Raw genomic sequence first — 144,179 nt, 5'->3', positions numbered from 1 at the left:
GCATACAGCCATTCATATAAGAACAATCACACAAAGTGCATACATATGTTCATATCAGAACAAACACACATCGTGCATATAGCTGTACATATAAGAACATTCACACACAGTACGCACAGCTGTTCATATAAGAGCAATCACACACAGTGCATACAGCTTTTCATATAAGAACAATCCCACACAGTGCATACAGCTGTTCATATAAGAACAATCACACACTGTGCATACAACTGTTCATATAAGAACAATCACACAGTACAGTTTATATGCAGCTCTTCAGAGAAGAACAATCCCACACAGTGCACACAGCTGTTCATATAAGAACAATCACACACAGTGCATACAGCTGTCCATATAAGAACAATCACACATAGTGCAGTTTATATGCAGCTCTTCATATAATAACAATCACACACAGTGCATACAGCTGTTCATATAAGAACAATCACACACAGTGCATACAGCTGTTCATATAAGAATGATCACACACAGTGCAGTTTATATGCAGCTCTTCATATAAGAACAATCACACACAGTGCATACAGCCATTAATATAAGAACAATCACACACAGTGCATACAGCTGTTCATATAAGAACAATCACACACAGTGCATATAGCTCTTCATATAAGAACAATCACACACAGTGCATACAGCTGTTCATATCTGAAGAATCATACACAGTACAAGCAGCTGTTCATATAAGATCAATCACACACAGTGCATACAGCTGTTCATATAAAAACAATCACACACAGTGCATACAACTGTTCATATCAGAGCACTCATACAAAGTATATGCAGCTGTTAATATAAGATCAATCACACACAGTGCATACAGCTGTTCATACGAGAACAATCCCAAACAGTGCATATAACTGTTCATATCAGAACAATCATACAAAGTATATGCAGCTGTTCATATAAGATCAATCACACACAGTGCATACAGCTGTTCATATAAGAACAATCACACACAGTGCATACAGCTGTTCATAGAAGAACAATCACACAGTGCATATAGCTGTTCATATAAGAACAATCACACACAGTGCATATAGCTGTTCATATAAGAAAAATCACACACAGTGCATACAGCTGTTCATATTAGAACAATCACACACACTGCATACAGCAGCTCATATAAGAACAATCACACATAGTACAGTTTATATGCAGCTGTAATTAAAAGAACAATCACACACAGTGCATGCAGCTGTTCATATTAGAACTATCACACACAGAGCACACACCTGTTCATATATGCAAATAGTCTCAAAACTTAAATATTTTTCTAAAAAGACCAGCAACAATGAGAAGTTTAAATATATTTAATAATAAATAATAAAAGAACATGAAAATACTAAATTTCTATTTACCGTAAACACCAGAATTTCAAGTCACAGGAAATATGAAAAATAACAAAGCTAGAAAGATTCACAACATTACAGAAAAACAATATTTAACTAGTCTCGCCATATTTGCCTAACTGATATAGAGAATTGCTATCCCTGATTACTTACTAGCGCAAGGCAAGATGAAGTGGGTGAGTGCTCCTTGTTTTCAGATCCAAGACAGAATACAGAATACTGATACAAATCTACTAATATCTAAATATTATTTCTAGCTTACAGAGTGACATCATTCACATCTGGTCATCTGACTCTCTTTGCTGCACTATCCCCCATCACTAGAAGCTGCCAGTGTTTAGCACATATGTGCTACAATACATGCTAGACCTTTAGTTAACTTTTATTAAAGCATCTGGAAGTCATAAAACAATAAAGCCATTCTACTTTTCCTACAGGAGCTGTAAACTACCTAGCACAGACATTGCGTATCTGGCTCCATTCAAAACTGTGGATAACATCTTTATGTCTTAACCCATAAAGTAATTTAATTTCAGAAATATTTTAAAGTTGGCTGGACTGAAGTTAACCTCTTCTCTTCCAGTATCCTCTGTTAAAACATACTCATTTAATTCAGTTACAGTAATGCATGTACATTTCTTTTCTTTCCAGCAGGGCACACTGTTGACACATTTTAACACAAGCAGCTTTACAAATGCATTTTTCAACACAAGCACCTGTACAAATCAGTTTGATATACAAATGACATATACTCCTTTACAAAATTCCAGCTAGCTGTGCCGGCATATGTTACACATCCACTGCTCTACTTCTGGCATGGCTGGCAGTACCTCCTATCGTCACTTCCATAATAATGAAACCTTGATGCTTATAACTGTATGAGCCAGGACAGAGCTACTGCTTAACATCCTTACTTACAAATTTCTATTTTAAAGTAATGCCCCCCTTTGGAAAATATATTTTTTTCAGTAGGGTTTAACTACAGCCTCTGCAGCTATGAATAATCCTTTATAGCTAGGCCCCCATTAAACTATGTGTGCCTGAAAAAACCTTTTCCAAACTGAATACTGAAAGCTGGAACAAATTACCTGATGACATAAGAAAACAAGATAATTTGACCATCTTCAATCTAAAAAATGAAAGATTTTCTAAAAAAGGTTTTATTGCCACTTTGGTCTGGGATACAGATGAAAATTGTCTTTGTAGCAGTTTTGTAAAACTAATACATTTTATCTCTTCTACTGTAATACGCAAGTGAACTATGGAGGAAATATTTTCAGCTTTTTGTCAGTAATGATAGCTTGTTAACTGTAAAGTCAGTTACACCTGTTTATCATCAGATTACTATGTGTGTATATTCACTGATGTCTGTTTGCTTTAGTAGAACATCTAGGGTTCCAAAAGACATGCATCTGGAGCATTTCTCCCTAGGCAGCCGCTGAAACTGAGGTCTGTCCCAGTTGGACTTTTCTGGTAAACAAAAGTTAACTAAATAAATAAATAAATAAATAAATAAATAAATAAAATGATATACATAGGACATGGACAAATATATAACAGGATATTCCCACACTGTGACATTAGTGCGGTTTGTCCTAATGACATGGATACAGAGAACAATCATACACAGTGAATACAGCTGTTCATATAAGAACAATCACACACAGTGCATACAGCTGTTCATATAAGAACAATCATACACAGTGCATACAGCTGTTCGTATAAGAACAATCTGACACAATGCATACAGCTGTTCGTATAAGAACAATCCCACACAGTGCACATAGCTGTTCATATCAGAACAAACACATACAGTGCACACAACTGTTCATACAAGAACAATCACACACAGTTCATACAGCTGTTAATATAAGAACAATCACACAGTACAGTTTATATGCAGCTCTTCATAGAAGAACAATCATACAAAGTGCATACTGCCATTCATATAAGAACAATCACACACAGTGCATACAGCTGTTCATATAAGAACAATCACACACAGTGCATACAGCTGTTCATATAAGAATGATCGCACACAGTGCAGTTTATATGCAGCTCTTCATATAAGAACAATCATACAAAGTGCATACTGCCATTCATATAAGAACAATCAAACACAGTGCATACAGCTGTTCATATAAGAACAATCACACACAGTTCATACATCTGTTCATATAAGAACAATCACACACAGTGCATACAGTTATTCATATAAGAACAATCACACATAGTGCAGTTTATATGCAGCTCTCCATATAATAACAATCACACACAGTGCATACAGCTGTTCATATAAGAACAATCACACACAGTACATACAGCTGTTCATATAAGAATGATCACACACAGTGCAGTTTATTTGCAGCTCTTCATATAAGAACAATCACACACAGTGCATATAGCTGTTCATGCGAGAACAATCACACACAGTGCATACAGCTGTTCATATCAGAACAATCATACAAAGTATATGCAGCTGTTAATATAAGATCAATCACACACAGTGTATACAGCTGTTCATACGAGAACAATCACACACAGTGCATACAGCTGTTCATATCAGAACAATCATACAAAGTATATGCAGCTGTTCATATAAGATCAATCACACACAGTGCATACAGCTGTTCATATGAGAACAATCACACACAGTGCATACAGCTGTTCATACAAGAGCAATCACACACAGTTCATACAGCTGTTCATAGAAGAACAATCGCACACAGTGCATACAGCTGTTCATATAAGAACAATCACACACAGTGCATATAGCTGTTCATATAAGAACAATCACACACAGTGCATACAGCTGTTCATATAAGAACAATCACACACACTGCATACAGCAGCTCATATAAGAACAATCACACATAGTACAGTTTATATGCAGCTGTTCATAAAAGAACAATCACACACAGTGCATGCAACTGTTCATATAAGAACTATCACTCACAATGCACACACCTGTTCATATATGCAAATAGTCTCAAAACTTAAATATTTTTCTAAAAAGACCAGCAACAATGAGAAGTTTAAATATATTTAATAATAAATAATAAAAGAACATAAAAATACTAAATTTCTATTTACCGTAAACACCAGAATTTCAAGTCACAGGAAATATGAAAAATAACAAAGCTAGAAAGATTCACAACATTACAGAAAAACAATAGTTAACTAGTCTCACCATATTTTCCTAACTGATTTAGAGAATTGCTATCCCTGATCACTTACTAGCACAAGGCAAAATGAAGTGGGTGAGTGCTCCTTGTTCTCAGATCTAAGACAGAATACAGAATACTGAGACAAATCTACTAATATCTAAATATTATTTCTAGCTTACAGAGTGACATCATTCACATCTGGTCATCTGACTCTCTTTTCTGCACTATCCCCCATCACTAGAAGCTGCCAGTGTTTAGCACATATGAGCTACAATACATGCTAGACCTTTAGTTAACTTTTATTAAAGCATCTGGAAGTCATAAAACAATAAAGCCATTCCACTTTTCCAACAGGAGCTGTAAACTACCTAGCACAGACATTGCGTATCTGGCTTCATTCAAACCTGTGGGATAACATCTTTATGTCTTAACAAATAAAGTAATTTAATTTCAGAAATATTTTAAAGTTGGCTGGACTGAAGTTAAGCTCTTCTCTTCCAGTATCCTCTGTTAAAACATACACATTTAATTCAATTACAGTAATGCATGTACATTTCTTTTCTTTCCAGCAGGGCACACTGTTGACACATTTTAACACACGCAGCTTTACAAATGCATTTTTCAACACAAGTACCTGTACAAATCAGTTTGATATACAAATGATATATACTCCTTTACAAAATTCCAGCTAGCTGTGCCTTCATATGTTACACATCCACTGCCCTACTTCTAGCATGGCTGGCAGTACCTCCTATCGTCACTTCCATAATAATGAAACCTTGATGCTTATAACTGTATGAGCCAGGACAGAGCTACTGCTTAACATCCTTACTTACAAATTTCTATTTCAAAGTAATGTCCCCCTTTGGAAAATATATTTTTTTCAGTAAGGGTTTAACTACAGCCTCTGTAGCTATGATTAATCCTTTATAGCTAGGCCCCCATTAAACTATGTGTGCCTGAAAAAGCCTTTTCCAAATTGGATACTGAAAGCTGGAACAAATTACCTGATGACATAAGAAAACAAGATAATTTGACCACCTTCAATCTAAAAAAATGAAAGATTTTCTAAAAAAGGTTTTATTCCCACTTTGGTCTGGGATACGGATGAAAATTGTCTTTGTAGCAGTTTATTCACTTAGTCAATAAACAAATGTAAAACAAATACATTTTATCTCTTCTACTGTATTACGCAAGTGAACTATGGAGGAAATGTTTTCAGCTTTTTGTCAGTAATGATAGCTTGTTAACTGTAAAGTCAGTTACACCTGTTTATTATCAGATTACTATGTGTGTATATTCACTGATGTCTGTTTGCTTTAGTAGAACATCTGGGGTTCCAAAAGACATGCATCTGGAGCATTTCTCCCTAGGCAGCTGCTGAAACTGAGGTCTGTCCCAGTTGGACTTTTCTGGTAAACAAAAGTTAACCAAATAAATAAATAAATAAATAAATAAATAAATAAAATGATATACATAGGACATGGACAAATATATAACAGGATATTCCCACACTGTAACATTAGTGCGGTTTGTCCAACGGGCATGGATACAGAGAACAATCATACACAGTGAATACAGCTGTTCATATAAGAACAATCACACACTGCATACAGTTGTTCATACAAGAACAATCATATACAGTGCATACAGCTGTTCGTATAAGAACAATCCCACACAGTGCATACAGCTGTTCATATAAGAACAATCTCACACAGTGCACACAGCTGTTCATATCAGAACAAACACACACAGTGCATACAGCTGTTCATATAAGAACAATCACACGCAGTGCATACAGCTGTTCATATAAGAACAATCACACACAGTACAGTTTATATGCAGCTCTTCATAGAAGAACAATCACACACAGTGCACACAGCTGTTCATATAAGAACAATCACACAGTACATACACCTTTTCATATAAGAAGAATCACACACAGTGCATACAACTGTTCATATAAGAACAATCACACAGTGCAGTTTATATGCAGCTCTTCATATAAGAACAATCACACACAGTGCATACAGTTGTTCTTATAAGAACAATCACACACACTGCATGCATGCATCTGCTCATATAAGAACAATCACACAGTGCATACAGCTGTACATATAAGAACAATCACACACTGTGCAGTTAATATGCAGCTCTTCATATAAGAACAGTCACACACAGGGCATACAGCCATTCATATAAGAACAATCAAACACAGTGCATACATATGTTCATATCAGAACAAACACACACAGTGCATACATCTGTTCATAGAAGAACAAACACACACAGAGCATACAGCTGTTCAGATACGAACAATCCCACACAGTGCATACAGCTGTTCATATAAGAACAATCACACACAGTGCATACAGCTGTTCATATAAGAACAATCACACAGTACAGTTTATATGCAGCTGTTCATAGAAGAAAAATCACACACACAGTGCACAGCTGTTCATATAAGAACAATCACACACAGTACATACATCTGTTCATATAAGAACAATCAGACAGAGTGCATACAGCTGTTCATAAAAGAACAATCACACATAGTGCAGTTTATATGCAGCTCTTCATATAATAACAATCACACACAGTGCATACAGCTGTTCATATAAGAACAATCACACACAGTGCCTACAGCTGTTCATATAAGAATGATCACACACAGTGCAGTTTATATGCAGCTCTTCATATAAGAACAATCACACACAGTGCATACAGCCATTCATATAAGAACAATCACACACAGTGCAAACAGCTGTTCATATAAGAACAATCACACACAGTGCATATAGCTGTTCATATAAGAACAATCACACACAGTGCATACAGCTGTTCATATCTGAAGAATCATACACAGTAAAAGCAGCTGTTCATATAAGATCAATCAAATACAGTGCATACAGATGTTCATATAAAAACAATCACACACAGTGCATACAGCTGTTCATATAAGAACAATCACACACAGTGCATACAGCTGTTCATATAAGAACAATCACACAGTACAGTTTATATGCATCTCTTCATAGAAGAACAATAACACACAGTGCGCACAGCTGTTCATATAAGAACAATCACACACAGTGCATACAGCTGTTCATATAAGAACAATCACACATAGTGCAGTTTATATGCAGCTCTTCATTTAATAACAATCACACACAGTGCATATAGCTGTTCATACAAGAACAATCACACACAGTGCATACAGCTGTTCATATCAGAGCAATCATACAAAGTATATGCAGCTGTTAATATAAGATCAATCACACACAGTGCATACAGCTGTTCATACGAGAACAATCACACAGTGCATACAGCTGTTCATATCACAACAATCATACAAAGTATATGCAGATGTTCATATAAGATCAATCACACACAGTGCATACTGCTGTTCATATAAGAACAATCACACACAGTGCATACATCTGTTCATACAAGAACAATCACACAAACAGTTCATACAGCTGTTCATATAAGAACAATCACACACAGTGCATACAGCTGTTCATAGAAGAACAATCACACACAGTGCATACAGCTGTTCATATAAGAACAATCGCACACAGTGCATATAGCTGTTCATATAAGAACAATCACACACAGTGCATACAGCTGTTCATATTAGAACAATCACACACACTGCCTACAGCAGCTCAGATAAAAACAATCACACATAGTACAGTTTATATGCAGCTGTAATTAAAAGAACAATCACACACAGTGCATGCAGCTGTTCATATCAGAACAATCACACACAGTGCATACATATGTTCATATCAGAACAAACACACACAGTGCATACAGCTGTTCATATAAGAACAAACACACACAGTGCATACAGCTGTTCATATAAGAACAATCCCACACAGTGCATACAGCTGTTCATATAAGAACAATCACACACAGTGCATACAGCTGTTCATATAAGAACAATCACACAGTACAGTTTATATGCAGCTCTTCATAGAAGAAAAATCACACATAGTGTGCACAGCTGTTCATATAAGAACAATCACACACAGTACATACATCTGTTCATATAAGAACAATCACACAGAGTGCATACAGCTGTTCATATAAGAACAATCACACAAAGTGCAGTTTATATGCAGCTCTTCATATAAGAACAATCACACACAGAGCATACAGCTGTTCATATAAGAATGATCGCACACAGTGCAGTTTATATGCAACTCTTCATAGAAGAAAAATCACACACAGTGTGCACAGCTGTTCATATAAGAACAATCACACACAGTACATACATCTGTTCATATAAGAAAAATCACACAGAGTGCATACAGCTGTTCATATAAGAACAATCACACAAAGTGCAGTTTATATGCAGCTCTTCATATAAGAACAATCATACAAAGTGCATACTGCCACTCATATAAGAACAATCACACACAGTGCATACAGCTGGTCATATAAGAACAATCACACACGGTGTATACAGCTGTTCATATCAGAAAAATCATACAAAGTACATGCAGCTGTTCATATAAGATCAATCACACACAGAGCATACAGCTGTTCCTATAAGAACAATCGCACACACTGCATACAGCTGTCCGCATAAGAACAATCACACACAGTTCCAACAGCTGTTCATATAAGAACAATCACACAGTACAGTTTATATGCAGCTCTTCATAGAAGAGCAATCACACAGTGCTAACAGCTGTTCATATAAAACAATCACACGCAGTGCATACAGTTGTTCATATAAGAACAATCACACATAGTGCAGTTTATATGCAGCTCTTCATATAATAACAATCACGCACAGTGCATACAGCTGTTCATATAAGAACAATCACACACAGTACATACAGCTATTCATATAAGAATGATCACACACAGTGCAGTTTATATGCAGCTCTTCATATAAGAACAATTACACGCAGTGCATACAGCCATTCATATAAGAGCAATCACACAGTGCATACAGCTGTTCTTATAAGAACAATCACACAGTACAGTTTATATGCAGCTCTTCATAGAAGAACAATAACACACAGTGCACAGCTGTTCATATAAGAACAATCACACACAGTGCATACAGCTGTTCATATAAGAACAATCACACATAGTGCAGTTTATATGCAGCTCTTCATATAATAACAATCACACACAGTGCATATAGCTATTCATACGAGAACAATCACACACAGTGCATACAGCTGTTCATATCAGAGCAATCATACAAAGTATATGCAGCTGTTAATATAAGATCAATCACACAGTGCATACAGCTGTTTATACGAGAACAATCACACACAGTGCATACAGCTGTTCATATCACAACAATCATACAAAGTATATGCAGCTGTTCATATAAGAACAATCACACACAGCTGTTCATATAAGAACAATCACACACAGTGCATACATCTGTTCATACAAGAACAATCACACACACAGTTCATACAGCTGTTCATATAAGAACAATCACACACAGTGCATACAGCTGTTCATAGAAGAACAATCACACACAGTGCATACAGCTGTTCATATAAGAACAAACACACACAGTGCATACAGCTGTTCATATAAAACAATCCCACACAGTGCATACAGCTGTTCATATAAGAACAATCACACACAGAGCATACAGCTGTTCATATAAGAATGATCGCACACAGTGCAGTTTATATGCAACTCTTCATAGAAGAAAAATCACACACAGTGTGCACAGCTGTTCATATAAGAACAATCACACACAGTACATACATCTGTTCATATAAGAACAATCACACAGAGTGCATTCAGCTGTTCATATAAGAACAATCACACAAAGTGCAGTTTATATGCAGCTCTTCATATAAGAACAATCATACAAAGTGCATACTGCCACTCATATAAGAACAATCACACACAGTGCATACAGCTGGTCATATAAGAACAATCACACACAGTGCATACAGCTGTTCATATCAGAAAAATCATACCAAGTACATGGAGCTGTTCATATAAGATCAATCACACACAGAGCATACAGCTGTTCCTATAAGAACAATCACACACAGTGCATACAGCTGTCCGTACAAGAACAATCACACACAGCTCCAACAGCTGTTCATATAAAAACAATCACACAGTACAGTTTATATGCAGCTCTTCATAGAAGAGCAATCACACACAGTGCTCACAGCTGTTCATATAAGAACAATCACATGCAGTGCACACAGTTGTTCATATAAGAACAATCACACATAGTGCAGTTTATATGCAGCTCTTCATATAATAACAATCACACACAGTGCATACAGCTGTTCATATAAGAACAATCACACACAGTACATACAGCTATTCATATAAGAATGATCACACACAGTGCAGTTTATATGCAGCTCTTCATATAAGAACAATTACACACAGTGCATACAGCCATTCATATAAGAGCAATCACACACAGTGCATACAGCTGTTCATATAAGAACAATCACACACAGGGCATACAGCTGTTCATATAAGAACAACCACACACTGTGCATATAGCTGTTCATACAACAACAATCACACACAGTGCATACAGCTGTTCATATAAGAACAATCACACACAGTGCATACAGCTGTTCATATAAGAACAATCCCACACAGTGCATACAGCTGTTCATATAAGAACAATCACACATAGTGCAGTTTATATGCAGCTCTTCATATAATAGCAATCACACACAGTGCATACAGCTGCTCATATAAGAACAATCACACACAGTGCATACAGCTGTTCATATAAGAATGATCACACACAGTGCAGTTTATATGCAGCTCTTCATATAAGAACAATCTCACACAGTGCATACAGCCATTCATATAAAAACAATCACACACAGTGCATACAGCTGTTCATATAAGAACAATCACACACAGTGCATATAGCTGTTCATATAAGAACAATCACACACAGTGCATACAGCTGTTCATATCTGAAGAATCATACATAGTACAAGCAGCTGTTCATATAAGATCAATCACACACAGTGCAAACAGCTGTTCATATAAAACAGTCACACACAGTGCATACAGCTGTTCATATAAGACCAATCACACACAGTGCATACAGCAGTTCATGTAAGAACAATCACACACAGTGCATACAGCTGTTCATATAAGAACATTCACACACAGTGCATACAGCTGTTCATATAAGAACAACCACACACTGTGCATATAGCTGTTCATGCGAGAACAATCACACACAGTGCATACAGCTGTTTATATCAGAACAATCATACAAAGTATATGCAGCTGTTCATATAAGATCAATCACACACAGTGCATAAAGCTGTTCATATAAGAACAATCACACAGTGCATACAGCTGTTCATACAAGAACAATCACACACAGTTCATACAGCTGTTCATATAAGAACAATCACACAGTACAGTTTATATGCAGCTCTTCATAGAAGAGCAATCACACACAGTGCTAACAGCTGTTCATATAAAAACAATCACACGCAGTGCATACAGTTGTTCATATAAGAACAATCACACATAGTGCAGTTTATATGCAGCTCTTCATATAATAACAATCACGCACAGTGCATACAGCTGTTCATATAAGAACAATCACACACAGTACATACAGCTATTCATATAAGAATGATCACACACAGTGCAGTTTATATGCAGCTCTTCATATAAGAACAATTACACGCAGTGCATACAGCCATTCATATAAGAGCAATCACACACAGTGCATACAGCTGTTCTTATAAGAACAATCACACAGTACAGTTTATATGCAGCTCTTCATAGAAGAACAATAACACACAGTGCGCACAGCTGTTCATATAAGAACAATCACACACAGTGCATACAGCTGTTCATATAAGAACAATCACACATAGTGCAGTTTATATGCAGCTCTTCATATAATAACAATCACACACAGTGCATATAGCTATTCATACGAGAACAATCACACACAGTGCATACAGCTGTTCATATCAGAGCAATCATACAAAGTATATGCAGCTGTTAATATAAGATCAATCACACACAGTGCATACAGCTGTTTATACGAGAACAATCACACACAGTGCATACAGCTGTTCATATCACAACAATCATACAAAGTATATGCAGCTGTTCATATAAGAACAATCACACACAGCTGTTCATATAAGAACAATCACACACAGTGCATACATCTGTTCATACAAGAACAATCACACACACAGTTCATACAGCTGTTCATATAAGAACAATCACACACAGTGCATACAGCTGTTCATAGAAGAACAATCACACACAGTGCATACAGCTGTTCATATAAGAACAAACACACACAGTGCATACAGCTGTTCATATAAAAACAATCCCACACAGTGCATACAGCTGTTCATATAAGAACAATCACACACAGAGCATACAGCTGTTCATATAAGAATGATCGCACACAGTGCAGTTTATATGCAACTCTTCATAGAAGAAAAATCACACACAGTGTGCACAGCTGTTCATATAAGAACAATCACACACAGTACATACATCTGTTCATATAAGAACAATCACACAGAGTGCATTCAGCTGTTCATATAAGAACAATCACACAAAGTGCAGTTTATATGCAGCTCTTCATATAAGAACAATCATACAAAGTGCATACTGCCACTCATATAAGAACAATCACACACAGTGCATACAGCTGGTCATATAAGAACAATCACACACAGTGCATACAGCTGTTCATATCAGAAAAATCATACCAAGTACATGGAGCTGTTCATATAAGATCAATCACACACAGAGCATACAGCTGTTCCTATAAGAACAATCACACACAGTGCAGACAGCTGTCCGTACAAGAACAATCACACACAGCTCCAACAGCTGTTCATATAAAAACAATCACACAGTACAGTTTATATGCAGCTCTTCATAGAAGAGCAATCACACACAGTGCTCACAGCTGTTCATATAAGAACAATCACATGCAGTGCACACAGTTGTTCATATAAGAACAATCACACATAGTGCAGTTTATATGCAGCTCTTCATATAATAACAATCACACACAGTGCATACAGCTGTTCATATAAGAACAATCACACACAGTACATACAGCTATTCATATAAGAATGATCACACACAGTGCAGTTTATATGCAGCTCTTCATATAAGAACAATTACACACAGTGCATACAGCCATTCATATAAGAGCAATCACACACAGTGCATACAGCTGTTCATATAAGAACAATCACACACAGGGCATACAGCTGTTCATATAAGAACAACCACACACTGTGCATATAGCTGTTCATACGAGAACAATCACACACAGTGCATACAGCTGTTCATATAAGAACAATCACACACAGTGCATACAGCTGTTCATATAAGAACAATCCCACACAGTGCATACAGCTGTTCATATAAGAACAATCACACATAGTGCAGTTTATATGCAGCTCTTCATATAATAGCAATCACACACAGTGCATACAGCTGCTCATATAAGAACAATCACACACAGTGCATACAGCTGTTCATATAAGAATGATCACACACAGTGCAGTTTATATGCAGCTCTTCATATAAGAACAATCTCACACAGTGCATACAGCCATTCATATAAAAACAATCACACACAGTGCATACAGCTGTTCATATAAGAACAATCACACACAGTGCATATAGCTGTTCATATAAGAACAATCACACACAGTGCATACAGCTGTTCATATCTGAAGAATCATACATAGTACAAGCAGCTGTTCATATAAGATCAATCACACACAGTGCAAACAGCTGTTCATATAAAAACAGTCACACACAGTGCATACAGCTGTTCATATAAGACCAATCACACACAGTGCATACAGCAGTTCATGTAAGAACAATCACACACAGTGCATACAGCTGTTCATATAAGAACATTCACACACAGTGCATACAGCTGTTCATATAAGAACAACCACACACTGTGCATATAGCTGTTCATGCGAGAACAATCACACACAGTGCATACAGCTGTTTATATCAGAACAATCATACAAAGTATATGCAGCTGTTCATATAAGATCAATCACACACAGTGCATAAAGCTGTTCATATAAGAACAATCACACAGTGCATACAGCTGTTCATACAAGAACAATCACACACAGTTCATACAGCTGTTCATATAAGAACAATCACACACAGTGCATACAGCTGTTCATAGAAGAACAATCCCACACAGTGCATACAGCTGTTCATATAAGAACAATCACACACAGTGCATATAGCTGTTCATACGAGAACAATCACACACAGTGCATACAGCTGTTCATATCAGAGCAATCATACAAAGTATATGCAGCTGTTAATATAAGATCAATCACACACAGTGCTCACAGCTGTTCATATAAGAACAATCACACGCAGTGCACACAGTTGTTCATATAAGAACAATCACACATAGTGCAGTTTATATGCAGCTCTTCATATAATAACAATCACACACAGTGCATACAGCTGTTCATATAAGAACAATCACACACAGTACATACAGCTATTCATATAAGAATAATCACACACAGTGCAGTTTATATGCAGCTCTTCATATAAGAACAATTACACACAGTGCATACAGCCATTCATATAAGAGCAATCACACACAGTGCATACAGCTGTTCATATAAGAACAATCACACACAGGGCATACAGCTGTTCATATAAGAACAACCACACACTGTGCATATAGCTGTTCATACGAGAACAATCACACACAGTGAATACAGCTGTTCATATCAGAACAATCATACACAGTATATGCAGCTGCTCATATAAGATCAATCACACACAGTGCATACAGCTGTTCATATAAGAACAATCACACACAGTGCATACAGCTGTTCATATAAGAACAATCCCACACAGTGCATACAGCTGTTCATATAAGAACAATCACACATAGTGCAGTTTATATGCAGCTCTTCATATAATAACAATCACACACAGTGCATACAGCTTTTCATATAAGAACAATCACACACAGTGCATACAGCTGTTCATATAAGAATGATCACACACAGTGCAGTTTATATGCAGCTCTTCATATAAGAACAATCTCACACAGTGCATACAGCCATTCATATAAAAACAATCACACACAGTGCATACAGCTGTTCATATAAGAACAATCACACACAGTGCATATAGCTGTTCATATAAGAACAATCACACACAGTGCATACAGCTGTTCATATCTGAAGAATCATACATAGTACAAGCAGCTGTTCATATAAGATCAATCACACACAGTGCAAACAGCTGTTCATATAAAAACAGTCACACACAGTGCATACAACTGTTCATATAAGACCAATCACACACAGTGCATACAGCAGTTCATGTAAGAACAATCACACACAGTGCATACAGCTGTTCATATAAGAACAATCACATACAGTGCATACAGCTGTTCATATAAGAACAACCACACACTGTGCATATAGCTGTTCATGCGAGAACAATCACACACAGTGCATACAGCTGTTCATATCAGAACAATCATACAAAGTATATGCAGCTGTTCATATAAGATCAATCACACACAGTGCATACAGCTGTTCATATAAGAACAATCACACACAGTGCATACAGCTGTTCATACAAGAACAATCACACACAGTTCATACAGCTGTTCATATAAGAACAATCACACACAGTGCATACAGCTGTTCATAGAAGAACAATCACACACAGTGCATACAGCTGTTCATATAAGAACAATCACACACAGTGCATATAGCTCTTCATATAAGAACAATCACACACAGTGCATACAGCTGCTCATATCAGAACAACCATACAAAGTACATGCAGCTGTTCATATAAGAACAATCACACAGAGTGCAGTTTATATGCAGCTCTTCATATAAGAACTATCACACACAGGGCATACAGCCATTCATATAAGAACAATCACACAAAGTGCATACATATGTTCATATCAGAACAAACACACATCGTGCATATAGCTGTACATATAAGAACATTCACACACAGTACGTACAGCTGTTCATATAAGAGCAATCACACACAGTGCATACAGCTTTTCATATAAGAACAATCCCACACAGTGCATACAGCTGTTCATATAAGAACAATCACACACTGTGCATACAACTGTTCATATAAGAACAATCACACAGTACAGTTTATATGCAGCTCTTCAGAGAAGAACAATCCCACACAGTGCACACAGCTGTTCATATAAGAACAATCACACACAGTGCATACAGCTGTCCATATAAGAACAATCACACATAGTGCAGTTTATATGCAGCTCTTCATATAATAACAATCACACACAGTGCATACAGCTGTTCATATAAGAACAATCACACACAGTGCATACAGCTGTTCATATAAGAATGATCACACACAGTGCAGTTTATATGCAGCTCTTCATATAAGAACAATCACACACAGTGCATACAGCCATTAATATAAGAACAATCACACACAGTGCATACAGCTGTTCATATAAGAACAATCACACACAGTGCATATAGCTCTTCATATAAGAACAATCACACACAGTGCATACAGCTGTTCATATCTGAAGAATCATACACAGTACAAGCAGCTGTTCATATAAGATCAATCACACACAGTGCATACAGCTGTTCATATAAAAACAATCACACACAGTGCATACAACTGTTCATATCAGAGCACTCATACAAAGTATATGCAGCTGTTAATATAAGATCAATCACACACAGTGCATACAGCTGTTCATACGAGAACAATCCCAAACAGTGCATATAACTGTTCATATCAGAACAATCATACAAAGTATATGCAGCTGTTCATATAAGATCAATCACACACAGTGCATACAGCTGTTCATATAAGAACAATCACACACAGTGCATACAGCTGTTCATAGAAGAACAATCGCACACAGTGCATATAGCTGTTCATATAAGAACAATCACACACAGTGCATATAGCTGTTCATATAAGAAAAATCACACACAGTGCATACAGCTGTTCATATTAGAACAATCACACACACTGCATACAGCAGCTCATATAAGAACAATCACACATAGTACAGTTTATATGCAGCTGTAATTAAAAGAACAATCACACACAGTGCATGCAGCTGTTCATATTAGAACTATCACACACAGAGCACACACCTGTTCATATATGCAAATAGTCTCAAAACTTAAATATTTTTCTAAAAAGACCAGCAACAATGAGAAGTTTAAATATATTTAATAATAAATAATAAAAGAACATGAAAATACTAAATTTCTATTTACCGTAAACACCAGAATTTCAAGTCACAGGAAATATGAAAAATAACAAAGCTAGAAAGATTCACAACATTACAGAAAAACAATATTTAACTAGTCTCGCCATATTTGCCTAACTGATATAGAGAATTGCTATCCCTGATTACTTACTAGCGCAAGGCAAGATGAAGTGGGTGAGTGCTCCTTGTTTTCAGATCCAAGACAGAATACAGAATACTGATACAAATCTACTAATATCTAAATATTATTTCTAGCTTACAGAGTGACATCATTCACATCTGGTCATCTGACTCTCTTTTCTGCACTATCCCCCATCACTAGAAGCTGCCAGTGTTTAGCACATATGCGCTACAATACATGCTAGACCTTTAGTTAACTTTTATTAAAGCATCTGGAAGTCATAAAACAATAAAACCATTCTACTTTTCCTACAGGAGCTGTAAACTACCTAGCACAGACATTGCGTATCTGGCTCCATTCAAAACTGTGGGATAACATCTTTATGGCTTAACCCATAAAGCAATTTAATTTCAGAAATATTTTAAAGTTGGCTGGACTGAAGTTAACCTCTTCTCTTCCAGTATCCTCTGTTAAAACATACACATTTAATTCAGTTACAGTAATGCATGTACATTTCTTTTCTTTCCAGCAGGGCACACTGTTGACACATTTTAACACAAGCAGCTTTACAAATGCATTTTTCAACACAAGCACCTGTACAAATCAGTTTGATATACAAATGACATATACTCCTTTACAAAATTCCAGCTAGCTGTGCCGGCATATGTTACACATCCACTGCTCTACTTCTGGCATGGCTGGCAGTACCTCCTATCGTCACTTCCATAATAATGAAACCTTGATGCTTATAACTGTATGAGCCAGGACAGAGCTACTGCTTAACATCCTTACTTACAAATTTCTATTTCAAAGTAATGTCCCCCTTTGGAAAATATATTTTTTTCAGTAGGGGTTTAACTACAGCCTCTGTAGCTATGAATAATCCTTTATAGCTAGGCCCCCATTAAACTATGTGTGCCTGAAAAAGCCTTTTCCAAATTGGATACTGAAAGCTGGAACAAATTACCTGATGACATAAGAAAACAAGATAATTTGACCACCTTCAATCTAAAAAAATGAAAGATTTTCTAAAAAAAGGTTTTATTGCCACTTTGGTCTGGGATACAGATGAAAATTCTCTTTGTAGCAGTTTTGTAAAACAAATACATTTAATCTCTTCTACTGTATTACGCAAGTGAACTATGGAGGAAATTTTTTCAGCTTTTTGTCAGTAATGATAGCTTGTTAACTGTAAAGTCAGTTACACCTGTTTATTATCAGATTACTATGTGTGTATATTCACTGATGTCTGTTTGCTTTAGTAGAACATCTAGGGTTCCAAAAGACATGCATCTGGAGCATTTCTCCCTAGGCAGCCGCTGAAACTGAGGTCTGTCCCAGTTGGACTTTTCTGGTAAACAAAAGTTAACTAAATAAATAAATAAATAAATAAATAAATAAAATGATATACATAGGACATGGACAAATATATAACAGGATATTCCCACACTGTGACATTAGTGCGGTTTGTCCTAATGACATGGATACAGAGAACAATCATACACAGTGAATACAGCTGTTCATATAAGAACAATCACACACAGTGCATACAGCTGTTCATATAAGAACAATCATACACAGTGCATACAGCTGTTCGTATAAGAACAATCTGACACAATGCATACAGCTGTTCGTATAAGAACAATCCCACACAGTGCACATAGCTGTTCATATCAGAACAAACACATACAGTGCATACAGCTGTTCATATAAGAACAATCACACGCAGTGCATACAGCTGTTCATATAAGAACAATCACTCAAGTACAGTTTATATGCAGCTCTTCATAGAAGAACAATCACACACAGTGCACACAACTGTTCATATAAGAACAATCACGCACAGTACATACACCTTTTCATATAAGAAGAATCACACACAGTGCATACAGCTGTTCATATAAGAACAATCACACAGTGCAGTTTATATGCAGCTCTTCATATAAGAACAATCACACACAGTGCATACACTTGTTCTTATAAGAACAATCACACACACTGCATGCACCTGCTCATGTAAGAACAATCACACAGTGCATACAGCTGTTATCTAAATACCTATTCACTCTTCGTCTTCATGTATTCCACTACTGTCTGTGCCTCCTACCTGTAACCAGGTATTAGCTAACACCTGTATCTGTATTTATGGTCTTACAGTGAGGGGTAGATTATTTACAGCCTGTATATGTGATTACCCAGGGAGGGCTTCTGATCTTTCTACAGCTCTAGGAGAGGCAGGTAGGAGCCTAACAGTTCAAAAATAATGGAGCTTAATTATCACGGTTCAAAAAAAAAGGATTTTGGGCACAGATCATTTTATCAAGGTATATAACAAAAATTAAGAAGATACAGATATTTTGGATGGCAATGTATGTTTTTTAAGAACATTTTTACTGATTTAACAGGTTTACAATATATGCACAGAAAGGAAGAAAGTGAATATCACATACTGTTATCCAATGGTAGGAATACATCGAATCATCAAGGTAAAAGACATTGAGTCTTGGTATTTCAATAACATTTCAAGGTTAGCCCAACCACTAAAAGTCTTATTAAGATTTATAAGTTTTATTCTGATTGCTTCTCTTTCAGTTTTACATAGCATTGTTGTTAAATTTAAGAATTCTTTGAACGTAGGAACTGAGTTCAATTTCAAATTTTTTGTAATAACTTTTCTAGCTAAAAGACTCAAAAATATGTTTTGTTGTTCAGCTTTTACAGATACATGATGTGAAGCAATCATTAATACTATTCATCTTGTTAAAGAACAATTATCAGATCTTAAACCTTTAAAACACACATCTCTTCCTGATACATATTACATTTTTCACAATCCATAAACATATGTATTCGATCAGCTTTTACATCTTCGCTATATCTCCATCAAGCTGAAGAAGTCATTTGACTAAACCTAAAAGATTTTATAGGGAAACAAACATTCTAAGTATTTATTTCTACATAAAAACGTTTCAGTATAAACTTGAATATTTTTGACTAACTGTTTTAACTAACCAAGATTTTATTCCTATCATCTATTGAGTCACTCAATCCACTACTGTCTAAAACGTTCCAGAATTTTGCATCAAAATTATTAGACAATGTATGTTTTACTGATATTTTTACATTCCAGTTCATCTTGCTAGACTTTTCCGTAATGTTGTACCTCAGTGTGGGATGTGTGGCAGTCTATAAATAGTTGACTGGCTTCATACTTTTTGGGCTACTCTAGGCTGTCAGATCAATTGCAAACCAAAGCAGGGAAACCATGGAGGGGCCTATTACCACCCAATCCAGAGATGTTCCTGATAGATATATGTGACGTCAGTAAATTAGTTAACACCAAACTTGCAGCTCTTAATTTAACACATTTATTGCTGAAACAAAATGTCAAAAGGAAATGGAAACAGCAGCCCACCCCCACATTACAAGACTTTTTGGAGCTGATATCTGAACTGAAACCCTTGGAGTCGATGCAGCTGAAATCATCAACAAACTTGATGGTATGTGAAAAATGGCATCTTTAATTAGATATCTAATCCAGTAGAGTCAGTTATTGGGTTACTGTATTCCAAAACTTCATAGTAAATTAGTGGAAAATAAGTTATGTATACTTTATTTAAAAAAACTACAGTACTTTGTACCTCGATTGTTTCTTCTCCCATTAGGGGTTGCCACAGCAGAAACAGTCCACAAAATGATTGGCAGTGGAGTTTTACAGTGTTGACTTGCCATCCCAGCACCTAACCTTCCACAGAAGACACATCTACACACACACACACCTAGGCCCAATTTAGAGTGTCCAATGCACCTGCATGTCTTTGGGAGAAAACCAGAGCACCCACACAACTGCAAGGAGGACATGCAGACTCCTCATAGAAGGCATCCCAGCCAAGAACTGAACCAGGGAACCTCTTGCTGTTAGGTGGCAATGCTAACCGCTGCACCACCACTGCCTTGTACTGCAGTTGTTTAAGCATGTTTAAATGTCAATAAATAAATAGATAAATTAATGTTTTGACTTCTGTTTCCTTCTGCTTAGTCTGCCATCACTTATATTTTGTCAGTGAAACTCATTGTTAAAAAAAGTAGCACTTCCTGTCAGTCTCCTTCCATTTATCATGTCCTTACCTATTAAAATCCGTCACATAAAAAGACATTCATAGTTCTTCTGAAAGTGGACAGGGAACTAATGGAAAAGGTTCGGCCTTATTTTACTAAGTTTTATCTAAAGTATAATCTCAGCAGTTGTGTGAGATGAAAACGCATGCAGATTAACTGAGTATAACTTAATTGAAACAGCAGTATATATTTATTTATTGCATTTGTTTACTGGGAAAGTCTGACTGGGCACAAGAATGAATAGAAAGCTGTAATACAAGATTTACATAATCAATGTACATACATACTAGTAATGATATGACAGTTAATCAGAAATAATATATGTACATACACAGAATAGTACGGATGTAAAACAATCAAAAAAATAAATGTATATTCATGGAATAGTGAATGCAGATACATAGAATAGTAAATGAGCATACACAGAACTGTAATCATATGAGTTAATTAAGATATAATATAACTTAATGCCTCAACACACAGTGTACTAATGTGCAAAACTTTACACTTTGAAGCCATCAATGCCAGTACAAATGTGTAATAAAGCAAACAGTACAGATGCATAATAAAATAGTCATACAGCTTGTTATCGCATCAGTCTGAACTGTGGAACACCATCTTACTCAAAGTTTTACAACCTAGAAACCATCTTTGAATGTTTGATGTCACCTATCTTCTCCAGTAAAATGAATAATCTTGCAGAGGTGTCTGAGTCCATCAATTTCTTCTGCTCAGAATATTTGCTGTCTGCTTTCATTTTCATATTCTGAATGACAAGCCTTTCTTCAAAGGTATACAAATCACTGCAGTCTGCACTCCACAAGATGTCCCCCATTTTAGAACACCTCTAAATGACCCTTGCTAATGCCTACTGTTAAACTGTACCTCCATTTCTCTAAATGTGCGTCTGTGTTCCAGCAGTGATTCAGTGTGTCAAGAGTATTCTCTTATCTCCATGGCTGGAGTTACTACATTTCAATTAGAGTGGGGGGGGGGGGTAAAACCTCATGTTTCCACAGTGAATAAAGTACTAAGCAGAAAGACATATCAGTCAGATTCGGAGCACCTCTGAAGGAGCAACAACTAATTTTATAGTATCTCAGTGGTATAACATAAATAAAATTATTCAGTTTCCTGTTATACCTTATACCAGATCATAGCAGCATTACCTAACCCCCTCCCAACACATTACCTTACCAAAAATCCTTTCCTTTACCAGTATCACTAAACAAGACAAGCAAAGGCACACACACACACACACACACACACACACACACACACACACACACACACACACACACATTTTACTACAGATGAGAGGTGCACCCGACACACACACACACACACACACACACACACACACACACACACACACACACACACACACACACACGTATCTCCCACACAACTGGAATCTTCTGATCTGACATTCTATGTCTTGTGAAGTTGACAATAAAAAAGGTCAAATTAAAATGCCTGCATTATACTTTGGTGACAGCATGAGCATTTGACAAAATATGACTTGAGAGTGTGTTTTGTCAACAGGTTGTGATCGACTAAGCAACTGGTCAACTGATGTCTGAGATTGTGCAATTCCTGGGGATGAGAAATATACCCTTCCCTGTATTTGATCTCAGAATTAGTATACATAATTAGCAGGGGGTGCAGGAGGCTTGTTTCTATTTTTTTTTTTTTTTGCTGAGACTTTTCCATGTATTGAGGCTATTTCTTTGCGCATGATGCATAGAGATGTTTTTATGTAGACATTTTGAGTGCAGACATTGAGTGCATTCGCTCTTTACTACAACTCCCACATGTATACACACACACACACACACACATATATATATATATATATATATATATATATATATATATATATATATATATCTTTAGGGTAACTCACCAAACTTCATTTTGTCCTTGTTTTATAGAATGAACTGGTATCCTGTATCCACCCCCTCCAAAAAAGGGATCCTCTTTAATATAACCTGGAGAGCTAAAACTGATATCAAAGATGCCTTGTTTACCCTGACCACTGAGCACCATGGCCATTGTGCTATGAACCTGTATTCAAGTGAATGTAACAGACAGCAACAGAAACAGGTAATGAATATCGGCTGCTTTAAGATGTACATACCCCTTCTGATGGTTACTCAGTGCAAGAATCTACCTATATATCGGGGTAAAAGAAAGTATCATTAGGTGTTTAAACTGAACATAAATATATGTTGAAATGTTAAAAATTCTAAAAGTCCTGTTTGCCTATTCTTGTACATTGATGTATTTATTATTTATTTATTTTTATTTAATATTTGTAGGTATTAAAAGAAAATAAAGATCCCTCTCCATTAGCCCTTTGTACAAGATCCCTCAAAAATGAACACAATCACTTTAATTTTTACCAAGCCTTCCATGCAACAGGCAAACAGTCTGAATTTTTTCAAATACATCATATCCAAGAATTGCATTTTTTTTTTTGCTGTCCTGCATCTTAGAAAAGTATAACCTTGAATATAGATTAGACTCCCATTCTTTCTTAAATCATTCATTCCTCCTGTGACAAAAGGAGGTACTGCAGCACAGCTATCTGGAATTTTCTAAATAATTATATGCCATTTGTGAATATCAACATGATTCATATGCTTGTGTTACAAATGTATTAGAACTGTATGACATACAAGATGGTTTGTACAGACATGTGTGCTGAACAGATATTTTGTAAAGTACTCAGCTTAGTGATGTGTCCACAGTGTACCCTACTGAAAGGGAACAGAAATGTACACAAACTATTGCAAACATGTAATTGTATATGTTTCAATAGCGGAAAATGGAACATAGATGGTTAATTTGCAAAACTTCAGAAAAGTAGTTGAAATTAAATTACTTTATAACTGTGCCATAAAAGATGGCTTCAATGTAGCAAGGAGAAAGGATGTCTAAAACTAGGGAGCCTTCTGCATTGTCTTGTGTTTTATTGTTTTATGTCTTTCAGCAGCTGCAAAGATATTGGGGCTATGTATTTTCATAGGTAGATGTTAAATACTGGCAGTTTCTAGCAATGGGACTTTAGCTTGGGAACTGAAGTCAGATTACAAGAAGTGATGTCATCCTGCAAGCTAACTCAACAATAATATGTGATATATTAGTTTAAGAACTCTCTGAGAGAGACAGAGAATTTCTGTGTTTGTCTTTGACCTGACATCATCTGGAAAACCCATTCACCACATCTGCCTGCTTGCTCTGTAAGTAAGTTAACTAGGGTACAGTATTTTCTTTTAGATATAGTCAGGAAGATAGCTGAACTTAATTTAGATGTTTTTCTTTATTTATTTGAGACTGTCCTGCAATGTTTTAAATATTCCTGTGATTTTGAATTCTGATGTAACTCTGATTGTTTACTGAGTATTTTCTTGTTCTTTTATTATTTACTATTAAATATATTTAAACCTTCCATTGTAGCTGATATTTGTGAGACATATTTAAGTTCTTAGAGTACTTGTATATTTATTTGGTGACACTGTGGGTCACTCCTAATAGCCTTGCTCTTGGAAAAACTACCATTTGTATGGATAGTAACATTACACAGTAAGGTTGGACACCCTTTGTTAAGGGCATTAAAGTAGCTGATAACGAGTGACTGGTGGCAGTAATAACTACCTTATAGTCTGGGCAGAAGGGAGAATAGCTAACAAACCTGTGCCAGCCTTTCCCAGGTGTATGTTTGTGTATAAATCAAACCTCAAAGAGTGTGTGTGTCAGCTACTTGGATAGGGACACAAAGCACTGGCTGGACAGAGAGGGTGTTGAAGGCCTTGGCTTGGTCACTTAGCTGACATCTCAGCTGTATAACTGTGCCAGTGGGGAGTCTTATTGGGAATCTGGAGAAGGAGAGAGAAACCAGCCCCAGACAGACTGTGGTCTCTGTGTGCTCTTAAGGGAAATTGCACTTGATGCAGAGAGCTGCATCTGGAAATAATGTACATGTACCTGTCATCCTCTCAGTGTGTACGTCCCCCACTGTTGCCAGTGGTGAGGATTGAGGCTCCTGGATTGAGGTTCCTTGATTACTGGGCCAGTGGTGGGGCATCACACCTCCATTTAAAAATTACTATGTCTACATGTAGAAAAGCTGGTGCTATATAGAAACTAAATCTACTACTACTATTTCACTATAAATAGGTCAAAGACTACAATTAGGAATTAATTCAGAAGATAATAATATCCTGTTAGTTGTTAGATGGGTTGCTTTTAAATCTATAGTCAGAGTCTTTTTAATTAGCAGAGCAATATGCATCAGAAAATGTTGAGTAAGATAAATTTCTAATCTCAAAAGTGATAATAGACAAATTCACAGCACAATCTGCCATACAATATGGACTCAGATCATGTCATACTTTGAAACGTTCTCTTTTTGTAATCAAAATTTCTTGTAAAATATGCTTACTGAGCAGCTACCCAATCAAAACATATACCTAAACTTTTACAGCTGAACCATCTATATTACATAATCAGACTTTTAAAAGTTTGAATGTCATATGGTTGACACCATATGATCGAACTTTTAAAAGTTCGAAAATGTAATAAAAAAAATAAACCAAAGAAAAAAAATTACCTGAACAGTTTAAGCAGGGGGGGGGGGGGCAAACACCCCTGCATCCCCCAACCCCTCTCTTTAAATATACCAACTCCGAGATCTCACTACAGTGCAGAGAGGGAAATTTTCCCATTTTGCATTGTATGGAGATCTCCACTGAAACATTCAAACTTTTAAAAGTTCGATCATATGGTGTCGACCATATGATGTTTGAACTTTTAAAAGTTTGACAACATGATATAGACCCAACTCAATTAATACGGCACTAATACTAGTAAATGGCAACCTTCATACATAACCTGAGAGATTCTTAATGATTGTCAGAGAATGTAAACCTTCATATATAAAGTACAGTTGTGTACCTACCATAAATGTAGATGTTCGAGTGTATTCACTGTTGCAGTCATTACAATTGGGTTATTCTGCTGGCAGGCTACCCTCAGTCGGCCTGAATTCTAAAGTCTAGGTCCGGCGTCGGTTGCTGTCTCCTCTTCCCTGACGTCAGTGCGCCAGGGGTATAAAAGATGCAGCCGATGCCATTTTCTTCAGTTTTGCTTGCCCCAGACGTCAGGTACCCCCAAAAGGGTAGGCTAAAAAACATTGCTTATAAAAGCATGCACTAAAATAAACAATACCTTCATCTACAAGCAAATACACCACATAGGTTGTATAGGATAGAGAAGTACAGATAAGACCCAGCAAAGAAAAGGGGGATGGTGTGAGGGTAACCTGGACTACAACAGTGAATACACTCGAACATCTACATTCATGGTAAATATACACAACTGTACTATGTTCATCGTGTTTCACTGTTTCAGTCATTACACTTGGGTTGAATCCCAAAGCTGAGGTTGGGCAGCTGGGTCTAAATAGAAGTAGGAGTGGCTATAAGGCCCTGCAGAACTGCAGCGGCAAAGCCTGCTCTGGATGTAGAGTAAAGAGGTAAGTGTTAGTGCTTAGTAAAAGTGTGCACTGAAGTCCAAGCTGCAGCCTCCAAAATATCCTTGGTTGGTACTCCTCTGAGGAAGGCTGCTGAAGTGGCTGCTGCCCTAGTAGAATGTGGTCTAATGCCCTTAGGTACTGACTTGCCATGTTGTGAACAGCAGAAACGAATGCAGTGTCCTATCCATTTTGAAATAGTCTGCTTTGAGATAGTCTTTCCTTGTGATCCTGCAACATATGCCACTAAAAGTTGGTCAGTCTTTCTGAAAGCTTTAGTTTTGTCCAAGTAGAAGCATAGTTGTATGTGTATGTCCAAAGAATGCAGAAGTCTCTCCCCTTTATTCTGTGGGTTTGGGAAAAAAGTAGGCAAATGAATGGTTTGATTAAGAGCTACACTGGACACTACCTTAGGCATAAATGTTGGGTTTGTCCTTAGAGAAACCCTGTCCGGATGGAAGATAATAAAAGGTTCCACAGCCATTAACACCTGTAACTCTGAGACTCTTCTTGCTGAAGTTACTGCTAGGAGCAGAGCTGTTTTCCATAAGAAGTTTATCTCAGCTGTATTGGCTGGCTCGAAAGGAGGCTGTGTGAGTTTTTCCAAAACAAAATTAAGGTCCCATGCAGGTATTGGTGCTCTCCTTGGAGGTCTTATGTTTTTGGCCCCCCTGAGGATCTGCCTAAGCAATGGATGTGAAAAAATTGGTGGGTCTGTATTGTAATGAGCTGAAATGGCAGAGGCATGGATCTTAATTGATGAGAAGGATAGGCCTTTGTCCAGCATCTCAGATAGATATAGTAAAATCTGAGGTATATTTGGAACAAGCATGTCAATTCCTTGTGCCTGGTTCCAAGCACAGAATCTCTTCCATTTTTCTGCATAAGATTTTCTGGTGCTGGGCCTCCTGGCCTCCAAAATAACATCCATAACCGCTTTAGAGAGAGGTGTATTCTGAATGGTTATACTATCTGCCATGCAGCTAGATTTAGGGTACTGAGTTGGCTGTGCAGGATCTGATTGTTTTGTTGGGTCAGTAAATGAGGAATTTTAGGCAATGTCCAGGCTGGGCCTTGGGACAAGCTCCTTAAGATTGGATACCAGTGTTAGCGTGGTCAATCTGGGGCAATTAGAATCATTTGTGGCTTCTCTTGTCTGACCTTTAGGAGTACCTTGAGGAGGAGAGGCAGTGGAGGAAAGGCATATATTGTAAGGTTGTTCCAGCTGAATGACAAGGCATCCACTTTCCATGCTTGTTTGTGATAAGTCCTTGTGCAGAATCTCTGAAGTTGGCAGTTGTGAGGGGAGGCAAAAAGATCTATGTCTGGGCATCCACATTTCCTTGTTATCATGCTGAAGATTTGTGGATCTAGTTTCCACTTGTGAGGATCCATGAGGTTTCTGCTTAGTTCGTCTGCCAGAGCATTTGTTTTTCCTGGCAGGAATTGTGCTTGCAGGTGTACTTGGTAGGTCAATGTTGTGTTCCACAAAATCATGGCTTGTCTGCAGAGGGGATAGGAATGTGTGCCCCCTGCTTGTTTATGTACCACATAACTGTGGTGTTGTCCATCTTTATCAGCAGCTGTCCTGGATGAAGTAGGTCCTTGAAGGCTATCAGGGCATTTTGTACAGCTAGCATCTCTTTTTGATTGATGTGAAGATGCCTTTGGCTTGGGGGACATGTGCCCTGAATACATTTTCCTGCCATGTGGGCCCCCCAGGCATAATCTGATGCATCTGTTGTTAGTGTTTTCCTGGCTGTGGGTAAAGTGAATGGCTGTCCCTTGTTGTGGTGACAGGCTTGTGTCCACCATTGAAACTCCTGTTGCAGGCAGGGAATGAGTGAAATTAATTATTCCAGGCTGTGGCAATGTTGAGTCCAAACACTTTTTAGGTACCATTGTAGTTTCCTCATATGCAGTCTTGCATATGGAATTAGCAGAATGCAGGAGGCCATGTAACCCAGAGCCTGCAGAATTTTTCTTGCAGATAACTGGGTCTTTGTTGCCATGCTTTTGAAGTAAGAAGTCAGTTGCCTTTGTTTGTCTGGTGTGAGATAAGCCATCTGGGCATTTGTATTTAAGCTTGCACCCAGGAATATTATCTCTTGAGAGGGTACTAGTTTTGATTTCTTTTCGTTTACTGTGTACCCTAGGCAAATTAGTAATCTTTTTACAAACGCCAGATGCTTTAGTAGAATGTCTTTGGTCTCTGCTTGAATAAGGCAGTCGTCCAAGTAGGGATATATTTGAATTCCTCTTTGTCTGCAAAATGCAATTACTGGTGCCAGGCATTTTGTGAAGACCCTGGGAACAGTAGATATGCCAAAGGGCAGTGCAGAGAATTGGTAGTGCATTGAGCCAGCTATGAATCTGAGGTATCTTCTGCAAGACTGTCTGATTGGGACATGCAGGTATGCCTCTTTGAGGTCCAAAGTTACAAGCCAAGCCTTCTTGCCCAGCATGGGCAGAAGCTGTTGCAGATTCAACATTTTGAATTTTGGAACGTCCAGAAAAGTATTTAGAATAGACAGGTCCAGAATTGGTCTCCATGCTTTGTCTTTTCTTGGTACTAAGAAAAGTCTTGAGTAAAATCCTTGTCCCTGCTCTTGCTGTGGTACTTGTTGAATGGCCCTCATGTCCATGAGGGATGAGACTTGTTTTTGTGCTTCTGCCCATTGATTGTGAGGCAGGTCTGGCACACCTTTTGCCTTTGGAAGGGTGTGAAAGTGGAACCTGTAGCCCTGAGAGACCATATTTAGGACCCATTTGTCCTGGGTGATTGTGTGCCAATTTTGTGAAAAAAGTGCTAGCTTTCCCCCTAAGGGTGCTGCCGAAAGATAAATGCTTGGCATTGGCAGAGGGAAGTCATTGGGACTGTTTCCTATATGGCTGTGATTTGTCTTCTCCACTTTTGGAGGTAGAAGCACCCCATTGTTTGGGCCTGTATGAGCCCTGGGGCTGTTGTCTGCCTCTAGGGCATCTGTATCTGCCTCTTTGTGGCCTGTCTGACATGGGAGAGGACCAATTCTTAGAAGGCCAGTTCCTGCTAAATCTGGGTGGCTGTACCTGTAAGAAATCCAACACTGTCTGCATAGATTTAGCTTTATCCTCCATTTTCTTCAACACCTCTTCTGCCTTAACACCAAACAAAGTATCATGCTGTAATGAAGCATCCAATAATTTTACTTTAACATGATCAGGCAGAGTCTGCTCCTTTAACCAAGCATGCCTTCTAATGACAGAACCTGTTACAGCGGCCCTGCAAGAGGCCTCCAGTGAAATCATAACCACATTGCAAAGTATGTTTTCCCACTTGTTCAGCTGCATGCAATAAATCCTGCAATTCCTTGTTCTCAGAGCATTCAGAATTTGTCAACATTTTGTGTTTTAACAGAGACATTAAGTATTGCTGATATTTAAGCATATGAAACTGACAATTTAAAGCCCTTACAGCCAAGGTAGTAGAAGTGTAAACTTTTTTCCCCCATCTGTGCAGTGCCCTAGAATCTCTATCTGAGGGGACAGGTTTTTTTTTTTTGCAGTAGCAGCCTTAACCCCTTTGGGACCCTGAGAAATAGTTTTTGGGTCAGCAGCAGGGTTTTTATATAGAAATTTATGAGAATCTGGAACCCTGTAGTATCTGTCTGGCTTAACAGGTGCAGGAGGTAAAGAGTTGGGAGACAGGCCGGACTCTGAAAATACATCATCTACAATGTCTACAAGAGGAGGAATAGCTAGAGGTCAGTGCTGAGGAAGTAAAAGAAAGTCTCTGAGCCTTTTCTTAGATTCTGAGTAATCTTGGCTCTCCCAGTGGAAATGCTCCCTCATGGTATGCAGGGTTTCCCCAAATGAGTAATACTCAGGACGAGAAGCTGAAGGAATAGATTCTTCAGCATCAGAATCCTCATTGGGAGGAATAGAGTATCCCTGTTTTGAAGAGGAGCCAGAGGAAATGGAAACCTGATCAGAGGAATCATATTCAGTATCTTGACTAGGCATCTTATCAGGAGGGGATGGGAACCCCTGATCAAAGTAATTAGGTCTTCGGCCATTTTGAGCATCTGTTTCTTAGGCATGGAAGTCTGTCCTGGAGAATGCTGTACTTGTTTCCTTGTCTTTAAAGCTGTTTTAGTCTTTGTCTTGGATGCTAAAGTTGGCTTGATATAAAACTGTGTCAGTCTGAAGACACCCTCAAAAGCCGATGCCTGCTCAGTGGCTCCAGACCCATCTGAGGGATTAGTTTCCGAAGGCCCAATACCTTGAGTATCCAGAGGCTTAGTTGTCTCCACGTGGGAGTCACAGGCGGCCTGTGGCTCTGAGGTAGCGGGTGTCAGGGGCTGCGAAAGCACCTCACTGAGAACCTGCGAACCGGCGACTGGCCTAGAAGAGGCTTTGTCATAGGTTTTGGACCTCGGATGCCTGTCCTTTTCTTTTTCCTTGTGCTTTTTATGAATTCCGGTCATCAGTTGTTCCGACGGCATTATATAGTTAAACCTTCGGCAAAAGTAAAGAAAAGCAAACTCGTACCGACGCTTAATAGTGCATTGGTTAAATCTAGCACAAAACCGACAACTAGCAACGTTGTGGTCAGGGCCTAAGCAAGTAATACAGTAAGAATGAAAATTCTTATGAGGTATTTGCTTCCCACAAGAAATACAATTGTTAACTTTTTCTGACATCGGTCTGGAGCAAGAAAAAAGTTTCCCCAATGGGGTACTTAGCTTTATAGAAGACTTCGGATCTGAAATTCAATTTCGGAAATCTCAGGAGTCGGCCGACCGGCACTTGTGAACTGCTTTTGCTTTTGGCACTGTGCGGCAAGAAAGACTGGAGAAAATGGCGTTGGCTGCATCTTTTATACCCCTGGTGTACTGACGTCAGGGAAGAGGCAACAGCAACCGACGCCGGACTAGGACTTTGGAATTCAGGATGACTGCAGGTAGCCTGCCAGCAGGATAACCCAAGAGTAATTAGACTGCAACAGTGAAACACGATGAACATCCTGAAGAGATTCTTAATGATTGTTAGAAAAAGTATTTGGAGAGATATACTATGAAAAGCATTTGCATAAATGAAAGTGATATTAATAAATTCTTCTATGGTTCTCTCCTGGTCTGGTTCCAGAGAATCACATCTTACATCTTGAAATTAGATTCAGATATTAAATTGGAGTTCAAGGTAGAGACTGTACTGTACGTTAAGTAAGACTCCAGGACAAGATAGTTTTAACACAACTTTCTTTTAAAAGTTTAAAACACAGACAACTCCAGTCCTAGTCAAATTATGAAATTATTTCTAAAAACATGGGACTAAAAGGTAAATGTATAAATCAATCAAAAGCAATTTTTATTCATAAACTTAATGCAGATTCATGACCCAATGAAAGCTGTCATTTTTGATCAATGGTTAATCTAGACACTGGGATGCAGTCAGTGATACCTGCTAGCTAGGAGGCTTTACCTAGTTGCTAAGCAGATCATCTGAAAATACATTTGGGTTTTATGGAACTGAATCAGACCCAAGACAGCAACCTTATGCTAGAAATAATTTTGTGTTAAAACTTAAGTTGTAGTAGTCAACATGGAGTATTTGCACTGGTTACAAGTAAAGCATTCAACCCTGTCCATTTTACTTTTTTGTTGAAAGTCTGTAAAACAATTGCTTTCCTAGACAGTTATATTCAGGCTGTTACATTTTTTTATAAATCAGCCTCTACTTGTTTGACAATTAATAGTGTACCCTATCCATCTATTAGGATATTCTCAGGCATTAGGCAGGGATGCCCTTTGTTGCTTTATCATTTACACTCTCTCTCTCTCGAGCCCTTGGTTTTAATAAATTCTTCAAGACCCCAAATTGCTAGATGTTAACTTTTTTCAATATGAACTTTAACATTACGTGATTTATGGATAATATTGTTTTTTTTAATAAAATGACAAGGCTCACACAGTTCCACCAACAGTACTAATGTAAATCTATGTCATTCGCCTGGCTTGTGTCTCGATAAAAGAATAAAAATCCAAAGACCAGAGTGTGTTACACACAAATTACTTTATAAGCAGCCAAAAAACACCAAGTGAGTAAAACCAAATAGAAACGGCCAAGTGCGTTGCCCATTGTTACATGGGACTTCATCAGAACCATTATGTAATCCACATAGAGCTCTGTTTATACAAACATTTAAATCCAATCATGTGGTTTGTGATAATTAAACTAAGGGCTCTTCTGATATGCATTTTTGCATCTTTTCTGTTAGAACACTCATTAAGAAAACAGATATCTCAATGAATCCCTCTTGATGATAGATAAATCCTTGTATGTCTTCCCTAAATCTCCTCTTTTTTTTAGCTTTGATGGCTACAGTATCATTACCCAACTAACCCATCTGTTGTGTGACGGGTGAAAGTCATACAAACTACTCCTTCTTGTCTGAGATAATTAATCAGCCCATCCATCCCCCCAGTGGTAGGTAGCGAGACAGCAAGACAACTTCCAGGTCTAATGAACCAGCCCCTCCCCCCCAAACACATTTGCAGTGGCTCTATCAGGCATCATTGCCTGCTGTAGAAAGTGTGCATCTGCATGCCGGCTTTGTCATCTAATGTGCTTGCAAAAGGAAGGTTGTGTGCTCTGTAGGCTTGTAGGCTGGGTTGTAATAAGCAGAGCTCTCCCTAGTGGGGTGATCCAGAATTACCGCTCTCTCTTGAGTGGGTAAACTGATAGCAGCCACTCTGTCCCATTCTCCCCACCCATACTGTTATCATCACCTGACCTGCTAGGTGAACTCATGTCATCTGGGATGTAGGCAGGGCTTCATCCTTCTATGTCGCAGAGTCATGGCAAATCTTCTGTAAATTTCCATATGTCTTTAAAATGCTAATATTTGACTCATACAACTTTCTGAAAAAGTAGATCTATTTAAAAGGTCCTTGTTGTTCCATCATCTCTTAGACACTCCTAATGTTGTAACTAATAACAAACCTCTTAAGAGTTCAGATTTCTTCATGGGAAAAGACAGTTGCATATACAAGCTTTTGAACAGTAATACTTTAAATTTTGTGACAGAAATGTTGAAATTATGGAATCTTAAAGCTCAATTTAGTTTCTAGTTCTTGGGGTTGATAAATGCTAAACCTAGTTTCCTCATGGTTAAATCACCCCCCCCCCCATAAAAAGAAATAGTATTTATTTATAACTTCAACTAATTACTGGATATCACTTATAAAATAATAAATGTTTTCCCTAACTAGAAAATGTCCTGTTATAACATATAAAAGAATTGACATTTCCCTATATGTATGCAACAGCAGTTTTAGTTCTTCATAACGCTCATCTGAGTTCCCACACACTGGCTGTAATGAGTTAACTTGACACACCAAATTGTAATATATAATGAAGTTAACTGCTGCAGAAGTCTTTCACATATTTTTCTCATGTACATTTATCAAACCCTTTCAGTTGTTGTTGACTAATTTAAAAAAGGCTTGATTATTAAAATATAGAGGATTGTTAACCGCGTAATTGTCTGTTTTAGTATGCCAACTGCATATACCCCAGTAGGAAATATTGGCGTATGTTGTATAGTACCTGAATGGATTAAATTCGGGGTGAATCCATAAAACTTTGCCATGTCATGATAAGCGAGTTTGCATGATGACAGGCGCTGAGAACAGTATGTATGTATGATTATGTTGTATAGTACCTGAATGGATTAAATTCGGGGTGAATCCATAAAACTTTGCCATGTCATGATAAGCGAGTTTGCATGATGACAGGCGCTGAGAACAGTATGTATGTATGATTATGTTGTATAGTACCTGAATGGATTAAATTCGGTGAATCCATAAAACTTTGCCATGTCATGATAAGCGAGTTTGCATGATGACAGGCGCTGAGAACAGTATGTATGTATGATTATGTTGTATAGTACCTGAATGGATTAAATTCGGTGAATCCATAAAACTTTGCCATGTCATGATAAGCGAGTTTGCATGATGACAGGCGCTGAGAACAGTATGTATGTATGATTATGTTGTATAGTACCTGAATGGATTAAATTGGGTGAATCCATAAAACTTTGCCATGTCATGATAAGCGAGTTTGCATGATGACAGGCGCTGAGAACAGTATGTATGTATGATTATGTTGTATAGTACCTGAATGGATTAAATTCGGGTGAATCCATAAAACTTTGCCATGTCATGATAAGCGAGTTTGCATGATGACAGGCGCTGAGAACAGTATGTATGTATGATTATGTTGTATAGTACCTGAATGGATTAAATTCGGGGTGAATCCATAAAACTTTGCCATGTCATGATAAGCGAGTTTGCATGATGACAGGCGCTGAGAACAGTATGTATGTATGATTATGTTGTATAGTACCTGAATGGATTAAATTCGGGTGAATCCATAAAACTTTGCCATGTCATGATAAGCGAGTTTGCATGATGACAGGCGCTGAGAACAGTATGTATGTATGATTATGTTGTATAGTACCTGAATGGATTAAATTCGGGGTGAATCCATAAAACTTTGCCATGTCATGATAAGCGAGTTTGCATGATGACAGGCGCTGAGAACAGTATGTATGTATGATTATGTTGTATAGTACCTGAATGGATTAAATTAGGGTGAATCCATAAAACTTTGCCATGTCATGATAAGCGAGTTTGCATGATGACAGGCGCTGAGAACAGTATGTATGTATGATTATGTTGTATAGTACCTGAATGGATTAAATTCGGTGAATCCATAAAACTTTGCCATGTCATGATAAGCGAGTTTGCATGATGACAGGCGCTGAGAACAGTATGTATGTATGATTATGTTGTATAGTACCTGAATGGATTAAATTCGGGGTGAATCCATAAAACTTTGCCATGTCATGATAAGCGAGTTTGCATGATGACAGGCGCTGAGAACAGTATGTATGTATGATTATGTTGTATAGTACCTGAATGGATTAAATTCGGGGTGAATCCATAAAACTTTGCCATGTCATGATAAGCGAGTTTGCATGATGACAGGCGCTGAGAACAGTATGTATGTATGATTATGTTGTATAGTACCTGAATGGATTAAATTCGGTGAATCCATAAAACTTTGCCATGTCATGATAAGCGAGTTTGCATGATGACAGGCGCTGAGAACAGTATGTATGTATGATTATGTTGTATAGTACCTGAATGGATTAAATTCGGGGTGAATCCATAAAACTTTGCCATGTCATGATAAGCGAGTTTGCATGATGACAGGCGCTGAGAACAGTATGTATGTATGATTATGTTGTATAGTACCTGAATGGATTAAATTCGGGGTGAATCCATAAAACTTTGCCATGTCATGATAAGCGAGTTTGCATGATGACAGGCGCTGAGAACAGTATGTATGTATGATTATGTTGTATAGTACCTGAATGGATTAAATTCGGGTGAATCCATAAAACTTTGCCATGTCATGATAAGCGAGTTTGCATGATGACAGGCGCTGAGAACAGTATGTATGTATGATTATGTTGTATAGTACCTGAATGGATTAAATTCGGGTGAATCCATAAAACTTTGCCATGTCATGATAAGCGAGTTTGCATGATGACAGGCGCTGAGAACAGTATGTATGTATGATTATGTTGTATAGTACCTGAATGGATTAAATTCGGGTGAATCCATAAAACTTTGCCATGTCATGATAAGCGAGTTTGCATGATGACAGGCGCTGAGAACAGTATGTATGTATGATTATGTTGTATAGTACCTGAATGGATTAAATTCGGGGTGAATCCATAAAACTTTGCCATGTCATGATAAGCGAGTTTGCATGATGACAGGCGCTGAGAACAGTATGTATGTATGATTATGTTGTATAGTACCTGAATGGATTAAATTCGGGGTGAATCCATAAAACTTTGCCATGTCATGATAAGCGAGTTTGCATGATGACAGGCGCTGAGAACAGTATGTATGTATGATTATGTTGTATAGTACCTGAATGGATTAAATTCGGGGTGAATCCATAAAACTTTGCCATGTCATGATAAGCGAGTTTGCATGATGACAGGCGCTGAGAACAGTATGTATGTATGATTATGTTGTATAGTACCTGAATGGATTAAATTCGGGTGAATCCATAAAACTTTGCCATGTCATGATAAGCGAGTTTGCATGATGACAGGCGCTGAGAACAGTATGTATGTATGATTATGTTGTATAGTACCTGAATGGATTAAATTCGGGGTGAATCCATAAAACTTTGCCATGTCATGATAAGCGAGTTTGCATGATGACAGGCTGAGAACAGTATGTATGTATGATTATGTTGTATAGTACCTGAATGGATTAAATTCGGGGTGAATCCATAAAACTTTGCCATGTCATGATAAGCGAGTTTGCATGATGACAGGCGCTGAGAACAGTATGTATGTATGATTATGTTGTATAGTACCTGAATGGATTAAATTCGGGGTGAATCCATAAAACTTTGCCATGTCATGATAAGCGAGTTTGCATGATGACAGGCGCTGAGAACAGTATGTATGTATGATTATGTTGTATAGTACCTGAATGGATTAAATTCGGGGTGAATCCATAAAACTTTGCCATGTCATGATAAGCGAGTTTGCATGATGACAGGCGCTGAGAACAGTATGTATGTATGATTATGTTGTATAGTACCTGAATGGATTAAATTCGGGTGAATCCATAAAACTTTGCCATGTCATGATAAGCGAGTTTGCATGATGACAGGCGCTGAGAACAGTATGTATGTATGATTATGTTGTATAGTACCTGAATGGATTAAATTGGGTGAATCCATAAAACTTTGCCATGTCATGATAAGCGAGTTTGCATGATGACAGGCGCTGAGAACAGTATGTATGTATGATTATGTTGTATAGTACCTGAATGGATTAAATTCGGGGTGAATCCATAAAACTTTGCCATGTCATGATAAGCGAGTTTGCATGATGACAGGCGCTGAGAACAGTATGTATGTATGATTATGTTGTATAGTACCTGAATGGATTAAATTCGGCCTGAATCCATAAAACTTTGCCATGTCATGATAAGCGAGTTTGCATGATGACAGGCGCTGAGAACAGTATGTATGTATGATTATGTTGTATAGTACCTGAATGGATTAAATTCGGGTGAATCCATAAAACTTTGCCATGTCATGATAAGCGAGTTTGCATGATGACAGGCGCTGAGAACAGTATGTATGTATGATTATGTTGTATAGTACCTGAATGGATTAAATTCGGGGTGAATCCATAAAACTTTGCCATGTCATGATAAGCGAGTTTGCATGATGACAGGCGCTGAGAACAGTATGTATGTATGATTATGTTGTATAGTACCTGAATGGATTAAATTCGGGGTGAATCCATAAAACTTTGCCATGTCATGATAAGCGAGTTTGCATGATGACAGGCGCTGAGAACAGTATGTATGTATGATTATGTTGTATAGTACCTGAATGGATTAAATTCGGGGTGAATCCATAAAACTTTGCCATGTCATGATAAGCGAGTTTGCATGATGACAGGCGCTGAGAACAGTATGTATGTATGATTATGTTGTATAGTACCTGAATGGATTAAATTCGGGTGAATCCATAAAACTTTGCCATGTCATGATAAGCGAGTTTGCATGATGACAGGCGCTGAGAACAGTATGTATGTATGATTATGTTGTATAGTACCTGAATGGATTAAATTCGGGGTGAATCCATAAAACTTTGCCATGTCATGATAAGTGAGTTTGCATGATGACAGGCTGAGAACAGTATGTATGTATGATTATGTTGTATAGTACCTGAATGGATTAAATTCGGGGTGAATCCATAAAACTTTGCCATGTCATGATAAGCGAGTTTGCATGATGACAGGCGCTGAGAACAGTATGTATGTATGATTATGTTGTATAGTACCTGAATGGATTAAATTCGGGGTTGAATCCATAAAACTTTGCCATGTCATGATAAGTGAGTTTGCATGATGACAGGCGCTGAGAACAGTATGTATGTATGATTATGTTGTATAGTACCTGAATGGATTAAATTCGGGGTGAATCCATAAAACTTTGCCATGTCATGATAAGCGAGTTTGCATGATGACAGGCGCTGAGAACAGTATGTATGATTCAGTAAACACAGCTACACAATGTGGTTGGTCATGTTATTGGTTCATAGGTTCATACTAGGCTATCTGCCCTAGGGCATTTATAAGCATAGCCAGAGTGTGTTTGGCTTTCGCCACCCATTTTAAATTTATTTTGCTATGCCCTTTTTCGAGGTTAGTATACTGTGCCTCTGTCTAACAGTGATGCAGAAGTGATACCCGAGGTAAACCTACGATCTCCCATCCACTCATCAAGATTCTTCTTGAAGAGAGTCAATGAGGGACTCTGCCTAACCTGGACTGGGATTTTATTCCAGAGTGAAGGGAGCCTCTAGGATATGAATCTGTCCCTCCAGCATGTCCTATTTATTTCAGTGCTGAGGTTCAAGTCTCTCGAGCACGTAGCTCGATGGGATTTGGATTTTCTGAGGTGCAGCATGTCCATTAATTCCGGGTTGGACATGGCTTTATACATCAGGCACAGAGCGCCTCTGAGCAGACGGTATGCCACTGAGTAGAGCTGGAGTTTCTTTAACCGGGCAGCATATGTCATTTGTATGAGCCCTATGATCCTCTTGGTGAGGTACTTTTGGGGTCTTTCCAGTTGCTGCAGGTGTCTGGTAAGGTACATCCCAAAAGGGGCATTGTACTCAATTATGGGCCTGATGAGGGATGAGCAAAGAGGCACGATGACCTCCCCTGATCTAGATGTGAATCCCTTCATGATTAGGTGGGCTATATAAAATGTTTTTCTAACTAACTGGCCACGTGGTTGTCAAATGAGAGATTGCTATCAACTTGGGTCTCCAGGTCCCTAATTACTTCTTCTGTACTTAATGGATTACCATCTATGTGGTAATTTGTGGGCACTTTGTTTTTGCCAAAGCGGATGACTATACACTTTTTGGCGTTTAGCTTGAGGCCATGGCTCTGGCACCAGTTGTCTGTTTCTATGAGGCCCTTTTGGAGGATGCTTGTGTCGGCTGGAGAGTCGATTATGGTGCCCAGTTTGCAGTCATCTGTGAACTTAGTCAGCCACAGTCCTTTCGTGTTGGCCTGTACCTCCGAGAAATATATACCGAACAAGAGAGGTCCCAGGACTGAGCCTTGTGGGACGCCACTTGTAAATGGTTTGGAGTCTGACATGGCTCCAGCAATTCCAACCATGTGGGTTCTGTCCTTGAGCCAGTTGCTACCCATCTAGTGACATAGGGGTTTATATTTAAGCTGGTGATCTTATCTATAATGCCCGAGTAGGGTATTGTATCGAAGGCTTTTGCGAGGTCCAGGTAGGCTGTGTGGACCACCTTCCCCTCGTCAATGGCCTTGGTGACTGTTTCAAAGAAATCAACCAGGTATAAGAGGCAGGATCTGCCCTTAACAAAGCCGAACTGGGTAGGATCCAGTGTCTGTAGGTCCCCAATATCTTTATTTATGAGGTCCATGATGATTCTTTCCATAGCTTTGCAGACCAAGCTAGTCAGGCTTATGGGGCGATAGTTTCCAGGATCCGTTGAGGCACCACCTTTGTGGAGAGGGACCACTGTTGCTGTACGCCACTCTTTGGGTACATAGGCTGAGATTGAACAGTAGTTTTATGTTTGGGTTTAGCTCTTCTTGGAGTTCATGTGGGACGCAGCCCGGGACACCGTCTGGTCCCATTGATGCTGTGTTTTTTGCTTTGGAGAGGGCAGCTCTTACCTGAGCATCTGAGATGTCGGGGGGGCAGCACTCTGCTGTGATAAATATTTGCCCTTTTGGTGGGGGGGGGGAGAAGTTTGCGCTGAACCTGTCAGCTAGGATGTTGGCAATGTCTGTGGGTTCAGTGTATTTTTTGTCATTTTGGACTAATTATGAGCATATCTGGGAATTCCCACCCAGGTTCCTAACATAACATATAACATTATATTCTAATGTCAACATAATGAAGTGCCACATATGATAATGAAGCAACCAAACATGGTGGAGTGATTTAGAAATCTTTAAGCATCTTGTAGAGTTGCTATACCTTTCTTGGGGTGCTCATGTTCAGGCAGTCCTAAAGTACTGGACAATGTTACGGGTCGCTGCAGCTATTGTAAACCTGCATCTGCAAGACATTGTTATTGCAGCCTCTGCAGCTAATGGTGCACAACATCACTCCTGGAGATGTGGGGTCTCAGTCGTGGAGGTGTGGGGTATCACTCCTGCAGGTGCAGGGTCTCAGTCCTGGAGGTGCAGGGTCTCACTTCTGGAGGTGTGGGGTCTCACTCCTAGAGTTTGGGGTCTCACTCCTAGAGGTGCAGGGTCTCACTCCTGGAGGTGCAGGGTCTCACTCCTACAGGTTGGGGTATCACTCCTGGAGGTGCAGGGTCTCACTCCTGCAGGTGCAGGGTTTCACCCCTGGAGGTGCAGGGTCTCACGCCTGAAGCGTCTTCTTACCACACTTAATATTTCATGCCTTCCATGACACAGACATAATAGATGGGTACCATGGGGACAGGGACACCATGTAGGAAATCATGGACATGTGCTAGCCTCATCAGCAGCCCCATGGGAGTTGTGATGTACCTCATTCCAGTGGATACAAAGATATGTGTGGCTTTTTGTATATAATCTACAGGGACCTTCCAGCGACCCATTGGAGACATAAATGGGGTATGTCATGTATCTGCCTTCATAATATAATGGTCATTACAGAAGCATGGCTCAACCCCCATATTAAAGACAACGCTATAACCTCACCTGGCTATTGCATATTAGGAGTAAATAGAGCACAGAGAAGAGGAGGTGGCATCGCCCTTCTTTATAAATCCAACTTAAAAGTCCAGCTCCTTCAAAAAGAACCCCCAAATTTCGACAACACTGAGACCCCTTTCACCAAACTCCTATTAAACCAGCACAAACAACTAAACTTACTCAGTATCTATATTCCACCAGGAAACAACCTTAATACCCTAGAATCTATACTCCACTGGGCATCCCATTCCCTCTCCCAAGAAACTATAGTCTCAGGCGACACCAACATTGACTGGTACAATATACACTTACAAACAGCTACCAGCCACATAAACCTGTATAACTTCACTCAACTCATACACTCACCCACAAGAATTGACAAGACCACCAAAAGAGAATCCACCTTGGATCGGATCCTCACTAACCAACCCAACACTGCCCACCAATGTAGGACACTACCTGACTCCCTCAGTGACCACAATCCAACTTTTCTCCTTTAGCATAAACTTAGATATAACAACCCACCCTCCCTGCTACAAACCCGGTCCTGAAAAAACTTTCCCTAAGTGCAATTCTCAGAAACCCTAAAATCTTGCAACTGCGCCCCCCCCCCCAAAAAAAAAAAAAAAACCCTCCACCTGGATAATGCAGTACAATACTTTAATTCCACATTCTTGGAGATTCTAAACCAATTAGCCCCACTCAAAACAATTAGGGTATGAGCAACCCTGCCCCTTGGCTAGAGAAAACCACAATGATCTTACTTAAGGATAGGGACAAAGCCTGGAAAATATGGAGACAACACAAAACACCCGAAACTAAGCAAACCTTTTCTGAACTTAGAAATAAAGCAAAAAAGCAGGTCAAGTCAGACAAACAAAATCACTATATTTCCTTACAAAGGAAACACAGCAACAACCCACAAAAATTCTGGGCTGAAGTGAACAACATCCTCCAGCCTGGAAAAGCCATTACACTGTCATCAAACATCGAAAGCACTTACCATAACATATCCACAAACTTCAATAATTATTTTACCTCCTCCATACTGAAACTAGTAAATGATATGTCACCCACAACTCAACCACAATCCCCCAAATGCCAAACTAACTCCTCCTCCCTTCTCACTCAAACCAGTAACAACATCAGCCATTCAAAACTCTTAGCAAAACTCAAACCAACACCCTCACTACGAACTATCTACCAGTCAAATATCTCCAAACTCATATATCACCCCCTCTCCATAAGGGCGGCCCCTCTACTGACCTCTCCAACTACTGCCCCATTGTGATCCTATCTCCCTTATCTAAGATCCTAGAAAAATCTATCCACCGCCAATTCCTCAACCACCTACTAAACAACAACCTATCTAAAACCCAACATGGATTCAGACCATCCCATAGCACCAACACTGCCCTAATTAACTTCTCCAATACCATAAACTCACACAGCAATCAAGGAAACTGGTTTCTGCCACCTTCCTAGACCTATCCAAGGCATTCAATATAGTTTCCCATAACAAACTCCTTACCTGCCTCTCCAAGCTCAACCTTGATAACCCCTCCCTGCAATGGTTCAACAATGATCTAAATAACCGCCCACAATCTGTCAAATGGGGCAACTCCCTATCCCCCTCACTGCCCGTCACATGCGGTGACCCTCAAGGCTCAATCCTAGGCCCCCTTCTCTTTAACATATTTACAAACAATATCCATGGAGCAACCACTAAAGCTGATATTGTTCAGTATGCAGATGACACAGCCCTAATCTGCTCAGCATCCAACATCCATCTACTACAAAGAAAAGCCCAAGAATCTTTCACTGAGATAGAGAACTGGCTAAACAACCACCAACTGATACTAAACTCAAACAAAAACACAGCTGATGCTATTTCACCCAACTAAACACTGTGACCTCACCTTCACCAACCTCTCAGCCAATAGCACCCTCATCACCCCAGTAGCTGAGGTCAAACTACTAGGCGTCACTATTGACCAAGAACTTAAATACGATAAAGACACATCCCAAAGTATCTCTAAAGTCCATAAAAAGCTAGGATGCCTGTATCATAGCAAAAAGTTCCTAACCCCCAAGTCTAGAACTACCATAGCCAGAACTCATCTCTTATCAACATTACTCTATGCCTGCCCAGTTCTAACCAAAATCAATAAAATTGAACTGAACAAACTCTTCACTTGCTACAATAAAATAGCTAGGTTTGCTGCCAGTGCTAAATCCCACTCCCACCACTGTCAATCCCTACTTAAGCTACACTGGTTGGAATTCCCAAAACTGCTACGCTACCACCAACTCATCATAGCTCACCAAATTCTATACCAACCAGAGAGAACACCTGCCCTAGCTGCCATAGTGAACTTCCACAACTCCAGCAGGGAACTACAATCAAGTAACAAATCCCTGATTGAAGTCAATCCATGCAAGAACAGCTCTGGAGAAGTCCTATTCTCCGATGAGGTTGCAAAAGCATGGCACACCCTCCCACCTGACCTCAGGATACAAAATCATGCAACCATATTTAAGGATGTCCTTAAAACCCACCTCTATGCTAACCATCTTTGCAATTGCAAAGACACCTCCCCCGAATCCCCACCAGATTATAGGCCAACTAACCCCTGAAGCCTCCGATGCTTACATTATACTACCACCTATGTGCATTGCACATTTTGTAAATATTGTAAATAAGTACCTACTTCTGGGTACCTCATGTTCATATATTGTACTATCACTGTAAGACTTGAGATCTCCTGACTGCATTATGAGTTTGTTTGCATTTAGCTGTTTTTTGCCTCACATGTTACCATGTTACCACTTGTTATTAACCATGTATCTGTTTTTTGCCTCACATGTTACCATGTTACCACTTGTTATTAACCATGTATCTGTTTTTTGCCTCACATGTTACCATGTTACCACTTGTTATTAACCATGTATCTGTTTTTTGCCTCACATGTTACCATGTTACCACTTGTTATTAACCATGTATTTCACCTTGTAACTTCTTGGAGCTTTTCTCCCCTGGACTCCGCTGAAAACAGACACCTGTTGTCCAGTCAGACTTTATCCTGGTAAAACAAATGTTAAATAAAAATAAATAAATAATACTCAACCAGTTCTTTAATACCATTCTTCAATATGTAGGGGATCAAATGTGGTTACCACATACCACAGAAGAGAGAACAAACACTCTGTGGGACATCTAGTCTATAGCCTGATTCCATGAAGTATTGGGGAGCAATAGAATGCATCCAAACTGAAATAAAGACCCCACCTGCTGAACTGGGAAGGAAGTGTGCAAACTACAAAGGATATCACTCCATGAACTGCTAGGTGATCTTTAATGACCAGGGTATCATCTACAATGTATGTAACTGGGAAGGAAGCGTGCAAACTACAAAGGATATCACTCCATGAACTGCTAGGTGATCTTTAATGACCAGGGTATCATCTACAATGTATGTAACTGGGAAGGAAGCGTGCAAACTAAAAAGGATATCACTCCATGAACTGCTAGGTGATCTTTAATGACCAGGGTATCATCTACAATGTATGTAACTGGGAAGGAAGCGTGCAAACTACAAAGGATATCACTCCATGAACTGCTAGGTGATCTTTAATGACCAGGGTATCATCTACAATGTATGTAACTGGGAAGGAAGCGTGCAAACTACAAAGGATATCACTCCATGAACTGCTAGGTGATCTTTAATGACCAGGGTATCATCTACAATGTATGTAACTGGGAAGGAAGCGTGCAAACTGCAAAGGATATCACTCCATGAACTGCTAGGTGATCTTTAATGACCAAGGTATCATCTACAATGTATGTAACTGGGAAGGAAGTGTGCAACCTACAAAGGATATCACTCCATGAACTGCTAGGTGATCTTTAATGACCAGGGTATCATCTACAATGTATGTAACTGGGAAGGAAGTGTGCAACCTACAAAGGATATCACTCCATGAACTGCTAGGTGATCTTTGATGCACAGGGTATCATCTACAATGTATGTGCAGGCTACTCTGGCAATTTGCATGACTTCCACATATGGCACACGTGACCTCTCCAAAACACCCATCTGGAAGGCAAAGCTATGCACTGCATTTCCATGCCACTGTACAGTTAACATATCTGACATCTACCAATAGTTTGCAAGGGTATGATTTCCCATGTGGGGCATCTTGTGATGCTGGATATGCCATGGAACAATGGCTAATTCCACAAATCCTCATAACCAAACATGGTTACAGTCATGCTGTGTCACAAACTAGAAACATTGTACAACTTGTGTTTTAGCTGCTGAAGTGATAGTTCTGCTGTTTGCATTTTGGCCATGCTACTTGTGCAAAGATATTTACCGTGTGTCATGTTCCACAATATTATATTCAGAACAATGCTAGGAGGAAACACTGAACTGCTACCTTGAAGATCTGAAAAATAAAAGACTGATTCTTGAACTTAACTGGCTTCAGAGTCTAATTTGTTCCAACCTTAACTTTGCAATGAAGTGTCCCACAAACCTGGGCACACACTCCAGATCAGTTCAAAGATTTTAGATTTGTGTGATTTGTTGTGTTTGTGCTTTTATGTATTCTGTCTGTTTAGTGTATGTTTTATGTGTCCTTTTCCTCCACACCGGTGCAGCTTAGTCCACATGAGGACAACAAAGGTTCTTATAAAAACCCTTTGAAATCTGTCCACAGGTCCATACCAAGACAATAAAGGTTCTTATCAGAACCCCCTAGAATCACAAACTACAACCAGGGCGGCTAATGATTTTAGGGAGAGTAAAAAGAAAGGTTCTTCTGACAGCCAGCTGGGATCACACCAGTCCTTGGGCCCTCTGCCTTGACCACAAAGGGAGAGTCCAACCAAAAGATATGGATATGACCAGCTGGATTCACACCCACGGACACATGGCCCTAGACCCTTAGCCTTGACCAAAGGGAAGGATACGAGCCCCTAGTCCACTGCTGGGCCCTAGACAGGCCAGACCCAAAGTCCTGGTAAGAGCTTCTAAAGTCCTTTTCAGGGCCCAAAAGGTCCTTCTCAGGGCCCCAAAGGTCCTTCTCAGGACCACTCTTGCAACTTTTCCACAAGAATATACTTGAGAACTTCCACAGGGACCCCAAGAAAAGGTCCTTTTAAGGACCCAATACTAAACCCAAACAGGGAATCCTCCCCTCCACCTTAGAATCTACCTTCAATTGGCACTTCTCAACAACACCAGAGTCCTTTTCAGGACTCCCTACTGAACCACCAGGCAAATTTGACATGAGTGTTCAAACTTTAATTTATTTTCTACCCACCCCGAAGGGGTAGGCCTCACTCTTTGAGTAGTAGGATTCTCTCATCCATTTTTTTACAATATTACACTTGGGAAATGGCTGCAACATGGTGGCTTTTTGCACAAACTGCAGTTTCCAGCTCCACAGGCAGTGGCAGCTGATACATATGAGGAGTCAGAGGAGGAGCCAGCAGCAGGATATGATCAGGAGGAGGAGGAGCCAATAGCAGGGGGTGATCAGGAGGAGGAACCAACAGCAGGGGATGATCAGGAGGAGGAGCCAACAGCAGGGGATAGCCATGCCAGATGGAGGCAGGGACTGTCCTCGATGGCATTAGTAAAGAGGCAAAGGATTGCACACAGCTTTACAGCTTAAATATACATGAGCTAAGCAGATACAAAGTAAAAATAATCCACTCAAACACCCCTGCCTATAATTACCCATTAGGAAGCTGCCCATACTGTGCACCATACAGAAGCAACCATAGTAGCAATGTACAAAGGGCCGGACACAGTTATCATCATCTGCATGGGTGGACAAGGGAGTACAGGACTGCATGTCTTTCACAGGGTAGTGTGTGAGTGGGAGCACTGAGAAGTATAAAAACAAAGTATGCTTTTAAAGAAAGTGTAAGAATTGCTATAAGAGGATTAATACCAGTAAAGAACAGGGTCTGTGGATGTGTGGGGTATTCTGAGGTCTGTGGTGGTGTGTGTGTTTGTGTGTCTGCAGTGACACAGCCTCATCACATGGTGTAACACTGTGTCATGGCATATGGACAGGTCCAGGACATGCTGAACAGAAGGTTCAGTTTTGTGTGCATGCCCTCACCTATAAGAGCCAACTCTTCTAGGAGCTGCACTGGCTCTCCTATGACCTTTGTGAGATATCAGTATGCTACCCAACCATGAACAACAAATGTCAGAGAATGTGCCAGCATGAAGATGATGACCACAACTATGAGGATGTCCTCACCCAGGTGTAGGCACATCCATAGATGATGTGGCAGTGGACATTCCTCACTCAGGTGTAGGCACATCCACAGATGATGTGACAGTGGACATTCCACACTCAGGTGTAGGCACATCCACAGATGATGTAACAGTGGACATTCCTCACCCAGGTGTAGGCACATCCATAGATGATGTGACAGTGGACATTCCTCACTCAGGTGTAGGCACATCCACAGATGATGTATTTATTTATTTATTTTTATTTATTTATTTATTTACATTTGTTGACCAGGCTAGTCTAGCTGGATACATATCCCTTTTCAGTAGAGGCCCGAGGAGAAAAGCTCCAACATAAGTAAATTAATACATTCAAAATATTCTAAAAAAAGACTAGTTTCACATTACAAAATAAGACATGAAAAAAAAATCGTGAATAATGTAACATTTCATTAGAGTAGAAGTAAAAAATAAACAAGTCTTAATGCTTTTGTAGGGTTCATGTGAAGTCAATCAAAACTAAAACAATTGAACATTAGGAAACTTTTTATAGTGTTGTTCATAAGATATGGGAGGATAATTGTTAAGGAAGCAAGAGAGTAGGAACCAGGGGAGGGGAGAGATGAAAAGTAGATTCAATCAGGCTTTGAGCAGGGACAAAGCCAGTGTATTTTAAGGTGGTCTCTAAGGTGTTTTTTAAAGATTAGAGAGGATGAAAGTGAGGTGAGTGTATTAGGAAGTTTGTTCCAGATTCTACCCACAACATTGGAGAAGAGGGAATCACCTGCTTTGTTATTAGAAGGGTTGCTGGCAATAAGAAGTTTATTAGCTGAGCGTAGTGTTGAAAGATTTTTATAAGGGGAGATCAGATTAGTAAGGATGGGAGTATTAGAAGGATGGTGCAGGATTTTTTGTGCAATCACAAGTTGATTGTATTGTAGTTGATTTTGTAGTTCTAACCATCTGAGTTGTTTAAGGTTAAGGCAGTGATGAGTTCTGTATGGAGAGCCAGTGGCAAATCTGGTTATGTTATTGTAGCTAGTTTCAAGTTTGGTGAGATTATGCTTTGATAGATTGGTGTAAATGGCAGAAGCATAGAATAGGGTGGAAGTAAGGTGAGTCTGGGCTATGGATTTCTTAGCTAGAGGTGTAAGGAAGGGTTTTATTCTATACAGGGAGCCTAATTTTTTATTAACAGTTTTTATAATATTATTAACATGGGCATCAAAGGTGAGGTTATGGTAAATAGTTATGCCAAGTAGTTGAGCAGTAGAATCAGGGGAAATGCAGATTCCATTGTCAGAGGTAATAGTGAAGTGGAACTGAGGAGATTTTATGGTGGGAGTAAAGAGTAGTAGCTTAGTTTTCTTAGGGTTAAGAAGAAGGCAGCGTTGTGTGAACCAGTTTTCAACTGTGTTAAATACATGATATGACAGTGGACTTGTGACAGTGGACATTCCTCACTCAGGTGTAGGCACATCCATAGATGATGTGACAGTGGACATTCCTCACCCAGGTGTAGGCACATTCATAGATGATGTGACAGTGGACATTCCTCACCCAGGTGTAGGCACATCCATAGATGATGTGACAGTGGACATTCCTCACTCAGGTATAGGCACATCCACGGATGATGTGACGGTGGACATTCCTCACTCAGGTGTAGGCACATCCACAGATGATGTGACAGTGGACATTCCTCACTCAGGTGTAGGCACATCCACAGATGATGTGACAGTGGACATTCCTCACCCAGGTGTAGGCACATCCACAGATGATGTGGCAGTGGACATTCCTCACCCAGGTGTAGGCACATCCATAGATGATGTGGTAGTGGACATTCTTCACCCAGGTGTAGGCACATCCACAGATGATGTGACAGTGGACATTCCTCACCCAGGTGTAGGCACATCCACAGATGATGTGACAGTGGACATTCCTCACCCAGGTGGAGGCACATTCACAGATGATGTGACAGTGGACATTCCTCACCCAGGTGGAGGCACATCCACAGATGATGTGGCAGTGGACATTCCTCACTCAGGTGGAGGCACATCCACAGATGATGTGACAGTGGACATTCCTCACCCAGGTGTAGGCACATCCACAGATGATGTGACAGTGGACATTCCTCACTCAGGTGTAGGCACATCCACAGATGATGTGACAGTGGACATTCCTCACTCAGGTGTAGGCACATCCACAGATGATGTGACAGTGGACATTCCTCACCCAGGTGTACGCACATCCACAGATGATGTGACAGTGGACATTCCACACTCAGGTGTAGGCACATCCATAGATGATGTGACAGTCAACATTCCTCACTCAGGTGTAGGCACATCCATAGATGATGTGACAGTGGACATTCCTCACCCTGGTGTGGGTACATCCACAGATGATGTGACAGTGGACATTCCTCACCCAGGTGTAGGCACATCCATAGATGATGTGGTAGTGGACATTCCTCACCCAGGTGTAGGCACATCCACAGATGATGTGACAGTGGACATTCCTCACCCAGGTGTAGGCACATCCATAGATGATGTGAAAGTGGACATTCCTCACTCAGGTGTCGGCACATCCATAGATGATGTGACAGTGGACATTCCTCCCCCACGTGTACGCACATCCACAGATGATGGGACAGTGGACATTCCTCACTCAGGTGTAGGCACATCCATAGATGATGTGGCAGTGGACATTCCTCACCCAGGTGTAGGCACATCCATAGATGATGTGACAGTGGACATTCCTCATTCAGGTGTAGGCACATCCATAGATTATGTGACAGTAGACATTCCTCACCCAGGTGTAGGCACATCCATAGATGATGTGACAGTGGACATTCCTCACCCAGATGTGGGCACATCCACAGATGATGTGACAGTGGACATTCCTCACCCAGGTATAGGCACATCCATAGATGATGTGGCAGTGAACATGCTAGCACTGTGGGAGTGGAATCTCACTCATGCATGGCCAGGTCAAGTAATATCCAGGGATGTTGCAAATGACTGGCCAGGAGGATGGCCCCTTGCCTGACACATGACCTAGAATAAACACTGCACGTTCCAATGTGTAATTCATTCTATACAACAAATTGCACATACAGTTCATGCACTTTCATGTCAGCTGGCACAGCTTGGTTCAGCCTCACAATCTCTGCCGAGGCTGTGTTGGAATTCTCCTGTGCCTCTATGATGGCCCTGCACATATACTGGGTGACATATACTGATGAACCAAACTCAAGTGGGGCGGGTCATATCATATCTTGTTTTATTAGGGCCTGGCACTAATATACGTGTATCCACAAAGCAATTTTGCTCTAAATGTCAGGCATTATTATGTCATAATCACAATCACCCCCTCCCCCAATACCAACACATGAATACAAGTTACTAAGCATGCTATTTGACAAGCACAGTGATCATTTGCCACAATCTAGGTAGACATTTATCAAGTGTAATCACATACGTGTAAGATACACAACAATACAATACATTGCTGCACGATACACTGTAATGTAGACACATTCTACAGTAATGTGACTGCATTCTAATAAAGCAAGCGCAAATTATCCCATCGGATTACTCTGGCTAATACATATAGATATAATGAAAAGCGTGCACCAACTTTAGGCCTTAAAGTAAATAGAACACTAAAGTACACGATTGCACAAGGAAGTAGGTAACATACCCTATGGAAGCAAACAGAGGCATAACTAGCTCAAACAGTACTCCATGCTGGTGCATCGAAATAGAGCTCTGCTCCCTCAGCTCTTCAAGTAAAGAGCAAAACACGCACTTCACTGTAATAAGCAGATCACTACATTGCAGTTACATCCAGAGACCCCAGTAGGGTGGATCACTATGTTGTAGCAATCAGCTTATTACAAGTAGATAAATGACCCCAGATCTTAGCAAGTGGCTATTAGAATTAAATCTATACCCCTCAGCTCTTCCACTGAAAAAAGCAGTCATTCCCTTCTATAACATGTTCCTCCCAGCAGCATGCCCTGCCTTTCTGTGCCCTGCCTCTCCTTCAGCTTATTTTATTAAAAATAAATAATTTCATGTAGCAAATAGTTGCTACAGTTTATACTATGCCTGCACTGTGCACTATGGTGCTCATGTTTTAATTTTTTCTTTAAACCATAGCAAACTGCTGGCTACAAATGTAGCAAATAGTTGCTACAGTTTATACCCTGTCTGCACGGTGCTTTATGGTGCTTATGTTTTAAATTTCTTCTTTTAAACTTTAGTAAACGGCTTGCTATCTCTAGACCAAACACGGAGTGCTACAGATCCAGACTGGCTGATTGTGCCCCACCAACACTTTGCACCTGGAGCAGTTGCCCCTCTTGTCCCACCTTAGCTACGCTACTAGAAGCAGATAATGATATTACATAGCAACAAGTGACTGCAGTAGGAGACATCTGAATTCAACAAAGTTCTTGTCTTCCACATGGCTATGATGATCTGTGGCTCTACTCATGTTTAATCATGTAGATTACCCACTATGGGGGTCATGAGGGTGCTAATTAGGGCTAAGTTCATTATTGTTTCTCAATTGCTGATTTTTTTGTGATGCGTTAACCTGATAAACATTGTGCTGAGTTCTACATAATAATGTGCAAAACTTTGAACACCTGCAGTAAGCTCTGCTCAAGTTGGGAAAGCACAGATATCAGGGGTGGGAAATTCTTACTTCATTTTTGAGTAATGGAACTCAAAGTTTTAAAGAGCAATGTTCCTTGCCTTTACACTTTGAAAGGTTCTGTAAAACATTCAAGTGTTAGCAAATGCATTAAGTATTATCCATGATAAATTAGAATGAATAATATGACTTCATTAAAATAACTTTTTATCAGTCTAAAAATGAATCTCATTAGCTGAACTTGTTGGTAAGCTATTAGTAAGGGTTCCACATGCTGCCATTTAGATCAATATTTTTATGAGAGACGGTGTTCCACAGTCTATTGATGGAGGTTAACACCACTGGCATGTTATCTTTAATCATCTGAATATGGATCTGCTGTTCAGCATTTCTTCTCTGCAGCAAACAGAGGTGTCTAGGACTGCCATGTTTCAGATTCTATATATTGCCATTAGTATCATAATAATACATTAACTTTATTTTTTTATTTTGTCATCCATCACACAAACGAGGTGCCCATAGGTGTCCATCTTAGCATGAAGGCTGATGCCCACAAGAAATAATTTTGGCACTAAGTCCTAGTCATTTTTCCTGAAATGTTTTAAGTTGAGAGAACTGAGTGTGGAGAAGGTGTGGGTGGTGCTCTGTTTAGAACACATAGATGGTGTCAGAAGGACTATAATATTTTCCGGACATCATCCATAAGTAGGACAGACAGAGATACATGCAAGATAACTACACCAGGTCATGGTATAACATTTTCTGGACATTATCCATAAGTAGCACAGGCAGAGAGACCTGCAGGATAACTACATCAGGCCATGGTATAATACTTTCTGGACACGAATAGGACAGGCAGAAACACCTGCACGATAACTACACCAGGTCACGGTATAAGACTGATTCCTGTAATAGTTTGGCAACGGCTGTCACCTGTGCTATTGGCAACCCATGCAGGTGGAACAGTGCTCACCTGTGCTATTGGCATCCCATGCAGGTGGAACAGTGCTCACCTGGCCTATTGGCATCCCATACAGGTGGAACAGTGCTCACCTGTGCTATTGGCATCCCATGCAGGTGGAACAATGCTGTCACCTGTATAGTGAAGTCAGAGCACAGTCACCACATTGTACTGTAAGTTTCCCATGTTTTAGCTAAACAAATAATCTGCCGATGCATGCTGCCATCCGATGTGTCATAAAATCCTTTCTATAACTCCAGCCCCTGAAAAGGTTAAAATGAACCTCGAGATGTGTTAGGACACACTAGAGCACCTAAGAGAGCTCAAGTTAAGTATAGCTGCTATTGGTAAAGATGTCTCTGTTTGCATGTAACATGCAGGAATTAAGAATAATAATGTAAAACATTTATACAGCAGGATAACATCTGTAAGTATAGTTTTAATTGTCAAAATAGTTAAAGTAACAAAATTGTAAATAAAAAGGTTAAATGTGTAGGCCTCATTATTAAAAGCGTATTTCCTTCAATGTATTTTATGAGAATGAAAAATAATTAAGAATGCAATTTCATGATTTATGTATGTCTCTTCCTCCACCCTCATTTCACTTTTATTTATTTATTTTTCTTTATAAATATTTTTCCATTCCCATTATGATTACATGCAGCAGCCAAGGACCTGCATGAAACACACTGGCAGTGTCTGTCATCCTCTCATGGAGGCAGAAACAGCACCACACCATCATCACAGAGGTACCTAGCAGCACAAGGAGCTGTACCAACCATACTAGCAGGACCTGTCATAGCCCCACAGGGGCAGAAACACAATGACCTGCACCAACCACACTGACAGGCCCTGTCATCCCCTGACAGGGGCCAGAAACAGCACCACCACCAGCATCACAGAGGCACCGAGCAGCACAAGGACCTGAATCAACCACACTAGCAGGGCCTGTCATCCCCCCACAGGAGGCAGAAACACAAGGACCTGCACCAACCACACTGGCAGGGCCTGTCATCCCCTGATGGGGGTAGAAATAGCACCATCACCATCATCACAGAGACACCCAGCAGCACAAGGACCTCCACTAACCACACTGGTAGGGCTGTCATCCACCCACAGGAGGCAGAAACACAATGACTTGCACCAACCACACAGACAGGGCCTGTCACCCCTTACAGGTGGCAGAAACAGCACCACCATCAGCATCACAGAAGCACCCAGCAGCACAAGGACCTGCAGCAACCACATTGGCAGGGCCTGCCATCCCCTCTCAGGTGGCAGAAACAGCACCACCACCATCATCACAGAGGCACCGAGCAGCACAAGGACCTGCACCAACCACACTGGTATGGCCTGTCATCCCCCCACAGGGGGCAGAAACAGAACCACCACCATCATCACAGAGGCAACCAGCAGCACAAGGACCTGTAGCAACCACACTGGCAGGGTCTGTCGTCCCTCCACAGGGGGCAGAAACTGCACCACCACCATCATACAGGAGGCACACAGCAGCACAAGGACCTACAGCAAAAACACTGGCAGGGTCTGTCATCCCCCCACAGGGGGCAGAAAAAGCACCACCACCATCATCACAGAGGCATTCAGCAGCAGAAGGACCTGCACCAACCACACTGGTAGGCCCTGTCATTCCCCTACAGGGGGCAAAACAGCACTACTACCATCATCACAGAGGCATCCAGCAGCACAAGGACCTGCGCCAACTACACTGGCAAGGCCTGTCATCCCTCACAGGAGGAGGAAACACAAGGACCTGCACCAACCACATTGGCAGGGCCTGTCATCCCCTGATGGCGGGGGCAGAAATACCACCACCATCATCATCACAGATGTCCCTTGCAGCAAAAAAACCTGCACCAAACACACTGGCAGGGCCTATCATTCCCTCACAGGGGGCAGAAACACAATGACCTGCACCAACCACACTGACAGGGCCTATCATCCTCCTACAGGGGACAGAAACAGCACCACCACTATCATCACAGAGGCACACAGCAGCACAAGGACCTGCAGCAACCACATTGGCACAGCCTGTCATCCCCTCACAGGTGGCAGAAAAAGCACCACCACCATCACAATGGCATCCAGCAGCACAAGGACTTGCGCCAACCACACTGGGGTGGCCTGTCATTCCCCCACAAGAGGCAGAAGCACCACCACCACCATCATCATCACAGAGGCAACCAGCAGCACAAGGACCTGCAGCAACCACACTGGCAGGGTCTGTCATCCCCCCACAGGGGGCAGAAACTGCACCACTACCATCATCACAGAGGCACACAGCAGCACAAGGCCCTACACCAACCACACTGGCAGTGTCTGTCATCCCCCCACAGGGGCCAGAAAAAGCACCAACACCATCATCACAGAGGCATTCAGCAGCAGAAGGACCTGCACCAACCACACTGGTAGGCCCTGTCATTCCCCTACAGGGGGACAGAAACATCACTACTACCATCATCATAGAGGCACCCAGCAGCACAAGGACCTGCACCAAGTACACTGGTAGGGCTTGTCATTCCCCCCACAGGAGGCAGAAACACAAGGACCTGAACCAACCACACTGACAGGGCATATCATCCTCCCACATGGGACAGAAACAGCACCACCACCATCATCACAGAGGCACCCAGCAGCGCAAGGACCTGCACCAACCAAAATGTCAGTGCCTGTCATCACCCACGGGGTAGAAACAGCACCACCACCATCATTACAGAGACATCCAGAAGCACAAGGACCTGCACCAACCACAAAGGAAAGGCCTGTCATCCCCCCATAGGGGCAGAAACACAAGGACCTGCACCAACAACACTGGCAGGGCCTGTCATCCCCTAATGGGCGGCAGAAACAGCACCACCACCATCATCACAGAGGCACCCAGCAGCATAAGAATCTGCACCAACCACACTGGCAGGGCTTGTCATCCCCCCACAGGAGGCAGAAACAGCACCACCATCATCACAGAGGCACCCAGCAGCACAAGGACCTCCACTAACCACATTGGCAGGGGCTGTCATCCAGCCACTGGAGGTAGAAACACAAGGACCTGCACCAACCACACTAGCAGGGCCTGTCATCCTCTCACAGGTGGCAGAAACAGCACCACCACCATCACCACAGAGGCACCCAGCAGCACAAGGACCTGCAGCAACCACATTGGCAGGGTCTGTCATCCCATCACAGATGGCAGAAACAGCACCACCACCATCATCACAATGGCACCCAGCAGCACAGCACCAACCACACTGGCATGGCCTGTCATCCCTCCACAGGGGGCAGAAACAGCACCACCACCATCATCACAGAGGCAACCAGCTGCACAAGGACCTGCAGCAATCACACTGGCAAGGTCTGTCATCCCCCACAGGGGGCAGAAATGGCACCACCACCACCATCACAGAGGCACACAGCAGCAGAAGGACCTACACCAACCACATTTGCAGGATCTGTCATCCCCCACATGGGGCAGAAAAAACACCACCACCATCAACACAGAGGCATTCAGCAGCAGAAGGACCTGTACCAACCACACTGGTAGGGCCTGTCATTCCTCCACAGGAGGCAGAAACAACACTACTACCATCATCACAGAGGCACCCAGCAGCACAAGGTCCTGCACCAACCACACTGGCAGGGCCTGTTATCCTCCACAGGGGGCCAAAACACAATGACCTGCACCAACCACACAGGCAGGGCCTGTCATCCCCTCACAGGAGGTAGAAACAGCACCACCACCATCATCACAGAGGCACCCAGGAGCATAAGGACCTGCACTAACAACACTGGCAGGGCCTGTCATCCTCCCATAGGGGGCAGAAACACAAGGAGCTGCACCATCCACACTGGCAGGGCCTGTCATCCCCCCACAGGGGGCAGAAACAGCAAAACCACCATCATCACAGAGGCACCACAGGGGCCTACACCAGCCACATTGACAGGCCCTGTCATCCCCCCATACGGGGCAGAAACAACACCACCACCATCACCACAGAGGCACCAAGCAGCACAAGTACCTGCACCAACCACATTTGCATGGCTTGTCATCCCCCCACGGTGGGCAGAAAAACATGAACCTGCACCAACCACACTGCCATGGCCTATCATCCTCCCTTATGGGACAGAAACCCAAGGACCTGCACCAAGCACACTCACAGGGCTGTTTATCCCCTCACAGTGGGCAGAAACAGCACCACCACCATCATCACAGAGGCACACAACACACTTGTGTCCCAACCTGCTACAGCTGACTCCACACTTCCTGCTCTACCTGTGCTACCGCGTCAAGTAGCCTTACATTAGCGGGTGGTACAGTGGTATCCACTAATAGCAATTCAGGCTGAGGTGACAATTATGTCACCTGTCAAAAACTGGGAAGCTTGTGGTGGGCAAACTCAACAGGAGGTTTGATGCCTATATTGACTGTACAGAGTCTGTGGTCCATCTACTCAATGTGTTACATCCCTGCCCAGCACTGTGTCCAGGTCCTGTGGCAGGATCCAGTGATGATGGCTCCCAGGGTGAAGACTAATCTCAGACTGTGCTAAACATGGTAGAAATTGTGTGGCAGTATCCAGTGATGATGTCTCCCAGGGTGAAGACTAATCTCAGACTATGTTAAACATGGTAGAAATTGTGTGGCAGGATCCAGTGATGACGGCTCTCAGGGTGAAGACTAATCTCAGACTATGTTAAACATGGTAGAAATTGTGTGGCAGTATCCAGTGATGATGGCTCCCAGGGTGAAGACTAATCTCAGACTATGTTAAACATGGTAGAAATTGTGTGGCAGGATCCAGTGATGATGGCTCCCAGGGTGAAGACTAATCTCAGACTATGTTAAACATGGTAGAAATTGTGTGGCAGGATCCAGTGATGATGGCTCTCAGGGTGAAGACTAATCTCAGACTGTGCTAAACATGGTAGAAATTGCATCTCTGAATACTCCAGTCCTATCCCCAAACATTGTGTTCCCCTCCCTTTTGTGTCTAGAGCCACCCCTGTATGTTTGACTATCCTCCCTCACCATTGTCTTCCCTCTGTCTGATGTCTCCTTCATCATTCTGTTCTGTCTCATTCGTTCTGTTAACTCACACCCTGTCAGTCACGTCTGTCTTCCCTTATGATCTGCCTTCCCCCCTTACCCATCTCTTACTTTCCTGACTTCCTTCGCTGTTTCCCTCTCAAAAAAAAATGAAAACTCCCAGACGTAATTTTACTTCATGTATGCATGGTTAGTTGCTACAGTTCATCACATGAAGTGTAGTTGTCTAACAAATCATGAGGATTTCAGTCACTGAATAATTAGGCATATAATTCTACTAAACCAGGGTATAGAGTTGAGAGGTATGCCCCTACCCCACCTCCATTCTGGTTATTACTTATTTGTTCATCTTGTTTTCTACCCTCTGTTTGCTTCACTTTTTCAGCTCTGTCCTCTAGTTCCATTTCCAACCTTTAAGCTAATCAAAGAATAGATAACCACACCACTCTCATGACCAAAGAGGGCTTATATATTAAAATAAATGTTCTCTGGTCATTCATCATGTGGCACTCAACTCAGAGCAATGTTGTTGGTTATGTATAACCACAGGGACATGGTAGTTCCCATCCTATGGCAAAAATGAAAAAAATCCTTTGATCATGCTATGCTCTTATAACCAGGCACACAAATCAGCTTTAGGTGCACATCAACAAGCAGTAGTGAAAGTGGTACCATTAACAGTCTTCCCATTATGGCCTCTAGGGCTTATTGTATTCATAATGTGGTGAGTCTGATCTCTGTACACTGGGTGCAGGGCTCTAATTCCCTGTGGATGGGAATGTCGTTTTAAAATGTTATAGTTTCATCATACAGCTGCATTCCATTCTTCTGCAATGTTTTATTTTACTTTTTTTTTAACATCTTGCTTCTGGTTATTTCTGTGCCAGACCTAACTAATGCTGCATTTAGTGAATATGAATGTCACAATCATGGTTTCCAATGTGCTCAGGTGTATTTCTCTCTTATTGCTGTTGTATGTTCTATTACCTTGATATGTATCTTCCCAACACTTCCCTGTGTATGATTCTGCAGCAGACCTGTCTAACAGTCTGGTCTGGAGATAATGAGTGATGCTGGGATGATTTGAATCCATGTACGTATAATCATCTTGTCTTGTTAATAATGTATTCCTTTCCACTGAAACAACACAGTCCTATCATCAGCGTATACATTCTCTTATTGAATTTGGCACTGTCTAATGAAATGTAAGTATGGCGTTATTCAGCTTTGTTATGAAGCTGTGAGATATGCTCCAACTCACCTCCCTCAAGCTTATTCCTTCTTAGCTCACCTTATGTGCTACCATCTCTGTCCTTTCCCTTTTAATCTCCATTCTGTATTCCCATTTTCAAACTTGTCTCTGGTTCAAAAATAAACACTACACACACATAACCACAATGCACTTAAGTGAATAGCTGTTTTATGCTGTTTGGCATTGACTCTATAAATGTGCTATATGTCCCAGATATAAGATCATAGGAGCATATGGGGTTACCAGGCTAATGGCCATAGGGCCCTTACACACCGAGCCAAGTTCTGCCCTTGTTTCCACAATCAGCACCTATTGCTCCTGTCCAAGAGAGACAGACAAAGATGGAACCCCAGGGGTGAATTTATGGTTACCCATCCAATTGTCCAGATAGCGCTTGATGAGGGCCAAAGAGGTGCTCTGCTTGACATGAATTGGGAGTCTTTTCCACAGGTGCAGTAATCTCTGGGAGACAAATCTGTCCATCCAGCAGGTTCTAGTAATTTCACATGCTAGGTTAAGGTCTTTAGAGCTCACAGATATGCAGCATTTCCAATAAAGCAGAGTCAGAGACTACCTTATATACAAGGAAGAGATCACCTCTGAGTAGTCTGTATGAAACGGAGTAAAGTGACAGTGATTTCAGCTGATCCACATAGGACAGTTGCTGAAGACCTTGAATTCTCCTTGTGAAGAACTTCTGTGGTCTTTCCAGTTGCTGCAGGTGGCTGGAAAGATATATACTAAAAGGGGTGTTGTACTCAGTTATTGGCCTGAAGAGGAAAGAGTACAAGGAGGTTATAACCTCTTTTATACTAGAGTCAATGCCCTTACTTATGAGATGAGCCATATAGAATGACTTTCTTACCACTGTGGACACATGGTGATCAAAGTTAAGGTTGCTGTCAACCTGTGTCTTCAGGTCTCTCACCGCTGCATGCGTGCTTAGGGCTTTTCTGTTGATGTGGTTGTTAGCTGGAACATCAGTCTTACTAAAATGGATGATAATACATTTTTTGCATTGAGTGTAAAGCCATGACTTTAGCACCAATCATTTGTTTGTGTAAGACCCTCTTGCAGGATGTTGACATTGTTTGTGGATTCTATGAACACTCCCAGTTTCCAGTCATCAGCAAACTTTGTCAGCCACAAACCTTTAGTTTTTGCCTGTACTTGAGAGAAATAGATTCCAAACAGTAGAGGTCCCAGGACTGATCCCTGCAGAACACCACTGGTTATGGGTCTGCTGTTGGAGGTGGATTCCCCTATTTTGATTGTATGGATTCTATCAGTGAGCCAGTTATTAATTCAGCTAACGATATAAAGGTTGATACCTAGCTGGGTGAGTTTGCCAATATTGCCTGAGTGGGAAATAGTGTCAAAAGCCTTGACCAAGTCCAGGTAGGCTGTATGCACAGTTTCCCCTAGTCCAGGACTCTGGTGACTGTCTTGAAGAAGTCCACAAGGTGTAACAGGCATGATCTCCCTTTGACAAATCCAAACTGAGAAGGGTAAAGTGTTTGGAGATTACCTATATCTTTGTTGATAAGGTCCATGATGATTCGCTCCATGGCCTTGCAGATAAAGCTAGTCAGGCTAATAGGTCTATAGTTCCTGGAGTCAGTGGAAGCAATGCCTTTGTGTAAGGGGATAACAGTCACTGTTTTCCATTCACCTGGGAAGAAGCTGGTGCTTAGACTATGATTGAAGGAGTACCCAATGGTGTTGCTAATTCTTGTTAGAACCCATGTAGGACTCAGCCTAGGATGTTATCAGGTTACATAGATGCTGTGTTTTTGACCTTAGAGGGGGCATTTACAACCTTCTCTCTAGAAATACAAGTTGGAGTACAGGTGGAATGAATGTCATCAGATACGTGTGATGGGGAAAGGGGAGTGAAGTTTCCATAGAACCTGTTGGGTAACAGGTTTGTTATGTCCACTGGCTCAGTGTATGTGGTATAATTAACTATCAGTTTGGCACAAATCTGGATCTTGCCTTTTAGGCTACAGATGTAACTAAAGAATGCCTTATGGCTGTCCTTAGTTGAGGAAGCTAATCTGGATTTGTAATTTGCTTTGGAGGACTTAATGAGAAGTCTTATTTGCTTGGTTAAGCTGAGGAGGGAGTGTTTCCGGTTTAAGCATGCTCCCTCTTACTTTTGGACAACAATTTTTTCCTCTTATTGTAAAGCCTGTTAATGGCAGTTGTCCACCAGTCAGGTTTGCTCTTCCTTGAAGAGCTTGTTTTAGTCCTATCAGGTACAGCCACATCAATGCAGTTATACAGGTGTTTGTAAAAAGCATTGGTGTAGGACTCAGCATAATTGCCAGTTCCATCTGAGGAGGGAGATGCAGTGAAGCTATTTATACCATCCCTTAGAAGGATATAATCTGCTTTGGAGAACTTTTTTAGTTTAGTTGCTGCTGGGGGGGGGGGGTCCATTGTGATAATTACTTCGAATGAGACTGATTTGTGGTCAGATCTGACAAGGGAAGACCTCACAGTGGTAGTGCTACAGTGGTCTCCCATATTGGTGAGCATCAGATCCAAGATGTTGGTGCCCCTAGTTGGGGTGTCCTCCAGCTGGTTCAGGGCGTTGAAGTTAATGAACTCGAGGAACCTTTGGGCAAGTGAGTTTGACCATGAGTAATTTACCCAGTCAATGGATGGGTAATTAATATCCCCCAGAACCACGGTGTTTGGATGTATCTTGATGGATTTCAGTAGATCCAAATAGGCAGAGTAGGTGTCTTGATTCATGGAAGGGGTCCTGTAGCTGAGAATGACTTGAATAAGTGCCCTACCAACAGTTAGTTGCACCTGAAGTGTCTCTGGAGAATCATACTGTTTAACCAATTTGGAGGTGTATTTATCTTTAATGAATATTGATACACCACCTCGTTTAGTTTTCACACCTTCAGTTTGTGGTCTGAACGTGTAGAAGGAGGTATAACCCAGCATGGCTGGGGTATTCTCCACAGCTTTGAACCAGGTCTACATGACTGCACAAATGTCTGTGTCTTCCAAGGTGAGGGCTTCTTCCAGTGAATGCAGTTTCATGTTAAGACTCCTAGCATTTAGCAGCATGACCTTGAGGTTGATTTTTGATGAAATTTTTATGTCAGGAATTGTGTTCTTGTGACATTGCCTAAAAAAGACACTATGGGGGTGGCAAGGGCCTTTGCCACTAGCTGAAATCCCAAGGATGAGAGATGAAGACCATCTCTGACAAAGCATCGAGGTGTATCGATCATGTCATCCCAGGCTGACAGAAACTGGATCCCCTGAGAATGACACCAGAAACTAAGCCAATTACTAAAATACAGCAAAAATAAGGAAACTGACAGCAAATCGCGCCTCCCCACAAACGTAGTAACGACAGCAAAAAACAACGTGTACCAAAGCCACGAGCAGTAACAAATCTGTTTATTCCACTAGTAAAAACGTTTGCAGTACAACTGCTTCCTCAGGCATGAAGTAACAAAGTAAGAAGCTCATCCTTATATAATACAACAAAAAGCAAATAGCACAAGTCACATGATCAGTTAAACCATTATACAATGGAAACATTTAAAAGCCCACATATTTTGAAATATGCTTAGAAAACAACCTATATGAATGTATATACAATCATATACTGCATGTATACATAGAAACAACCAGCACCCTATACATACATTAACACGCCTTACAAATATTCATGTATATGAACAAATACAAAATCATACCATCTTACTTTATTTCTAAGATCTACTAACTCTGGTTTAAGTATAAGCATCATTCAGGTCAGGCGGATATTGAGCTCTGAATCTTAATATCCATTCATTCTCCTGTCTTTCTGTAATTGTTTTCTTGTCACCTCCCCTAAGATGTGTGGGAATGGAATGTAAAATCAAAAACGTAACTTATGTGTGTCATCTGTACTTGCTATATGTTTATAGAGAATCAGTGTCTATTTTTTTCTTATATCTGAAAGATGACTACGAATACTATCTTTAAACCTTTGACTGGTCTTTCCTATAAATTATGCTGGACATTTAGAGCACACCATCACATATATTATATCTCTTGTGTTGCAGTTTCCATAAGCTTTCAAATAAAATACAATTATTACATTTAAGGTGAAGTTGATATGCTGCTCAAGGCCTGGGACATACCTGCCTGTGACACATAATCATAGACTTAATCCTGTCTCTCTTCATGTTATCCAGGGAGGTACATCTCAAGCTGTTCACACCAATATGTACTATGACCAAATCATAACGGTGCTTGTTGCTGAGAGACTTGAGTGCCTGTGTGATCTGATGAATCCTGGCACCAGAAAGACAGCTGACCGTGACTTTCTCCTTGTTCAGCCTGGTGAGGGGGACATCTGCGTGTCTCACTATAGAGTCTCCTATGACTAAGATATTTGGAATGAATGTGCGTTGCCTTATGGGCTTTGATGGTGAGACATGTGCTTGTGCCATTATGTGTATTGTGTGTTGTGAGTGTTATGGCTGGTTTAGTATGTATGTGTTTTGGAGGTTTCTAGTGTTTAGGTAGATTTGTTGTGAGCACCACCACATATGTAAATCAAGGTGTATGCTGTGTGTCATGACTAGGAGTTGTGGTAGGTGGCCGACAACCTGCTTTGTATTCCTATCTATTGTGTGAGAGAGCTGTGATTCCAGATTTATAATGTAGGTGCATCTCTCACAAATGGCACAGGAATGATTTAGAAGTACAGGGTTGTCACTGTACATGAGGCAGTTGGCCAGTGTCAACCAGGCTGGTAGAAAAAGAGGGAAACTGACCGTTCATGGTAATCTTGGTCTGGCTATAACAGCTGAAGAGGGAATACAGCAGGGTGAGGTATTAGTAGGTTTAGGCACAAAGAGATGTGGTTTAGGTAATATTTGTGAGGCTAGAGAAGAGGTGTCTGTAACCGACAATCCCTCCGAGCAGTAGTGCGCAACACTGCGCGATGGGAAACAAGCACAAACTGGTTCAAACACAGGCTTTTTAAAGCAGAAAAACAAAACAGGCAGAGTTTAAATTGTCCATTCAAAATACCCTAAACTGAGTCCTGCAACAGTAACTCTAGCTAGATCAGTGCAAACTGTACCTTCCCACCACGAGGGCACAGGAGGGCCTCTCTAGTCAAAAGATTAACTGTTTTACAAGCTCCAAAGGTCACAAACAGTGCTAGATTCAGTAACCTAGTCTATGCTAGTGTTTTTCAAATGCAGCAAATAAGTAAAATGAACAAAACAAGCAGATGAAGAGTAATTACAGTTGTAAGAGGAATTAAGTTAGCAGACAATCTAAAAATGCATTAAAATATAGTTGCACAATTTAAACAAACAGATATGCTGCAAATATTGTTTTTGTTAATCAGAAAGTACAGAAAACTTTTACAAATACGCACTTATCATTCATAGTCTCTCAGCACGTATTTGGAAAATAGTAGAGCAAGGGCAGAAGGCCTAACTTACTGCAGCTTTGAGGAAACAAGCACAAACTGGTTCAAACACAGTCTTAAAGCAGAAAAACAGGAAATATACAAAGTTCAAATTATCCAATGAAAACATCCTAAAAAGAACTCTGTAACAGTAACTCAAGCTATATCAGTGCAAACTGTACCTTCCTGCCATGAGGGTGCATGGTGTGCCTGTCCAGACAAAATATTAACTGTTTTACAAGCTCCAAAGTTCACAGACATTACTTGATTCAGCAAAATCTGAACCTAGTCTATGCTAGCTCTTTTCAAGTTCAGCAAAATAAGCAAATGAACAAAACAAGCAGATGAACAGTAATTACACTTGTAAGAGAATATCAGTTAGCAGACAATCTAAAATGCATTAAAATACAGTTGCACAGATTAAACAAATAGATATACAGAAAATACTGTTTTAGTTAATCAAAAAATGCAGAAAACAGTTAAAATCATTTATCATTTGCAGTCTCTCAGCGAGTGTTTGGTAAACACTAGAAGAAGGGCTGAAGGCCTTACTTACTGCAGCCAGGTTTTTGGTAAACAGTAGATGGAGGGCTGAAGGCCTTACTCAATGCAGCTTTGAGCAAACAAGCTGTCTTCTTACCATGTCTTCTTAATGCCTCCTTACACTTGAGCAGCTTCAGAGGCTGCCCTTGATAATGTACTGTTATGTATCATATCAATTTGGAAATCATGGGTTCATACCCATTGAAGTCTATCTGTTCTTCACCCACTTTCACACTGTTCAGTCCTTATCTCCTCACCTCTCATCATTCTGTCTGCTAACGTCTCTTTTCTTTGTTGTCCTATAGCCGTTACAGTCTTTAATCACATAAAAAAGCACATGATCACACAACACGCATGCCCAAAATGGACTTATAAAAGATGAAAAATCATCTATTTTCTGTGTAGGTTGCACTACTTGTCAGTGATCGTGTCTGTTGTCATTATGTACTAATACAGAAATAAAACTTCTCATTCTTTGACAAAAGCAAAAACAAAACGAAAGCTATTACATGATAGAACAAAATCCATAAAAGGGAAGTCACCCCTGATCATTATCAGACCAATGATCGAGTACAATGCCCCATTCGGGATTTATCTCACCCGACATCTGCAGCAATTGGAGAGACCCCAAAAGTTCCTCACCAAAAGGATAAAGGGACTCCAAAATCTGTCATATGCTGCCAGATTGAAGAAACTCCAGCTCTATTCAGTCGCATACCGTCTGCTCAGAGGTGACATGTGCCTGACATACAAGGCCATGTCCAACCCGAAATTAATGGACATGCTCCACCTCAAAAATCCAAATCCACCAAAACCACTAGAGCAAGCGACTTAAACCTTAACACGGATATAAATAGGACGTGCTGGAGGGATAGATTTATCACTCAGAGACTCCCTATGCTGTGGAATAAAATCCCGGTCCATGTGAGGCAGAGCACCTCGCTGACTCTGTTCAAGAGAAATCTAGACCTGTGGATGGGAGATCGTAGGTTTACCCCGGGAATCATCTCTGTGTCACTGCTGGACAGAGGCACAACAAACTAATGGGCACAGTATTTTTTCATATAAGGGGTGGCGTAAGCCACAAAAATTTGGGCTAGGCTTATAAATGCCTTAGGGCAGATAGCCTAGTATAAACCTATGAACCTATGAACCTATGAACCTATAACACCTTGGCATCCTTTGTGTAAAAGAACTAACAATCAGTGTGCGACAGCAGGAAATGCTGATCTGTGGTGAAGTTAATAGCTTCACTTTGGCAGCTCTCCTTTCAAATGGAGTTATATGAATATATATATATGTTGATATACTACCAGCAGTGCTTTGATCCCCTGAAAGTTACATGCTATTTGCCAATGTTCATTTTTAAGTCATCCACAGTTGTCTAACTCTCCCAAGAAATATGTTTTCTGACACATATAAGTTGTTCTTTGATTGCACTTGATAATGCACTAGTCCAGAGAAAATCAGTTAGGCAGGCAGGGGTTCAAATCCATGGAAGTCTCCCATATAGAAACCTTCAAAGCAATGTGCATCAAGTGCTAATCACTTACAATGTCTGAGTGCAAATAAATTCTAATTTCTCCAGTTTGGTGTTTTTTTGCTTGGCGTCCGTTTTTATAGCTTGTTCAGTTTTGGTTTGGTTATAGTAAGTATATGTAATAGATTTGCTATTGCTGTGTACCATGCCCAGACAGTAGGGGGAGTATTTTTCCCCACTAGTTATATATAATTTACCATTGTTAATTTTTAAGTCTTTCACAGTGTCCCCCCATTCTCTTGAAATGTGTGTTTTGTGACACATTTGATTAAGTTTTCAGTGGCTTCCCTTGATAGTGCACTACTCCAGAGAGTATCAGGCAGGCAGGAGTGAGTTTTCTGTGGCTTCCCTTGATAGTGCTCTGCTCCAGAGAGTATCAGGCAGGCAGGAGTGGTATACATTGCAGCACTATACTAAGCTATCTATACAATGCAGTAATAGTGAACCATGAAAATGTGACATAAGTTAAACATAATACTGGTATGTGACAGCTTTCATGTGTAAAGAGTTTCATAACACTGTCCATTAGTAGTAAATTTACTGATACATATTTTTTTTCATGGCAAGACATTATATTGTTTTAGTTATTCCGCGGTGGTGCAGTGGTAGTGTTGTTGCCTCACAGCAAGAGGTACTCCCGTTCGATTCTAGGCTTGGGTTGGGAGTGTCTTATGTGTGGAGTCTGCATGTCCCCCTCACGGTCGAGTGGGCATTCGAAAGACATGTGTTGAATGGGCATGCCTTCATTGAAGGTTGGGCATTGGGCTGGCAACTCAACACCATAAAAACCAACTGCCAATCATTAGCAGACCGGAGTTCTGCTGTGGTGACCCCTAAGAGGGAAAAGCCGAAAGACAAACAACAACAACTCTATTCTTGAATTGTGTTAATTGTCAATACACTTGCAGGATGATTTTAATCCCCAGATGGTGGGTATGTTGTTTTCCAATGCTCAGATGTTTTCAGTTTTCAACATGGTTCTACATTTTCCCAACACTTTTGTTTTTATGTTCTTATGTGGCTTCATTTGATATTTTACTGCTGTACAAAATATCATTGCCAAGAGCAAGGGTTCAAGCCCAGTTATGTGTATTTTTGTTGTCCTGATATGATATGTTCCATTTACCCCAGTTGTGTTTTTCATTCCCCTTTTTCTACGATTGCTTCTGTGGCATGCCTTTCTAATTCCCTGGTCTGGAAAATGTCGTTGTCAAAGGCAGGGGTTTGAACTAATTAAGTGTATTTTGGTTGTTTTGCTATCGTGTTTTGATCCCATGAAATGCATTTTTTCAGTCACCTTTACCAAGGCAAGTTGCCAATGCCCTCATCAGGAAAATATTAATGATATATATACATATATATATATATATATATATATATATATATATATATATATATATATATATACACAACACCCTAGCCCAAAGGTTCCTAGAATTTATAAACTCAAATGCTATGGAACAACTTGTTACCACTCCCACAAGAGGGGAAAACATACTGGACCTGATCATCACCAACATGGGGACTCTATGCTCCAGACCAGAAGTGTATCCCTCACTGGTAAGATCAGACCATAAACTAATCTCACTGGATATTCACATCCCGACCCCACCTCCTGCCCAGAAAACCACAGTGAAAAACTTCTCTAAAGCAAATTTCACACTCCTCAAAACAGAGGTGGAATCCTTCAAAGCCCCCGGGCCTGTGGAAAATATGGCCCAGACCGCAGAATCCTTTATAAATGCATTCTATGAACACCTTCAGGAATGCATGGATCATGCAATCCCAAATAAAACCAAGACCCAATCCTTCAAAGGCAGATGTCCTGTCTGGTGGACCCCAGCCATAAACCAACTATACAATAGAAGGAGGAAGCTACTAAATGATAGAGCAAAATCCCAAAAAGGGAAGGCATCTCTGATCAGTATTAGCAAAAAACTATGGGCAATCATTAAATCGTCTAAGGCCAGCTTCGAGAGAAAAATTGCACAGGACACTAAGGATAATCACAAGGCTTTCTTTAGTTATGTTAGGAACCTGGGTGGGAATTCCCAGATATGCTCAGACTTAGTCCAAAATGACAAAAAATACACCGAGCCCACAGACATTGCCAACATCCTAGCTGACAGGTGCAGCGCAAACTCCCCCCCCTCCCCACCAAAAGGGCAAATATCTATCCCAGCAGAGTGCTACTCCCCTGACATCTCAGATGCTCAGGTAAGAGCCGCCCTCTCCAAAGCAAAAAACACAGCATCAATGGGACCAGATGGTGTCCCGGGCTGCGTCCTACATGAACTCCAAGAAGAGCTAAACCCAAACATAAAGCTACTGTTCAATCTCAGCCTTACTACAGGATATGTACCCAAAGTGTACAGCAACAGTGGTACCTCTCCACAAAGGTGGTGCCTCAATGGATCCTGTAAACTATCACCCCATAAGCCTGACTAGCTTGGTCTGCAAAGCTATGGAAAGGATCATCATGGACCTCATAAATAAAGATATTGAGGACCTACAGACACTGGATCCTATCCAGTTCGGCTTTGTTAAGGGCAGATCTTGCCTCTTAAACCTGGTTGATTTCTTTGAAACAGTCACCAAGGCCATTGACAAGGGGAAGGTGGTCCACACAGCCTACCTGGACCTCGCAAAAGCCTTCGATACAATACCCCACTCGGGCATTATAGATAAGCTCACCAGCTTAAATGTAAACCCCTATGTCACTAGATGGGTTGCAAACTGGCTCAAGGACAGAACCCACATGGTTAGAATTGCTGGAGCCATGTCAGACTCCAAACCAGTTACAAGTGGCATCCCACAAGGCTCAGTCCTGGAACCTCTCTTGTTCTGTATATATTTCTCGGAGGTACAGGCCAACACGGAAGGACTGTGGCTGACCAAGTTCACAGATGACTGCAAACTGGGCGCCATAATCAACTCTCCTGCTGACACAAGCATCCTCCAAAAGGGCCTCAGAAACAGACAACTGGTGCCAGAGCCATGGCCTCAAGCTAAACGCCAAAAAGTGTATAATCATCCCCTTTGGCAAAAACAAAGTGCCCATAAATTACCACATAGGTGGTAATCCATTAAGTACAGAAGAAGTAATTAGGGACCTGGGGACCCAAGTTGATAGCAGTCTCTCATTTGACAACCACGTGGCCAAAGTGGTTAGAAAAACATTTTATATAGTTCACCTAATCATGAAGGGATTCACATCTAGATCAGGGGAGGTCATCGTGCCTCTTTACGCATCCCTCATCAGGCCCATAATTGAGTACAATGCCCCTTTTGGGATGTACCTTACCAGACACCTGCAGCAACTGGAAAGACCCCAAAAGTACCTCACCAAGAGGATCAAAGGCCTCAAACAGATGCCATATGCTGCCCGGTTAAAGAAACTCCAGCTCTACTCAGTGGCATACCGCCTGTTCAGGGGCGATCTGTGCCTGACGTATAAAGCCATGTCCAACCCGGAATTAATGGACATGCTGCACCTCAGAAAATCCAAATCCCATCGAGGTACATGCTCGAGAGACTTGAACCTAATAACTGAAATAAATAGGACATGCTGGAGGGACAGATTCATAACCCAGAGGCTCCCTTCACTCTGGAATAAAATCCAAGTCCAGGTTAGGCAGAGTCCCTCATTGACTCTCTTCAAGAGGAATCTTGATGAGTGGATGGGAGATCGTAGGTTTAACCTGGGTATCACTTCTGTGTCACTGTTAGACAGAGGCACAGTATACTAACCTCGAAAAAGGGCATAGCAAAATTAATTTAAAATGGGTGGCGAAAGCCAAACACATTCTGGCTAGGCTTATAAATGCCCTAGGGCAGATAGCCTAGTATGAACCTATGAATCTATGAAGCTATATATATATATATATATATATATATAGGTTCATAGGGTCTATGTAAGCCTAGCCAACAAGGTTCTCTGACGTTTGCCATCCGTGGATGCTATTTACCTGCACCCCTGTCTAGCAGGGCCACCAATGTGATTCCCAGGATAAATTTCCTATTACCCATCCACTCATTAAAATTTTTCTTGAAGAGTGCTAGTGACAAACTCTGTCTGACATAGATAAGTAGTTTGTTCCAGTGTATGGGAAGTGTCTGGGACAGGGATCTATCCCTCCAGCATGTTCTGTTAATTGTTGTGATGAGATTTAGGTCTCTTGAGTGTGTGGCTCTGGGGGACTGGGATTTCTTTAGGTGTAGCATGTCCAGCAGCTCAGGGTTTGACATACCTTTGTATGTTAGGCAGAGATCACCTCAGTGTAGGTGATATGCTACGGAGTAAAGCCAGAGTTTTTTGAGGCGGTCAGCATAGGGTAACTGTTTGAGTCCCATAATCCTCTTTGTGAAGTATTTTTGTGGCCTTTCTAGCTGCTGCAGATGTCTTGTAAGATACATTCCAAATGGGGTGTTATACTCTATAATGGGCCTGATGAAAGCTGAGTAAAGGGAAACAATGACTTCTTTTTCCTGGATGAGAACCTTTTCATGATGAGATGTGCTATGTACAAGGATTTCCTGACTACGGTGGTGATGTGATTATCAAAGGAGAGGCTACTGTCCACTAGAGTCCAGAGGTGTCTTATCACGCCTTCAGTGTTAAGTGGGCTGCCACCTATGTGGTAGTCCATGTGTACAGGGTTTTTACCAAAAGGGATGACAATGGATCTTTTGGCGTTAATCTTGAGGCCATGGCTCTGACACCAGGCATCAGTCTCAGTGAGGCCCTTTTGCAGGATGTCCACATCTGTTAGGGACTCGACTATGGCACCCAATTTGCAGTCATCCCAGAACTTTGTCAGTTAGAGGCCCTCTGTGTTGGCCTGTACTTCAGAGAGGTAGATCCCAAACAGGAGGGGACCCAAGACTGAACCCTGTGGTACTCCACTTGTCACAGGTTTGGAGCCAGATTTGAAGTCCGCAGTTTTTACAGTGTGGGTTCTGTCTGTGAGCCAGTTGGTGACCCATCTTGTCACGTACAGATTTATACCCAGCTTTGTGAGTTTATTTATGATGCCAGAATGGGGGATGGTGTTGAAAGCCTTGGCAAGGTCGAGATAGGCTGTGTGGGCTGCCTTACCCTCATCCACGGCTTTGGTGACTGTTTCAAAGAAGTCGACTAGGTTCAGGAGACATGATCTGCCCTTCAGAAATCCGAACTGGGTGGGGTCCAGAGTTTGGAGGCTACCAATATCATTGTTTACGCGTTCCATGATAATATGCTCCATGGCCTTGCAGACCAGGCTTGTCAGGCTAATAGGGCAATAGTTCCCAGGGTCCATGGTAGGTCCCCCTTTGTGGAGTGGTACAACTGTTGCCATACACCATTCAGTGGGTACAAAGCCTGTCGAGAGGCTATGATTGAACATGGTGCTTAGGTGGGTGGCTAGTTCGTTCTGAAGCTCATGTAGAATGCAGCCAGGGATATTGTCTGGTCCCATGGATGCTGTGTTCTTGGCTTTCGATAGCACAGTTTTTACATGTTCAGTTGTGATTGCAGGGACACTGCATTCTTCCAGTATGGATATGGGCCCTTTAGGAGGTGAGGGTGTGGTAAAGTTGGCACTGAACCTGTATGCCAGGATATTGGTGATATCAGTTGTTTCTGTGAATTTTGTGCCATTGTACCTCAGAGCAGATCTGGGTGTTGCCATTGAGATTCTTGACATAGCTGTAAAATGCTTTGTGGTTGTCCTTAGAGTCAGTGGCAATCTTATTTTCATAGTTCGCGTTGGAGGATTTTATGAGAGATCTCATCTTCTTGCTGAGACTGACCAGAGAGCTCCTCCACTCATGGGATTTTATTCTCTTTTGCAACAGCTTCTTCCTTCTGTTGTAGAATTTGTTAATAGCAGAGGACCACCAGATTGGTTTCCTTTTTTTAGGAGACTGCGTCTTGGTTCTATTAGGGATGGCATGATCCATGCACCCTAGTAGGTGCTTACAGAGTGCGTTTGTATAGGATTTGGCAGTGGTAACTGTATTATCCATTTGCATGGGGGTTGTGAAGATGGGTCACTTCTGCCTTAACTAGCATGAAGTTGCTTTGGAGAAGTTTTTTAATGTGGTTTCCTTAGTGGGGGTGGGGGTGGGATGTGGATATCTAGGGTGATTAGTTTATGGTCGGATCTGACAAATGAGGAGTTGACTTCAAGTGTGGAGCACCTGTCACTCATGTTGGTGAGTACTAGGTCTAGGATATTTTTGCCCCTGTTAGGGGTGTGGACAAGTTGATCCAGGGCATTGGAGTTTACAAATTCTAGGAAGCGCTGAGGAAAGGAGTTAGTACAAGAGTAGTTTTCCCAGTTAATGGTGGGGTAGTTGAAATCTGCCAATATTAGAATGTTTGGCTGGACCCTGATATTCTCTATTATATCAAGAAAAGAGGAGCGGGAATCCTGGGGCATAGTGGGAGATCTGCAGCAAGCTATAATATGGATTGCAGTTTGGCACAGGGTTAGTTGCACTTTTATAATTTCAGATTAATTATGTTGGGCAACTAGCCTGGAGGTGTGGTGTCCTTAATGAATATGGACATACCTCTGCCCTTGGTGTTCTGGTCCTGGTTTCATGGCTGAAAGGTATGGTATGAGTTTTATCCTGGTAATGCAGGGGTGCTCTCTGGAGCTCTGAACCAGGTTTCAGTCACTGCACAGATATTGATATTCTCCATTTTGAGGAGTGCCTGATGTGAGTGCATTTATAACTTTAGGCTTCTAGCATTGAGTAGCATTACCCTCAGTTTTTGCTTGCCTGTATCAGTTACGTGGTGGTTTTGTTTTTTGAGCTTTGCCTAAAAAAGGCACTATAGGGGCGGCAAGAGCCTTAGCCAGTATCCGTAATCCCAGGGGTGACAGGTGCAGGTCATCTCTGGCAAAGCATTGTGGCCTGTCAGCCATGTCGTCCAAGGCAGACAAATACTGGATCCCCTTTGAATGACACCAGAAGTTTAGCCAATTGTTGAAGTCAATCATTTTGTCCTTGTATTGCGGTATCATTCTGGGCGAAGATAGGATGCTACTCGGGGCTAGGGTCATACCTGCATGGATTACAAGATCAGAGATATCCTCCATGTCTCTTTTCATGTAATCCAGGGAGGTATGTCTCAGGTCATTCACACCAACATGGACAATGACTGAGTCATATTTGTACTTGTTCTGGAGTGACCTGAGTGCGTGGGTTATGTGGCGGATCCGGGCACCTGACAGGCAGCTAACAGTAACCTTCTCCTTGTCTGTTCTGGTATGACCAATGTGTTTGGTATGTAGTTTTGCCTCATGGGCAGTGGTTGAGTGGCAAACTGAGTCTGTGTGTTATGTGTCTTTTGGGTTGTGGTGAGGGCTTGAGGTTGCTTGCGTTTTTCTGCATTGGAGGTCTCTGTTGTTTGGATAGATTATTACTGAGAGCCTCCAAGAATGATTTTGTGTATCTATGTGTGGGTCTTGATGGTGTAGATGTACTGGGACTATGTGGTGTGTGTGGTGTGGAGTGGGTGTTTGCCTTCTCCTCCTGACTGACAAGTTCAGTCTTGGAATGAGAGAGCTTTGCTTCCAGTTTGGCTAGATAAATGCATCTCTCACAGGTTGTAGTGTTGGGTGGTAGGAGGAGAGGGTTGTCAGTGTACATGAGGCAATTGCTACATTGCCCCAAGATGCCCAGATTTATCAGGTAGACAGGAGAGAACACCAGGAGCTGTCCCTTGGACATGCCTGAATAGACACTATTTACCTCTAGAAGTGAGGAGAGTAAGTACAAAAGCTAATTTCCTCTAGGTAATGAGGAAGGTTAAGTACTGTAGTAGTTTTTAACTTATATAGTGCTTACAAGTTCTGAACCAGTGCTGAGCACGAGGAGGCAAATTCAAGTGCTAAAACTAAGAATCTGGCTAGTTCCAAGGTAAAAACTGAGGAGGAGACTTTATGGCACCAGGAATAGTTTTATCCTAGCTAAGTGGCACTGCACGATGCACAAAACGTAGCAAACATGGGGTTTTAAGCAGAAAAGATGAAAGGGGTAGAAATAGCCCAAAACAGTCCATAAAACTACAGTTTCTAGGTTGAAGACACTCCTCCAGTGACAGATAGGCTATTCCAAAGCAAACCACTTTCAGTGATGAACAGAGAATCTTCCCTCTATCTTAGAAAGGTCAGAGCAACACAGAAACATACAAACAGCCCAGGATTCAGCAAAATCTGAAAAACAGACTTTACTAGATCTAGAAAGGTGGGAAACAAGTATAGGGACAGGATTTTTTTTGTTTGTTTTTTTTTTCAAAAAGTTAAGTCAAGAACAGCAAATAAACACTTTTAATGCAGAAAATAGACAATCACATTTCAATGTGTAGCCTTCTACAGTTAAACAGATAGAAAACATTTAAAAATGAATGCTTTAAAGTGCAAACAATATATGGTAAAAAAAAAAAACAGTTCAGATAAGTAGCAAAGTTAATAAAAAAGCAGTCGGAACAATGCGGCTAGGAATATCAAGCAATAAAAAGCAAAAGAGAGGTAGTTAAAAAGCAAAAGAGTGGTAGTTAAAAAGCAAAAGAGTGGTAGTTAAAAAGCAAAAGAGAGGTAGTTAAAAAGCAAAAGAGAGGTAGTTAAAAAGCAAAAGAGAGGTAGTTAAAAAGCAAAAGAGTGGTAGTTAAAAAGCAAAAGAGAGGTAGTTAAAAAGCAAAAGAGTGATAGTTAAAAAGCAAAAGAGTGGTAGTTAAAAAGCAAAAGAGAGGTAGTTAAAAAGTAAAAAAGTGGTAGTTAAAAAGCAAAAGAGTGGTAGTTAAAAAGCAAAAGAGTGGTAGTTAAAAAGCAAAAGAGAGGTAGTTAAAAAGCAAAAGAGAGGTAGTTAAAAAGCAAAAGAGTGGTAGTTAAAAAGCAAAAGAGAGGTATTTAAAAAGCAAAAGAGAGGTATTTAAAAAGCAAAAGAGAGGTAGTTAAAAAGCAAAAGAGTGGTAGTTAAAAAGCAAAAGAGTGGTAGTTAAAAAGCAAAAGAGAGGTAGTTAAAAAGCAAAAGAGAGGTATTTAAAAAGCAAAAGAGTGGTAGTTAAAAAGCAAAAGAGAGGTAGTTAAAAAGCAAAAGAGTGATAGTTAAAAAGCAAAAGAGTGGTAGTTAAAAAGCAAAAGAGTGGTAGTTAAAAAGTAAAAGAGAGGTAGTTAAAAAGCAAAAGAGTGGTAGTTAAAAAGCAAAAGAGAGGTAGTTAAAAAGCAAAAGAGAGGTAGTTAATCCACTCAAAGTCTCCTTTTCACTCTCCTGAGGTAGGACTCTGCAGAACAGCCAGTCCGACTCTTCTGAGGTAATGCAAGTGCAAAGCCTGCACAAGCACGGGTTTTCACTGTAGAACTCTGCAGAACAGCCAGGCTGACTCTTCTGAGGTAATGCAAGTGCAAAGCCTGCACAAGCACGAGTTTTCACTGTAGAACTCTGCAGAACAGCCAGGCCGACTCTTCTGAGGTAATGCAAGTGCAAAAGCTGCACAAGCACGGGTTTTAAGCAGAAAGATGAAAGGGATATAAATAGCCCAAAACGGCCAATAAAACTACAGTTTCTGGGAATTTTATATATATATATATATATATATATATATATATATATATATATATATATATATATAAGTTAAATTCCATTCATGTGTACTTCTTTCTTTCTTGATATCACATGTCCAGTTCCAATAAAAGTAAACATATTTATCATTAATGCGCACGTATTGCAGAAAGTTTGGCACTTTCAAGCCTAAACACATTTTTTTTAGGATTCTTCTGCCATTGTTGAGCTAGGAGGTTGGAAGATATGGGCTCCTGCCCCACTGCCATCCTGGTCATTCCTTGTGTTGTACCACGTACTTTCTTTACCTTTTCATCTCCTTCTGTTTGTGCTATACTACTATTTCCAACCTATAGTATGATCAAAAAACAGACACCACATAAATGTTGAAAATGAGCATTTAATTCAAAATCATCTCTCTGTGGTCATCTGTTGTATGACAGTTGACAGACAGAGATGGTGTTGCCAATATATATAATCAGAGATGAATGGCACTCCACATCCTGTGGCAAAACCAATAGAAACTCCTTGGCACAAGCTAATCTATCATACGTATGAGCTAGGCACCACTGAACATACCGATTTGAAATAAAGTGCAGCCACCATCATTATTTGAACTACTTCAATGGCTCATTGTTCTCATGACATTGTCCGTACTGCTTCAATAAACTGCCTGCAATTTTGAAATACCCTGGTGGTTATATGCTCTTTTACAACTGTTTGGTTTGCAATCAAAACATCTGAGAAGAAACAGGGTTATGACAAATTTAGATAGAAAGTCTGGGGAGACAGATCGGTTGAAGTTAGGAAGTGTGTGAAGAAGGGGTTGTTAGGAGGCATAAGGTATGAATAGGCACCTGTTCACATTTAGGGATATAGTTTATCCAGGGGTTGAGCAAGAACAAACCTAGATTCAGGGTAAGAAATCCTTCAGAATGGTTTTAAAGGACTGGAAGGATTGCATTGACCTGATGGATATAGGTAAGGAGATCCAGGCCTTAGCAACATGGTATGAATGCAAATCCTGTCCAACGAATTATCTTAATTTATCGTATCCAGCCTGTTCTATGTAGAGTTCACATTTTTCAAAATTCATTTATTTTCATTGCACCTTCTTCATTCTGCTTTTACAAAAGTTGTGAAATCCCAGCATAACGTCCCCCAGCTATCAACAACATCATCCCCAGTTGCTTCCTAAATAGCCTGAAACATGACCTATCAGGGCAACTTGAGTCACTTTTAAACTACAAACTCAAAACAGGCTGTATACAAAGTGAATGGAGGATGGCAACGGTTATCCTTCCTCACAAGGGTAGACCATCAACCAACCCTGGAAACTTCAGATCAATTAGTCTGACTAATCTAATATGCAAAGCCAGGGAATGAATTATCATGGAAATGATCAGGAAAAACATTGAGAACATATAGACACTGGACCCATCTGAGTTTGGTTTTGTTGAAAGAAGGTTATCCCTACTTTATCTGGTAAAATTCTTTAGGAAGGTAATCAAGGCAATGGGTGAAGGGACAATGGTGCCTACTGCTTACCTAAACCTGGCTAAGACATTCAACACAAAACCCGCTAAGGTATTGTGGACAAACTCACCAAACTAGACATAAATCCCTACACAACTTACTGGATTGACAGCTGGCTCACAGAAAGGACCCAAGAAGTCAGATTGGTGAGACCACCTCCACCAAGAGACAGGTCACCAGTGGTGTAACATGGGTTACATGTTGGGCCCACTCCTGTTTGATATCTACTTCGTGGAGGTCAAGGCTAATGTCGCAAGACTCTGGCTCTATCATAAATTCCTCCCATGGCACTAATATCCTGCGAGAGGGTCTAACACAGACAAATGAATGGTGCCAAAATCACAGATTAAAACTCAATGCAGAGAAATGCATTACAGTGCTTTATGGAAAAACAAGTAAGGGCTGACCTGATAATTAGAGATAATATATGGTAATATATGGTAATATATGGTAATATATGATAATATATGGTAATATATGGTAATATATGGTAATATATGTAGTCAGTAATCTGGCCTTTGGCCTACATGTAGCTAAGGTAGCAAGAAAATCATTCTATGTTTACTAACTTATAAGTAAGGGTGTGGAGGATATGGCATTCAGGTCCAGGAAGTTATAGTACCACTCTACTCATCCATTATCAGACCAATCATTGAGTACAGTGCCATCTTCAGAATGTGTTGAATAGACATAGACATATGCAACAGCTAGAACACCTAGAGAAGTTCCTCACCAAGATAATCTAGTGTATTAACACACTGTCCTATACAGATTGCCTTAGAGCCTTGTCTCTATACTTGGCCTCCTAGAGGTTGTTGTGAGGTGCTCTATGCTTGGGCATATAAAGAATCCTTAGATCCACACCTGATGCAGCTTTTGCACATCCACAAAATGAGCAGCACAAGCTCCAAGGATTTGAACGTTGCTTCCAACATAAATAGAACATGCTGGCAAGAGAGATGTGTGACACAGAGTAATGAGCAGCACAAGCTCCAAGGATTTGAACGTTGCTTCCAACATAAATAGAACATGCTGGCAAGAGTGATGTGTGACACAGAGTAATGAGCAGCACAAGCTCCAAGGATTTGAACGTTGCTTCCAACATAAATAGAACATGCTGGCAAGAGAGATGTGTGACACAGAGTAATGAGCAGCACAAGCTCGAAGGATTTGAACGTTGCTTCCAACATAAATAGAACATGCTGGCAAGAGAGATGTGTGACACAGAGTAATGAGCAGCACAAGCTCCAAGGATTTGAACGTTGCTTCCAACATAAATAGAACATGCTGGCAAGAGAGATGTGTGACACAAAGTAATGAGCAGCACAAGCTCCAAGGATTTGAACGTTGCTTCCAACATAAATAGAACATGCTGGCAAGAGAGATGTGTGACACAGAGTAATGAGAAGCACAAGCTCTAAGGATTTGAACGTTGCTTCCAACATAAATAGAACATGCTGGCAAGAGAGATGTGTGACACAAAGTAATGAGCAGCACAAGCTCTAAGGATTTGAACGTTGCTTCCAACATAAATAGAACATGCTGGCAAGAGAGATGTGTGACACAGAGTAATGAGCAGCACAAGCTCCAAGGATTTGAACGTTGCTTCCAACATAAATAGAACATGCTGGCAAGAGAGATGTGTGACACAGAGTAATGAGCAGCACAAGCTCCAAGGATTTGAACGTTGCTTCCTACATAAATAGAACATGCTGGCAAGAGAGATGTGTGACACACAGTAATGAGCAGCACAAGCTCCAAGGATTTGAACGTTGCTTCCAACATAAATAGAAGATGCTGGCAAGAGACATGTGTGACACAGAGTAATGAGCAGCACAAGCTCCAAGGATTTGAACGTTGCTTCAAACATAAATAGAACATTCTGGCAAGAGAGATGTGTGACACAGAGTAATGAGCAGCACAAACTCCAAGGATTTGAACGTTGCTTCCAACATAAATAGAACATTCTGGCAAGAGAGATGTGTGACACAGAGTAATGAGCAGCACAAGCTCCAAGGATTTGAACGTTGCTTCCAACATAAATAGAACATGCTGGCAAGAGAGATGTGTGACACAGAGTAATGAGCAGCACAAGCTCCAAGGATTTGAACGTTGCTTCCAACATAAATAGAACATGCTGGCAAGAGAGATGTGTGACACAGAGTAATGAGCAGCACAAGCTCCAAGGATTTGAACGTTGCTTCCAACATAAATAGAACATGCTGGCAAGAGAGATGTGTGACACAAAGTAATGAGCAGCACAAGCTCCAAGGATTTGAACGTTGCTTCCAACATAAATAGAAGATGCTGGCAAGAGAGATGTGTGACACAGAGTAATGAGCAGCACAAGCTCCAAGGATTTGAATGTTGCTTCCAACATAAATAGAACATGCTGGCAAGAGAGATGTGTGACACAAAGTAATGAGCAGCACAAGCTCCAAGGATTTGAACGTTGCTTCCAACATAAATAGAACATTCTGGCAAGAGAGATGTGTGACACAGAGTAATGAGCAGCACAAGCTCCAAGGATTTGAACGTTGCTTCCAACATAAATAGAACATGCTGGCAAGAGAGATGTGTGACACAAAGTAATGAGCAGCACAAGCTCCAAGGATTTGAACGTTGCTTCCAACATAAATAGAACATGCTGGCAAGAGAGATGTGTGACACAGAGTAATGAGCAGCACAAGCTCCAAGGATTCGAAAGTTGCTTCCAACATAAATAGAACATGCTGGCAAGAGAGATGTGTGACACAGAGTAATGAGCAGCACAAGCTTGAAGGATTTGAACGTTGCTTCCAACATAAATAGAACATGCTGGCAAGAGAGATGTGTGACACAGAGTAATGAGCAGCACAAGCTCTAAGGATTTGAACGTTGCTTCCAACATAAATAGAACATGCTGGCAAGAGAGATGTGTGACACAAAGTAATGAGCAGCACAAGCTCCAAGGATTTGAACGTTGCTTCCAACATAAATAGAACATGCTGGCAAGAGAGATGTGTGACACAAAGTAATGAGCAGCACAAGCTCCAAGGATTTGAATGTTGCTTCCAACATAAATAGAACATGCTGGCAAGAGAGATGTGTGACACAAAGTAATTAGCAGCACAAGCTCGAAGGATTTGAACGTTGCTTCCAACATAAATAGAACATGCTGGCAAGAGTGATGTGTGACACAAAGTAATGAGCAGCACAAGCTCCAAGGATTTGAACGTTGCTTCCAACATAAATAGAACATGCTGGCAAGAGAGATGTGTGACACAAAGTAATGAGCAGCACAAGCTCCAAGGATTTGAGCGTTGCTTCCAACATAAATAGAACATGCTGGCAAGAGATGTGTGGCACAAAGTAATGAGCAGCACAAGCTCCAAGGATTTGAACGTTGCTTCCAACATAAATAGAACATGCTGGCAAGAGAGATGTGTGACACAGAGTAATGAGCAGCACAAGCTCCAAGGATTTGAACGTTGCTTCCAACATAAATAGAACATGCTGGCAAGAGAGATGTGTGACACAGAGTAATGAGCAGCACAAGCTCCAAGGATTTGAACGTTGCTTCCAACATAAATAGAACATGCTGGCAAGAGAGATGTGTGGCACAGAGTAATGAGCAGCACAAGCTCCAAGGATTTGAACGTTGCTTCCAACATAAATAGAACATGCTGGCAAGAGAGATGTGTGACACAAAGTAATGAGCAGCACAAGCTCCAAGGATTTGAACGTTGCTTCCAACATAAATAGAACATGCTGGCAAGAGAGATGTGTGACACAAAGTAATGAGCAGCACAAGCTCCAAGGATTTGAATGTTGCTTCCAACATAAATAGAACATGCTGGCAAGAGAGATGTGTGACACAGAGTAATGAGCAGCACAAGCTCCAAGGATTTGAACGTTGCTTCCAACATAAATAGAACATGCTGGCAAGAGAGATGTGTGACACAGAGTAATGAGCAGCACAAGCTCCAAGGATTTGAACGTTGCTTCCAACATAAATAGAACATGCTGGCAAGAGAGATGTGTGACACAGAGTAATGAGCAGCACAAGCTCCAAGGATTTGAACGTTGCTTCCAACATAAATAGAACATGCTGGCAAGAGAGATGTGTGACACAAAGTAATGAGCAGCACAAGCTCCAAGGATTTGAACGTTGCTTCCAACATAAATAGAACATGCTGGCAAGAGATGTGTGACACAGAGTAATGAGCAGCACAAGCTCCAAGGATTTGAACGTTGCTTCCAACATAAATAGAACATGCTGGCAAGAGAGATGTGTGACACAGAGTAATGAGCAGCGCAAGCTCCAAGGATTTGAACGTTGCTTCCAACATAAATAGAACATGCTGGCAAGAGAGATGTGTGACACAGAGTAATGAGCAGCACAAGCTCCAAGGATTTGAACGTTGCTTCCAACATAAATAGAACATGCTGGCAAGAGAGATGTGTGGCACAAAGTAATGAGCAGCACAAGCTCCAAGGATTTGAACGTTGCTTCCAACATAAATAGAAGATGCTGGCAAGAGAGATGTGTGACACAGAGTAATGAGCAGCACAAGCTCCAAGGATTTGAACGTTGCTTCCAACATAAATAGAACATGCTGGCAAGAGATGTGTGACACAGAGTAATGAGCAGCACAAGCTCTAAGGATTTGAACGTTGCTTCCTACATAAATAGAACATGCTGGCAAGAGAGATGTGTGACACAGAGTAATGAGCAGCACAAGCTCCAAGGATTTGAACGTTGCTTCCAACATAAATAGAACATGCTGGCAAGAGAGATGTGTGACACAGAGTAATGAGCAGCACAAGCTCCAAGGATTTGAACGTTGCTTCCAACATAAATAGAACATGCTGGCAAGAGATGTGTGACACAGAGTAATGAGCAGCACAAGCTCCAAGGATTTGAACGTTGCTTCCAGCATAAATAGAACATGCTGGCAAGAGAGATGTGTGACACAGAGTAATGAGCAGCACAAGCTCCAAGGATTTGAACGTTGCTTCCAACATAAATAGAACATGCTGGCAAGAGAGATGTGTGACACAGAGTAATGAGCAGCACAAGCTCCAAGGATTTGAACGTTGCTTCCAACATAAATAGAACATGCTGGCAAGAGAGATGTGTGACACAGAGTAATGAGCAGCACAAGCTCCAAGGATTTGAACGTTGCTTCCAACATAAATAGAACATGCTGGCAAGAGAGATGTGTGACACAGAGTAATGAGCAGCACAATCTCCAAGGATTTGAACGTTGCTTACAACATAAATAGAACATGCTGGCAAGAGAGATGTGTGACACAGAGTAATGAGCAGCACAAGCTCCAAGGATTTGAACGTTGCTTCCAACATAAATAGAACATGCTGGCAAGAGTGATGTGTGACACAAAGTAATGAGCAGCACAAGCTCCAAGGATTTGAACGTTGCTTCCAACATAAATAGAACATGCTGGCAAGAGAGATGTGTGACACAAAGTAATGAGCAGCACAAGCTCCAAGGATTTGAACGTTGCTTCCAACATAAATAGAAGATGCTGGCAAGAGAGATGTGTGAGACAGAGTAATGAGCAGCACAAGCTCCAAGGATTTGAACGTTGCTTCCAACATAAATAGAACATGCTGGCAAGAGAGATGTGTGACACAAAGTAATGAGCAGCACAAGCTCCAAGGATTTGAACGTTGCTTCCAACATAAATAGAACATGCTGGCAAGAGAGATGTGTGACACAGAGTAATGAGCAGCACAAGCTCCAAGGATTTGAACGTTGCTTCCAACATAAATAGAACATTCTGGCAAGAGAGATGTGTGACACAAAGTAGAGTCCATATATTGAAATATAACCTTGACCACTGGATAGGAAGTCACAAATTCATCCCTAGGCTGGCCTCATTGTCTCTTAAAATGGCCAACAAAAAACATTCCCTAACTAAAAAAAAACCTCCACATAACTTTTTAACAATCTCATAACTAACACACCCCTTCTAACAAACATACCCCCCAATTAAGATGCACCTTTTACCAGGGGATGCAATTGGGTTGGTTTGCATGGCTGGGCCTATAAAGGTCCTGGTGACTGTTAGCCTAGTGTATACCTATGTGTACACCTGTGAACCTGTGATCCTAAAATTGTCTTGCTCTGCATGTCCCATAGTGTTTTATGCAGTCCATCTCTGTCAGTTCTGTTACTATAGTGTAACCTTTACTCCACCTTCAGCCATCGGTTTACTTTTTTTTCCATTGCACATTTCTCTCTCTACAGATATATATATTTGTTGCCATTGATTACATCAACTTTATATAACAGTGTTGTCATACTCACATTGATTGCTGGGGATGCTTGTTCACTGTCATTGTTTACCTCAGCTACTCATGGTTTGCTGTGGTCCTGGGGTGCCTTACCACAGGTCAGTAATGTGACTGTGATGTGACCTTCCTCATCTTGCACAAAGACCTGACAGCATGCATATACGATTAGTATTGCTTTTTGTCATGCTTGTAATGTCAGTAGAGCTGGCATGGTCACGATTACGGATGAGGTGTTTATGAATACCCAAGTCTGTATGGCCAAAAAATAAATGAAGAGACAGAGAGAGAGTGAGAAAGATCATCTCTGTGAAATTATGGAATATTCTCATAAAATAAGCACTATGTTCATAGAAGTAGTCACATAAATTTCTTTGTGCAGTTATTAGATTCCTGACATATTGGTAATTTGTTGCTGTGAACGATCAATTTTGCACTCAGCTTGAGAAGTAATATGTTTATTTCCACTTGCATAGCCGTATGTTATCTCCTTTGGTGGTTCTATGACTTCCTGTGCCTGTATCATAATAAAACACTTTTAATTGTCTTCTTGCCAGTACTCCAGGGTTGTTAATTGATTGGGTCATTATTCTACAAATGTGGATTGGTTTCATTGTTTCGGGTCTATATCCATGGGAAACACAATCAGTGTTCCGTGCCTTTGACATTGCCAGCTTTCCTTATTTTCAGTTCAATAGAAGAGCATTCACTGTTTTAAGCATTTGCTCTTCTGATAGGAACCCATTGTTTCTGTTCTGTGATGACAGTGTTACTTATTTGTCTCATATGTTACTTGTCCAGGCTTTGTCCTACTATCTTATAGTTATTTGCATTGTTTTCCATTGAAAAATAAAAAAGTAAGCTTACTGAAAAAGGTAAGACAATTCTTTTAAAATAGTGTCAGAATATAAAGATCTTATACATAGCAAAGTCTTGAGTAATTCATATATTTAGCTCCAGAGAAGATCATGAAGTTGTATCCTAAAAGCTCAATGTGCCCTCCTCCATGGGTAAAAGACTTAATCTGTGTAACAGCACTGTTTTAATGATGAAATGGGTCAAGGTGGTAAAGTGTGGCAAAATATACACAGAAGGTGGTAGCTAGTTGCATTGTGCAGAGCCCATGATGACAAAGAACCTTTTGCTGCTAGATAATAGTTTGCAGTGAGGAATGGATAGCAAATTCTAGAATGCAAATGTTCAAAAAATTTCAGGTGAGTTACAGAGCTCCGAGCTGTGGCACAAGTAGAACCAACATAAAGGAGGACCAGCCCAGAAACGAATGACCAAGTGCAATACATACAAAAGGAGGACCAGCGCAGAAACAAATGACCAAGTGTAATACATACAGAAGGAAGATCAGCCTAGAAACAAATGACCAAGTGTAATACATACAGAAGGAGGACCAGCCCAGAAACAAATGACCAAGTGTAATACATACAGAAGGAGGACCAGCCCAGAAACAAATGACCAAGTGTAATACATACAGAAGGAAGACCAGCACAGAAATGAATGACCAAGAGTAATACATACAGAAGGAGGACCAGTGCAGAAACAAATGACCAAGTGTAACACATACAGAAGGAGGACCAGCGCAGAAATGAATGACCAAGTCTAATACATACAGAAGGAGGACCAGCCCAGAAATGAATGACCAAGTGTAATACATACAGACGGAGGACCAGCGCAGAAATGAATGACCAAGTGTAATACATAAAGAAGGAGGACCAGCCCAGAAACGAATGACCAAGTGTAATACATACAGAAGGAGGACCAGCCCAGAAACAAATGACCAAGTGTAATACATACAGAAGGAGGACCAGCCCAGAAACAAATGACCAAGTGTAATACATACAGAAGGAAGACCAGCGCAGAAATGAATGACCAAGAGTAATACATACAGAAGGAGGACCAGCGCAGAAATGAATGACCAAGTGTAATACATACAGAAGGAGGACCAGCCCCGAAATGAATGACCAAGTGTAATACATACAGAAGGAGGACCAGCCCAGAAATGAATGACCTAGTGTAATACATGCAGAAGGAGGGTGAGTGCAGAAATGAATGACCAAGTGTAATTAATACAGAAGGAGGACCAGCCCAGAAATGAATGACCAAGTGTAATACATAAAGAAGGAGGACTAGTGTAGAAACGAATGACCAAGTGTAATACATACAGAAGGAGGACCAGCCCAGAAATGAATGACCAAGTGTAATACATACAGAAGGAGGATCAGCCCAGAAATGAATGACCAAGTATAATGCATACAGAAGGGGGACCAATGCAGAAACAAATGACCAATTGTAATGCATATAGAAGGAGGACCATCCCAGAAGCAAATGACCAAGTGTAATACAGAAGGAAGACCAGCACAGAAACGAATGACCAAGTGTAATACATACAGAAGGAGGACCAGCCCAGAAACGAATGACCAAGTGTAAAACATACAGAAGGAGGACCAGCCTAGAAACAAATGACCAAGTGTAATGCATACAGAAGGAAGACCAGCACAGAAACTAATGACCAAGTGTAATACATACAGAAGGACCAGTGCAGAAACGAATGATGAAGTGTAATACATACAGAAGGAAGACCAGCCCAGAAACAAATGATCAAGTGTAATATATACAGATGAGTTTAAGTAGTCCTGAGTTACTTCAGTGAGAGATACCAAGTCATGCTACAGGAGCATACCTCTCAACTGTCCATATTTTTGCAAGAATGTGAAAATTTTTGTCTCATACTTTTGGTCTGTTCCTCATAAAATTTATGGTTTTCTAATAAATTATTGAGTTTGAAGTCACTAAATAATACTAAATAATGACAAACATTTGAGTTTCAGACTTCGTTTCCTTCCAAAAATACATAAAAATTAAAAATTTGCTATTCTAGCAACTTTCTAAGTTTATAGGAGCAATTTTGAAATCTGTCCCTATTTTTGGGCCTTTGCCCCCCACCCATTATTTCTAGTTTTGTCCAGATTTCTTGTGCTGACAGGTTGAGAGGTACATACAGGAGACAGCAGATGAATGAAATGGAATACCTTGTTACGTGAGCTCTGAAGTTTGCAACTATTAAACTCCTGAAAACTGAGTGTTACTCTGCATGATTTATTGTAAATGTTATCTTATAACTGGCTGTTTTAGCTGCAGGTATGAATTCTAAACTGTTTTATGTAAAATAACCCAACAGGGATTACAAACTCGTTATTGCTTGATGACATTGGACCTGTGTGTTTCTCTGTATGATTTATTCTAAATGTTATCTTAGAACTGTTGGTTAGTTGTAAGTATGAATTCTGAACTGTTGTATGTAAAATTTATAAACTCACTGTGGAGCTTTTCTACCCAGGTCTCGACTGAAAATAAGCCAAACGCTCTGTCGGACTAACCTGGTCAACAAATGTAAAAAACATAATAAATAAATAACACTCAAAAATACAAGGAGTCACATATATTCTACTTGAGAATTAATGCTTTTGTGGCAAGGAATGCTGTAGCAGCAGGTGAAAGAGCAATTTTGTGCACTTCCTTCTGCTGGAAATGATACAAGGATTACATTCCATGCTTGAATAATTCACTTTAGACATTTAACTGTCTGAGAAAATAGGACTTCTGGCTTTAAACAGTTATTTTTTCTCAGCTTTGTTGAGAGCCAAGAAACAGTAGTATGTAGGTCAGAGTTTAACTGTTTGGAAATTACAGGAGGGGAGTGAGGTGATCGAAGAAAAACAAGGTCATCTGTTTAAAGTAATGGAGACATTTCTGAGTAGTTCAGGGTCAGTGTGTTAATGAAAATAAAGACCTCCCAGAATAGAGTCAGACGTATTCTGTCATAAATAAGGCATGGGAGGAAATGGAGGGTTCAAAAAGTATGGTAAAAGTGTAATGTGTTAGATGGAGAGTCAGAATTAGTGGACAAGAGGCCATAAAAGCAGCTAAGAACTGAGACAGCGGAAAGAGAGAGAATCAGGCGCTGTTGTGACATTAAATAAAGTACCAGTAAGTCTGCATTCTGCAATATGAAGTGTAAGGGACAGCAGGGCAGCAATGGTGAGGTCTATGAGTCAGTGGGGTAGCAATTGTGAGGTCTAAGAGTCAGTGGGGCAGTACTGGTGAAGTCTGAGAGTTAGTGGGGCAGTACTGGTGACGTCTGAGAGTCAGTGGGGCAGTACTGGTGAAGTCTGAGAGTCAGTGGGTCAGTACTGATGAAGTGTGAGAGTTTTTGGGGCAGTACTGGTGAAGTCTGAGTGTCAGTGGGGTAGTACTGATGAAGTCTGAGAGTCAGTGGGGCAGTACTGATGAAGTCTGAGTGTCAGTGAGGCAGTACTGGTGAAGTCTGAGAGTCAGTGGGGCAGTACTGATGAAGTCTAAGTGTCAGCAGGGCAGCAATGATGGCGTCTAAGAGTCAATGGGGCAGTACTGGTGAAGTATGAGTGTCAGTGAGGCAGTACTCGTGAAGTCTGAGAGTTAGTGGGGCAGTACTGTTGAAGTCTGAGTGTCAGTGGGGTAGTACTGGTGAAGTCTGAGAGTCAGTGGGGCAGTACTGATGAAGTCTGAGTGTCAGTGAGGCAGTACTGGTGAAGTCTGAGAGTCAGTGGGGCAGTACTGATGAAGTTAAGTGTCAGCAGGGCAGCAATTATGAGGTCTAAGAGTCAATGGGGCAGTACTGGTGAAGTCTGAGTGTCAGTGAGGCAGTACTGGTGAAGTCTTAGTGTCAGTGGGGCATTACTGGTGAAGTCTGAGTAGCAGCCTATTCACACATATCAGCTACTCATCACATAACATTCCATATTTACTTAGGTACTTGTACAGCTGTGAAAAAGCAGCAAATTCCAGAATGTTAGAGGGGACTGATAACACAGACGGACCAGTAGTCAAATACATTTTTAGATCATGCTCCCCCACCCCAGGTTAAGAAATAGCTGTAGTTTATTCCTATTTTCTGGGACAGTGGGAAGGTAGCTGCAGACAGGGACAAGGTAATGATGGAGTAATAGTAGAAACAATGACATTCTTATAAATAATGATGAGGTGGGAGATGAGGTCCACCAGCAGTGCATTTTTTTGTCATATGATCATGAATTTATTTAGTGTCTTCCTCATAACAAATTGATTGGAGACATTCTGGAAAGGGGTATGTACTACTAGAGTGGAAAACAGTTTACTGCCTTGTCTAGGTGTAGGGCAATACTGAGAAATTCTAAACAAACATTGGTTAGAACAAGCCACACTGTCCACAGAAATGGTCAGCATTTTATTCTACTCTCTTTTGTGTAGAAAATGTACTTTCCCTAGAAATTCATGGGTCCCCAAACTGTAAAACTTTACTGGTTTTGGGGAACATCTTATTTTCCTTTGTCTTTCGTTTGCATTAGTTATACACACTAACACATAACTGTGCAGGTTGTCATGTAAGTAGTGGGTGTGAGGGTGTGCGTGTGTGTGTGTGTGTGTGTGTGTGTGTGTGTGTGTGTGTGTGTGTGTGTGTGTGTGTGCGTGCGTGTGTGCATGTGTTTGTGTGTGTGTGTGCGTGTGTGTGCGTGTCTGCGTGTGTTTGTGTGTGCGTGTGTGCGTGTGTTTGTGTGTGTGTGCGCGCATGTGTGTGCATGTGTGTGCATGTGTTTGTATGTGTGTGCATGCATGTGTGCATGTGTCTGTGTGTTTGTGTGCGCGTGTGTGCGTGCGTGTGTGTATGCGTGTGCGTGTGTGCGTGCGTGCATGTGTGCGTGTGTGTGTGTGTGTGTGTGTGTGTGTGTGTGTGTGTGTGTGTGTGTGTGTGTGTGTGTGTATGGTTCATAGGTTCATAGGTTCATAGATTAGTACTAAGCTAACTGCCCTTGCGAGCCATTTTAAGCCTAGCCAATTATCCTTGTGAGACTCAAACCCTGCACCTTGCGTTTGTAAGGTAAACACCTTAACCATTAGGCCACCCTCCCAATGTGCCTATGTCTATGTGCATGCGTACATATGTGTGTGTGCTTGTGACTGTCTATCTGTCCCAGAGCAGCATTTGTGTCTAAACAAAGCCACTTGGGGTGGTCATCTTTTTTTCTGTGTTGAAATAGTAACCTTGTAGGTGATAAAGCAAATTTAACAATGACACTAGAGACCTGCAAACATTGGGTCCATCCCAGTTTGGCTTTGTCAAAGGAAGGTCATTTACTACAGAACCTGGTGGACTTCTTTGAGATGGTCACCAAGGCAATGGATGAGGGTAAAACAGTGCGGACTGCCTACCTCGACCTGGCTAAGGCATTGGGAACAATACCCCACTCGGGCATTGTTAACAAACTTATGGAATTAGACATAAACTCTATATAACTTGTTGGATAGTCAACTGGCTCACAGATAGGACCCAGGAAGTTAGGATTGGTGAGACCACCTCCACAAAGAGGCAGGTCACCAGTGAAGTCCTTCAAGCTCTGTGCTGGGCCCACTCCTCTTTGGCATCTACTTCTCAGAAATGAAAGCCAATATCAAAGACCTTTGTCTGAACAAGTCTGCAGATAATTGCAAATTGGGAGTAATTATAGAATCCCTCCAAGATGCAAACATCTTACAAGAGGGTCTAATACAGACAGATGACTGGTTCTAAAGCTATGGCTTAAAACTCAATGCTAAGAAATGCATTATTGTACCTTTTGGGAAGTTAGCCACCCCAGGAAACTACATCATTGATAAAACACCTCTAAAAGTAGACCCACTAGTCAGGGAACTGGGAGCAGATTTGGACAGTATCCTGCCTTTGACCAACATGTATCCAAAGTAGTAAGGAAATCATTCTATGTTGCTCAACTTATAAGTAAGGGCATGACATATAGGTTGAGGGAAGTCATTGTACCACTATACTTGGCCCTCATCAGACATACCATTGTGTATAATGCTTCCTTCGGTATGTTCCTGACCAGACACATGCAGCAGCTGGAACATCCATAAAGGTTCCTTACAAAATTAATGCAGGGCATAAACAAAATGTCCTATGCAGATTGCCTCAAAACCCAGTCTCTATACTCAGTCTCCTACAGACTACTGAGAGATGATCCGTGCCTAGCATCCAAGGCATCCCTGGACCCCACTCTGATTAAGCTTTTGTACATCTGCAAACCAAACAGAATCAGAACTATTAGAGCTAAAGACCTAAATTTTCCTCTTAAATAGGACATATTGGAGACACAGATATGTATCTCAGAGAATTCCCATTCTCTGGAATAGGCTCTCCATCCATGTGAAACAAAGGCCCTCCCTAACCTTATTTAAGCATAACTTGGGCTATTGGATGGGAAATCAAAAATGTACCCCTGGTCTGGCACCTATGTCTCAGAAGGACAGAGGCACTCAGTAAATCATGTTGCAACCAGAAATCACCCTTATATAAGCGTCTAAAAGATATAACTTGCAAGAAACATTTGGGTTGCATGGCTAGGCTTATAAATGCCTTAGTGGTCGTTAGTCTGGTATACACCTATGAACCTATAACCCAATAACAGATGATGCAGAATGCAGTGTCTGACCAACTAATGAATGTGGTGAACAAATTAAGTCAGGAAAATGCCGAATGAAAAGTGGTTCATATCTGTGCAACTGTTCAAGGAGGCTCCCTACAGAAATGTCAAGACTAAAAAACAGACTTTAAATACCAGAAATACCAGTGAAGATAGTACAAAGGCTACACTTTTATGAGTGAATATAGAATACTTTCTTTTTAAATTTCATTTTGCATGGGAGGCCAAGCCCTCCTGTGCTTTCCAGGTGGGGGGGGCAAGCTCCCAAACACTCAAACTCCAAGATCATCATACATTGGAGAAAAGAGAATATCCCAAGAAATGGCAACCTTGAACTTAGTATATCTAAGTCTAGATTTTCAGTCATTTAGTCTCCACATTTTGTGACTCAGGAATCTGAGCCCCAACATTTTAAATGGCTACTGATCTAGGTGGATTCAAACACCTGGGAATTTGATTATTTGGACATGCCTTGTCTTGTTTTGCTTGACTAGATGCCCCCCATCACAATCATCATCATCACCAGATACTGTGCTTGGTCTGGTGACACCTGTCTTTGTTTAACTTAAAACTCTTTCCGTACAAGCCTCCACCTTCCATCCCATTCCTGCAAAACCTACATTATAGCCTCCAACTCTGCCTTACTTGATTCCAAGGAGCAGAATACAGCCGTGCGAAACCAGTGCAACAGCGATTGCTTGGGCTAATTCAAAAACAGCAGGATGTATAGCTTTATACAATTTATGGCCTCCTTCCTTAAACAGGGCAAAGTATTATATCATTCATTCATTCTCCAGTTACCCACTTAACCTACCTCATCTTAATGGGAAAGCAATTATGGCATTTACTGAGGGTAAGGCAAAGAAACTAATCTGGGCACCAAACAATCACAGGAAACACACACCAACTCATAGTATCACACATGCTCACATGCGTGCACAGCCATACACACATACATACACACACACACACACACACACACACACACACACACACACACACACACACACACACACACACACGCTCATTTACATATTGCACACACACACACACACACACACACACTCATTTACATATTGCACACACACACACACACACACACACATATTCATTCACATATTACACACGCATACACACACACACACACACACACACACACACACACACACACACACACACACACACACACACACACACACACACACACACACACACACACACACACACACACACACACACACACACACACACACACACACACACACACACACACACACACACATTCATTCACATATTACACACACACACACACATTCATTCACATATTACACACACACACACACATTCATTCACATATTACACACACACACACACACACACACACACACACACACACACACACACACACACACACTCATAATTTGGAAAAACAGAACTTTACCTGTAATACTTTTAAATCATTTGGTCAGTAGTTTTGACTCTCTCTTTTTAGGGGTGTCCTGGAAAGTACAGTTGTGTACACTTACCATAAATGTAGATGTTTGAGTGTATTCACTGTTGCAGTCATTACATTTGGGGTTATCTGCTTGCAGGTTGCCCTCAGTCAGCCTGATTAACAAAGTCTTGGGTCCTGCGTTGGTTACTGTCCCTTCTTCCATAACGTCAGGTCGTCAGTGGTATAAAACATGCAGCTGACACCATTACATCAGTTTTTCTTGCCCCAGATATCAGGTGCCCCCTAATGGGAAGCAATTAAACATAAAACCACAAAGATATACCTCCAACAAAAAAGCAAATACACCAAAAAGGCTTTTAAGCATAGTAAAGGAAAGTAGCGGTATAGCCAAAAGAAGTTAGGGGTCTGGAGGGAGGGTAACCAGGACTGCAACAGTGAATACATTCAAACATTTGCATTTATGATAAGTGTACACAACTGTACTATGTTCTTCATGTTTCATTGTTGCAGTCATTACATTTGGGTAGATTCCCAAAGCTATGGTTGGGAGGAGGAATTTAGATAGCATTAGGGTGAGCTATAAGGCCCTGCAAGACTGCAGTGGCAAAGCCAGCTCTGGATTTAGAGAAATTTGACAAATGATAATGCTTGGTGCAAGTATGTACAGAACTCCAGGTAGAAGCTTCTAGCATGTCCCTGGTAGGGACGACTCTGAGAAAGGCTGTAGAGGTAGATGCAGCCCTGGTGGAGTGAGGTCTGATCCCCTGGGGGATAGGTTTTCTATGGTGCTTATAGCAAAAATTAATGCAATGACTTATCCATTTAGAAATGGTTTGCTTTGAAATAGCCTTCCCCTCTGCCCCTGCAGCAAATGCCACCATCAGTTGTTCAGATTTTCTTTGGGGTTTAGTCCTGTCCAAGTAGAATCTAAGTTGTCTGTGCGCATCTAAGGAATGCAGTATCCGTTCCCCTTTATTCTGTCAATTGGGAAAGAAGGTTGGAAAATGAATAGAATGATTAAGAGTCACACTGGATACCACCTCGGGCATGAAGGATGGATTAGTTCTGAGGGGCACCCTGTCCACATGAAAGATGATGAAAGGCTCCACTGGCATAAGGGCCTGTAATTCAGATATTCTTCTAACTGAAGTGAAGAGATACATTTTAAGATTGCAGTAGCAGCTGGCTCGAAAGGAGGCAAAGTGAGTTTCTCCAAGACAAAGTTAAGGTCTCAGGCTGGGGTTGGAACTCTCCTGGGTGGTCTCAAATTTTTGGACCCTCTGAGGAACTGCTTGAGCAGTGGATGAGAGAAGATGGGAGGTTCTGTGTTATAATGAGCTGAAATGGCTGAGGTGTGGATTTTAATGGAGGAAAAAGACAAGCCCTTGTGAAGCATATCGGTTAAGTATTGTAAAATCTGAGGTAAATTGGGAGCTGCTGTGCTCATCCCTTGAGAATGGTTCCAGACACAGAATATTTTCCATTTTTCAGCATAAGATTTTCTAGTACTAGGCCTCCTTGCCTCTAAAATGATATCCATCACAGATTTGCTGAGGGATGGTAAAGGAGAGATTAAGTAATTAGCCAGGCTGCAAGGTTCAGTGTTGGAAGCTGAGGGTGCAGAATCTGGTTCTCCTGCTGAGACAGCAGGGAAGGAGTGTGAGGCAGGTGCCATGGAGATAACAGTGTCACACTGCGCAGGAGGGGGTACCAGTGTGGGCGCAGCCAGTCTGGAGCAATCAAAATCATCCTTGGTTTGTCCTGTTTTATTTTTAGTAGTACTTTGGAGAGCAGAGGCAGAGGGGGGGAAGGCATAGACTGATAGAGTTTTCCAGCTGAAGGACAGAGCATCCACTTTCCAGGCTTGTTTGTGGGGAGTCCTTGTGCAAAATTGGTTCAAGTGGTAGTTCTGGGGAGAGGCAAACAGGTCTATATCTGGGCTCCCCCATTTGCTTATCAACATGTTGAAAATCCTTGGTTCCAGTTTCCACCCATGTGGGTCCATGAGGTTTCTGCTTAGTCTGTCTGCCAGTGTATTTAATTTTCTTGGCAGGAATTGAGCTGGTAGGTACACGTGGTAGCTCAAGGCTGTGTTCCACAATGCCAGGGCAAGTCTGCAGAGGGGGTAAGAATGTGTACCCCCTGCTTGTTTATGTACCACATAACAGTGGTGTTGTCCATCTTTACCATTAGTTGTCCTGGAAGAATGTGGTCCTTGAAGGCTGTCAGAGCATTCTGTACAGCTAACATTTCTTCTTGATTGATAATTACCTGTGGTGGTGGTGCTGTGGTAGCGTTGTCACATCACAGTAAGATGCTGTCCAGTTTGATTCTCAGCTAGAGCGTCTTCTGTGTGGAGATATGCATGGAGGGGCGTACCTTCGTTTAAGGTTGTGCATCAGGGCTGGTAACTCGGCACGTAAAAATCAACTAACAATCATTAGCAGACCGGAGTTTTGCTGTGGCGACCCCTAACCGGGAAAAGCCGAAAGACACAAACAATGCAGGTGCATTTGACTTGGGGTCCATTTGCCCTTAATGCACTTCCCTGCCATGTGAGCCCCCCATGCATAGTCTGATACATTTGTTGTTAGGGTTTCGGTGGAAGGGGGAGGTGTGAAAGGTAGTTCCTTGTTTTGGTGGCAGGCCTCTGCCCACCAAAGGAACTCTAGGCATAGGCAAAGTATGATAAGAATCATTGTTTCTAGGTCTTGAGAATGTTGACACCATAAGCTTTTTAGATACCACTGTAGTTTCCTCATATGCAGTCTTGCACATGGAATTAGAAGAATACAGGAGGCCATGAACCCCAAGACTTGCAGTATTTCTCTTGCAGATAGCAGGGTTTTTGTGGCCACTTGTTTGAAGTAGGTTGCCAAATGAATTTGCTTTTCTGGCGTGAGGCAAGCCATCTAGGAAGCTGTATTCAAGCTTGCTCCCAGGAATATAAATTGTTGACAGGGTACCAGGTGTGATTTCTTTTCATTTATGGTGTACCCCAGACAAGTCAGAACCCTTTTTACAAAGGCCAGATGATTCAAAAGTATGTCCTGACTTTCTGCCTGAAATAGACAATCGACCAGGTATGGGTATATTTGAATATTTCTTTGCCTGCAAAATGCAATAACTGGAGCTAGGGACTTTGTGAATACCCTGGGTGCAGTAGAAAAGCCAAAGGGTAGTGCAGAGAACTGATAGTGCATGTAGCCTGCTTTGAAGCGTAGGTATCTTCTGCAAGATTCCCTGATTGGAATGTGCAGGTATGCTTCTTTTAAATCTAGTGTTGCCAACCAGGTATCTTTGCCTAGCATAGGAAGTAATTGGTGAATAGTCAGCATCTTGAATTTTGGAATCTCCAAGAAGGTGTTTAGAGTAGACAGGTCCAAGATAGGACACCATGAATTGTCTTTTCTGGGTACCAAGAAAAGTCTCGAGTAGAAACCTTGTCCCTTTTCCTCTTCTGGTACCAGCTGAATAGCCCTCATGCTTAAGAGAGAAAGTACTTGTTTTTGGGTCTCTGCCCATTGATTTGGGGGTAGGTCCAGCCACCCACTTGGTGTTGAAAATGTGTGGAAGTGAAGTCTGTATCCCTGGGACACTATATTTAAAACCCATTTGTCCTGGGTAATGAGTTCCCAATTCTTTGCATGAAGAGCAATCTTTCCCCCCAAAAGGGCAGTCAGTTGATAAGTGGAAATTTTAAAAGGAAGTCATTGATACAGTTTACCATAGGGGGTAGTCTTATTACTCCCAGATTTGGAAGTGGAGGCCCCCCACTGCTTAGTCTTGTGTGTCCCCTGGGACTGAAACCTGGGGGTTTTGCTGTGTCTGGGTTTCGCTTGAGTAGACTTGGAAGGGGCTGAAAAGGACCAATTCTTAGAGGACCCGTGTCTACTAAATCTAGGAGGCTGAACTTGAAAAAAATCTTTAACAGTTTGCATAGATTTAGCTTTATCTTCCATCTTTTTAAGAACTTCCTCAGCCTTGTTGCCAAACTTGCGGTCCTGATTTAAAAGAGCATCCAACAATTTAGCTTTAACATGATCAGGCAAAGATTGCTTCTTAAGTCAATCATGCCTTCTGAGCACAGACCCAGTAACAGCACCCCTGCAAGAGGCCTCTAATGAATCAAAACCACATTGCAAAGTATGTTTTCCAACTTGTTCGGCAGAATGCATTTAATCCTGTAATTCTTCATTTTCCACACAGTCAGGAATCAACATAATTTTCTGTTTAAGCACTCCAATAACATGTTACTGATATTTTAACATATGAAACTGGCAGTTTAAAGCCCTAATGGCCAAGGTTGTAGAAGTGTAAACCTTCTTACCCCATCTATCCAGCACCCTGGAGTCTCTAACAGAAGGGGTGGGATTTTTAGCAGTAGAAGCCTTAATGCCCTTGGGCCCCTGTGAAATAGTCTCTGGATCTGCAATAGGATTTTTGAAAAGGAACATGTGGGACTCAGGGACCTGTAGTATCTGTCAGGTTTTCTAGGAGCAGGAGGCAGGGATTCAGGGGCCAAACTAGATTCCGAGAAAGCATTATCAACAATGTCTAGTACAGGAGGTATAGCTAAAGGCCTATGCTGAGGTAGGAGAAGGAAATCTCTAAGCCTCTTTTTTGAATGAGAAAAATCCTGGCTTTCCCAGTGGAAATGCTCCCTTAGAGTATGTAAGGTTTCCCCAAAAGAAAAATCCTCAGGAGGGAAAGCAGAGGGAAAACAGTCCTCTGCATCAGAATCCTCATAAGTAGATAAGGGCAAATCCAGATCATTAGAAGAGTCAGAAAACACAGAATCCTGATCAGAAGATTCATAATCAAGCTCAGCCCTAGGCCTCTTAGAAAGGGGGGGGGTTGGCTACCCATGATTAGAGTTATTAGATCTTCAGCCATTTTTATCATTTGTTTGTTAGGCATAGAGGCCTGAACATGTGGCCTGGGCATCGTTTTTTTAGACATGGATCGAGATTTAGGCCTTAGTAATGAAGGTGGTGTCGATTTAATATGCAAGTCTGTAGGCCTGAATACACCCTCAGAAGCCGGTGCCTGCAAAGCAGCTCCAGACCCATCCAAGGTAGAGACATCCGCGGGTTCCATAGGTGAAGCATCTCGAGGCATACTGGACTCCGAATGGGTCTCAGTAGAGGCCTGCGAATCAGAAGTAGCGGGTATTAGGGGCTGCAAAAGCACCTCACTGAGTACCGGTGAACTGGTGATTAGCTTAGGAGAAGCGTTGGCGGCAGTTTTGGACCTCGGCGGCCTGTCTCTGTCTTTATCTTTGCATTTTTTCGGAATCCCGGTAGTTGGATGGCTAACCGACGACATTTCTGGATAATTAAACCGAGAACCGAAATATTTAGATGCAAAAATATACCGACGCTGGACAGTGCACTTATTAAATAAAGCACAAAACCGACAGCAAGGTACATTGTGGTCAGGGCTTTGGCAAGGAATACAGTACAAATGAAAATCTTTATGAGGTATTTGCTTTCCACAAGTAATGCAATTATTAACTTTTACTGACATCGGTAAGGAGCAAGAAAAAGTTTCCCCAACGGAGTACTTAGCTTTAGTTGAAAACTTCGGTTCTGAAAGTCGAAAATGAAAATTTCAGGAGTCGGCTGACCGGCATTTGCAAACTGCTTCTACTTTGGGCACCGCACGGCAAGAAAGACTGATGTAATGGCATCGGCTGCATGTTTTATACCCGTGACAACCTGACGTCATGGAAGAAGGGACAGCAACTAATGCAGGACCCAAGACTTTGTTAATCAGGCCGAGTGAGGGCAACCTGTAAGCAGATAACCCCAAATGTAATGACTGCAACAGTGAAACAGAAGAACATCTGCTGACCTGGTCAAATGCATTTGAAGTGTGTGGGAATCAAACTCAGGTCATGAAGATACAGCTCCTTTGCAGTTCATTACCTTAGTTCACTGAACTGTGGTGATAGCCAGAATATATAAACCCATAAGATTTAATTTTAACTTTGCATAACTTTTCTGACTGTGGTACCAGTCCTTGGTCATGTCATTGATACAGCTGCTAATTAATAAATTTTCAGACCATTACGACAAGACTGTATTTTACTGAAGCAGTAATGTTAGCAGTACTGTTTGGAAAGTTGTCTGTGGGACTGTCTATTTTTGAGATAAAGCATGTCTACAAAACAAGTATAACTCCAGATGATGGGCTCCTGTTTGAGTTCAAAAGCTTGAGTAATTGCAAAACTTACACTGACCAATTAGAAGTTATTATATCATGTATATGTTCCAGTGTATTTGTGTTTTGTGTTAGTAGACCAACTTGGCATTTCTTAAAATTTTCTAAAAACTAAGTGAAAAAGACTGCTTGGTGTAACAGCTGAGAATATGAAACCAAGGGAAGGTAAATGGTGAAGGTCAGAACCCTGTAAGAATAATAAGAACACAGAACAGACAGGGAAGTTTGGGTAGGCTGGCCAAGAGCGTCAGATTTCCTACTGCATGCATCTTTTCCTAGGTTACAATACCATGCTTTTAATGGCTGTCTTTTCTAACAGTTTGCCACCTTTTCCATGAAGTAATGTTCATGTGTTCTTTCTGTAGCCGCCCCCTGCCAGCTTTCTCGAGTGCCCTTTTGTCCCAGGCTTTGCTGTGTAGCTGCTAACATGATTAAGACACTAAAAAGATGCAGGGAAGTTTAGAATTCAGGCCTGGAATAAGTGGATTGCTAATGGTTTGATGTCCTATCTTCCCTTTTGTGTTAACAAAACAAAAAGTAAAATAGAAACTAATGTTTTGTGTGAAGCAACCTCTGCAGTTAAGAACTGCATTTATTTTTAAATGTCCTTGTGGTGGATTCCTTTTAATGGTCATAATGGGAGATTACATTGGTTGGCATTGTTTCCAAGCAGATGTGTAAGTGGAAAGTATTTTAATGGGATTTCAGGGAATTTTAGTTGGATTTCATAATCAAACTTTATAGAGCCAGTTGAGTTTGAGTAAACCCCTACAACAAATACTCTATCTATAGATATCTCAAGGGCTTTGTTTCCCTTTCCGGGCCCCTCCACCATCTAGTCAAGTAATCAAGTCTTTTTTATTTTGTTTGTGTAAATCCTTTTCTATCCTGCCACTATGGACTTGTTTCAGATCTGACAAGAATCTCCTCTTCTTTACTAATCTGTATTCCATATATTATTTTTCTACAGTGTCAAAAAAAAAAAAAAACTAACAAAGGAGAACTGAACTCAAGTTCAGCTAAGTATTACTTCTAAATTCTCTCTATACGCAAATAAATATCTTACGAAATAAAGAGTTTACCAGCTAAGCCATTTCAGAAGAGATTGTCTGATCTCATAATCTGAGTAAGTGGTTTATATAATGATAAATACTGTATAAAAATAAAAGCAAACCTTAAAATCTGGCATAAGTGACATAAAAAGCAAAAGTCACATTGTTTGCTGGTGCGTAGATGGCATCACAAGGTTCAGATGCAGATGTGATCAGACCAGGGGAAGTACACAGAGCTACAAAAGTGGTTAGGAAAGTACAGTACAATCTAACGACACACAGCTTTGTGCAGAAATACCACAAAACTCAGCCACAACTGTATATCTGCTGCACATATTGGATGCCATAAGGTAGGAAAGGTAAAAAAAAACAGTATTTTGTCATGTGTCTGTGTCAGACAATGGCAAGAGATGGAGCCAGCCTGCTGAGTATGAATGGGCAAGGAAATTGTAGGAGCCCGAAGTACATTCAAAATAAACATATTGACACGAGTGGAGAGAAAAGGGAGTGAAACAGATAACTGCTGCAATCATTAGGAGCAGTAGAGGCAGCAGTAACACCGAAAAACTTAAGGATCTGTAGAGTAAACCCACTCTGCTAACAGAAGCCATATTTTTAATGGTCACGACATAGCATGAGACATAACCATATATTCCACAGTACCACATATGTCACTGTGAAGTATGGGAGCCTTTTGTTAGCTTGATATAGAAATAAACTCCGACAGGTAACTAGTCGAGTCCAGTTTGCCAAAGTGACATGCTCATCAACTAGACCTACTAGTCAAGTGTATATATATGTGAAGAGAGTGGTGAACATGACACCCCTGTGGTAGGTCTGTTTTTTTTCCTATATAATAACTGTTACTTACTATATAAGACATATGCTACATCTACCAAAGTGGTGTGTGTGTGTGTGTGTGTGTGTGTGTGTGTGTGTGTGTGTGTGTGTGTGTGTGTGTGTGTCTGTGTGTCTGTGTGCGTGTGTGCGTGTGCGCGTGTGCGCGTGTGCACGTGCGTGTGTGCGTGTGTGCATGTGTGCCCGTGTGCATGTGAGCCCGTGTGCATGTGTGTGTGTATGTGTGTGTGTGTGTGTGTGTGTGTGTGTGTGTGTGTGTGTGTGTGTGTCTGTGTGTCTGTGTGGTGTGTCTACAGTGGTGGTGTTTTCAGTGACGAGGTTAATAGTACTGTGTTGTGTGGGTTTTCTGTATTGGAGAGAGTGAGAACGTATGGAGTGCATGTGTATGTGTTTGTGCGTAAAAGTAGGGGGTGCAGTGTCTGTTAGAAAGTATGAGTTGGAGCAAATAGTCAAAAGAAAGCTGCACTGAAAGTGTATGTTATGCACATTTGATTTGAATTGTGTGAAAAATGGGAGAGTTGAGTGCTCTATTAGATGTGTGTTTGCATGACTCTGTGTCTTGAGTTGCACTTAACCAAAGGTAAGTAGGATTTTGGGATGCTTATATAATGTTTTTAGGGTTATTCTCCATGTTAGAAATGCACATGGTATGTGTTTTTGTATTTTAGGGTGTGTAGCTATTGAATGGTGAAAGACTCGAGTTTATGTGTGTTGGTGTGCATGCACATGTGTGTGTGTGCCTGTGCCAGTGTGCATGGACATGTGCATGTGTGTGTGTGTGTGTGTGTGTGTGTGTGTGTGTGTGTGTGTGTGTGTGTGTGTGTGTGTGTGTGCATGCTCATGTGTGCATGTGAGTGTGCTTGTGTGAATGCACATGTGTGTGTGGGTGTACGGGTGTGCATGCACATATGTGTGTGTGGGTGTGCATGTGGGTGTGCTTGTGTGAATGCACATGTGTGTGTGTGGGTGTGCGGGTGTGCATGCACATGTGTGTGTGTGGGAGTGCGGGTGTGCATGCACTTGTGTGTGTGTGGGTGTGCGGGTGTGCATGCACTTGTGTGTGTGTGGGTGTGCATGCACATGTGTGTGTGGGTGTGCGGGTGTGCATGCACATGTGTGTGTGTGGGTGCACGGGTGTGCATGCACATGTGTGTGTGTTTGTGCGGGTGTGCATGCACATGCGTGTGTGTGGGTGTGCGGGTGTGCATGCACATGCATGTGCGTGGGTGTGCGGGTGTGCATGCACATGCATGTGTGTGTGGGTGTGCGGGTGTGCATGCACATGTGTGTGTGTGGGTGTGCAGGTGTGCATGCACATGCATGTGTGCGGGTGTGCATGCACATGTGTGTGTGCATGCACATGTGTGTGTGTGGGTGTGCTGGTGTGCATGCACATGTGTGTGTGTGGGTGTGCGGGTGTGCATGCACTTGTGTGTGTGTGTGGGTGTGCGGGTATGCATGCACATGTGTGTGTGTGGGTGTGCAGGTGTGCATGCACTTGTGTGTGTGTGGGTGTGCGGGTGTGCATGCACATGTGTGTGTGTGGGTGTGCGGGTGTGCATGCACTTATGTGTGAGGTCAATGAGCTACTATGCTGGTTAGTATGTTAATCAGTAACTGCATTGTCACTTTTTTCGAGTTTATCATCTAGTTTACTATCAACATAAAAGCCTTACTCCCTCGTTTGTCCAACAGTAAATTTAAATATTGTTATTGGCACATTTACTGGTTCTTTCTAGTTATAAATAGACCCTTTTAATCTATTTTATAAGTAATTACTTAAGCATCCTTTGAGGTTAAGACCCACTAGACAAAACTTCCTGTTTGCAAAGGAGATTTAAAAGCTTAACTTTGTTTAAATAATTTACTGAGAGACAAACAATATGGATGTGAAGGTTGTAGTTATCAAACCCAGGTCTACATAATCAAGTTTACTTGTATTTTGTTAAAGCCGACCATGCTAAGGTACTACAGTCATCTCAAAATAATACAATATTCAGGCTTTACATTAGAATCTTGCAAGTGATATCTAAGCTTAGCATCCCCACATTCTAAATGTCAGCAACAGCAATTAGTATGGTATTTCCACACACACGCACACGCGCACACACACACACACACACACACACACACACACACACACACACACACACACACACACACACACACACACTTTAGACATTAATAGTGTGCTAATCACTCAGAGAAATCTTCCACTTTGTTGGAAATAAAGTTTAGCTGTGTCTCATCTCACAGTGTAAGTCTGATCAGAGCAGAATTGGTGGCTCTCTTTATAAACAAAAGCTATCACTGCAGTAATTACTAATAGTGGCCCCAAACGCTCACAGATACTATGACTATATTAGCCCTGCATTAATCACTCACAGCACCCCCCTTACACATTACAAATAAATGTCAGCATTGCACAAGTTATCGGTAGCCACCTGTTACTATATAAACAAAGTTCAAAACTGCACTATTACCCCCAGTGATCCGCCACATTATGAATAAAGTTCATCCTACACTAGGTACCTGCAAACTCCCCTCCCTCACATTATAAATGAAGGATAACACTGTAGTAATTAGAAACCATGAGCTGACCCCCCCCCCCACATTACAAACAAAGCGTAGCTCTATTCCCCCCTGAATATTCCACAGTCCATTATTAAGTTAGAGTGACCTAAGGCTGTGCTTATACAGTGAACCTCTGTTGTAAGCAGCAGCTAATGTCTAGGGCTCCAGTTAAAGAAATGCCATCTCCATACAGACATGCTATAAGTGAAGGGTGTGCTGTATGATACAGTGGGTTTTACGGCAAACCTCCATAAAGTCTGTCATGAACTTTAAAGATTTTAAATGATACATGCACTAAAAGGTCAGGCTGTTATCTGTTTCAAAATTCAAATCACGTCAATGGGTGACCCTTGGTAAACTCAGACTCATATAGTTTCTAAGTAGGTACTAGTGCAGACCTTGTTTAGAATGGAGGTGCCTCTGTCTCCCCAAAATGACAAGTAACAACCAGGTCTCTATCTTTAAATTCAGCTGTTATTCACATCCATCTGGTGGTTTGTACGCCTGAAATGCTGGTTTTACTTCACCCTGTGGGAGTCTAATGTATATGATTTCTTCTAGTCAGCATGTATTAACATCTAGGGTTCACTACATAGCTAAGGAGATATGCCCAGCCATATTATTCCCCCCTCCCCAGTGAAAAGCCAACTGCAGTGGTGTGCACATTACAGAATTTTACATTAAATGGAAAACATACAAATGGAAAAATAGAAAAGTTCCAGTGAAAAAGCTATAAACTGGCTTCCTTTCTTATTGCAATAAATATGAGTGTTTTACGAGTTCCTGGGGCTCAGTTTAGGGCTGGAAATCCAAGCTACTGTGGTCTGAGAATGTTAATCTGGATGACATATGGTATGTCTTACTGCTCTGAAACCTCTGACAGCATACAGCAGACACTGGTGCCAAATTACTGTGCTGCTGTGATAGGTTTCTGTTATGTAGTATGAAATACAAGCCACAAAAATTTTAGCAGTAAGGGAAATATGTTAATCCTGCAGTGTGTTTCAGTGACAACTGACCTGTGTGATGCACAGAATACCAGCTGCTCATATACACTGATCACTGCCAAGAGGACACCAAAGATAAACAGGCCAGTGTTCCACATTTCAACATGAAGAGGTGCAGCCCAACATACCCTCTCTGAGAGTACAGATATACAGGTCAGCATTCCCACTACCTACTCGCAGATATCCAGCCCAGCACCCCTCCTCCAGAGTACAGATACACTGGTCAGCATTCCCAGTCCCTAATCATAGATCTGTAGTCCAGCATCCCCTTCCCAGAGTACAGATACACTGGTCAGCATTTCCAGTCCCTAATCAGAGATCTGTAGTCCAACATCCCCCTCCCAGAGTACAGATACACTGGTCAGCATTTCCAGTCCCTAATCAGAGATCTGTAGTCCAACATCCCCCTCCCAGAGTACTGATACACTGGTCAGCATTCCCAGTCCCTAATCATAGATCTGTAGTCCAACATCCCCCTCCCAGAGTACTAATACATTTGCCAGCATTCCCAGTCCCTAATCAGAAATCTGTAGTCCAACATCCCCCTCCCAGATTACTGATACACTGGTCAGCATTCCCAGTCCATAATCATAGATCTGTAGTGCAACATCCCCCTCCCAGAGTACTGATACACTGGTCAGCATTCCCAGTCCCTAATCAGAGATCTGTAGTCCAACATCCCCCTCCCAGACTACTGATACACTGGTCAGCATTCCCAGTCCATAATCATAGATCTGTAGTGCATCATCCCCCTCCCAGAGTACAGATACACTGGTCAGCATTCCCAGTCCCTAATCAGAAATGTGTAGTCCAACATCCCCCTCCCAGAGTATAGATACACTGGTCAGCATTCCCAGTCCATAATCATAGATCTGTAGTGCAACATCCCCCTCCCAGAGTACTGATACACTGGTCAGCATTCACAGTCCCTAATCAGAGATCTGTAGTTCAACATCCCCCTCCCAGACTACTGATACACTGGTCAGCATTCCCAGTCCATAATCATAGATCTGTAGTGCATCATCCCCCTCCCAGAGTACTGATACACTGGTCAGCATTCCCAGTCCCTAATCAGAAATGTGTAGTCCAACACCCCCCTCCCAGAGTACAGATACACTGGTCAGCATTCCCAGTCCCTAATCAGAGATCTGTAGTCCAACACCCCCCTCCCAGAGTACTGATACACTGGTCAGCATTCCCAGTCCATAATCATAGATCTATAGTGCAACATCCCCCTCCCAGAGTACAGATACACTGGTAAGCATTCACAGTCCATAATCATAGATCTGTAGTGCAACATCCCCCTCCCAGAGTACTGATACACTGGTCAGCATTCCCAGTCCATAATCATAGATCTGTAGTGCAACATCCCCCTCCCAGAGTACTGATACACTGGTCAGCATTCCCAGTCCATAATCATAGATCTGTAGTGCAACATCCCCCTCCCATAGTACTGATATGGTTCAGAATTCTCATTTTCTAGCCAGAGATGTCCAGCCCAGCATGTATATACGGGTCAGAATTCCTACTTCCTACTCAGAGAAGTATAGTCCAACATCACCTCCAAGTGTTCTGCTTTATGGCTCAGCATTCCCAGTTCCTACTCCAGTCTAATACCTTCCCACTTCATGAGTACGGATATACATGGGTTCACAGGTAAGCACTAGGCTAGCTGCCCTTGAAGGCCATTTAAGCCTAGCCAGTTTCCCATTTTGTGATCAGAATAACCCATCCCATATATTTATAGATTGGCCTTACCCATCCCATTGTTGATAATTTTATATTACCCTAACGACAATAAATGGGATCATACTATTGATAATTTGAGGGGACCCATGCATGGGATAAAGTATTTAGGAGTTGCACCTGATTTTCTATTTCCTATCCATATATCTAAGTTGCACTGGAAATGGATATGGATGAACATTCTTTTCTGCGGATGGGGAGTCTGTTCCATAGCTATGTATCGTCTGCACAATATACCTGTTCTTCCAAACTGTTTTATTGATGCTGCAGAAGAAATTTGCATCCTTAGACTGAGTATTTCTGATTTGCTGATGTGCAGTACATAACATCACTAATGGGTCCCAGTATGTCTTGTATGCCAGACACATGTCATCTCTTAGAAGTCTGTGTTATACCGAGTATAGTGACTGGGCTTTGAGTCGGTCCATGTAGGGACATGTTGTTTAGGCCTTGTATCCTTTGAGTAAGACATCTCTGTAGGTGTTCTAGTTGTTGTATGTGTCTGGACAAATACATGCCAAAGGAGGCATTGTATTCAATGGTTGGCCTAATAAGGGTTGAGTAAAAGGGAACAATGACATTTCTAGATCTAGACACAATTCCTTTTGTTTTTAAGTTGTGCAATACAGAAGGACTTTCTTACAATAATAGTTGCATGTTAGTCAAAAGCTAGGTCACTAGTCACATAAGTTTGCAAATCCTGAACAACTAGTTCAACTCTTAGGGGTGTATTGTTAATGTGGCAGTTCCCTTGGGTAGATGACTTCTCAAATACATATAAAACATATGTATTTAAATATACATAAATATAAATATAAAAATAATTATTTATAAATATATGTACATATATATATATATATATATATATATATATATATATATATACACACACACACACACACACACACACACACACACACACACACACACACACACACACACACACACACACACACACACACACACACACACACACACACACACATGGCTCTACTTTGTTCGAAAATACGTTACATTGAACAAACCAAGTAATGCTCACTTCAAAGAAAGTGTATTTTAATGAAAGTGCACTTTTGCTATAGCCTAGTCGCCAGATCGTCTGACTAAAAAAAAAAAAAAAAAACACACAGAAAACGTGTTTTGATGGGGGGCAAGCCTCCCCTGCACACTCTCTACTTAAATATACCAACTCCGAGATCACGCTACAGCAAGGAAAAGGGAATATTCACATTCTGCGCTGTATTGTGATCTCCGTACTCTGTTTTTAGAATTTTGGTACTTCAAACAACTGGTTCGACCAAGTGGATTTCGAAGTACTGAAACTTCGTACAAACAAAGTAGATCCATATATATATATATATATATATATATATATATATATATATATATATATATATATATATATGTATGTATGGGTCTACCTGAAAACACTGACACGCAAAAACACAGACAATGAGATAACCGACACCACAAAACTGAAAGTTCACAAACACGAAACTTCACATGCCCGACAAACCATAATCCCGACAATCAACAAAACAAAACAAATACCTTTTCCATAAATCACACCCATAACACAAGCACAACAAAAACCTTACAAACCTACACTAAACCTTACATACACAACTATCTATCCACTAAACTTAACCCAAACTCTAACCCTAATGTCCGTTACTATAGCACACTTACCTAACCTGCGCTCTAACCCTAACTCACTTAACCTGCCCCTAACCCTAAAGTCTGTCACTATCGCACACTTACCTTACCCGCATCCTAACCCTAACTCACTTAACCTGCCCCTAACCCTAAAGTCTGTCACTATCGCACACTTACCTTACCCGCATCCTAACCCTAACTCACTTAACCTGCCCCTAACCTTAAAGTCTGTCACTATCACACACTTACCTTACCGCCACCCTGACCCTAATGTCGGTCACTATCACACACTTACCTTAACATGTCGGTGTTCTCAGTGTCGGGATTTTCAATCATCAGTCATCTCCGTTGTCGATCTTCCATTGTCAGTTATCTCGTTTTATATATATATATATATATATATATATATATATATATATATATATATATATATATATATATATGGATTCACTTTATAACCTCGAAATGCTGAAATATCAAATTTTAGTATCTCAAGACTATAAAACCGAATCCACAAAACACCGACAAACAAAAACCGCAAAACCACATAACCGAAAACACCACACACACTACACTAAACATACATCACAACACCCACATCACAACATAAACAAAATAAAACACACATATACAACTCACACACCCACATAAGCAGGGGGGGCAAGCACCCCTGCACCCCTATGGGGGCTGCCACACCCCTACTTATATATACTAACTCCAAGATCACACAAACACAACACAAAAGCTCACTCACACACGCACATTCTCCAATCCCTCACACACACTCTAACTCCCACTCAAAACACTTACAAAACACTCACTTACCTGACATAACACCTACATCCACACACAGCACCGTGCACAACCAAAACACAAACCCGGACATTACGTAGCACAACTTCATAACCGCGAATTCGACATATATTCGACATATGTGAAATTCGTGATTATGAACGTTCGCCATTTCAAACATTCGACTTTTTAGCTTCAAGATACTGAAATTCGACATTTCAGTATTTCGATGTTATAAAGTGAACCCATATATATATATATATATATATATATATATATATATATATATATATATATATTTTTTTTTAAATATGAAAATATACTGGTCAGCATTCCCACTGCCTGTTCACTGAGATGTGCAGTCCAGCATCCTGCTTCTAGAGTACAGATATAGTGGTCAGCATTCCCAGTTCCTGCTCAGAGATGTTCAGTCTAGCACTTCACTTCCCAAGTACACATATACTGGTCAGCATTCCCACTTCTTACTCGGAGATATGCAGGCCATTGTTTCTCACCTAAATTGTCTCCATAAGGGAATCCTGAAGGTATACCTACTCCTTCCAAACTGAAGCTGCACACATCCACTTTTACCCTTCTATCATGAAGGTGCACAGACCCACCATTGTTCCTCCTATCCAGAAGGTGCAGAGATTCTCCATCTCTCCTCCCAGCCAAAAGGTGGAGAAACCCTCCATCTCCCCACCCATTATGAAGGTGCAGAGACCCTCCATCGCTCCTCCTATCCAGAAGGTGTAGAGACCTTCCATCTCCCCTCCTATCCAGAAGGTGTAGAGACCCTCCATCACCCCTCCTATCCAGAAGGTGCAGAGATCCTCCATCTCTCCTCCTAGTCAAAAGGTGGAGAAACCCTCCATCTCCCCTCCCATTATGAAGGTGCAGAGAACCTCCATCACCCCTCCTATCCAGAAGGTGCATGGACCAGCATCATTCATTTGCTTCTCACTTTGGAAGTGTGTTATTCATTTATTTATTTCATGCTACCAAATGGGTTTTTAACTCACTGAGAAACTAACATATAATGAGAGAAAAATGTGGAGCAAAGTTGTCCCTTAGTAAAGAATAGAAAAAAAAATATGAATAAACAAGAAAATATGTAGGCTATTCACAGCTCTTTCAACAAACCACCTGAACACCCACACAGTTGTGTCGGCAAAAGGGCAGATGCAAAGGCCTCCTTGCCAGGCGAGGAGACAACAGAGGTGACTTTTGTTTTTAGGGAACCATCTATCATTCATAATACAGCTAATGATTTTAAAATATACAATCATAGCTGTATTGACTTTACAACCGAATATGCTGATTTCTTCAGCAAAGGTTCTAATTTCGTTATCAGTAAAAAGCATATCGGTGAATTGATTGTCGATTTGAAATTATTTACTAGAAATTTGAATTTAAAGTATTTGCACAGAAATGATACACCTGATGATTATGTTTTAATGACAATTTATGCAGAATTCCCAGTACTTTTAACCCTGATATGCATAGTCTGTTCAAACCTTCTGAGACTGCTTGTCAAAATGATTTTCGTCACGACGTGGGCAAAGTGAATGAAATGTACAATTTGACCGATTCTGAGATGGCTCTACTTAGGCATTTGAGAGAGTTCAATGACCTTAGATATATGTGTCCAGACAAAGGGGGAGGCATTGTAATATTTCATAGGGATGATTACTCACAAAAGATGTTTGAACTATTATACAGCCAAACCTATCGTGAAGCCTCTCTTAATGAAATTAATATTGCGTACAAAAGAATGGATTGGGAACTCCTAGATTTGGTTACACAGGACCAGATTAATATAGATAAATACAATTATATGGCTACTGATGATCCTAAGATTCCTGCCATTTTCGGAGTTCCCAAAATTCATAAGCGATTGGTCAAACCCCCCCCCCCCTTCATCCTATAGTTGACTCAGGCTGGTCTAAGACCAGCTACATTGCTAAATTTCTGGACAATTCTTTGAAAGATAAAGTAGCAAAAATCTCTCATTTGTGCCGTGACTCTTGGCAATTTTTAGAAAAATGCAATGAATTGATTCCTCTTGCTACTACTGATGTTTTTATTACAACAGATGTCAAAGATCTTTTAGTTGTATTCCACACCCTATAGGCATCGATTGGTTTTCTGACTATCTCTATGATGAGTTTGGTTTAGAGCAAGGGTTAATCAATACATATACACAATTGTTGGAAATTGTCCTTAAGAACAATTTCCTGTTTTTTGAAGGGCACTACTTTAAGCAACTAGAAGGAGTTGCTATGGGGTCCGCTTGTGGACCCTATTTGCCAATATTGTCATGGCACAATGGGAAAAACAGTTCTTATTTTGTTCTTCATATTTTACACATATTCGCATGTATTTAAGATATTTGGATGATCTGTTTGTGGTGTGGACCGGCCCTAAGGAGGATATACCCCTATTTATGGTAGATCTTAACAATAGTACTGATTTTTTAAATTTTACATATACAGTACAGGAAAAGGAAATCCTATATTTAGACGTTCTTATTTCCAGGACAAGTGTGGACGGTATTAAGGCTACCATATATAGGAAGCCTACCTACTCTAACAGTATGCTACATTTTAGTAGTAGTCATTCTAAGCATTTCAAATGTGGGATCGTTAAGGGACAATTAGTGAGAGCTGCCCAAGTGAATTCACTGTTTGATAATTTTATGCTCGAATCTAATCTCATGTGCAATATGTTTTTAGATAGGGGATACCCGAGTAGGTTGGTGCACTCTATTAAAAAGGAGGTCATTCACAAATGTAGGACTGGTCTTTTTATACCTATTTTAAATAGTACCAATATGTTGGACCTTGATTATGGTCACCCTGTTTCTAACAGGGTAAATTCTAGTGAGGGTACCATTCGTTCAAATGATTAGAATGTAATTGGCTGTTCTATAGTATACAATTCTATTCAGACTCAGGTTGTTCATTCTAAGAAAATAACATGCCCCTGTATATGTACTTATTCTATGGATAGTGTTTTGGTACAAGATATTATAAAGAAAAACTGGGCCGTTCTTATGCATGATCAAGCTATGGTAGATACTTTTGGTAATTGTCCACAGGTAGTTTTCAGACGAGGAAGAAATTTGAAAAATCTTTTGGAGTATACTAAATTAAATGACAAGAATGGCCAGATGTTACCTTGTGGAATGTGTCAACAATGTAAATATATTTTAAAAATGACCACGTTAACAACTGGGGACAAAGTTATTTATATTAAGGAGAAATACAACTGTGGCCCCAAGGAGTCGTATATGCAGCTATTTGTTGCCAATGCCAAGAATTTTATATTGGCAAAATGCAACGTAAACTTGGTCAATGGATATACGAACACGGGTCTATATTATAACATCGAATTTTATAAACATCGAATGTTATATTCAGCAATGATTGGTGTTGATTGGGCATGTCTGAATAAGCAGACCTTCCCAGAGTACTGTAGTTTGTGCAAAGAAGTTTTGTCTTTCACAGGTCGAAGAAAAGCAGTTTGTGCCAATGGACACATTTGGCTCAGGTAATCCACTGCAAACTTTGTGATGTCCTGACTGAAATCTTTATTGCAGTAATCCTGACATGTGCAACCCTTAGTACTGTTTTGTTAGAAGTATCTGCAGAGGTAGAGTTTAAGTATTTGTTTTTTAACTTTATTAGGTGGATCACTGAATGAAGTATCTCTGTTAAATAGAAGTGACATTATTAGTTGACTGTGTGGTGTACGGGGATGGAACACTGATGGGAGCACATATGACTTTGGTTTGTCTAGCAGTTTGGGTTCTAGAGGAGGAGATAAGGCAGGGTGAGTGTGAGCAGTCAATGCTGCTGAGGTTGTCCATGAACTGCAGTGTCACTGTTTGTTGTCAGAAGGAACACGACATACAGCCTTGTGAAATGGGATGTGTGCTTTGCTTTGCCAACTCAATAATGGTAGCCTGAGCTGTACATAGCTGGGAAGCACACATGCACATGGGGAGGCCTCTGCAGTGGCATGCCATTTGCCAGGGGAGGGTATAGGACATAACAGTGCTAGAAAAACATTGGTATCGCACAATTAATGACGCAGCCTAATGAGATGAGATAATTGGTAGTTCCATGGTCTGACCTTTAGCACTTGGATGGCTCTGGTCTGGGGTTAAGCTAGATCCACAGGCTAACAGGATGAGGATGCACCTTTCCACTGAAGCAGAACAGGGCACAATTTACTTTTCTGCCTTCCTGGATCATGGCTCCCTCCAGTTGGCTGTTGCATCATTCAGTACCTCCCTCCCCTAGATGGGGAATAAATGGGCTCAGCTCAAGCCCTGTGTGGGAGGCGGTCCTTGGTTAGGGTCAAAAAGCACTTTTAAAAAGGATTCGACATGAGAATTGAAGACTAACGATGGTTAAGTGTCATCATCAGCACTCTATAATCAGAGCTATAGTGGTCTGTGTAAACACATTTTTACTTCAAGATATCTTCAAATGGGGTGTCTTCTTTCAACTGCTGTGCACATTGTTGAAAAAAATGTATCTCAGTACTCCAGTACTCACCTTCAGTGGATCTGTAATTTTACTGCCCTTTGTAGCATCCTCTGCTCCTGGGTTGAGATAGGGAACTTGCTTATCACAAGAGTCCTCAGTTCTTTATTGCCACTCGCAGTATCTTGCTCTCCTCCTTGCAGTAGGAGAGCACCCAAGTTTGATGCCAAATGAATATCACTTAGCTCTAAATTTCTTAAAACACTGAAGTGCCAATGTTTTTAGCAGCTACCGAAAGGACAGCTCTCATGAACCATACGTGCTGTCCAGAGCCTTTTCTTGATGTTAACTGTCATGGATACCAGATGGTTAATAATGTTGCTTAATGCTACCACCGTATGAAGGTCATGTGAAGGTCATATGAAGGTCATATGAAGGTCAGAGCTTCTTCTCTGCTTGCCGTTTGCTCAGACAAAATTGCAAGATGAGCAGGTAAACGAAAACTGGTTGAAATGAACTAACAGATGACCAGATGACCAGCAATTCAGAGATTGTTGGTGTGAGCATATCTCTCAACTGTACAGGTTTTTGCAGTGTCTCCAGATTTTTGCCTCGTATTTTTGGTAAGTTCCTCCTAAAATCTGCCCCTTTCTGGCAAACAGCTGAGGAATGAAGTCAGTAATAATGACAAAAACTTTTGATTTTAAGACTCCACATCCTTCGGAAAATTCATGATAATGCAAAACCTATTCTATCAACTTTCTAAGTTTGTAAGGGCAATATTTAAAATCTGTCCCTATTTGTCTCCCCATCATTTTAGGCTTTGTCCAGATTTTTTGCTCTAAGAGTTTGAGAGGTATGGGCGTGAGGCAAACAGGGACACAGAGCCCTTGCATAGATCCTTTTCTGAATCCCATTGTCTCTTAGCAAGCAACCTCCATTCTGTACCAGTGAAGAGTCAGCTCTTGAGTTTTCATCTATCAACTCCATGGTACAGGATGGTAAAGTCCTGACTGTGACTCAACTGTCTTAGAATTAACTAATCACCTGGGCACTGCAGAAGCCAATAAGGAGTGATGGGAGTGAACATCCAGTGTCGGCTTACCTTTCCCAAGAGAAGGGAGGTGGTCATTTTCTTTGCATCCAACAGCAGCTTGTGGTGAAAAAGGTGAATGCTATACAGCACAGGTGCCAAGGATGTGCTGCTAGCTTGACTACAACTGCATTTGCACGGTAGCCCTCACTGGTATGTAGAAGTGGACATGTGCACTGTGGAGGGTATACTAGCCATTTGATTTGTTAAATGCTGACAGTCTCTACCAAGTGAAGGATTAGGTATTAAAGAAAAAAATCCTCTGATGGCTGCCTGGGTGATGATCTCACCCACATTCATCTCTCCCAACTAATCTATGAACATAATATCGAACCCATAATGTCGAACGCTGAAAACAGCGAAGGTGCAGGACACCCAGGGAAAGAATTCGGTGGGCTGTTGCTGTGGCTTTGCTGTTTTCAGTGTTCGATATGTTGGAATGTTAGGGGTCAGGTGCGATTGTGTGTAGGTTAGGGTTAGGGGGTCAGGTTAGGTGAGTTAGGGTTAGGGCGCGGGTCAGGTAAGTATGCGGTTGTGTGTAGGTTAGGGTTAGGGGGTGGGTTAGGTGATTTAGGGTTAGGGCGCAGGTGAGGTGAGTGTGCGATAGTGACGGACCTTAGGTTATGGTTGGGTTAAGGTAAGTGGATAGCTAGTAGTGTATGTAAAGTTTAGTTTAGGTTTAGCTGTAGGATTTTACGTGTATGTGTGTGGATTGCTGTTTTTGTGTGTGTTTGTGTTGTGTGTATGCTTCTCGGAATAGCGATTTTTTTTCCCTGGGAAAAAAATTTGCTATTCTGACTGTTCGATGTTATCAGATTTCGGTGTTTGGGGTTCAATATTATAACATTCGATGTTTACGAACTTCGATGTTACAATACAGACCCATATGAACATATGTACAAGACCAAGCAAAAAAATGAGAAAAATGCCATATACAGACACATAAAAAGTTGCCCTGATCATAACTTTAAGTTTATTGCATTACAAGAGATTAAAAGGCAGGCAAGGGGCAGTTCATGGAAAACACTTCTTGAAGACAAGGAAACCTGGGTGGCAGCTTTTTCTAAATGCCTGCTGTCCACCAGGCTTAAATGATATGATTTTAATCATAAGTGAATTAAAATTAAAGGTCTATGATAGATAATTTTTTCCTGGTACTCTGTCGCTAGTTCAAATACAAGTATATTTTAATATATTTTAATGTATTTCAATATATTTTAATATATACAATACTTATAAATTGATTATTTTATCAATTTGTTTTTTAATTATGTATGTATGTGTGAATATACATATATATATTTACACTTCTTATTTTTGCATTCATATTTTTACATTCTTAGTCTTATATTTATAGATACAGACTTATGCATTTTTTACATTCAAATATTTATAAAAAGGGTTTTAAAGTTTCTTATTCTTATTTGTATGGTATGAATTCAACACAGGGATCGGTTGTTGTTGTTATTTACTTACTTTTTTACTTAACCATAGAATTCAATTACATTATTTTTTCTGTTGCTGGTTGATTAATTAATTGCTTTTTAACCACTTTGTATAAATAATGTTCCTCAACCTGATGTAATTGTCTGATGACGTCTGGTCATTGTTACCAGACGAAAACGCTTACTTGATGTGCAATAAATCATTTTTGCGTGCTACATTTTTTGGACGTTCTGCTGGATTTCCTAGCCTACTTTTTGGACTTGGGTTGTAGACACATTTCTGGTTATAAGCAATATAAAGAGTTGGGAGTCTACATACTGTCATAAGACTAAGTACCTCGAACCATGATGCTAGTGTAGCCTATATCGATACCATTTATAGTTTGTATGACGTAGATAGCAATAACAGGACAAACAGTCGACCCATTACTGATGGATTTACTGCATATCAGCAGGTCAAATGGCATCAGAAATACTCAGTCTAGGATGTAATCCTCTTCTGTAACATTAACAGAGTGGTTTGGAGGGACAGGTGTATCCCACAAAGGATGCCACTGCTTTGGAACAGAGTCCCCATCCACATAAAACAAAATTCATCCCTGCCCATATTCAAGCAGAACGTAGATCTATTAATGGGAAACAGAAAATTTACCCAGGACTGCTCCCTGTACTAGAAATGGACAGAGGCACTTTCTAAATGCTTTATTCCACACATAGATCCGCTCAAAGTATCTATAGTATGATCTCAGTTAGTCACAATAAGGGTAATATGTAATTACCAACTATGGGATGGGTAAGGCCAGTCTATATCCAAATATGTTAGGTTATTTGAAGTACAAAAAGGGGAAATTGTCGAAGCTTAAAATGGCCCTCAAAGGCAGTAACCTAGTACTGAACCTATGAACCCATTAAAAAAGAGAGAGAAAAGAAATCATTAGTAGAGGTTCTGAGATTTCATGTACGTCCCTATCGTACTACAACTTTAGATCCCTAAATCTGAACAGCAAGAGGTCTTGTCAGACCTATATTTAAGCCACTATGAATATATTTAATCAAATATAGATTTATTGGAAAACAAACATTAATGCATTCATAAAATTACTATAAATACTTTTAAAATGTAATAGGAAGCACTTAAGATTAATTCTGATGCATTAAAGTAGTTTGCAACATAAAGACACAATTAAAAAACATTTTTACATTCCTATAATGGCTACAAATGCTTTTAGAGAGAAATGAAATAAGCAATTATTGATTAGCTATGATATAAGTATGCAATATTCATTAAATCAAAGTACTTTTAACATTTCTAACAGTTAATATAGTTGTACCCTAAAAGCAATATTTAAAACATTCACAACTGTAAAACAATAGTTAAGCAGTACTCTTAGTTATGTTCAGTAATATATATATAATTTTGATCAGTTGTTTTGTGTTTGAAAAAAGAACATCAGGAAATTCACCTTCAGAACAAATGAAAACTCAAGAGATGAATCCTGACATCAGTGTTAAGCATGTCTAACATTTGAGTTATGATCAGAAAAATCCCATCATAATTCCTTTTAGTACATAGAGCTTTAGTTTAAAGGGAAAAGTGTAGGATTGTGAAGTCTTTTACAAACTGAAATGTAATAAAATGCTTCAGGCTGGCATCATACAGTAGACAGAAGCCAAGCATCCCTCCGGTATTTGTAGTTTTAAAATTATTAGATACTGTACTATACTTTTATTGATGACAAAGTGTACCATCACCTTTTAAAGCTACTTTAACTTCTTGCCAATATTCTGTGGTGGCTATCATTGACTAATGCTAATGGTTGAGCATGAGACTAGATCTTAGCGGTGAGAGGTGCTTAACAAAACTTTGTTAACCACATTTCTTATGTCACAAAAGTGCATAACATAGAGGATTATAGTTAGGTTTTTGATTATATTGAGCTTATTATGTGTTCTCAACATGGATACCAAGAAATGCACCTCTAGACTGAAGCTTCAGGTGGTGAGTCTTGGCATTCATTTTGAGAGCACATAATATTAGATTATGATCAGAGATCCAATCATAATTCTTTGCAGTTCATGGAGATTTTTGTGTTCCATGCACTACTGGTTTAACAAAAGTACGATAAAGAAAAAAAAACATGATGTATCATGCTGGCTTTGAAAGCCAGTGAAGCAGTGGGGAAGTGGTTCAGATCCTTATGTAGTCCATGTCTAAGGGAAGCAATGTTATTAAAATACTGGATGTAATATAGCAGACAGCAGACAGAAATGGAAGTTGAAATGAATCCGTTTCATGTCCGGCTGCTGCTAATTGCTGAATGATGCTGTCATCTTTTATTACCAGATGTAATGACCCTTCTAAGTGTTGTTAAGGTAGGATCCCATCGTAAAGTAGAACTAAATGAGGAAGGCATTTAACTGTTTTTGGATAGTAATCACTGTGTCCCATGCATTACAAAGTTATCTTTTCATAAATCTGGACCATAATTGAGGCATTCTTTGCATTGCAATGGCTTAAATATACTTTAGCAAGAGCAAATATAGAGTCACTTAAAATATATTAGCATATATAATTATATTACACTGGGGATGCACAAGCCAGTGCATTTCTTTGTGCCGGTCCCAAGCCCGGATAAATGGGGAGGGTTGCGTCAGGAAGGGCATCCGGCATAAAAATTCTGCCACATCACTTATGGCGCAAAGATTTCATATTTCCATACTGGATCGGTCGAGGCCTGGGTTAACAACGACCACCACCAGTACTGTTAGCCAACAGGGTGCTGGCAGAAATTGGGCTACTGTTGGCCAAAGGAGAAGAGGAAGGGGAAGGCTTGCCTGAAGGCAGGAAGAGAGGAGGAAGGTTAGGAGTGTAGCAGTGAGGGTAGGAACTTTGAATGTTGGCAGTATGACTGGTATAGGGAGAGAGCTAGCTGATATGATGGAGAGAAGGAAGGTTGATATATTGTGCGTGCAAGAGACCAGATGGAAGGGAAGTAAGGCCAGGTGTTTAGGAAACGGGTTCAAATTGTTCTATCATGGTGTGGATGGCAGGAGAAATGGGGTAGGAGTTATACTAAAGGAACAATATGCCAAGAGTGTTTTAGACGTGAAGAGAGTGTCTGACCGAGTGATGTTTATGAAGCTTGAAATTGATGGTGTAATGATGAATGTTGTTAGTGCATTTGCTCCACAAGTTGGGTGTGTGATGGATGAGAAAGAGAAACTTTGGAGTGAGTTGGATGAAGTTGTGGTTACTGTACCCGAGGGTGAGAGACTAGTGATTAGAGCAGACTTTAATGGGCATGTTGGTGAAGTGAACAGAGGGGATGAGGAAGTGATGGGTAGGTATGGTGTTAAGGAGAGGAATGCAGAAGGTCAGATGATTGTGGATTTTGCAAAAAGGATGGACATGGCTGTGGTGAATATGTATTTTAAGAAGAGGGAGGAGCATAGGCTGATGTACAAGAGTGGAGGAAAATGCACACAGGTGGATTATATCTTATGTAGGAGGGCCAGTCTGAAGGAGATTGGAGACTGTAAAGTGGTGGCAGGGGAAAGTGTAGTTAAGCAGCATATACAATGGTGGTCTGTAGGATGATGTTGGTGATCAAAAAGAGGAGGAGGAGTGTGAAAGCAGTGCCAAGGATTAAATGGTGGAAGTTAAAATAAAAAAGGGTGATTGTGAAGTAGAGTTTAGGGAAGAGTTAAGACAGGCACTGGGAGGCAGTGGAGAGCTACCGAATAGCTGGGTAACTACAGCAGAACTAGTAAGGGAGACTGCTAGAAAGGTGTTTGGTGTGACATCTGGACAGAGGAAGGAGGACAAGGAGACCTGGTGGTGGAATGAGGAAGTACAGGAGAGTATACAGAGGAAGAGGCTGGTGAAGAAGAAGTGGGATTGTCAAAGAGATGAAGAAAGTAGACATGAGTATAAGGAGATGAGGTGCATGGCAAAGAGAGAGGTGGCGAAAGCTAAGGATAAGGTGTGTGGAGAGTTGTATGAGAGATTGGACACTAAAGAGGGAGAAAAGGACCTGTACTGATTGGCTAGACAGAGGGACAGAGCTGGGAAAGATGTGCAGCAAGTAAGGGTGATAAAGGATAGTGAGGGAAAGGTACTCACAAGACAGGAGAGTGTGTTGAGTAGATGGAAAGAGTACTTTGAGAGGCTGATGAATGAAGAGAATGAGAGAGAGAAGGTTGGATGATGTGGGGATAGTGAATCAGGAAGTGAAACAGATTAGCAAGGAGGAAGTAAGGACAGCTATGAAGAGGATGAAGAATGGAAAGGCTGTTGGCCCAGATGACATACCAATGGAAGCATGGAGGTGTTTAGGTGAAATGGCAGTGGAATTTTTAACTAGATTGTTTAATGAAATTTTGGAAAGTCAGAGGATGCTTGAGGAGTGGAGAAAAAGTGTTTTGGTAGCTATCTTTAAGAATAAGGGTGATGTGCAGCGCTGCAGTAACTACAGAGGGATAAAATTGATTCAGTCACAGCTTGAAGTTATGGGAAAGAGTAGTAGAAGCTAGGTTAAGAAGGGAGGTGATGATTAGTGATCAGCAGTATGGTTTCATGCTAGGAAAGAGCACTACAGATGCAATGTTTGCTCTGAGAGTGTTATCGGAGAAATACAGAGAAGGTCAGAAAGAGTTGCATTGTGTCTTTGTAGACTTGGAGAAAGCATATGACAGGGTGCATAGAGAAGAGTTGTGGTATTGTATGAGGAAGTCGGGAGTGGCAGAGAAGTATGTAAGAGTGGTACAGGATATGTACGAGGGTAGTGTGACAGTGGTGAGGACTGCAGTGGGAGTGACAGATCCGTTTAAGGTGGAGGTGGGATTACATCAAGGATCAGCTCTGAGTCCTTTCTTATTTGCAGTGGTGATGGACAGGTTGACAGATGAGATCAGACAGGAGGCCTCGTGGACTATGATGTTTGCAGATGACATTGTGATCTGTAGTGAGAGTAGGAATCAGGTTGAGGAGACTCTGGAGAGGTGGAGATATGCTCTAGAGAGCAGAGAAATGAAGGTCAGCAGGCCTAAGACAGAATATATGTGTGTAAATGAGAGGGAGGGTAGAGGAATGGTGAGGATGCAGGGAGTAGAGTTGGTAAAGGTGGACGAGTTTAAGTACTTGGGATCAACAGTTCAGAGTAATGGTGAATGTGGAAGAGAGGTGAAGAAGAGAGTACAGGCAGGGTGGAATGGGTGGAGAATAGTGTCAGGAGTGATTTGTAACAGACGGGTACCAGTAAGAGTGAAAGGGAAAGTCTACAAGAGGGTAGTGAGACCAGCTATGTTATATGGGTTGGAGACAGTGGCACTGACAAAAAGGCAGGAGTCAAAGCTGTATGTGGCAGAGTTAAAGATGTTAAGATTTGCACTCCGTGTGACTAGAATGGATAGGATTAGGAAGTATATTAGAGGGTCAGCTCATGTTGGACAGTTTGGAGACAAAGCAAGAGAGACGAGATTGCGTTGTTTTGGACATGTGCTGAGGAGGGATGATGGGTATATTGGGAAAAAGATGCTAAGGAAGGAGCTGCCAGGTAAGAGGAAAAGAGGAAGGCCTAAGATAAGGTTTATGGACGTGGTTGGTGTGACAGAGCAAGATGCAGAGGATAGGAAGAAATGGAAAGAGATGATCCACTGTGGCGACCCCTAATGGGAAAAGCCGAAAGATGGTGATGATATAATTATATTACAATAACTACATTTCTAAGTTATGATGGATATGATTTGATGAGACAGTTAAGCTTCTAAAGCACTACTAAGCTCTTTTATCATGTAATTATAATATTCCGCTGATATATTACTAAATTATTAACTGTCAGGTGGTAACTACATTATAACTATTATTACCTATGTAACAGGTTATGCTCCTGACAAAGACGATGACTGGTTCCCAGCCTGTGGAATGCTGCTTCATGTTCGGTTTGTGATGGACATTTGCATGGACCATTCACTCGGATTTTGTTTTACTACTTCATTTTGTATGTTGTTTAATGCTTTTGTTCACTGATGACTTTTTGATGGATTTACGGGGGACTTATGGGCAGAACAGAGGTTATGAATTTTAAAAGAAATGTACCTGATACAGTTTATCATTATGATGAAGGCTTTCTGGAGTTTGATGACAGGCCTACTGCTGCTCTTAGACTACCAAACTTTAGACTATGACCATGTGGATATTCATTATTTCCAGGAAGTAACTTTTAGATTATTAATAAGCAGCATTTATTTGATGTCTGCCAGTATTCACTGTTTTTTGTTCTTCATTCAAATACTGTCCAACTTTGTTAACTTGTCACTGATAGCTGTTGAATCTAATTTTCAGAGTCAGCTTGCTGTATAGTGTTTAAGGACTTTGTGTCATCTACTTTTCTTGGGCATGTATTAAATGCCATTTGTTTACTGAAACGTTACTGCTCAGAGGGGCGTATTTTTAACCTTAGAAAATGGAAGGGTAGTTTAATGGAATGCTGGCTAGAAATTGTTAGAATGGAGGTTATTTCTGCTATTTACAGTATTGTATATAACTACATCTTGATTATTACTTGTTGCTTTTGTGAATTACTTTACACAATTTTGATTCCAAAAGAAATGCTCTGTGTAAGTCTGTTAAATGCTTAAAGTTACCTTTTTGGTTATTTCTAATATGTCGTTGTATAATATTTTAACTTTTGGTTTTGTGAAAATGCTTAGGAATTGAAGAAGCTAATAAACTTAAACTTCAGACTAAACTTCGATTATTAGTCAATATTGATCTAACAGTATTTATACTGACATAAATAAATTAAAGTTTTTTCTTTCAAAATTAGTCTCTGAAGGTCCATTTTCTTATTCCTTCAGTCTGAAAAAAACGATTTGCCATAAAATGTTTTTGAAGACTTCTTTACATCTCCCAGATGTCTTAAACCCAGAAATTGCTCCTGGTATGAGCAGTCATTTGTTTCAAGAATTTGTTTATTCTGGACCAAGCTGCCTTAACATTGCTTGTGTGAGCGACAGCATTGCCCAGTTACAAAACCCCCTTTCTCTTGGTATAAGTGACTTACCCTGGTGTAGGACTTATTTATAAAGTGCACTCACACTGGAGTAAGTCACCTGTACTGAGAACAGGCCTTTTGGATGCAGAGTTCTTGTTGTGTTTAACTATCTTGTGTGTATAGCTCTTTCTGGTAGTGTCCTATACCCCACAGCAGGTAGTCTGCTGCTCTGAATGGGTTACAGCTCCTGGCAGAACGCATTTTGTGATGACAGGCAGAGGAATCGCAGCATCTCCCTCTTTTAACGAAGGTTATACATCAGAACTTGCTCGAAATGTCATTGATTCTAAAACTGGATTTGTCCAGGTCATTCATCTGTCCACCTCTGTTATATTTTGCTCTTAAGAGGTGACCCTCGTTATTCTGAATGATCTGTGCAGGGCCACTCAAGTGATTTGTATCTTTCACCATCTTCCACAAATAAACACCACTTAAGAACTGGTCCCAGTCCACTGCTGTCATACTGGTGACTTCTGCTAAAGAAAACTCTACATTGGAACTTAAAAATTTGATTGTCTTTGTATCCATGCATTTGAGGTATTTTAATGCATTATAACCACTCTAAGTCCCTCTTATTCCATGTTAATATGCTTTTACCACAAAATGGTCACCCTGGATACTGCCATATTAACATGACCTTGTTTTACTGATATGTTCTTTGACTCCTAGAATCCATTTCAAGTCTCTTTTATATCAGTTATGTTTGATATAAGGTAAATATACATCCATTAGCCTCACCAGCCTTATATGGAAAGTTATGCAGCATATCACAGCAGAACTAATTTATAAAGACATAGATAAAATAACTGATTTAGATCACACTCAGTTTGGTTTTGTGAAGGGCAGGTCCTGTTTCTTGAACCTAGTAAACTATTGAAAATGTTACCAAGGCTGAGGACAGTGGTCATTCTGTGCACACTGCTTATGTTACCCTGGCCAAGGTTGTATTATTAAAAAATCAGACAAACTTAATATAACCCACTATGTTGTCTACTGAATTGCATATTGGGTATCCAACTGATCCGGTGTTGTAAAATTTGTTGGTGTCTTCTCTGAACACAAAATTGCAACAGTACACATTGTCAGCTAATATAACTGCAGACAGAAAAGCATATTCTGATGTACAAGGCCCAGTGTTGTCCATAATCACCAGTATGCCCTGGATGAGAATAAAGGGGCAGACTCACAACTCCAAGGCTGGTTAACACCATGGGCATTTCAAGCCTGATGTGTAAATTCCACCACCAGAATCGCAACCACATGGTGTAAATGCCACCACCAGAATCTCAACCACATGGTCTGAATACCACCATCACCAGAATCACGACCACATGGTGTGATTGCCACCACCAGAATCACAACCACATGGTGTGAATGCCACCACCAGAATCACAACTACATGTGTGAATAGCACCACCAGAATTACGACCATATGGTGTGAATACCACCACCAAAATCATGACCACATGGTGTGAATGCCACCACCAGAATCACAACCACATGACGTGAATGTCACCACCAGAATCACAACCACATGATATGAATAGCACTGTCAGTATCACAAGCCCAAGATGCGAAAACATCATCAGTTTTATGATTGTAAGGTGTGATTAACATGATCAGCATTATGACCTCCAATGTGTGAATTATGACATTAGTGCTGTAAGACTAAAGTATAAGTAAGACCATCAGTGCATCAGCTCTAAGGCATGTAAAAGTGCCACTGATGTCTCAGTTCCAAGGTGTGAATCAGCAAGATCAGCAGCCTTTCTCCAGGGCACATATAAACATGTGTATTTACACCCTGGCATTCTGCAGGGCACATATAAACATGTGTATTTACACGCTGGCATTCTGCAGGGCACATATAAACATGTGTAGTTACACCCTGGCATTCTGCAGGGCACATATAAACATGTGTATTTACACCCTGGCATTCTGCAGGGCACATATAAACATGTGTATTTACACCCTGGCATTCTGCAGGGCACATATAAACATGTGTATTTACACCCTGGCATTCAGCAGGGCACATATAAACATGTGCATTTACACCTTGGCATTCTGCAGGGCTCATATAAACATGTGCATTTACACCCTGGCATTCTGCAGGGCACATATAAGCATGTGCATTTACAGCCTGGCATTCTGCAGGGCAGATATAAACATGTGCATTTACACCCTGGCATTCTCCAGGGCACATATAAACATGAGCATTTACACCCTGGCATTCTCCAGGGCATATATAAACATGTGCATTTACACCCTGGCATTCTGCAGGGCACATATGAACATGTGTGTTTACACCCTGGCATTCTGCAGGGCACATATAAACATGTGCGTTTACACACTGGCATTCTGCAGGGCACATATAAACATGTGTGTTTACACCCTAGCATTCTGCAGAGCACATGTAAACATGTGTATTTACACCCTGGCAATCTGCAGGGCACATGTTAACATGTGTATTTACACCCTGGCATTCTGCAGGGCACATGTAAACATGTGTATTTACACCCTGGCATTCTGCAGGGCACATATAAACATGTGTATTTACACCCTGGCATTCTGCAGGGAACATAGAAACATGTGTATTTACACCCTGGCATTCTGCAGGGCACATATAAACATGTGTATTTACACCCTGGCATTCTGCAGAGCACATATAAACATGTGTATTTACACCATGGCATTCTGCAGGGCACATATAAACATGTGTATTTACACCTTGGCATTCTGCAGGGCACATATAAACATGTGTATTTACACCCTGGCATTCTGCAGGGCAAATATAAACATGTGCATTGACACCCTGGCATTCTCCAGGGCACATATAAACATGTGCATTTACACCCTGGCATTCTCCAGGGCACATATAAACATGTGCACTTACACCCTGGCATTCTGCAGGGCACATATAAAAATGTGCATTTACACAATGGCATTCTGAAGGCCACATATAAACGTGCATTTACACCCTGGCATTCTGCAGGGCACATATAAACATGTGTATTTACACCCTGGCATTCTGCAGGGCACATAAAACATGTGTATTTACACACTGGCATTATGCGGGGCACATATAAACATGTGTATTTACACCCTGGCATTCTGCAGGGCACATATAAACATGTGCATTTACACACTGGCATTCTGCAGGGCACATATAAACATGTGCATTTACACCCTGGCATTCTGCAGGGCACATACAAACATGTGCATTTACAGCCTGGCATTCTGCAGGGCAGATATAAACATGTGCATTTACACCCTGGCATTCTCCAGAGCACATATAAACATGTGCATTTCCACCCTGGCATTCTCCAGGGCACATATAAACATGTGCATTTCCACCCTGGCATTCTGCAGGGCAGAAATAAACATGTGCGTTTACACCCTGGCATTCTGCAGGGCACATATAAACATGTGCGTTTACACCCTGGCATTCTACAGGGCACATATAAACATGTGTGTTTACACCCTAGCATTCTGCAGGGCACATGTAAACATGTGTATTTACACCCTGGCAATCTGCAGGGCACATGTAAACATGTGTATTTACACCCTGGCATTCTGCAGGGCACATGTAAACATGTGTATTTACACCCTGGCATTCTGTAGGGCACATGTAAACATGTGTATTTACACCCTGGCATTCTGCAGGGCACATATAAACATGTGTATTTACACCCTGGCATTCTGCAGGGAACATATAAACATGTGTATTTACACCCTGGCATTCTGCAGGGCACATATAAACATGTGTATTTACACCCTGGCATTCTGCAGAGCACATATAAACATGTGCATTTACACCCTGGCATTCTGCAGGGCACATATAAACATGTGTATTTACACCTTGGCATTCTGCAGGGCACATATAAACATGTGTATTTACAACCTGGCATTCTGCAGGGCAAATATAAACATGTGCATTTACACCCTGGCATTCTCCAGGGCACATATAAACATGTGCATTTACACCCTGGCATTCTCCAGGGCACATATAAACATGTGCATTTACACCCTGGCATTCTGCAGGGCACATATAAAAATGTGCATTTACACAATGGCATTCTGAAGGCCACATATAAACATGTGCATTTACACCCTGGCATTCTGCAGGGCACATATAAACATGTGGATTTTCACCCTGGCATTCTGCAGGGCACATATAAACATGTGTATTTACACCCTGGCATTCTCCAGGGCACATATAAACATGTGTATTTACACCCTGGCATTCTGCAGGGCACATATAAACATGTGCATTTACACCCTGGCATTCAACAGGGCACATATAAACATGTGTATTTACACCCTGGCATTCTGCAGCGCACATATAAACATGTGTATTTACACCCTGGCATTTTTCCAGGGCACATATAAACATGTTTATGTACACCCTGGCATTCTGCAAGGCATATATAAACATGTGCATTTATACCCTGGCATTCTGTAGGGAACATATAAACATGTGTATTTACACCCTGGTATTCTGCAGGGAACATAAAAACATGTGTATTTACACCCTGGCATTCTGCAGGGCACATATAAGCATGTGTATTTAGACCCTGGCATTCTGCAGGGCACATATAAACATGTGTATTTAGATCCTGGCATTCTGCAGGGCACATATAAACATGTGTATTTAGACCCTGGCATTCTGCAGGGCACATATAAACATGTGTATTTACACCCTGGCATTCTGCAGGGCCTATATAAACATGTGCATTTACACCCTGGCATTCTGCAGGGCACATATAAACATGTGCATTTACACCCTGGCATTCTCCAGGGCCCATATAAACATGTGCATTTACACCCTGACATTCTCCAGGGCACATATAAACATGTGCATTTACACCCTGGCATTCTCCAGGGTACATATAAACATGTGCATTTACACCTTGGCATTCGGCAGGGCACATATAAACATGTGCATTTACACCCTGGCATTCTGCAAGGCACATATAAACATGTGCATTTACACCCTGGCATTCTGCAGGACACATATAAACATGTGCATTTACACCCTGGCATTCTGCAGGGCACATATAACATGTGTATTTACACCATGGCATTCTGTAGGGCACATATAAACATGTTAATTTTCACCCTGGCATTCTCCAGGGCACATATAAACATGTGTATTTACCCCCTGGCATTCTCCAGGGCACATATAAACATGTGTATTTACACCCTGACATTCTGCAGGGACATATAAACGTGTATTTACACCCTGACATTCTGCAGGGCACATATAAACACGTGTATTAACACCCTGGCATTCTGCAGGGCACATACAAACATGTGTATTTACACCCTGGCATTTCTCCAGGGCACATATAAACATGTGTATTTACACCCTGGCATTTCTCCAGGGCACATATAAACATGTGCATTTACACTCTGGCATTCTGCAGGGAACATATAAACATGTGTATTTACACCCTGGCATTCTGCAGGGCACATATCAACATGTGTATTTACACCCTGGCATTCTGCAGGGAACATAGAAACATGTGCATTTACACCCGGGCATTCTCCAGGGAACATATAAACGTGTGTATTTACACCCTGGCATTCTGCAGGGCATATATAAATGTGTGTATTTACACCCTGGCATTCTGCAGGGCACATATAAGCATGTGTATTTACACCCTGGCATTCTGCAGGGCACATATAAATGTGTGTATTTACACCCTGGCATTCTGCAGGGCACATATAAACATGTGTATTTACACCCTGGCATTCTGCAGGGCACATATAAACGTGTGTATTTACACCCTGGCATTTCTCCAGGGCATATATAAACATGTGTATTTACACCCTGGCATTTCTCCAGGGCACATATAAACATGTGCATTTCCACCCTGGCATTCTGCAGGGAACATATAAACATGTGTATTTACACCCTGGCATTTTGCAGGGCACATATAAACATGTGTATTTACACCCTGGCATTCTGCAGGGAACATATAAACGTGTGCATTTACACCCTGGCATTCTGCAGGGAACATATAAACGTGTGTATTTACACCATGGCATTCTGCAGGGCACATATAAGCGTGTGCATTTACACCCTGGCATTCTGCAGGGCACATATAAGCATGCGTATTTACACCCTGGAATTCTGCAGGGCACATATGAACATGTGTATTTACACCCTGGCATTCTGCAGGGCACATATAAGCATGTGTATTTACACCCTGCCATTCTGCAGGGCACATATAAACATGTGTATTTACACCCTGGCATTCTGCAGGGCACATATAAACGTGTGTATTTACAGCCTGGCATTTCTCCAGGGCATATATAAACATGTGTATTTACAACCTGGCATTTCTCCAGGGCACATATAAACATGTGCATTTACACCCTGGCATTCTGCAGGGTACATATAAACATGTGTATTTACACCCTGGCATTCTGCAGGGAACATATAAAAGTGTGCATTTACACCCTGGCATTCTGCAGGGAACATATAAACGTGTGTATTTACACCATGGCATTCTGCAGGGCACATATAAACGTGTGTATTTACAGCCTGGCATTCTGCAGGGCACATATAAGCATGTGTATTTACACCCTGGCATTCTGCAGGGCACATATGAACATGTGTATTTACACCCTGGCATTCTGCAGGGCACATATAAACATGTGCATTTACACCCTGGTATTCTGCAGGGCACATATAAACATGTATTTTTACACACTGGCATTCTGCAGGGCACATATAAACATGTGTTTTAATACCCTGGCATTTTGCAGGGCACATATAAACATGTGTATTTACACCCTGGCATTCTGCAGAGCACATATAAATATGTGTATTTACACCCTGGCATTCTGCAGGGCACATATAAACATCTGTATTTACACCCTGGCATTCTGCAGGGCACATATAAACATGTGTATTTACACTATGGCATTCTGAAGGGCACATATAAACATGTGTATTTACACCCTGGCATTTCTCCATGGCACTTATAAACATGTGTATTTACACCCTGGCATTTCTCCAGGCACATATACACATGTGCATTTACACCCTGGCATTCTGCAGGGAACATATAAACATGTGTATTTACACACTGGCTTTCTGCAGGGCACATATAAACATGTGTATTTTCACCCTGGCATTCTGCAGGGCACATATAAACATGTGTATTTACACCCTGGCATTCTGCAGGGAGCATTTAAACGTGTGCATTTACACCCTGGCATTCTCCAGGGCACATATAAACGTGTGTATTTACACCCTGGCATTCTCCAGGGCACATATAAACGTGTGTATTTAAACCCTGACATTCTCCAGGGCACATATAAACATGTGTATTTACACCCTGGCATTCTGCAGGGCACATATAAACGTGTGTATTTACACCCTGGCATTCTGCAGGGCACATATAAACATGTGTATTTACACCCTGGCATTCTGCAGGGCACATATAAACATGTGTATTAACACCCTGGCATTCTGCAGGTCACATATAAACATGTGTATTTACACCCTGGCATTCTGCAGGGCACATATAAACATGTGTATTTACACCCTGGCATTCTGCAGGGCAAATATAAACATGTGCATTTACACCCTGGTATTCTGCAGGGCACATATAAACATGTGTTTTTACACCCTGGCATTCTGCAGGGCACATATAAACATGTGTTTTTATCCCATGGCATTTTGCAGGCCACATATAAACATGTGTATTTACACCCTGGCATTCTGCAGGGCACATATAAACATGTGTATTTACACCCTGGCATTTCTCTAGGGCACTTATAAACATGTGTATTTACACCCTGGCATTTCTCCAGGGCACATATAAACATGTGCATTTACACCCTGGCATTCTGCAGGGAACATATAAACATGTGCATTTACACCCTGGCTTTCTGCAGGGCACATATAAACATGTGTATTTACACCCTGGCATTCTGCAGGGCACATATAAACATGTGTATTTACACCCTGGCATTCTGCAGGGAACATTTAAACGTGTGCATTTACACCCTGGCATTCTCCGGGGCACATATAAATGTGTGCATTTACACCCTGGCATTCTCCAGGGCACATATAAACATGTGTATTTACACCCTGGCATTCTGCAGGGCACATATAAACGTGTGTATTTACACCCTGGCATTCTGCAGGGTACATATAAACGTGTGTATTTACACCCTGGCATTCTGCAGGGCACATATAAACATGTGTATTTACACCCTGGCATTCTGCAGGGCACATATAAACATGTGTATTAACACCCTGGCATTCTGCAGGTCACATTTAAACATGTGTATTTACACCCTGGCATTCTGCAGGGCACATATAAACATGTGTTTTTACACCCTGGCATGCTGCAGGACACATATAAACATGTGTATTTACACCCTGGCATGCTGCAGGGCACATATAAACATGTGTATTTACACCCTGGCATGCTGTAGGGCACATATAAACATGTGTATTTACACCCTGGCATTCTGCAGGGCACATATAAACATGTGCATTTACACCCTGGCATTCTGCAGGGCACATATAAACATGTGTATTTACACCCTGGCATTCTGCAGGGCACATATAAACATGTGTATTTACACCCTGGCATTCTGCAGGGCACATATAAATATGTGCATTTACACTCTTACATTCTGCAGGGCACATATTTACATGTGCTTTTACACCCTGGCATTCTGCAGGGCACATATAAACATGTGTATTTACACCCTGGCATTCTGCAGGGCACATATAAACATGTGCATTTACACCCTGGCATTCTGCAGGTCACATTTAAACATGTGTATTTACACCCTGGCATTCTGCAGGGCACATATGAACATGTGTATTTACACCCTGACATTCAGCAGGTCACATATAAACATGTGTTTTTACACCCTGGCATTCTGCAGGGCACATATAAACATGTGTTTTTACACCCTGGCATGCTGCAGGACACATATACACATGTGTATTTACACCCTGGCATGCTGCAGGGCACATATAAACATGTGTATTTACACCCTGGCATGCTGTAGGGCACATATAAACATGTGCATTTACACCCTGGCATTCTGCAGGGCACATATAAACATGTGCATTTACACCCTGGCATTCTGCAGGGCACATATAAACATGTGCATTTACACCCTGGCATCCCAAGATGTACACACTCACACCTACCATCATAAACCATCTCCTGGAGGTGCACATAGATACATAGATACAGATGTGTGTTCACAGACAGTCCCAGGTCACATACTCACAATGATGTGTGCATATAAGGTCATCCCCATGTCACATCATGATACAATCAACTCATGGTACACAGTTAAGTAAGAATGCATCAGACTGCTGAGTTCATGCGTATCCAGTCCAAGGTGTATATAGGTGTATATTTATATTGATATTTTAACAACACATTCCCCAAATGTAAAAACTCCTAAAACGTTGTACTGAAAGCACGTTTAGTGAAACTTGGAGTAAATCTCTTTTTATAGTGGGGGCAAACCCATGTGGATGGGCATCCCCTTACCACTTAAACGTCTGTATACCAATTCTGAGGTGACAAATCAGAGGAGAAAACCAGTTCACCAGTGCACTATGAAACCAGTACTGGCAAAACTACTTTCAGGGAGACGTTTTTGCTGAACAGCACTCACCGAAATTGATGTTGACACATTGACATACTCCTGGTGTATTCCCATACAGTCAGTTCAAGGTACAAATGATCACACAGGTGCTGTTCACAGGCAGCACAAGACATACATAGACAGGTGTGTTCACTCTTGGTCACCCTTAAATGTATATAGTGACATGGCACCAATGAGATAAAGCCAGCACATATAACTGTGCATGTACTTCACACACAATCAGCCCGTTATGGACAAACAGACACACACACACACACACACACACACACACACACACACACACACACACACACACACACACACACTGATAACTTCACACAAAGTAAATCCAAGCTACATATAGTCCCACAGGTGTGCTGATACCTATAGGTGTATGACAATTACAAAGAGGCATTCACAAGCAAACAACCTAGGGTGCATATAGTCACACAAGTGTGTTGACACAGCCAGCTCAAGGTTTATAGGTGTAAGGCAATTACACAGAGGCATTATAAGCAAACAGTCTAAGATACATATAGTCACACAGGCGTGCTGACATACAGTTAGCTTAAGGTGTAAGTCAATTACACCGACACATTCATAAGCAAACAGCCTAAGGTGCATATAGTCACACACGTGTTTTGACACAAGGCCATCTGAAGGTTTATGGCAATCAGAGACATTCACATGCTAATAGTCGAAGAAAAGTCTATAATCACATATGTGTATTATGACCATTCCCTGGTAAGATAGTTGAAGAGACATATAAAGACAAGACATATATTTAAGTGTATTTGACATTGAATCCACCAATAACTACATGGTGAAAAATAAAGGCTATCGTGAAAAACAGAGTTTTGTTGATCTTGTTGCTGCATTTAGGAATTTGTCTTTCCCGGCAAGCATTGATCCAAGAGCCTTGATGCAGCTGTGGGAAGTTCCCCCCCCCACACACAAAAAATGTTTTCTTTTATTTTTCTATTTATTGCAACATAGCTGATGATGCATTGGGTGTTACCAGATGGAATGCTAGCAAACACATCACCTATAAACAGTGATATATCTCTTCAGACAGGCCAAGCTGCATATACTAGAAAAGTATGTTCACACACAGCCAGCTCAGAGTGGACATAATCACATGGGTGTATTGACACACAGTTAACCAAAATTGCACATAGTCACAGAAGTGTATTTTCATTTGAGAAAAGAATAAAGGTCTGGATAAAAGGTTTTGTTATGTAATGAACCTCCTAGCTCCTTGACCACAGGTCATCTATGGAGTACATAAAATATGCTACAATGAAAACAATGAATAACAAGAACACTTACAAACAATCGCATTAATTAATTAATTAATTAATTAATTAATTAATTAATCAACAGCATCAATTCAATAAAAATGTCCACTCTAGCTTCGTATGAAATCCTTTTGGTTTTAAAGTATTACTTTTTAAAATGCATAGCCTGTTTCTGCCTTAAAAGGAAATCCAGTGGTTTACATTTTTTGTCAGAAGAAACTTATTCTAATGTAGCACATATTGATTGCATACCTCTCCAAAAAACTCTCTCACAATCTCAGCACACTTTACACCTTCCTTCCTGCTGTCTCTACTGTATATATGCTACAGTTAGGTATCTTACTGTCAACTTGAAATTGTATAATACGTCATGTCTAATCATAAGATTTTTTTTTGTTTTATCCTATCTCACTAATCCGATATTAAAGCTTTGATGCATGAGACTCTCTATCTTTCTAAATGTACTCACTTACTGCTAATGTATTGTTTATTATTTAGACTGGATTGTATGAGACTTATGTCTGTACTTACCTCAGGTATCACTGTTATATTATTGTTTGTAGTACCATGTTGATGTTAATCTAATTGTGGAGCATTTCTCCCTGGGCCTCTGCTGTAAATGGACCTGTGTCCAGATGGACTATCCCGGTAAACAAATGTAAAATAAAAATAAAATAAAAAAATAAAAATAAATTTTCAGTTGTATCATGCCTAATATTACTCAGATGTTCCTGTATTATTGGTTTAAAACTTATAGTAGTTTCACCACACTGTAATGTAAATCACAATCGGCCGTATAATATGCACCACACCTTGTGATGGCGGTTAAAACTGCCTTAAACAATAAACTATCCCTTACTGACCTTCTATAGTGATGAAATAAACGTACACATTTTACAGTTACCTCAGTGAAATATTGCAGGCTCATGGCTCACCTATTTTATAGGTTCAAAAGTTTATAGGTAATTACTAGGCCAATGACCCCAGGGGGCCTTTTTAAGCCAGACCATGATTCTCAGATGTATTTGACAAGGTTTGATACCCTGGGGCTATTTTAAGGGGTAGATGCAGACTTGGGCATGGATGATCAAGCCTTTACAGATTGCCTCTGTCTAACAAAGACATAGGTGCCAGACCAGGGGTAGATTTCTTCTTGCCCATCCACTGGTCTAAACTACCCTTGAACTGGTTTAGAGAATAACTCTGCTTCACATGGACGAGAAGCCTGTTCCAGAGAAGGTGTAGTCTCAGAAACATGTACCTTTCCAGCTAAGCATGAGGTACTGGGTCCCTAGATAATGAAGGCAAGTTTTATGCTGTTTGTTTTGTGGATGTGCAACAGGTCCATCAGAGTAGGATCAGAGGATGGTTTGCATGCCAGGCAGAGGTCACGTCTCAGCAGGCTGTAGGTTCATAGGTTCATACTAGGCTATCTGCCCGAGGGCATTTACAAGCCTAGCCCATCGTTTTGTGGCTTACGCCACCCCTTTAGTATGGGGAACTATACCCATTATTTTGCTGTGCCTCTGTCGAGCAGTGACACTGAGGTAATCCCTGGGGTATATCTGCAATCTCCCATCCATTGGTCAAGATTTCTCTTGAACAAGGCCAGCGAGGTGCTCTGCCTCACATGTACCGGGATTTTGTTCCACAGCATAGGGAGTCTTTGGGTGATGAATCTATCCCTCCAGCACGTCCTATTAATAGCCGTGTCGAGGTTTAAGTCTCCTGCCCTTGTGGCTCTGATGGATCTAGATTTTTTGAGGTGAAGCATATTCATCAAATCTGGGTTTGACATGGCCTTGTATGTTAGGCAAAGGTCACCTCTGAGCAAGCGTGCGACTGAATAGAGCTGGAGTTCTTTCAGTCGGGCAGCATAGGACAGATTTTGAGACCCTTTATCCTTTTGGTGAGGAACTTTGTGGCCTCTCCAGCTGCTGCAAGTGTCGGGTCAGATACATTCGAATGGGGCATTGTACTCAATCATTGGTCTGATGAGTGATGAGTAAAGGGAGACTATGACCTCCCTTGATCTAGATGAGAATCCCTTCATGATAAGGTGGGCAATGTAGAAGGTCTTCCTAACTACTTTAGCTACATGGGTGTCGAATGACAGACTACTATCAACCTGGGTCCCCAGGTCCCTGATAACTTCTTCTGTGCTCAGTGGATTGCCACCTATTTGGTAGCTAGGGTAACCTTGTTTTTCCCGAAGGGTATGACTATGCATTTTTGGCATTTAACTTTAGGCCGTGGCTCTGGCACCAGTTATCCATTTCTGTGAGACCCTTCTGAAGGATATCTGTGTCAGATGTGTTTTCTACTATGGCGCCCAGTTTGCAGTCATCTGCAAACTTTGTCAGCCATAACCCTCCTGTGTTTGCTTGTACTTCAGAAAAGTAGATGCCAAACAAGAGTGGGCCCAGGACTGAGCCCTGTGGGACACCACTTGTGACAGGCTTTGAGTCTGACATGGCGCCAGCAACTCTGACCCTGTGGGTTCTGTCACTCAGCCAGTTTGCAACCCATCTTGTGATGTATGGGTTAACATTTAAGCTGATGAGTTTTTCAATGATACCCGAGTGGGGTATTGTATCGAAGGCCTTAGCCAGATCGAGGTAGGCTGTATGGACTGCCTTTCCCTCATCAATGGCTTTGGTGACTGTTTCAAAAAGTCAACCAAGTTTAAAAGGCATGATCTGCCTTTGACAAAGCCAAACTGGGTTGGATCCAAAGTCTGCAAATTCCCTATGTCTTTATTTATGAGGTCCATTATGATCCTCTCCATGGCTTTGCAGATAAGGCTTGTCAAGCTAATGGGCGGTAATTTCCAGGGTCGGTGGAGGCACCGCCTTTGTGAAGTGGGACCACAGTTGCAGTGCGCCACTCCTGGAGTGCGTATCCAGAGGTAAGACTTTGATTAAACAGCTGTCCTAGCTGTGGGTTTAATTCCTCATTGAGTTCGTGGAGCACACAGCCGGGGACACCATCAGGTCCCATGGATGCTGTGTTTTTGCTTTGGAGAGGGCAGTTCTCACTTGGGCGCTGGAGATGTTTGGGGGCTGCAATAGTTTGGTATAGATATCTCTCCTTTTGGGGGGGGGAGTTTGCACTGAACCTGTCAGCCAGTATGTTGGCAATGTCTGTAGGATCAGTAATCTTCACATCATTTTGAACTAGTTCTGAGCATATCTGGGAGTTTCCTCCCAGGTTTCTAACATAGCTAAAGAAGGCCTTATGATTGTCTTTTGAGTCTTTAGCTATTTTTCTCTCGAAATTTGCTTTGGATGATTTTATGAGAGCTCTTAGTTTTTACTTATAGTGATCAAGGGTGTCTTACCTTTTAAGGATTTTGCTCTATCTTGTAGTAGCTTCCTCCTTTTGTTGTAGAGTTTGTTTATGGCTGGGGTCCACCAGACTGGACGCTTGCCTTTGGTACAAAGAGTCTTTGTTTTGCTTGGGATTGCCTTATCCATGCAGTCCTGCAGGTGCTGGTAGAAGGCATTTGTAAGTGATTCAGCGGCCTGAGTACTGTTTTCCGCTGGCTCAGGGGCCATAAAGGAGACCACACTAGTCTTTAGAAGTGTGAAGTCGGCTTTGAGAAGTTCTTTACTGTGGTCTTTTTATTTCAGGGGGGGGTGGGATGAGGACCTCCAGCGAGATTAGTTTGTGATCTGATCTCACCAGTGAGGGGTATACTTCCGGTGTTGAACATTGTGCTCCCATGTTCGTGATGATGAGATCAAGTATGTTATCTCCTCTTGTGGGGATGGTGACTAGTTGTTCCATGGCATTTGAGTTTATGAATTCCAGGAACTTTTGGGCTAGGGTGTTTGGGCTTGAGTAGTGTTCCCAGTCTATATTAGGGTAATTGAAGTCACCTAGTATGATGGTGTTTGGTGATACATTTATCCCTCTAGTGTTTTCAGGAAGGCCATGTGAGGTTCCTGAGTTTGTGAGGGTGGCCTGTAACATGCTACAATTTGCAGAGCAGTCTTGCCTATGGTTAATTGCACCTGGATGGTCTCCGATGCATCGTGCGTTGCCACCAGTCTTGAGGTGTGGGTGTCCTTGATGAATATGGATACCCCTCCTTTCTTGGTATTGTCCGGATTTTGGGGCCGGAACGCATGATATGAGGTAAAACCTGATAGCGCTGGGGTGCTCTCAGGAGCCTTGAACCAGGTTTCTGTCACAGCACAGACATCGATGTTCTCCATACTGAGAAGGGCCTCGAGTGCGTGCATTTTGAGATTTAGACTTCTGGCATTGAGCAGCATTACCCTTAGTTTTTTCCTTTTTTGTGTTCTAGGGTGGTAGGTTTAGAATTTGAGCCTTGCCTAAAAAAGGCACTATGGGAGTGGCAAGAGCCTTTGCTAATATCTGGAATCCCAGGGGTGACAGGTGCAAGCCGTCCCTTGCGAAGCAGCGTGGCTTGTCCAGCATGTCATCCCAGGCAGACAGACACTGGATCCCCTTTGAATGACACCAGTGTTTAAGCCAATTGTTAAAGCTGATCATCTTATCTCTGTATTGTGGCATCATTCTTGGTGAAGGTAGGATACTGCTCAAGGTCAGGGTCATACCTGCTTGGGCTACATAATCAGAGAGCTCCTCAATGTCTCTTTTCATGTAGTCCAAGGAGGTACGTCTCAGGTCGTTTACACCAGCGTGGACAATGACTGAGTCATATTTGTACCTGCTGTTGAGAGACCTGAGTGCTTGCGTTATGTGGCGGATTCTAGCGCCCGACAGGCAGCTTACTGTGACCTTCTCCTTACTCAGTCTGGTGAGCGGGACGTCAGTGTGTCTGACTATGGAGTCACCAATGACTAGTGTGTCTGGCATTGTGTTTGGCCTTAAGGGCTCTGACTGTTTGACACTCTGACTGTGAGGTCTATGTGTTGCAGGTGTTGTGTTCTGAGGTGGTGGTTGTTTGGGTGTCTGCTTTGGTGGCCTCTGCTGTTTTGGTAGATTTTTGATCAGAGCCTCTGAGTATGTCTTTGTGTGTTTATGTGTATGATTTGAGGTTGTAATGGTACTATGTGAGACTGGGTCTATAGTGTGTGTGGTAACCTTCTCCTCCTGACTGGTCTTGCCAGTCCTATGTTGAGAGAGCTCAGCCTCCAGTTTGGCCGTATAGTTGCATCTCTCGCATGTATTTGTGTTTTGTGGGAGGAGGAGAGGGTTGTCTGTGTACATGAGGCAATTGTAACATTGCCTCAATATTCCCAGGTTCACCAGTTGAGCAGGAGAGGACACTAGCAACTGATCCCTCGACATGCTAGAAGGATAGACAAAAAACTTTAAAAAAGATTCCGGGGGACGTGGGTGACTGAGAAATGGGGGGTTGCCTTTTTGGGGTACTATCTATGACAAGAGTGCCGTATCAAGGTAATAAGTACTGTAGGAGCAAGTGCTAGGTTTAACAGATAGAGAATAGTCTACTTGGAGTCAAGTAGAGAAGATCTTTTTAGTTATAGGATACGCTGATTAGATCAGTAGTATAGTTCGAGGGAGGTAGTTTTAAGGGAAAATTTGAAGAGTGGACTTTAGGTAGCCGAATAGTTTAAACCTGCTTAACTGGCTGCCCTAGTGTGCAACAGTGGCAGCTCAGCTAAATCGCGCTAATGCGCTAAAGCGTCTTTATAGCAGGGGCTGGAAAAGACAGGAAATGACCCAAAATGGCCAATAAACTACAAGTTACTGCCTTAAACCACTCCTCTGAGGACAAACAGGCAGCTCATTACTCCCTACTCAAACTAGTGAGTAAAGAAACTACCCCTTGACCAAACAAGGAAAATGGAGAAAACAGGAACCAAGACAAAGCCCAGGGATCAGCAAAATCTGATCACTGGAACAAACTATTAGAAAAGTATGGAAAACAAGAGTATTTTTTTTTGTTTTTTTTCAAGTTTTTTTCAGATAGGCAGAAAATACAATAAATGCTGTGTTTTTCGACTAAATGTTATCAAAAGCTAGTACACTTGAGTGTATTAGCCTGTTGTTTAACTTTTAAGCAAAACTTAAACAAGCAAGTGCTGTAGGAGATGAAGTACAGGGATAGGGCTTTGAGATGGTCTGTGTAGGACATGTTGTTTATGCCTTTTATTCTTTTTGAGAGGAACCTTTGTGGACACTCCAGTTGTTGCATATGCTGGTCATGTACCTACTGAAGGGAACACTGTCCTCAATGACTGGTCTCATGATGGCCAAGTCCAGCAAAACTATGACATCCTTGGAATTAGGTGCCATACTTTCGCTAATAAAATGCGCAACATAGAATTATTTCCTTCCTATCATAGACACATGATGGTCAAAGGTCAGGTCACTGTCTGCATGTGTTTCCAAATCCCTAACCACTGGGTCTACTCTTAAGAGTAAATATCAGTGTGATAGTTTCCAGGGGTAGCTGTCTTCCCAAATTATACTATTGTTCATTTTTTAGCATTGAGTTTTAGACCATGGCTCTGGCACCAGTTATGTGTCTGTGTCAGGCCTTGGTGGGTATTTGTGTTTTTGGGAGATTCTATGAACGCACCTTGTCTGCAAACTTCATCAGGTAGAGGCGCTTGATGCTGTACTTGCCTGTCTGTGTCAGGCCTTGGTGGGTATTTGTGTTTCTGGGAGATTCTATGAATGCACCTTGTATGCGATTGTCTGCAAACTTCATCAGGTGGAGGTGCTTGATGCTGTACTTGCCTGTCTGTGTCAGGCCTTGGTGGGTATTTGTGTTTCTGGGAGATTCTATGAATGTACCTTGTATGCGATTGTCTGCAAACTTCATCAGGTGGAGGTGCTTGATGCTGTACTTGCCTGTCTGTGTCAGGCCTTGGTGGGTATTTGTGCTTCTGGGAGATTCTATGAATGCACCTTGTCTGCACCTTGTCTGCAAACTTCATCAGGTGGAGGCGCTTGATGCTGCACTTGCCTTCGGAGAAGTAGATGGCAAAAGGACTGACTGCAGCACTCAGCCTTGAAGACGTCTGATACTTACTTGCTTTTTTGCAGAGGTAGACTCTTCTATCCTGGCTTCTTGGAGCCTGTATTTAGCCAGCTGGCTATCTACAGAATGACATATGGATTTATACATAATTTTGTGAGTTTGTCTACAATGTCCAAGTGAAGTGTTGTGGTGATTACTTTGACCAGGTCAGGTAGGAAGTATGCACTATATTGCCCTTGTCCATTGCTTTGGTGACCTAGTTGAAGAAGTCCACCAACTTGAATTGGCATAGCCTGCCCTTGATGAAACCAAACTTGGTTGGATCCAGTATCTGAAGGTTTCTTGTGTCATTGTTTAAAATTTCCATGGTAATTCTTTCCATGGTTTGCATATGAGACTAGTCAGACTTATGGGTCTGTAGTTACCTGGGTCCGTAGATGGCCAGCCCTTGTGTAGAGGGATGATAGTTCCAATCCCCCATTTGCTTGGTATGAAGCTTATCTGCAGGCTGCAGTTAAATAGTGATTCCAGTGGTCCTGATTTGTCATACTTTATGATATTAAGGAGGAATGCTGAGATATTATCTGCGCCCACTGATGCAATGATCTTGGCCCTGGAGAGTGCATTGAGGACCTGTTACCTAGTGATAGTTGGGAAGTTACAGTTGAGGGTATTTCCTGAGGTGGTGTCTAGGGATAGGGGATTAAAACTGGAGCTAAACTTGTCAGCCAGTAGATTTACTATATCTTCCACATAAGTATAGGTGGCTCCATTTAAAATTAGTTTTCCACATTGTTCTGTATTATCTTTGAGGTTGCAAACATAGGTGAAGAATGCTTTGAAATATTCCTTGGCCTGGGAGGCTGCTTTTACCTCAGATTTGCTTTGGTAGACTTGATTAGCCCCCTGAGTTGCTTGTTTAGATTGATGAGGGAGCTTTTACCTTGCTGAGTACTGAACTTCCTAATTTTTTGTCACATGATTTTCTTCCTTTTGTTATACAACCTATCAATGCTGGGATTCCACCAGGGGGTGGCTTATTTATGAGTTTGCTCTGTGCTTATTCTGTATAGGTACAGATGTCTCTATGCAGCCATTAATATGATTATATTATATTTTTGTGACTAAGTCTACATAAGTAGTAGTGTTCTCAGGGTTTGGGGAGGGCTTGAAATTCTGCAAAGGTGTCACTTAATCATAGGAAGTTTGCCTTAGAATAATTCCTAAACATTCCAGGGTTAGATGGGGTCCTGGGTTTTATTTTTATTTTAAAGGAGACAGCTTTATGGTCCGACCTGACTAGTGAGAAAATTACACTGGGGGGTGGTGGGGTGTAACATTCTCCCAGGTTTGTGATGACCAGGTCAAGGATGTTAACACTCCTAGTGGGTGTATGGACTAGCTGGTTCAGAGTGTTTGTGCTTACAAAGTCCAGGAATCTCTGAGGCTGCATGTTTGGGGTCAGGCATGTTTCCCAGCTTATACTGGAGCAGTTAAAGTTCTAAATTTATATGGTGTTGAGTTGAATAGGAAGTGTCTCTTGTATGTTTAAGTATGTGTTCTGGGTTTCCTACATCATAGAGGGGCAGCTATAGTTTTCAAAGATATAGTGTGCGACCTTGCTTACAGCAATTTGGATATGGAGAAGCTCAAACATGTCATACTGTCTGATTAGCTTTGAAGTGTGTTAGTTTTTGATGTAAAGTGAGACAGCTACATCTTTTGTTTTTTCCTGTGCAGTAGCTTTTATAAATATGTGGAAGGCAGTATAGCTCTGCACAGTTGGGGTG

The 144,179-nt window shown here is 41.0% G+C and overlaps 1 protein-coding gene across 1 annotated transcript; it reads left to right on the top strand.

Annotated features, from left to right (window-relative positions):
- Positions 1-55,456: 55,456 nt before the first annotated feature.
- On the top strand, positions 55,457-124,248 carry LOC122810828 (nascent polypeptide-associated complex subunit alpha, muscle-specific form-like). The gene is made up of 4 exons (XM_044082381.1): positions 55,457-55,957; positions 56,294-56,749; positions 57,276-57,951; positions 124,163-124,248. The coding sequence occupies exons 1-4, from the start codon at positions 55,457-55,459 to the stop codon at positions 124,246-124,248; spliced, it is 1,719 nt and encodes a 572-aa protein (XP_043938316.1).
- The last annotated feature ends 19,931 nt before the right edge of the window (positions 124,249-144,179 follow it).

This window comes from Protopterus annectens, chromosome 9.part0 (assembly GCF_019279795.1).
Source record: "Protopterus annectens isolate FY-2018-M chromosome 9.part0, PAN1.0, whole genome shotgun sequence".
NCBI lineage: Eukaryota > Metazoa > Chordata > Ceratodontiformes > Protopteridae > Protopterus > Protopterus annectens.
The sequence above is the reverse complement of the archived record's forward strand: the minus strand, read 5'-3'. Positions and strand labels throughout refer to the sequence as shown.

Excerpts from the sequence above, each read along its gene's own strand:
- LOC122810828 (XM_044082381.1), top strand. The coding sequence starts at position 55,457 with ATGACTTGCACCAACCACACAGACAGGGCCTGTCACCCCTTACAGGTG. Across the intron at positions 55,958-56,293 it reads GACCTGCACCAACCACACTG|GGGACAGAAACAGCACCACC; the intron begins GTAGGCCCTGTC and ends ATCCTCCTACAG. Across the intron at positions 57,952-124,162 it reads GAGGCACCCAGCAGCACAAG|GAATTGAAGAAGCTAATAAA; the intron begins GTCCTGCACCAA and ends GAAAATGCTTAG.